The sequence below is a fragment of the Candoia aspera genome, chromosome 4 (genome assembly GCF_035149785.1).
Source record: "Candoia aspera isolate rCanAsp1 chromosome 4, rCanAsp1.hap2, whole genome shotgun sequence".
In the NCBI taxonomy this organism is placed as follows: domain Eukaryota; kingdom Metazoa; phylum Chordata; class Lepidosauria; order Squamata; family Boidae; genus Candoia; species Candoia aspera.
Window position 1 is genome coordinate 44,762,549 of NC_086156.1, and position 144,179 is coordinate 44,906,727.

Here is a 144,179-nt window from a genome sequence, read left to right on the forward strand (position 1 = left end):
CTGAATTCGAATTGAGATCATTCTGTCGTTTTTGGGGTTGTATCCAAGCACTGCTTTAGCCACTTGACTATTAATTATGAAGGCTACTCCATTTCTTCTGTGGTCCTCTTGTCCACAATAGTAGATTTGGTGGTCATTTGATGTGAAGTGGCCCCTTCCAGTCCATTTCAGTTCACTGACGCCCAAAATGTCTATCTTTAATCTTGACATCTCACCAATAACCACATCCAATTTGCCCTGGCTCATAGATCTTACATTCCAGGTTCCAATGGTGTGTTGATCCTTAGAACATCGGATTCGCCATTCACCACCAGCACCGTCGGCCGCTAGCCATCCTTTCGGCTTTGAGCTAGCTTTGTCATCACGTCTGGGGCTAGTTGAGCTCATCCTCTGTTCCTCCCCAGTAGCATTTTGACCATCTTCCGACCTGGGGGTCTCATCTTCCGATGGTATACTGACATATCTCTGGCTGTACTGATCCATTTAGTTTTCATGGCAAGAATACTGGGGTGGGTTGCCATTACCTTCCCCAGGGATCGCGTTTAGTCTGACCTCTCTGTCAGACTAAATATCACTGTACTTGGCTATTATTTGTGTTTTATAATGTAATGAAACAATAAAAAAAATAGAGAGAATGAAGAAAAAGCACATAAACTTTGTCACTTTGGGTGAGAACAGTATTAGAACTGACTAGGATTTCACTTGCAAGGAGTGGGGAAAACGTTCACTGTTCTGGTGGTAATTATTGATTCTGCCCATTTGCTGGACCATGTACTTCTTTCATGGCCTGGTCCACATGTGGCTGATAATGGAGCATTTGCTAACTTGATTGATTGTCAGCAGAGACCCCTGGTAGTTAATTCCCACCATTATGATTCTTGAGCTACAGAAAGTCACTTTCTTTTGGGGGAATTCTTTCTGGCTGGGGAATTCTGGGAGTTGAAGTCCACACATCTTAAGTTGCCAAGGTTGAAAAACACTGTCCTAGACTGTCTCTATGGCAAAAACTGTATAAGAAGAACGAGGCAAAATACTATTTTAAAACTGGAGGAGATAAAGACAACGTTAAGCTGTGTCAGTGGTGGGGTGGGGATGAGATAAAGGAGACATCATAAGGTCATCAACATCAAAACAGTTACTGGCACTTATTTATCCCTCAGTAAGGTTTTATGGGCACTCATTGATTGATATTTTACACCACTTGAAGAATTGGCTCTAGACACATTAATTCTTATGAAATCATGTGTTCAGGAAGAGCTGAGTTGATTTATTTCTGATTCTGCACCATTCTTTTAGAACCTTAGCAAAGCCAGTTTGAATTCCTTTTTCCTTTGAGCTGCAAAGGTCTTGTTGCATTTGTGCAGTGCTTTGGGCCATCTATTTTCCCACTATCAGGAATTCTTCTCCTAGTTTCCTGGCTTTTTAGCCAACTACTACACTCCCCTCACCACAGAAATTCAACATCCACTTCCTACAGCCTCCAATGCATCATGGATGAATTATTCAGAACTTATCTTTGTTTACTCCCTTTCTGCTAGTCCAGCCACCAAGGCAGCATGCAACCGTGTTCGTAGCCATTGAGAAAACATTGGCTGCAAAATTACTGACATGTTATCAAGCCATCTTCACCAGTCTCAGAAGATTTATAATGAAACAGCAGTGGCTTTGGCAAGGTTCAATGCATTTGCTTATCTCCCCCCTGCCCCCATTAAACATCCTTTGTTTAATTTCTACTTACAGTAATATCCCACATTTATTTTTTTTGCAAACCACCAGACAAATTTACACAAATACGCATTTTGAAAAACAGAGGTGGCTAACAATTTGTTTTATTTCACTTTTCTTTGAAGTATGGGCAAGATGATTTTTGGTACCCAGTAAACAGTGGAAAATGATTGGATGGTGATTTTCTAGTGCTCTTTGTCACTAGCTCCAAGAGAGCTAGACTTAATGCAAACAAGTGCATTTCGGAGCTGGCACACAGCTGCAAATAGAGCAGATGATCACTGCCCCAACTGTTTAGACAAAAGACTCCCTTCAGGCTTAATCAGAGACCTTGCAAGACAGAAGGTTCAGAAATTAGCAGAGCCCATCCAGGTAAAAATTGTCCCCCAGCCAAACAGGTCTCCATAATCAAATAACAAAAAGATTCCTTCTAAGGTGAACATTTGTCATGATCGCCGTTGCGATGTTTGTGACATTGCAACGGCTTGCATGACAATACAGGGATATGGGTCCTGAGCTGATAAGGCAAGGGCAATAGAAAAACTCAAAAAGAAGTAAGGGGTTTAAGGAAACTATGTAAGGACTGAGTCTGGCAGCCCAGGAAGCAACAATAAAAGGAAACTGACATGAAATTGAATAACAACCAAACAGGTGAGGTTCGGAAGGGCGCGCCCGGGCTTTCGAGGAATTAGAAGCCTGATCACCCGGCAATGGATCATCACCGCACAGGAAGGCGATCGAGGCGATGCCCGGGGCGCAGGGGGCTGGACGACCTCTCACCTGGCAAGGACGAACTGTTGGGACTCGTGGGGCGCAGCTGGGGTAAGGTGGGGTGGAGCGCTGACCAGCGCAGGCTATTTAAATCCTGTTCCGGCGTGCTCCCCTCACTCTCAGCTTTCTAAGGGCATGCATTCTATTCCCAAATAAAACCAGAACCTAAGTCTGGGTTTTTATTGGGTCTCAGGCAGAGCCTGACAACATTCATAGCTAGTAGGCAAAAGCTACAGCCCAGCAGGAAACCAAACTATCTGAGAACAGGAAACACAAACAGATGTCATGAGTAAGGATGGCGAGCAGGGGGCTCCCATCCAGACTGTCAAGCGCATGCGTAGCACTGAGGAATTGGTCAGCCATTCAAAGAGACACAGATCGGGACCGCCTTAACCCTTGGGGGTTATATGTCTGGGTTTTTCCCACGCTTCTTCAGTTTGCTAGGATTCCTGTTATGTATCTGCAATAAAACACTAGAGACAAGTCCTTGGCTCAGTGTGGTTCCTGGCAGTCAGGACAACAGCAGGGAGCCTGACCACAGAGCACCTCCTCTCTGAACCCTGGTAAACTGCACTTTCCTAGAATTCCTAGACAGTGCCCCCTTCCAAGAAAGCAGCTAAGTGAGCCTTCTCAGAATTTCCTAGAGGGTGGGAACACTTGCAGAACAATAGCCAGGCTTTCCTATATGAAGGGCTTGTGGGGAAAATACAAAGGTGGCCTCCGACAGCTGATTTCTCTGTGCTTTGTGCTCTCAGAAAAATATAAAGTTCACTGCTGTCCAAGCAATCACCTGAGTACTTTAATTCCTGGCTTGGAGCTGACCTGGTAAGATTTTCTTCCAACAATTCAAAAGTGAGAAAAACCTTTGCTTGTCCTTCCTCAACTCCTCCCAGAATGTCCTCCCAAAAGTGGGTCAGCCATAATAAAAGAAGGTGACAGAGAAGCTTGTGTTCTTCTTTTATTAAATAGCAAGTATTTACAAATTAAAAAGGAATGATCTATAGGTTAAGTTCAAACATCCCACATTTAGGTTGCCTGTTTATTTTCTAAGGGTCAAAATGTTTTGGCTTCTATTTCAGTGTTTTCTGGCAATTCTTTCTTAATTCCATTACATCTCTTTCCTATCATGAGAAATGTCCCATGAGGATAGAAAGAGTATTAATAATTGTTTTCCTAGCTCCTATTTAATTCTTCCTTCCATATTCTTACAGTTACAAATTTGGAGAAAGTGTTTGAGGTTTACAATATACCATGCTATGATCTAGATTAAATGCTGTATTTGACCATTCAATGTATCCAGACTTGATCTACTGAATTTCCAAGGGTCTTCACTTAAATATAGTTATCTCAATACAGCTCTGACTGTAAAACATTTCCAAATTTCCAAATATGTTCCTTATTAGCTTTATTCCTCTTAACTTACTTATTTTACTTATTATACATTGCTACTTATTTGCAAATACATAAGGAGAATATAGTGGATGCAGTTATAATTTTACCATGGGGAGCACAACTACTAACCCTATCTCAAATCTGTAAGGGAGCTCCAACTACCACCCATGTTCGCACCATTTGTTCAATGTCTTCTAATGCATAGTAAGCCTTCTTAGTAAAACAACCAAACAATGAGGCGGGTAGAAGTATGCTTTATCCTCTTTTTCCTTCAGCAGCACCTCCAGTCAACCTCACTGAAATGCAGATTGGAGGGCCTGAAAGAATCAAGTCAGATATGCTTAGAACAGCCTTTCTCAACCTTTTGACCCTGGAGGAACCCTTGAAATATTTTTCAGGCCTCAGGGAATCCTTGTGCATTCAGGCTTAAATATAGGCCAGATGTTACAAAATTACTGTATTTGTTTCATGTGTTGGCCTGTATATATGCATTAAAGGTGTCCTTAAACTAAACATAAAGAATGACACTTACCTCTTTAATGTGAAGTTGCCCGAATTGGAAATAATTTTTTAAATAAATCATGATCTCCCAGGGAACCCCTAGTGACCTCTTGCAGAACCCTGGGGTTCCACAGAACCGTGGTTGAGAAACCCTGGCTTAGTGATTCCATCAAATCAGGCAGAAGCCCTTTTCTCCAGCCTTGTTACATGTGCTTAGCTTGGGATTCCAACCTAATATTTGTAGCCTTCACAGAATGGTGAGTATTATTTTTTTTTAAATGTATTCCCAACTAGGCAGGACAACTAAGATAATCATGCTAATGGATACACACACACACACACATGCATACGTAAATTGCAGTTCAGGAGAGGAAGGACATATCACTTCTAAAAAACATTTAATAATTTAACAGAGCAAAAAATAAGATGAACCTCATTAACAACATCTATGTGAAAAATATTTAATAAACCAACTTCCTTTAAAAAATTACAAAATGGAAGGGGATAGTGGTCAAATGTAGGCTCTTAATCACTCATCAGGTGACAATCAGTTCTAGCCCATTAAGCAGAGAAGAAAATTAAGAAGCTGATAATAAAACTGTAGTTTTATGTTGCCAGCCTGCCCGGGGCTGCTACAGAACTGAAGATATATCACTGGGAATGAAGTTTTTGTTGGCATTTCTTTGTTTTTGCTCGGACCAAGCCACTAGGTTACCATGGTAATTGAGTACTTTCTTAAGTATCGGCAGGGTGAAGAGGTTGAACTTAATTGTCCTCAGTTTTGGGTGTGAAAAGGCATGACCAAATAAGGAAATTGCCTGGAGGGCAGCTTGCCTGGGCTTTGTTAGTTTCGGTTTCCTTTCTACACACAGCCTCTCTTCCCAGTCCTCCCTGAGCGCATGTGAATGCACAGCTTGAAAATGTTTTTGTGCTTTCTGTAAATGAATTTATTTTTATAGAAATGCCTGGTGTGTGATTTTTCTGATCTCTTGGGCCAAACGCTTTCAAGCAATCTCTGACAGTTTTGTATTCCCAGAACTACCTAATGAAGTGAAGAAAATATTCTGGGTTCTAACAGTGAATGTTGCAAGGAGAAAAGAACCCTCATGGAGATGCAGCTTTTATTGAAACCTACATATGCTATTTACCATTTAGGAGGGAGGAAATCTGTTAATCAGTTTCACTGTTATTTAGTTTCTTATTATTCCAGATATAAGTTCCTTTCAGTCCCATTTACTTATCAGATTGCAAATTCTAGAAAAACAATCAATAAAACAGTAAAGATATTAAACTCCTAAGATACTAAACTCCTAGACCAGTAAATACCAGAAAACTAGGCTATAATAATACTGTGCAAGTAATACTGTGCAAATATAAAAATAATAAAAAACTATCCTACTTCTCTCTAGAGTTTCCTCATCTTTTTTATCTTGATCTCTTTTCTGTGCAATATTGTCATATCCAGCAGATTGCCAAACAAAATGTTGTTACTTGTCATGTAATATTGGGTCACGATCCTAATATGAACTGCACCAAATCTCTTAGGACCTCAACATTATAGATTATTAAAAGGGCTTGTGAATGAAGCTATTATTACCAAATAATTTGATGTATTAAAGGTATTTGAAGCTAATACAGTACAGAACAATCAAATAATGTGCAGCTGGTAATTCATGGGAAATTTAGCAAAAAGAATATTTGAGGCTAATTGAATACAAGTCAGTCAGGTAAGCAGTTCAAAGGCAATGGGAATTTAGCCAATGGTTCAGTTCAGTGAGAGACAGATAAGGAATTTAGGAGCAGCACATGCAGTTCAGTCAAAGAAAGCTGAAGCAGGAGTAGCAGAGCTCCCAATCCAATTCCCTGGAGTCCACAAGTGGAGACGAGTGCCAAATAATAGTAGTACAAGACATCATCCCAGTCACCTCATCAGGCCTGTGATTTCTCTTCAGGAATGTGGTCATATGCTTGCTTAAAATTAATAAAAGCCGTAAAAGCAGCATACAAGCATCTTGGCTTAGATCTATGCTTCCCTACAAAATGGTTCGGCACAATTGTGCCATGCTTCCTCTCACTCTAAAGGCTCCCTTCTGAGAATATTCCCTGTGACCAACCAATCTATTAGCAGCTTCTATTATAATGGTTCAGTATAAATGTCTTACTAACAATCCTTCCTAGACTGATTGGCTGATCATGGGCAAGCTGGGTTTTGCTTCCTTTCTTAACAACTGGAGTGATTAATGCTAAGCCCTAATCTTTGAGGATGCTGGCTGTGCTGCCCATGTATGCGGAGAATGAGGCTAAAATCCTGCTCCCTCCCTAGAAGCAATGGCTTGAGGCAAGAAGGGCAGACTCTGTGCAAGTGAGAAACTAATCTACTTGAAAGCGTGCAGAAAGGTTTTGAAACTTGGGCGAAGGCACCCTGCAGTTCTATGAATAGTTTTTGATTGTGTTTGTTTTATCCTGCATTATTCTTCAGTATAAAGCACTGCCAATGAATTTCCCCAGATGCTTTTTTTAGGAAGAACCACTGCCAATGAGCTGCTGGAGTATTTGACTATTAAAACGAAGCCTGCGATAAGAACAAGAGGGGAGGGTAACAGATGTGAGAGACAGAATGAAAGATACCAGCATACTGGCCAGCAAAGAAAGTCACAGGAAAAAAGTCCTCCTCTGTCCAGCTGCAAACAGTAGAACTGGAGGGGGGAGGAGGGAAAATCATTTCTGAAAATGAAAGTGATTGTGTGTGCAGGACTATATGGTTTTAAAGGTCAAGGGAGTCCTACAAATTAATGATGTAAAAAAAAACAAACCAAGAACAATCAATCTTTGCTACTTCAGTTTTTGACCTAGAGTCAGAACCCATGATGCAATGGAATGTGGAAAATAGGCCAAGATTGAAACCTCTCCACTGGGGCATCCAGGACCTTTTTAATGCAGAGGAATTGCTGTCTTCTGACAAGATTTATGGGATAGTGCTGATAATAAAAAAGCTGGTCTTTCTGAAATACTTTACAGAAGATGACATTATAAGCATCTGGTTAATTGGTAAGTCATTTGCGTGTTGACTACAAATAATGGACTGATTTAGATATCCCAATTGTTTGTTTTTGTTACTGTTTTATCAGAATCCTTCTCTTCTGTCTGGATGTTGATAGCATCTTCAAAAAAGAAGGATGGATTTCACAGATTGTCCATTTAATCCTAGTTGTTAATTTTTGATATTGGGAAATTATATTGAGAATTTTTGATATTGGGAATATTTGTTTGAAAGGCAAAGACATAATAATTTTGATGTTGTAAAATAATATGCTAAGTAATGCAGAATTATTTTGATGTTATAGATAATATTGTTACACCTTAATATTGCAATACTACGCTCCTCTCAAAAATGTGTGTACACATTTTAAATTAGGAGCTAAGTTATGATTCTAGCAATATTACTTTAAACAAATCTATCATCCTTCTGATGGTGCAGTACTGATCATCCACTGTGGCTATTTCTTTATAATTTTTTTCCTTGTACCTTTCCTGAACTTTCATTCACTTACACAGCTAAAGGAAATTAAAATCATTTTAAAAAACATACTCATAGCTGTTGTTATCGATTCAAGGTAAGTAAACTCACTGATTTCATTGGGTAATTTAATATGTAAATCTATGCACTTATATGGAAAAGTATGCCTCATTAAAATAGTGCTTCTTAACTTCCAAAAACATTTGCATAGGATTATATTAGATTACTTTAGAAGAGAAAAAAATAAACATTTTTTGCTGGGAAAAATGAATGTAATCAAAATGTTGTAATATATGTTTGCTTCTGTTACATATATACGAATATGAAGTTTTACTACCTAAAATTTTGCCTCTGTGTGTTGCTGAGAATGCTTCAAAGCATTCATGCACGTAGATGATTTTTCCTGAAAAAAACAGTGCGATCTTGCATTTGTTCACTTAGAATTAAGTCCCACTAAGTTTATTAAGTTTTATTACAGGTAATGATGTACTACAACCTGAGCAGGTTAGTCAATCTGAAAAACATCTTTACAAGTAGGGATGAATGAGAAATTTGGTGTTTGCAAAGTCTGACATAGCATGGCTGATTTGCCGCAACATGCAAATGAATGGCCAAAACAGTATGCAATTATTTTTCACTCCCTGAATTGCTCTAAATTTTGTAATCCTCTTTTCAGTTTTAGAAAATATCGAAATGTGTTTAATGAGATGGATTTAGAAATATGTACATTCATTTTAAACCCATCATTAAAAATATTCATTTTCTGGGAAAAAATCTTCCTGTATTTGTATTTTTAAATATATAATTATATAACCTATAATTATTTGTTCAGTTTTAAAAATGTTCACTAATGAGGAAATGAGAAGGAATGGGATTAGGAATGCGTACATGAAACATTTGATAAAGGCCATATATAAACTGTGTGTGTGTAAGATGTAAGCCTGTGACTCTGGCATTCAATTTTTCATAATGATCAGAAACACATTAGCAAGTCAGTTCTTACTGCTCTCATGCAATTTGTCCCTCATAAGTTCTGTCTAACAAATAAACAGGCCTGAATCCTATGACACTTGGCGAATGTGCTAAATCTCATCTAATGTGTGACTGAGAATTTCACTACGGTACCGTATATCTCATGAGGCTTATGTTTAGCTTGATGGGGTTACATGGGCCGACCTCGGTTTGTGAATAGCTTCTAACCAAAGTGGCAATCCATGTACAAACAGCCTAGCCAGATGCCTAAAGCGTTGGGTTGTACAGACAGGCCTCTGCTGCAATTTGCCTTCTCTTCAGTTCCAACAACTCTTTTTTAATTAGTAGGTATATTCAAGTATATCTAAAAGCAGTCCGCCACTGTATATTTGTGAATGAGCTGTTGATTAGCTACTGGCCTAATCAGCAATATTGGTGTTACTTTATTTTATTTTATTTTGAGGGATGGGGGAGTGGAAAAAGAGAAAGAGACCAGTATATATTCAGGAATATATTTATTACTAAATCTGTACTGTAGGTAACGCCTAAGTACTTATCACTAGTTTCTTAAATATGCTAACTGCTCCTAAATGAAATCCCATTTGTTTAAAAAAGTGAGATACTGCCTTTTGGAGAAACGTATACATTAATTTAAGATGGTCAGTACTTTTTCAGGCAATTCAATTGCTTTTAAAAATAATATAAATCTTTATTTTATGTTCTGTTTTAGAAAATGCCTAGATAAGAGTTTGGTTGTGAAAATAGTGTTGAGTTTCTGAGTCAATTGGAGGAGAGGTGTTCTAAGAAAAATAGGAACATGATTTGAAGAATATGTAACTTAAAGGCATGGTATTGTAATGTGAACTTAAATCTGCTTTTTTGCATTATACTTCCTACCAGTTTGGTTTACATTTTTATGTGAGAAATGAATTAAATGTTTTATATTCAATTAATTCAGAAACAGGTATAAGTAAAAATTCTCTCAGTTCAGGCTCAACTCCCAGTTGCTACTGTAGCTTTCTCAGCACAAATACAGAAGTGTTTTGCAATTGTCTTCTTCCAGGACATATATGTTGCATGCATACATATTTTAGAAGATTGGATCCAGATTTCAACATATTTAAAGGAGGCTAATTGATATTATTGGAGTTTAAGTTAGTCATAATTATTTTACTGTACTTTGATTAGTCAGTTGACTTAGGCATGATGAACTCAGAAACTGAAGCTGGAAAAAAAAACATAAAATACTACAATCTTTCAATACCACTACATTTGCATTTCACTGGAAAGTTGTAATAGTGATCCAGCTGCAACATCTGTGGCTAGTGTTGATTAGGCTGATCTGGGTGATTTGTCAAATGGCGTGTTTCTTTTTTAAACATTTTAAACAGTGCAGATATTTCTAGGTTGGCTGGAAAGAATGTGTTGCTTAAAATGGCAAATTCTGACCAATTCTTTGGCTTTGGACAACATATGACGTTAATTGCATAGGTACCTCCCACGTTTATTTCTCCGTTAAAATAGCCACTCTGTATGAAATTGTCACAGAAAGCAGTGTGGCTTTAAAGAGAATGGAATATCATAATCCTAACATCTCTGTCCACTTCCAAATATCCCTATCAGCTGATTGGTGAACTGCACATTTTTCTATATGCTGCTAAATGCAGCTTTATGAAGGAAGGCATAGGCTACAAGTAGAATTCAATGAGACTAGATTTAAAATACTTAGCTGTTTCTGGCAGTCTCCTATTCAAGATAGCAGGCAGGCATTTATTTTAGATAAAAGAAGAAAATAGAGAAAAGTCATTTAGTCAATATCACATATCATTTGGATCTTGAGTGTCAATTTTCCCTTCAAATAGAAATGTAAAGAGATCTATTTTGGGGTTCTGTGGGAGTAAATTTGCAAAATTCACCAAAATAATTGTTTGGATTGAACATACTAATTTTTTTTTTTTGCAAAAGCTATTTCTTTCTACAGAGAAATTTTAATAAAAAATTATGTATATTTGAGAAAGTTGTATACAAAAGCTGTACAAGTTAAAACAAATTACAGACAACTCATAGTAATTTTTAATGGACTTTTAAAATTGTTCAAAAAATTCCTAATTGACTAGAATATTGTTTTAATAATGTGAATAGCAAATGGATCAAATTTACATCTACCTACTTTTTTTTTAACCTTCAGCCTTGTTTTAAGTGGCAACCTACAAGTAATACTGCTTCTACTAAATATCATCCATCAACTGGAGTGCCATGCCTACCTGTGGGTAGACTATAAGGTAAATCAGGAAGCTTTTCTTGGGATCCATTATAGGCAAAGTGAAGCTTATATTACAACAAATAATACTTCTGCAATAGCTTTGCAGTACCAAGCCAGAACATGTATGTTGATCTGAGTTCCCATTTGATATCAGATAGAGAACGTAATTCAGTATTGTATTGTCTAGGCAGTATTAAGAGAAATTTGCGATATATATTTATGTATGTGTACATGTATCTGGGACAAAGAGAAAAATTTATCTTTCTGTAATTGGATTGGATCCAGTAGGATCTTCCTGCCAGGCTTGTGTCAAAAGACCACAAGGAGAAGTGGCTTCAGTGGAAGAGTGCAGATTTTATTTCATCCTATCCTCTCTTAGCCTGCATTTACAACCTGTAGAGTTTTCCACTGGTGACTTTCCTTTTATCCAACCAGCCTGGCAAACAAACTCAGCTTTCCTGCAAAGGTTTCCATGGGAGAATTGAACCTGAAATCAACGGAAGTCTTAGAAAGGAGGAGATAATAAACAAAAGGAGCACTTTTGCTGACAAAGAAAAATTAAAATCCCATGCCATAGGCTGCAGATTCTTCACTTGCGTACTTGGGATCTTCCCACAGAAGTTGTTTGTGCTGAGTTAAAAGGTCATTAAAAGGCTCAATAAGTTTAGCAGCCCTGAATTTCTAAAGCTTGAGAAATTCTTTAGTAGCTGGGGAGATTTCATCTCAACACCCATTTCCTCAGGCCATGTGCCCGTTTCATGTTAGCAGTCAACAGCAGAAAGCATGTGTTTGTAGGAACATTTGTGGCTTGTTCACAGCCACTCAAATTTTTGCTGCAACAGAATGGAAATTGGGTTTTGCCATTGGCTTTCAACTTCAAAGAAATCTGATGTCTGGCATACAACAAAAATCTCACACATCTGCATGAGACTGCACTGTGAGGATTAAGTAATGATTCTAAAGGGAACAATTACGTATGACTTCCAAATTGAAATAAATCTGCCTGTGTAAAATGCCTGCTTGATATAAAGCTTCTGAAGGGGGAGGAAGGAATATGATAGATTAACTAGATCAGAAGTATGTTAGGACAAACAGAGTTTAAGCATAGCAAGAGTGAGGGAAATAGAGGATATGTTTTCATTGATTGAATTAGAGGGGAAATTCTATTTCTCCCATGTTGCCATAAATAAACTTCTTATTTTGCTTTTGAAGATGGGACTAGTGAACATGCTCAGTTTTCTTAAAATCTATCAGGTTTTCCATTCTAAGTGGGATGAAGTCATCTACTAATGATAGTCCATAAGACTAAAACAATGAGTGACAGAAGTAGCAATAACACACAAACTATAACCAGTAGAACAAGCCTGTAATCCTGATAAAATGATAGGAAAAGAGAAGGAGCAACCCTTTTATGAAGATGTCCTCCTAGTCTTTTTAGGGAATGGAGGGAGAGAGAAGATGCTGGTAGCTCAAGACTGGCTGTAACAGAGCAGCAAATTGTAGTTCCTGTTCTTCTGAAATCAAGAAGCATAATACTCCAGACTGCCACACCTATTTTGACACATGAGACGGAAAATCTTATTAGTGCCTCTCCCATTCCCTGGCAATAGGAATACAACTATAACATTACATGAAATAATTAGGATTGAACTATTAGGAAGTCACGAAGGAATTAGGAAGTCACGAAGAGTCGGAAGCGACTGAACGAATAAACAACAACAATCCTTTCATGACACTCAAGAGCTACCTGAAGTGTCTGTTTCACTTAGCCTCCTGGTAAGGCTGCCATACAGAAGAAGTAGGATCAGAGACAACTGCTGCTAAAGACAAATCAATGTTAGCCCTAAAGTGAAAAAGAGAAGGTGTGTTTTATAACTTGACTGTTACCACAGTCAAGAGAGTGGTAATGAATGCATTTTGTACTCCTGGTGATTGAGTGACTCAAATCTTGTATCCAGCAGACCACAAATATTTCACTGGACAGTAAACCTTTAGCTTACTGCTGCCATATCTTCAAATGCCTTCTTTCCCAGAATAATACTCTCTTCAAGAAGGGAGATTAAATAACATGTCTCCTGGAGCTCATTTTTATTGTTCTATTTGTCAAAAAGATTTATTATATTAAAAAGTCAGAAAACTGAAGGAAATGTTTAACTTTAAATTTAAATGGCTCCAGATGTTGTTCAGGAACAAAAGAACTGCACAGTTAGTTTTGGACACTTCAAAACCTTGTTTTTGCCACGTTAGGCTATACGGCGGAGAGGTTATGAAATTCACGGGCATTTCCAAAATAGCTTCTGGTGTACAGAGGTATATAGGGCTATTTTTCCGGGAACGGGGTAGGGTGGTCAATATCTGTAAGATAACAGGCACACGATGCTGTGCTTGCCATTTTGCAGATTTTGCCCACCTGCTGCAGATGATCTGGGAGTTTGCAATATGAAGGAGAATCCAAACAATTGCCACTAGTGAAGATCATATAACTAGGCCTGTCTAAAGTGGCTGTTTTGATTCTGGTTCTTATGCCTGCTTCATGTTAATGGGAATTGCACTGCATCCTAGGATGTTCAGTCATCAGCTTTTTGAGAGCCTATTCTGTTGAATAAGTTCTGCCCCCCAGAAGCCATTGCATTCCTGTTCTCATTTCAGAGACAGACCTGATATAAAAATGAAACTGAATCTCCACTTTGGTTTTGAAACTGAAGCAGGCTATAACTAATGTAGTCATGGGCAACCATTAAAGCTGATTTGCAGTGCAATGCTTTTCAAAGGTGACCTTATCCCTCCTGGTGAATTCTGGATGCCTCACAATTATTGGTCATACTGGTTGAGGATACTAACAATTGAAATCCAATATATCTAGCAGGTCCCATGTTAGGGACTGGTATAGTAAGCCTTTTGTTAGCTGAAGGATAAATTTAATTTCAAGATATAAGATAACACTATTGTTGATGTTGTCATTGTTACTGTTGTTCTTATTTGTATTTCTAGATTTATTTCACTGATCAACTACCACAGTCTGAAAATGCTTCTGATTTTGCTCCTTATTATTCTTGGGATCCAGACTTCTAAAACACAGAAACAGGGTATTTCATTTTCCTTTTGAAAATTCATCACAGCATGCTAATGCAGCTTGTTCTATGTTTCTAATAGTAAATTAAATGGCACAGTCCTTTGCAGCAGATATGTGTATGTGAATGTGTGTGTGTGTGTGTGTGTCGGGGGGAGGACTGACATGTTAAAAGTATTGAATGCCCTGGACATTTTCACTTTCTTTGTCAAAATACATGGGTTTGATTCTGAGTGAGAAAATATTTAGGCAAGTAGAAAAAACCAAAGAAGCTTCAGTTATATATTAAGTAAATTGGGCCAAACTGTGATGATGGGAACATGATAGATTCTGTACAATAATGATTTATGTATGTGGCTTATTTTTATACTGCCCTTCAGTTGTACCCAGGCATTTTACAGCAATGTTTTATACATTAACTTGTTTTCTTTTTGCTGTAGCCTCCGAGTCTGTAGATGTTGTCCTTCTGATTGACAGCTCTAATGCCCTTGGCAGACAAGCTTTTTCCTCGATGAAAGTGTTGGTGAATAGAATGATCAACAGTCTTCCAATAGGGCCAGATAAATATCGCCTTGCACTTGTCCAGTACAGTGATGATGTCCATGTTGAATTCCAGCTGGATGACTTTAGAGTTAAAAACGCTATGCTGAACCATGTTAAGAAGAGCTTTTCATTCTGGGGTGGGCCTTTAAGGACTGGGAATGCCATACAAAAGATTCACGAGACTTTTTTCAAAGCACCAGGAGGAGACAGAGACCAGGTTTTGATTGTTACAACTTCAGGGGTATCAGAAGATGATGTGGAAAGACCTGCTGCATTTATGAGAGAAGATGGGATAAAAATAATTGCTTTAGGAATGCCGAGGGCATCTGAGCAAGAGCTGCAGTCAATGGCCACGTATCCATTCAGTTATCATTTTGATACAGTAAAAGATCTCCAAAGGTTTTCCTCAAATATATTATCTGTCATCGAATCAGCTGTAGAAAAAGATGAGAGCTTATTCATCTCCACAACTCCCCCACCCAGTGTAACTTACAGTGTGCCCATAAAAGGTAAGAGAAACAGAGCAGTATATTATCACAAATATGAATCATTGAATTAACAAAAAAGCTCTTTGGGCAGAAGTTACATTTTTAAAAAAAGAAGAAAAAAAAAAGACCTGATTTGGTTTGGGTAAGCAGAGTGGGAGCCCTCCAAAACTTACTCTGGAGTTTGCTTCACATGTTGCCTGGGCAAGTCCCAGTGAACAGTTGCTGTACTGTGTATAGTATTTGAGAATCCATGTGATACATAGATTAAAATGTAATACTTCCTTGCCAAATGGTAACACTAATGAAATAAGTGGTTTTGTTCATTGGGGAAAAGGGTGTCATGCAAATTCATTTATCCCTTCAGAGAGTCGCAGGACCTCAGTGTTGGACAAGCACAGCCTTGAGGGCCAAGTGGTTGATAGCTGTTTCTCAACCTTGGCAACTCTAAGATGTGTTCAACTCCCCGAATTCCCCAGCCAGTATGAGAAACACTGGTTTGTAGCCCAAACTTATTATTCATCTCACGGCATTCTGGCATTGGAGCTCCCACAGCATTAGCTTCCTGTGGCCATAAGCCTGCAGGCGGGCAGGCTTTTTTCCCCCCTTTCACTTCCTTATTGGGGGGAGGGGGAGGCCACTCCAGGGGTTGAGTTAATTTCTTGCGGGACTGTTGGATCCATGACTCCTAGGTAAACCTCCCAGAACAGAGTGGTGATGTCGTATAGTAGTATGCTTGAAGGGCTACAGAGGAATTTTTTTTTAATGCTGGATTTCTTCCTCTAAATTTAGATCTGTCTGTCCAATAGGAGGGAAGTGAGAATCTTAAAAACTCCTATTTTCCTAAATGTCATAATTTCAATATATCCTGCATGTACTTTTTGCAGAAGGATCACTTTTGGGATAGTTGTGGTCCTGGGGGGCAGTTATCTTTTTTCCTTGTATCATAGTCACAAAAATATCCCTTAGGATGGTTCCATAAGGCAGCAGTATCAGGAACCTGATTTCTTGCCATTTTTTTCATTTAACCCCTCCCTCCTCGGCCCCCATCCAAGTTCGCTGCATTCTGTTTCCCTTCCCTTGGCTCCTACCTCTACCTCCTCTACCTCATGATCCTTAGATGCTGTTCCTCATATCCTACTTTTCACTTCAGTCCTGATAAGCTGTAGATAAATCCTACGAACACACTGTGGTTTCCCTGGGATGGCCCATTCCTGATGGCCAGATTAGGAAGTGTGAGACAATGTTGTACATATCCTTACAAAATAACTGCTGTGGGAGGCTTGGCACAAGAAAAATGCTATAATGGATGTGTCTGGTCATAAAATTCCAATTTTCCAGAATGCACATTTCTGGAAATGGTACTTTCTCTAGGTCCCCAGAAATATTTCTTATCATCTTAGTTTTGTTTTATTGTTCTGGCAGATGAACACATCTACAGAGAAAGAACTGGGCTGTAGATACCACAATTTTTTATTTTCTAATGTTGCAAAGAGTATCCACATAAGACTCCTAGGAATTTCTGGTGAAGAAAGCTGAGGTTAGAGACAGTTGCTTTGCTAGCATATCTTTTAATTAAAAGAATTTTTAAAATATTGGTGAGCTGTTCTAGGAAGTCTGGCAAACGCCAGGTAGAGAGTCTGCTAAAAAGAAAGCAACTGTTAGGAAAAGAGAGTTATTAATATGGTGTGTTCTTTTTCCTTCCAGTTGCAGATTGTTCTGGTGATTCAATTGCAGATATTGTATTTGTGGTGGATGAAGCTGTTTCACCTGTAAACAGTGAATATATTTTATCATTCTTGCAAAACACAGCAAACTCTCTTGATGTGCGGAAAAGCTGCATCAGAATTGGCCTTGTGGCATATAGCACTGAGCCTCATACACTCTCTCAACTGAACACGGAAACAGAGATAAAGGATTTAACACAAAGAATTAGGAGCTTTTCTGCCAGGCAAGGAAAAGCTAACTTAGGTGCTGCCTTGGACTTTATCAGGCGAAGAACTTTCACTGAACGTGCTGGAAGCAGAGGGACAGAAGGTGTGGAACAAATTGCCACCATCATCACCCACAGACCCGCCGATGATAATTTAACTGATGCAGCCAGTCTGCTTTTGCAAGAGGGTGTGACCGTATTTGCCATAAGCATCGAAGGGGCTAATATCACACAGTTAAGGCCAGTAGTATCCTATCCCCCCCAGCGGAATATTATAAAAGTAGACACATTTTCCAACCTGCCAGATCAGTTTATAAATTTTCAGAAAAAACTGTTCTGGCATATTCATGAAACGTTTTCTGCCGAAGCTGAAAGAACAGCAGGGTTCCAATCAGGTAATGTCTTTGACAAAATGCATTTCATCTATTTAAATCAGCTTAAACTTTTTGGATGCTTCTTTTGTTTTTGTTTTTTTAAATCACACAACTCTATCAGTCTTTCCTGTCCTCATGTTTCGGACACATTTTGACACATCAGAGTCCTTTGGGGTTGGGCAACTAATAAATTCAAATAAATAAATCCAGAATTCAGTTCAGAAAAATGCTGAAGACTGAGCTGTTCTGGATCTGTTCTATTCTAATTAGATGTAGCCATCTTTTATTTTTGTTATTTCTTACTGATTATTTGGATGGGGGAAGGCGTTTTCATTTAAATTGTTTCCAGTTTTGCTTTTAATTTTTATTGTGCATGTTTTAAATTTCTCTATATCCTGTATATCATCAAGAATCTATTTGGATTGCAATGGGATACACATGCAATAAATAAATGAATAAATAATGCCAATAGCATGAGGTCCCAAGTCAGCAGTTCTACTTGAAATCTTAAGATTCTGAAGAAAGTATAAATTGAATATAGGATTAGACTGCAAATAGGATAGTTGGTTGGCCACCAGATATTATGTCATAGGTAACTTCTGGATAATTTTTTACAGCCTGATCCACTAAGGCTTACTTATTCCTTTTATTGCTTCCATTATTCCCTTTCAACAACATGCTGAAATTTTGAGCCCTGTTCAAGCACTCATTATCCAAGATATGGAGGTGAGCACATTGGATAATTCTCCAGTGCTAGAGGGACAAAGAAACCATTTAACCCCAAGGGCTTGCTTGAATGGCCATGTCCTAACTGTCTGCAGCAGGGAAAACATTGTGCAGATTATCAGAAGTTTAGCCAACCTGGCAGTCATTTGTGCTCAGTGCTTGAGTGTCTGTCATCATTCCAGTGGCATCAGTGAGATTTTGAGGGGGGGATTGTCCAGAGTGCTTGATTGTTGAGCATTCTATATAATCCCTCAATGAGATTGCACCCAAATGGCCTTCCTCTGCTGCTTGATCCAGTTTGGCTCCCTGGTTCACTGAGGAACTGCAGAAGATGAAGTGGTAGAAAAGATACCTGAAGCACTGGTGGAAGAAGATGAAAGATGAGTCTGACTAAGCATGTGTATATAGCCATGTTTGGGCCAAGATGGTAACAATAAAGGAAGCAAAATATCTATGCTTCTCCTCCCTTATTGCATCAACAGGCTATCTAATGGCACTGTTTAGGGGAGCTAGCTCCCTTTTAGGAAGGAAATGACAACAAGATTCCCCAACTCCCTGGCCAGTGATATCACTTTGTCATCTGACTACATTATCTGGCATTCCTTCTGGCCTGCAAATTCCAGTGTAATGAATAGGGTGCTCTCTAATATGACCCCCACAACCTATGGTTGACTCATGCCTTTTCTGGCTCCTTTGGGGGTCTAAAGTATGTATGAACAACTGATTTGGGAGGAAAAGTGCATGCCTCCTGGTCCTGTTAGACTTCTCAGCAGCTTTTGATATCATTGAGCCTGGTATCCTTCTGGACTACCTACAAAAGTTGAGAATTGAGGAAATCATTTTGCAGAGGTTCCAATTCCTTCCTCATTGCGTGGTTCCAATTAGTGATTGTCTGGGAGGAAAGGTTATTTCCCTGTCTATTTGATCTGTCTAAAATTTATTTGTTCTTGCAGGATGTGTGAAAACAGAAAAGGCTGATATTTACTTTCTCATTGATGGTTCATCAAGCATCTCTGACTATAATTTTAATGAGATGAAGACATTCCTAAAGGAAGTGATTAAGCTGTTTATCATAGGACCTGATCATGTTCGATTTGGAGTTGTTCAATTTGGAACAAGATACAGGACAGAATTTGAACTCGATGAGCATACGAAAAGGAACCATTTAGAAAAAGCCATTAATAATATAATCCAAATGGGAATAGACACATATACTGGAGCTGCTATACGGTCTATGCAGCCATTGTTTAAAAAAGCAAAAGAACAGCGAGGTGATGAAGTACCTCGTTATCTTATTGTACTGACAGATGGAGAAGCGCATGACAATGTGCTGGAACCTTCTAATATGCTAAGGAGCTCTGGTGTCAACATTTATGCCATTGGCGTGAAACCTGCTAATATCACACAGTTAAATGAGATTGCAGACTCAAAATCAAAGGTTTATTTTGTGGAACAGTTTGACTCCTTGAAAAATATAAAAAATGAAATTGTTCGAGACATATGTTCAGAAAAAGGTAAGAGAACCATCTGATAGTCCTGTAAATAGAATCTGTTATGTGGTCTTGTGATCTCTGAGCTTGGTTGTTTGCTTGCAGACATTTCATTACCCAACTAGGTAATATCATCAGTGCGAGTGAGTGTGGGGTTTGCTCCCTGTTTATATACAGCAGCTTGCCCTGCCAATGTTGGTGGGGGTGTGGTTTTCTCCTTGTTAGTTCCTTGGTTAGGGCATTGTTTTCTGCTTGATTGTTTGTCTGGTGTTAATCCCTGTTTATCTGGGTGTAGGCTGCTGGAGAGGAGGTGTTATGACCTTTTTGTTGCCTTCTTAGCTTTCTTATTGTCTCTTTTGAATGGTGTATAAATGTGATTTATCTCTATGTGTCTGTTGATGGCTGATTTGTCTGAATGCCAGGCTTCCAGGAATTCCCTAGCGTTTTTGGATTTAGCATGATCTAGGATGTTCAGTTTCCCAGTTGAAGCTATGGTTGAGTCTGTCCATGCGTTGTTCGATTAAGGAGTTTTTATTATGTCTTCTGACTGCTAGTTGCTATTCATGGATGCGGTTTGCTAGTCTTCTACCTGTCTGTCCTACATAGTGGCTGTTACAGTCCTTACACTGTACACTGTAAATGATTCTGTTAACTCTATAGGTAATACAGAGATCGATTTTTCTACAGAAAATCTGTTATCTCTATAGCCATAGGAACACTGACTAATTGCAATGCTTGTACCTAAGATGGAACTTGTATTACAGTTATATCACAAGGTAATATATTTCTTCTTTCCCTACTGTAATTTCTTGTCCAGCATCTCTTGTCTCCCTGTCTTCCTCTTCCTTTTCTTATCTGCCGCTTTGCCCTCCATCTCTCCCCACTGCCTTTTCCTCTCCAGCACTCCTTTATATCTCTCTCCTTCTCCTCTCTTCTGTTGCTTCTTTTTCCTTTCTCCCCACTTGTCATGCCTTTTCTTTTCCCTGAAACCACCTTTCCCATCCCTATTTTTTTAAACCCTTCTGGCTGGCATAAACAACATAATATAGACATAGAGTCCATGAAGGCCCCAGTACAATGAAAGGCCTCCAAGACAAGATAGCAGTGGTTAAAAACTGAAAAAGAAGAGATGAAAAACTTTATAACAAACTTTAAATCAGTGCCTAGAACTTCAAGTGGCTTGTTGGCACATTTCATTCTTAATGCAGCTGTGAGGTTTCTGATCATGGATACAGAGAGTTGTCCTGCCTGGACTGCAGGGATCCAGACTTGGAAGTCCTTGTTAGGGAGATGCTGGATTTGTGAAGCTAATGATATGGGATGGAAAGGATATTCACAAGGAGTGGAAAATTTTCTTCCCCTCCAAATACATGGCATGCTGTTTTACCTTTCCCCAGCTGAACTCTGAAACAGGAACATTATCTAGCAAAAAACTAGGCATGTTGCAATGCAGAAATTAAGAACCCTCCCCTTAATTATAATAGCTATAAAGTACTCAGTTTTAGCTGATGAACCTCTGTTGACTTCAGTATACAAATTCTGAACTTTCTCTGACTGATAGCAAAGGAAATTTAAGTGCTGAGAACAAATTAGTCCCACTGTAATTTGCAATTTGACAGCTGGTTTGATTCAGACATAATTCAGTGTTATAAACTCAGTCAAAACACTTCACTTTGTGTATGCCTGTTACAAATATTTCAGAAGGTTTGGTCTGACCGTTTGGGATTTGGGGAACATGGAGGACCTGGGATGACATTCTACTTCTCTGCATCCTTCTTTGATTAACTACTAATTGCTTTGCTGTTGAAAATATTTCCCCAAAGAAGGCAATGGCAAATCATTTCTGTAGCATTGCAAGAAAACAGCATGGCTGTATTTGCCAGGAAACCCAAATTCAAGAGATTATATCCACATTTATATCTATATACAATAGCACCAAGGCTAAAACAGGCATCATGACAAGATCAAGATAATGTTACAAGATAGCTGTAGAAATATAAGAGAATGAATAGGCCTGAGGCAGTCTAAAGTGTTTTAACTGGTACTGAAAAGATAATGAAATATGCTTCAGACATACCGCTGAGAAATGGCATTTCTTTCCTTATTTGGGTGTGGTGTGTATTATTAAAAGGTCACACTCTCATGTAGGCAAGGCCTCTGATGTTGATTTCAGGGCTTTTTTGGTTAGGAGTAAATAGGAAGAAACATTACTAAAACATGCTTTTCTTTTCTACTGGTCTCATAGAAATTCAGTATTTTAACCTGAATAATTATTCTTTTTCTCATGTAGCCTGTAAGGAAATGAAAGCTGATGTCATGTTCCTAGTGGACAGCTCAGGAAGTATAGGACCTGATAGTTTTGGAAAGATGAAGAGCTTCATGCAAGAGTTGGTTAACAAATGCAGTGTTGGTCCAGACGAAGTGCATTTTGGTGTTGTCCAGTTCAGTAGCACCAGTCAAGAGGAGCTCCCACTCAGCTCATCAAAAGACCATATTGTTCAGGCCATTGAGACCATGCTTCATATGAAACAGAACACTTATACTGGAGGAGCTCTGCAATTTGTTTCTGATTATTTCAAACCTGCCAAAGGAGCACGGTCTTCTGTCAACAAAATTCTTATCCTGATCACAGATGGGGAAGCACAAGACAATGTAAAAGAACCAGCTGTTGCTCTAAGAAAGGATGGTGTCATTATCTATTCCATTGGGATTTTTAATGCCAATAGTACACAGCTAGAAGAGATCAGTGGGGCACCTGACAAGGTGTTTTACTTGGAAAATTTTGATATTCTGAAAGACATAGAGAATGACATCATATTTGGCATATGCAGTCCGTATAAGCCTAAAGGTTAGTACTACATCTTTTGCTCTTGGGCATTTATATGAGTGGCTGTTTGGCTGGGTGGAAAAAAATAACACGGGCCTTGTAAATTTCAGAAGAAAACTGAAATTATGCTGTAAAAAGCAGATTTTTTTTTTTAGCAGTGGACAAAATGTAGGCAGGGTTTATACAGCTGCCACGTTTTATGAAAATGCTACCTTAGAATGAATTCCTGAGGACCCTGCTCAAAGGATCAAAATGCAGATTTTTAAAAAAAAATGCTGTGTTTTGGAAAAAAGGTCATATGTGTCCTAACAGCCAGGAAACACGCTGAGATGAGGAACTGGTCTCTAATGTTTTATTGCTTTTACGTAACAGGAATCCTAACAAACTGAAGAAGCGTGGGAAAAACCCAGCCATATAAACCCCAAAGGTTAAGGCGGTCCCGATCTGTGTCTCTTTGAATGGCTGACCAATTCCTCAGTGCTACGCATGCGCTTAACAGTCTGGATGGGAGCCCCCTGCTCGCCATCCTTACTCATGACAATATGTCCTTAAAAAGAAGAACAGTTTTAGAGCATGAAAGTGTAACATCCTATTCCCACTCAATTTGTAATAGTTCTGCAAATGAAGGTCAGGATTTACAGGTTTATTTTATTGTACTGCTTTATTTGGCTTTATTTATAAGTAAACTAGTCCTAGGACTATAAAATTATACCATATTAAAATCCTAAAATCAGAACCGTTCCAAGATAGCAAGAACAATGACAAGAAACATGGAAGTGCAGGTTTAGTACAAAAAAATATATATCTAGCCAAACAATTAAGTTTTCAATCAGGGAAGGAATTCTACTACTGAAAACATTTACCCATCCACATTTATTTTGTCTTCTCAGTTAACTTTGACATTTAGGAGATGCAAAGTGGATTTAACTTCATTTAGTCTCCTTACTGCAGTTCTGAAGTCAAATTTTAGCAGGAAGATGCTGGCCAAAGTCAACCAAGATGTCTCAGTTCATTCTGGGATTTAAAGCACAGTTGCAACTATACATTTGCTTTGCCTTGATCATAGGTCTTTTAGGCACAGCTGTACAGGGGAGGAGAGGAGCTCTATGTGGCATAACAACCTAGCTGAATTTGGTATGTCTGGCTTTAGGGTTCTTGTCAACCCCAGTGAGGCTCACCTGGGAGAAATTGTTCTCTTTCTGGTCCACTTCTGAAGATAAAGGAACCCAGTGCTTAATTTTGGCCAATGCTTTGTTAGTGTATTCTTTCACAAAATTTGTTGAAGCCCTCCAAATGTTTCTAGCAATTTGAAATTTCTGATGTGAGAAAAGAAATAAATTATGGAATACTTATGAAGTAAATATATTAATGGTGTTTCATTAATTTAATGTGATTTTAATTCACATTAAACCAAAATTACATTAAATCCTATTTCTTTTTGTTCTGGCTAGTTTTTTGATGTGGCAACATCTATTTGATTTGGAGTGCAGCCTAGTGTAGCCACAGCACTGAAAAAGTTGTGCATCCTTGCTGAAGTCAAGAATTGGTGGCTCTAGGAAGGCATTTTTCACACATGAACAATTTGAATCAGTGTTGTTTGTCTCTGTTTCTGTGGGTCCTTCCCCTTGTAAACCTCAGGATTTAGTTAGTTGGATGTTAAGAGATGGAGGCATTTTGTTAGATTTTTTTTTCTAAGATTAAGTGGGGATGTGGCAACCAGTTGCCCAAAGGGAAGGACTTTGTAAGGAGGTTGCAGCAGGGCTTTCACGATTCCGAGTCAGAAGCTGGCATGCCAGCTGCACACTCGGGTTACAGGAGAAGTCAATGGCAACAACCCATGCCACTGTGGGTGCAGAATTTCAGCCAACTGCCAGGGGCAAACCGATATGTGTGCCGAGTGAATTACCCCACAGTTGAACCGATCAAAGACTAGGACTTTACCCTTTGCCAGGCCAAAGGTATGTGCAGCACTGCCAATCGGGTATGTCCAATGTATAATCAGATCCTGAGGGTTAGTGGCTATTCTTCTATATCTTTCTCTCCCCATTGAGTATATAAGTGGAACATTATTTTATTTGCTGGTTCTCCTATCATAGCATGGTTTTTCACTATATCTATTACTGGATTCAAAGAATGATATGTCAATTGTTATAAGATTTCAAAATAATTAAGAATATTGAATCTTCTATATATTTGCTCTTTCAGGAATACCAGTATTTATCTGCATGGAACAATTTTTAAGGATAAATATGTATTTCTACAACCTCACCACCCTATATTTATTGTTAAAAACAAACCCAAAGCATGAGATAATAAAAAAAACATTTTACAGTAACATTAAACAATTAAAAAGAAATAATAATAATACCCCACATATTTAGAATCACGACCATCTGTAAACATTGATCAGTAAACAGAAGCAAAGGCATAGCAACACAGATCCAGCCACAGGCATGGGTGAACAGATACATACAGTATTAAGCTGAAAAGCTCAAAAAGCTTCATGCCATTTGCAACTGAGCAGGGAGGGAATCCCACAAGGGGGGCATCTGTACTTAGAGTGCCCTCTACCAGGTCACTGTATTACAAGTCAGGGCCATATACAAGGCTCTCCAGAGACCATCTTCCTTAGATCTTAATGGATAGGTAGGTATTATGGAAGCAGGTGCTCCAATACTAGATTAAAATATACAGTAGTATAGTGAGAGCTGAAGGAGCATAACTGGTCAGAGACGCCTGAGCTATGAATTACGAAGTCCCCGTTTTTACTCTGCTTTCTCTGATGGCTTTTGTAAGCCATTCCCTCCCCCTGTTATCTGCCATTCAACGCATCCCAATTATCATCCAGTATTGCAATCTTTAGGTGGACAGGTAAAGACAACTTTTATTTACCTTCTCTATGGGTTGGTTCATGCATTAGTAATTAGAGGAAGAACAGACTCAGCCATATGTGAATTTACGTGTAACTGAAACATCTATTAAATTAATAAGAATGTTTAGGAGATTACAATATTTGCAGAATTCAAAAAAGGGCCATAATAGATTAAGCATTCTAAAATAAGCACTATTGGGTTCCTTTAAAAAAAAAAGGCAGTTTTCAAATAATAGAAAATGGAAACTCAGCAAATTTTACATGCAATTTTTAAAGTGTAGCAAAAAATAGTACAATATTATCAATGCATATCATATTGAGCAGATCTTTCCAATTATTCCTAGTCTGGATATTGATTAAAAAAAAGAATTAAAAACAATAAGATCAAAAGATTGCTGCAGATTGTGCGCATTCATTCCACTTCAGTCATAAAGAAGTAACTTTTTCAAAGCTGTTTCAAATCAAATCCCCATATTATCAGTCAGAAAAAAAAATCTCTTGGAAATTTCAGTTGATCTTAAACCTTATGTTGAACCCCACTGTGTTAGTAAAAATTTACATAGAACTGTGCCTTAACTATTTATAAAACAATTAGATTCTATCTCAAATAAATGCAGCATTAGCACTCCAACAAGCTAACCTATTCATATATAGATTGTCTGTAAAGGGACATGAATGTAGGAGTAAAAATATATGGCAATATGAACATTTTTTAAAATGGTGCTTGTATCTTGTCTTGTTTGCTTTCCAGAGTGCAAAAGAATAAGCCGTTTAGATCTGATTTTTGTAATTGATAGTTCTACCAGTATTGGTCGTTATAACTACGGTCTCATGAAGAACTTCATGATTGGCATTGTGAATAAATCTGATGTAGGTAAAGATTATGTTCAGTTTGGAGCAATAAAGTATTCTGATGATCCAAAAATTATGTTCAAGCTGAATAAATATAGTAAAAAATCAGATATTATTGAAGTTATTCAGAGTGACACACTTTTAACTGGAAATACATACACAGCAAAGGCTCTTCAGCACTCGAAAGATCTTTTAACTGAAGCGAATGGCAGCCGCAAACACCAAGGTGTCCCTCAAGTTCTTATGGTCATAACTGATGGTGAGTCTCATGATAAGGACAAACTTGGTAAAATTTCAAAGGAACTCAGAGAGAAAGGAACTATTATTTACGCCGTTGGAATAAAAGATGCAAAGACTGACGAACTTGAAATCATGGCTGGATCACCAGACCGTTGGTTCTATGTGGATACGTTTGAGGGACTAGAAAACATAACCATGAAACTATCAGATCACATATGCAATGATTCAAGACAAGGTAAAATATTGCCTAATTTTTCTGCTGTATGTGGGGTTTTCCCCTCAAGACTAAGTGGGGGAAACAATCTAATAGCTGTAGTGTTGATAATGTTTTTAATGCCAGAAACACTCTAAAGTTGGGAAAAGTCTCAAGTTTTTTACTTCCCCCTTTTGTGATAACAATACCAAAAGGAAGAGATGAGTAAGCAAAGAGGAAAATTGGGGAATACAGTTACAAAGGCTGAGATTTAGAATGAAAGATGGCAACAATAAAAAAACTTGACAGGGCATAGATCATTCATCCATCAGCCTGCCTATTGTCCAGTAGTTCCTTCTTAGCATGCTTACTGAGAAAAAAATAAGGAGTAGTAAGATATTGGGAGATACTGGATAAGAGAGCCAGGTTGATGTAGTGGTTAAGGCACCAGGCAAGAAACCAGGAGACTGTGACTTCTAGTCCTGCCTTAGGCACAAAGCCAGCTGGGTAACTTTGGGCCAGTCACTGTCTCTCAGCCCTAGGAAGAAGGCAATGGCAAACCATTTCTGAAATCTTGCCAAGAAAACTGCAGGGACTTGTCCAGGCAGTCTCCAGGAGTCAACACTGATTTGAAGCCCCCCCCCCCCAAGATATTGGGCCTACTGAGCATAAGGTGATATTTTAGGCCCCCCAACTCCAAATGTGGCTAGTCACCCCCAAGCTTTTATCCCAGATGCTACTTCCAATTTAATTAAGGTGAGACTCCTTTGGATGCAAGATGTCTCAAATCCTGCTACTCAACAAATGTATCTGGACCAGTGTCCACTGCCTTACATATGCTGTGACAAAAGCTTAAGCACTGGCACCATGCATTAATTCTTTACATCTGTATTTGTTATTGCTATGAGAAATGTATTTTATTTATTTATTTAATTTAAACCATTTATATAGCTGCCCATCTCAAAACAACTCTGGGTGGCTTACAACCAATAATACAGTATAAAAGCAGTATAAATGAATATATAAACCCACAGCAATAACAACAGAAAAACCTGGCACCTCAGCCATACTTCTCTAATGCATCCACATTCTCATCCCACCCTGGCCTCAACGTATCCCAATGCCTGGGGACCAGCCAGGTTTTAAGTGCTCTCCAGAAGGATAGAAGGGTGGGGGCCTGTTGGATCTCAAGGAGGAGGGTGTTCCATAGGGCAGGGGCTGCAATGGAAAAGGCATGCTTCCAGGCCCCACAAGACAGCAATATTTAAAGGAAGGGGCCTGGAGCGTGCCCACCCTATCCGCTCTGGAGGGATGAACAGATGTCCTCAGGAAGAGGCAGTCCTGCAGATAACCTGGTCCCATGCCATGTAGGACTTTAAAGGTCATAACCAGCACCTTGAATTGCACCTGGAAAAAACTGGGAGCTAGTGCAGCTCACACAACAGGGGTGTAATATGGGAGAATCTAGGGATACCCAACACTGCATGTGCTGCTGCATTCTGGACCAGTTGTAGCTCTGGGTGGTCTTCAAGGGCAGCCCCATGCAGAGTGCATTGTAGACTATGCAAAGAGTTTCTTATTTTTAGATTTCTATATTTATCCATAAAATAGGTGGCTGACAGTGGGAAAATGGGGCCTGAAAGTCAAAGGCTATTTAGATAAAGACAATTGAAATGTTTCTATAATTGTCCAAGATGTATTTCAGTTTGAAATACGCTTTATCCTATTTTCATATATTATTGTACAATATCCATGTTTTATTTACTCGAAGATCAAGACAACAGGAAGCTATAAACTTCCCCTCCTTCTCAAAAAGGGAAAAAGATCCTTCCCTGGCAGTGGAAAATGTGGATCATTTGTGGTCCTGATTCAGGTAGATGTACTATGTATTTAGTTTCAAATAAATAAGACACAAGAGGGGCAGCTGCATACTGTTTACTTAACATCATGATATATAGAATGCAGAACCAAGAAAAAACAAATGGAGCTGCCAAAGCATGGCCAAAATTCTGTAGGCTTATAGATTCTTAAGGTGACCCACTTGCCGGCCTCTTTTTTTAAAATAAAAGACTTGTACAACTTGGGATTCGTATTCTCTCTTAGCTGTCCTATGTGATTCTTATTTGCTCTTTGGTTCAATACTGAAGCAAGGCATCTTTTTTTTTTTTACTGGATTCCTTTTGCAGCATGTGACATTGAAGCAGAACTTGTTATCCTAACTGATTCCAGAAGTATCCCTGACAAAGAACTGAAGAGTGTGAAGGACTTTCTGAAAGCACTGCTTGATGCACTTATTTATAATGGCAATATTCTAGTTGGCATGGCCCAATTTAGTAATAAGTTTCAAGAAGAATTCCAGCTGGGCACTTATCAAAACGTATCAGAACTGAAAAGTAAAATCACTAACATGACACTGATCACAGGAGACTCCACATTGATTGGACATGCTCTCAAAGAAGTCAAATCCTTCTTCAAATCACATAAACGAAGAGCAGCTCGAAGTATCAACCAAAAGTTGCTCATATTCACTGATGGAAGGTCAGATGATGAGTTTCCTCAACCAGCAAAAGATCTGAGAGATGAAGGTGTGGAGATCCATGCAGTTGGAGTAGGAGCCATGACTGATGCAAAACTTCTGCAGATTACCAACTCCCCAGGCAGAAAATATAGAGTTGACTCTTATAGTGATCTACAACCTATTCTAAGTCATGTAAATCAGGAAATTTGTAAGGAGTCTACTGAAGCAAGTAAGTCCCATTCAGTTAAAAAATGCTTCGTTGCTTACATGATAATGGATTTTAGTTTTTAGTATTTGATTCTCGTCACATAGCCAAATCATTGTAACCAACTCTTTTTATTACTTGGCTTGTTGGACAAAATCCGTAAGTCCATGTGATTAACTCTGCCTGCAAGAAGGAGCTTGTTCCTTTTCTGATTCCTTCTTCAAAACATTCCAGGCTATATTGTAAACTTAGAAGAACTTCAGTAGTCTGCAGAGTGAAACAGTAGATTAAGACAAAGAGTTCTTATTAAGGAGGGAAAGTAAAAATTTCATTAAGCACCCATGAACACTTCTAATGCCTAATGTAAGTGGGTGGCTTGGATCATCTGTTCATTTTTCAGTGTTTCATTATCTAGATTCTAATCATTTTTTCCTATTATACTCAAGCTGATTTGGCTCCATTATTTGGTTTTGGAATCTGATCTGAGAATGCTTCAAAGCTAGTAGATTTTCTAGAGATAAATTTTAAAAGCATATTATTAAGAACAACAAGTCCAGTATTAAACTGAAGTAAAATCTGAAAACTACTGATAAATTAGTTGATTAGTTCCCTCATCAGTGAGGAAAAAAAATCTATCAAAAATGTTTAAGTAGATATTTTCTTAAGTATTTCAGAAAAGACTTCATTCCACTGGTATCAAATACCAAGGAACTTTGTTTATCAGATTATAAAGTTTACACAATTATTTCAAATTATTTCCTTAGTCCTGCTTTTGTTCATGCTTATTAACCAAGCTCTTGAAATCTGTTGTTTTTAATTAGTCTAAACAAAATGGATGATTAACATATAATTATCAGCTGAGTGTGATTAATAACTTTTAACAAGAACTTTCAATATATAGAGTGCTTTTAAGTTACATGCAGCTCTGATACTTCAGTATTTTAAGAGAAAAATGCAGCAAAATCTTTCTGAGTGGCTTTTGTTGGAAAGCAATACTCCAAAGTGCAGATGGACAATTATGTATGAATGCTCCCTTGTTCCCAAAGGAGAAGAAAATTCAGTGAACACAGAAAACTATAAATTTGTTTTAGAACTCTGTGAAAAATAGACTAAATATAAATAATTTACATAGACAGTTTCTATGGCTGGGTTCACATGACATGCTAATGTGATTTATTTGGCTTTAGATTAGTTTGTTGTAATAGCCTAAGCATTAAACTATGATTTTGGCTTTCCACACTGTGTGGGCTATGGCCAAATGTGGTTTATTAATAAATCATGGTTAAAACAAACAATGGCTTAGGAAGTTGTGTGATCACAGTCCCGCTATATAGAGGTGACTTGTAATTATACTGATATAATATAAAAGTGTTATATCTGTAGTCTGAGGGAGGGTCAACGATCCTGTTAGATGTGTACTGTAGCTCAGTTTAAAATACCTCATTTGGTTTACCTTTTTATGCTGTTCCAACATCATTATGGCCAATATCTTTTAAGTCATAGTATGTTTAAATTTACATGTAGCTGGCTATGTACTACATCTCCGCAGATGCTTATTCAGATAACCTTCAAGAAATGAGAAGCAATCAGTTTTGAATGATACGTTAACTATTGTCAGAATTTGCTTGATTTTAACTGCAAATTTGTTTTATTGCTTTCTGATATTTTGCCTTTGTATTCATCTAAACAGCATGTTTTGTAGATGTTATTATTGGATTTGATATCTCATCTCAGAAGCCAGGAGACAAGTTATTCAGTAAGCAACATGTTTTGGAGGCCCACCTTCCTGATATTATAAAAGCCCTAACATCTTTAAGTGCTGCAAGTTGTACTAAGGGTAAAAAAGCACAGTTCAGTGTGACTGTTTCAGTAGAAAATACAGAGCCATATTTCTTGGAAACTCTTCAGGTTGATGATACAAATATAGTAGAAGAACTCAGAAATGTTGTGATCAACAGTCCATCTCATCTCAACGTCAACTTCTTGAACACTATTTGGAATTTATTTAAAAATGTGACTGACAAAGAAAAACGAAACATGGTAATTTACTCTCATCTTAATGGTTTCTATTAAAATACTGCATCACAGCAGATAGCAACTTACTATTTAAATTGGAATAATTTAAATCTCCTTAATTAATGATATTACACTCCCTTAAAATTGCACTGTATGAATCAAAGTATAGGAGTTGTAATTGATTTGATATATATTACCTTTTCTGGTTGCAATGACCCTTTAGTTATTCATTTTGATTAAAAGCTTTTGAGAAAATTGGAACATTTAATAGCAATTACATAGCCTTTAATAATTAATCACAGTTCATCTCTGTTTTACAGGATGAATAAAATGATGCTATACAACAAATGTATTCATTTTTTGTTGCTTACCACAAATTTTACTATAAGGAAATACTGAACAGTGGCATTTCAAATGTAGGAAATTCCCACTGGCTGAAAATACTATATGCCAATCAACTTTATTGAACAATCCTTTAATTAAAGATGATTTTGTATTTTTAATTACTTCAGAGACTACTTCTGGATATTTCAAATGATATACCTCTCCTTAAGATTATAGATGGCTTTATATATACTCAGCCTGTATCTTCATTTAAATTCATTCAAATGAATGCATCTTCATTTCTCCAAATATGTACATTTCTCTTTGATGTTCATTGTCCTATTTGATGAATGAGTCTGTGTTACATGCATCTTGTTTTGTTTCCCTTGGTCTCTGTCCCTATTTTAATCTCATTGTCCTTATTTTTTTTTAGGTATTACTTCTTTTCTCTGATGGCTTGGATGATAATATAAAAGCACTTGAACAAAAATCTGAAGAACTTAGAATACAAGGTATATCACAGCAAATCAAACATGATTCTTTAGTTCCAGTGAAAGTTTTACATTATTATTCCAAAATTCTCTCTTGATGGAATTCAGGGTTGCAAATTCTCATCTGCCCTTTTAGGTCAGCTGAAAAATAACCTTATCTCATATTATGTATCTTCAAGGAATGAGAAACATTCAATTAAAAAGCTTGAAATTGTTTTACATTTAAAGGCAAGAGATGAAGAAGTGATTCTTTGGTAACAAAGAATGGTAACAAATTCTAATAAAGGATTTTCATCTGGTGAACAGCACTGCAAGATAATCTTTATTATCTGTTAACTTTATTAATTTATTTAAATAAACATAAAATTACATACAAACAATAATATCTTACAATACAAAAAGAGCAGAAGAGAGAAGAAAAAGAAAAAAGAGAAGAAGAGAGAGGAAAAGAAAAAAAGAGAAGAAGAGAGTGGAAAAGAAAAAAGAAAAAAATGAATATATATATACATATATATATATATATATATATATATATAAATAAATAAATAAAAAGCGGGGGGGATAAAATGAAAAATAAATAAATAAATAGAAAGATTAGGGTTTCCAACTTTCTAGACGGTACAGCTTAGTATCCTAGCGTGTTATTTTTTTTTCCTTAATTCTCTAATGCCTTCATTAATTCTGCACTGCAAGATAATCTTGTTCTATCTGCCTGACAAAAAGTCGTTGCAATTTCAACACAATTTCTAGTATATTAGAAGGAGTCAACAACAGCAGTTTGGGAAGGTTTATCCAGTGTGTGTCCATGCCATATATATTCAAGTGCACTTCCTCCATTTTGTCATTTTTATGCTTCTTTTTAAACAAATATCTACCACTTTATGAATTTTAGATGTATGGTTCCTCAATCATGTGTGCCTTTCTATGCAATTTTCTATACATTTACCCCTTTTATAGTCACAGTTATGCATGTCTAAAAATTAGTTCCATTACTATATCAACAACAGAAAAAAAAGAAAATATTATAGGGAATCCTTATTCCAGATTATGATTGGGCAAGCCCAGCTATCTGGATTATTCTGCTAACTTTAAGATTGGTACACATGCCCAACTGTTCCAGCTAGAATGGAATGTGGAAAAAAGGGGCTAATTTATAATAATCTAAGAAGCAAATATTTTAAAAATATTGATAATAATCACTGTTTCAAATAGGCCTGGATGGAATAATAACAGTTGCCCTGGAAGGAGCCAAAGATATTGATCAACTTCGGCACATTGAGTTTGGAAAGGGATTTGGATATAACACTCAATTATTGATTGGCACACAAAATGTTGCCATGAGGCTTTTTCAGTATATGGTAAGTTCATAAGATAAAAACCAATGGATTAGGTTTTGAGACTTAAACGATCCTTCCTTTGACAGAGTAGCAAGACATGAGAAGCAGAGGCATCCACAGAAGAGGGCAAAGGAGGGTAAATGACAAAGGCAACTTTGCACCACTGTACTGCAAACAGTGCCACTTTTGTATGTGTGTCATGAAATTTCACACAGGTATGAAACAGGTGGATGTTGCTTTTGTCATGTTGATGAAAGTCTTGGTTCCTGCAGATCCTTCTAAGAATCAATATGGAAGTGGCAATTATAGCACTCGTAAGTATCACAACTTCCCAAATTTTCTAAGGATACAATCATAATTTCCTCTCTTCAAGGACCAAATTGCTGAGCGAAAATGCTGCTGCGTATTTTGTAGGTGTGAGGGAGAAGAAGGACCCCATGGAGAAAGACGAGAAGAGGGGCCTAAGGTAAAGATATTATGCATCACTTAATTCTGGTCACAGTGACTTGCAGTGTCAACTTGTACTTCAGTTAGAAATTTAAGATTGTGGAAAATTAACAGTAAATGCAAAAAATAACATAAAATAAAATAAAAAGTATAACATTGGGACTGCTACAGTAGTACTACAGTATTATTATTGTTAGGTATCAATAACTTATAAACAATACATTTCTTCACAACTATTTCTTCGTTATAAAACGACTGTGCAGGGGCATCAATGGGGGTGTCAAAAAAGTCAAGATGGTGGCTGTGTGCATGATCAGAGCCCCACTCCTTTTAGCACGGCTGTGGATGCCATCTTGATTTTTTTTGACACCCCTGCAGACACCCCTGCAAATGTGTCAAGAGGAGCCAGAGTTATCTTACACCACAGGTGTAATGGTATGTGGGAAAGAGCCTGGGAGACAGGATGAAGAGATGCTGCCTAGGGAACAGTCAGTTCAGAGATAGCATAGCCCACAGCTGCATAGTGGATGGAACAAGAGGCTCAGAAAGGACCCTCCCTAAGTTTTTGGGCTGTAAAGGCAATGGTGGGAGATTTGTACTTCCAGACTTGCAAGATTCTGTTCATGTAGCCTAACAATAAAGTAGAATCAGGTTATCTGGTCATGTTTCCTGTCGGGCCTACCTGGGAAGGCTGACATCAGGCTACCTCTGCTTAGATTAGATTATTTCAATATTAAATTAGATTATTATTTATTATTAAATTAGATTATTTATTTCCAGATTTGTTCCCTTAATTTATCTACAAGTAATTGTTAATATTTCCCATGGCCACCCAGAGTATGGAACCATTTGTGAGATGATTCATAGAGCAATGCTGTACTTATGTGAAGGCCAGCTAAAGGGCTTAGGAACTTGTCTAGATGCTGTTATTCATGCAGCACAGTGGAAGCTGCCAGTAAAGGAAATAGATACTACTAGAGGTCCTTGATAATCAGGCAGGACGTTCCACCTGTGGAAATGTCCCTTTAGTGGTATTCCACTGGGGAGATAGCTGGAATTGGTCATACTGAGGCCATATTAGAAAACTGCTAAGATCAGCCACTTCTATAAGTCTGGTTTCCCTCATGTATTTGTTTCTTTAGGTTAATAATAATAAATAAATGTCCCCCACCTTTAAGGCCATCCCATTTTTCATCCAAAAATGCTCAAGGCTCAAGTTCTTTTAACAACTATGTATTAACATTCAGGTAAAATAAAGTAGCATAATTGGAAAATGGTTAGAAGTATAATAATCAGTAATAAGACACATGAGAGCCAGCTTGGTGTAGTGGTTAAGGCAACGGGCTAGAAACCAGGAGAGTGAGAGTTCTAGTCCCCCCTTGGGCACAAAGCCAGCTGGGTGACCTTGGGCCAGTCATTCTCTCTCAGCCCCAGGAAGGAGGCAATGAAATCTTGCCAAGAAAACGGTAGGGACTTGTCCAGGCAGCCTCTGAGAATCAGATGTGATTGAATGGCAAAAAAAAAAAAAAAAAAGACACATATGAAATATGCATCTTATACCATTTGAGACCCAGTTTGGTCTAGAGAGCCAGTTTGGTCTAGTGGTTAAGGTGCTGGTCTAGAAACCAGGAGACTGTGAGTTCTAGTCCTGTCTTGGGCATGAAAGCCGGCTGGGTGACCTTGGGCCAGTCACTCTCTCTCAGCCCAACTCACCTGACAGGGTTGTTGTGGGGAAAATAGGAGGAGGGAGGAGTATTAGGTATGTTCACCACCTTGAGTTATTTATAAAAATAATAAAGGTGGGATAATTAATAAATAAATAAATAAATAAATTTCAAGAAGTGGAGAAAATGAGGGATTACAATAGTTATCAAGGAAGTGCTTTCCATAGCTTAGGAACTACATAAGAGAAGGCTGTGTTTCAGGTATCTAACAAATGGAGTTCTAGAAATGGCAGTGTCTTCAGAACAGACCCTGTAACACCTTTTGTTTTGTTTTGTTTTGTGCCCTTGAGTCAGTGTTGACTCCTGGCGACTGCCTGGACAAGTCCCTGCAATTTTTCTTGGCAAAGTTTTTCAGAAGTGGTTTGCCATTGCCTTCTTCCTAGGGCTGAGAGTGTGTGACTGGCCCAAGGTCACCCAGCTGGCTTTGTTCCGAAGGCAGGACTAGAACTCAGGGTCTCCCGGGTCTAGCCTGATGCCTTGACCACCACACCAAACTGGCTCTCTCAACATCCCTTACAGCTGTGAAAATTGTACGCTTTAAATTATGCCCAGAAAACAAAAGTCCATCAATCAAGGGTAGAGGGTGATGCTAGCAGCTTTCTCCTCATCACAGTCATTAGCATACCCTGTTAGCCATTTTTGAATAAAGTTTTTCGCCTGAATGAATCCATTATTTCAGTATTTAAAATTTAAATTTTTATTTCTATTTTTAGGGTGTGACTGGTTTTGTGGGACATCCAGGATATCCCGGAGATGATGGAGAGCCGGTAAATTGTATAATCTTTGAATTGATTCCTCAATGTTTTGGTAAGATACATGTTTTTGCTGAATTTTTGATCTTCTGTTTCAGGGTCCCAGGGGAATCCCTGGAACTCATGGAACGAAAGGCGATATAGGAGAATGTGGCACTAGAGGACGAAAGGTAAGACTTTACCCATAAGTTCCTTTTGATCAGGGAGCTTTTGTTTTATTTCGCTTTTCGTGTTGTGCTAGTTTTACGATTTAATGCATCCCTGTTTAAATCTTTCAGGGTCAACGAGGACTGCATGGAGAAAGGGTATAGTAAGAAAATATTTAATGTCTGAAAATTTTTAATTATTGCTGTTTATTTAACAAGTTAATTTCTAAGTTTAAGACATCAGATCATTATGATGGGTGAGACAGGAAGGCCTGGGACCAAAAAGGAAAAAAAATGAAACTGATAGCAAGCAGAATATAAAACATGTCAGAACATGTTAGGAAATGAAACTCAAGTCAAGGTGGGGGAAAAAAAGCAAATATAATAATTGAAAATCTTTCACTAGTTTTTGTCACCTGCAAAAGTTGGCATATGTTTAACTTCTATTGGATATTATTATGTTGGATAATAAACAGGTGAAAACTGGGCTCATACTAACTGGGTTTATTCTCTTAGGGAGAGAACGGGGTTGATGGAGTTGATGGAATTAATGGAGAAGAGGTAAATAAAAGTTATTTCTCATCTTCTTATGTGCTAGTGGTGTGTGTTTGTGTATGTGTGTGTGTGTATATCCAGTGCTCTGTGTGTGTGTTCATCCAGTGCTGTATGTGTGTGTGCGCACACACACACACTTACTTTTTTTGTTTAGGGATCACTTGGATTTCCGGGACTGAAAGGAGAAAAGGGGGACCCAGGAGAAATGGTACCATTTAAAATTCTTATGTTGCATTACTTTTGAAAACCAGCAAACACAAAAAATATTTGTTTCCTGAGATTCAGGCATCTCTGGTGCATTCTTTTGGTACTTGAAAGATTCTAGTGTTTCCCATTAAAGCAATCAATGTGCATGATTCTTCAGAAGCCTAGCCGCTTCTCCATACCAAAATCTTTCTTCCAGATGAGGTTAGATCAGTATTTCTCAACCTTGACAGCTTTAAGATATGTGGACTTCCACTTCCAGAATTCCCTGGCCAGCATGGTGGCTAAGGAATTCTGAGAGTGGAAGTCCACACATCTTAAAGCTGCCAAGGCTGAGAAACACTGGATTAGATGCTTTCCTTGATTCTCCATGAGGGGTTTCCTTGGGGGCAGTCAATGATGTTAAAATGGTGGGTGCAAAGAGGGCTGAGTAGTTCAGAGAACAAGAGGTAGTGTATGAAGAGTTGTATGAACCTGGTGGAAGCAAGGATAGCTTGTAAGAATAGAGAGACATGGAAGGATATAACCAATTGTGTGGCTTTAAGCTAGATTTATCCATGCTTCCTTTCCTTTTTCTTATCTTGTGTCTTTAATTTCTTTTGGTTATGATTTTTTACTCATTTTTTATGCCTTGTATTCTCATAAGAAAATAGCATGATGGATGAATTTCTGGTGTATTCTTTCTTTGCAAATGGATAACAATTCAGGCATATATTCTTTGCTCAGAAAATAGGAGAAGTGAGCTATGAAGAGTGGTCAGGGAACTCCATCCACCTGTCCGTCAGCATCTAGGTTTTGCTGACATCTACTGATTGCTGCAGACAGGGCAATGCAAGACACAGCTCAAGATAGTCCTAATCCCCAAACAGTTTGATTCTGAATGTGCTAGACATAACAGTAGCACCTTGGAGACATTTGTGTAGAAAAGCCTTTAGTTTTACTATAAAATTGTATATTTATGTATGATGTCTGAATCTTTGATATCTTTATGGGATATTGCGGACCTGTTCTCCAGGGAAGCAAAAGGTGGTGTGTTTTAGAAGTGTTTCCTCAACAGACAAAAGGATGCATGATAGAAATGGATTAGGAGTGGCTTGGGTCTGCTGGATCTAAAGTTCCCTTTTTTTCAAGAAATGCTCCTAAAAGAGGAAAAAACCTTAAACCAGCTCCAGAGCTGACAATTATTTTCTTTCCCGCTGAAGCCAGAAAACTGATCACTAATAAAAGAGGAAAAGATGTCAGTTCCTGGCTTAGGAGGTGGTGGTTCTTTCATTCTGGATTCTTTCCTATCATCTTCATGGAATAATTCTCCATTCCATTAAGTTTTCACATACTGTTTTTTGCACCAAACATCAGAGCACAAGCATAAAGGTAAGTATTAAAAGTGCAAGAGAAAATAGAAGTGATAAACGAACTGGCACTTTTCCATCTCCAGTACTCTCTAATTAGAATTTACCTGTAAAACTAATCTTGAAATTGTAAAAATACTTTTAGAGATGTACTGTAAATTTCATTGGGCACAACTGGATTACTTCTAAGGAAACATCTATAAGATTGAATTGAATTACAACCAGTAAATCATTATAGCATGGTATTGTTAGTGTTACAAGAGCATCAAAGTGAAGTGCTCTCCTGATATAAAAGCAACTGCAATTCAATCAAACATGAATTTTGAGACAAATAAATCTAAAGCAGGATGCTTTCACACATGTATCATATATCTTTAGGGCAACACAGGACCAGTAGGCCCTTTTGGTGACTTGGGACCGAAAGGCTTCCAAGGATATCATGTAAGTTTATTTTCAAAAATATAGTGTGTATGTGTAATATATTGTACTGCATTACATTATACTGTGTGTATGTATGTTTGTATGTGCAAAAGAGAGAAAAAGAAAATGATTTTTGTTCAACTACAGAATAATTACCCATAACTAGAAAATCTTAGCATCCATGAATGTAGTAAGCGTGAGAGTATGCAGGGGGAGTGGGGGTGTCAAAAAAGTCAGGATGGCAATTGTGATTCCATAGTCAATGCGCCACAGATTTTTCATACACACATGCACAGCCGCCATTTTGATTTTTCACCTCCACTGTGGACACAAAGAGTTAGATTTTGTTGAATGTATAACAGGCCATATTCCTTGGAGATCCAAGATCACGCCACAAGACAAATACCATATGTTGTTGAAGAATGCCACAAAAATCAATTATCTAAACTAGAGATGTGTATTGCAACTTCTGCAAGTGGCCCCTACTTTTTTTTTTTTGAGTGGACCCCAAACCTGTAGTACCAAGCTGCCAAAAACCAGCAACAAGGTTCTGAAAAATGTACTGCAGGAAACTAAATGAAAGAGTTATGTTAATTATCTAATACAGTGTTTTTCAACCTTAGCCATTTTTAAATGTGTGGACTTCAACTCCCAGAATTCTACACATTTAAAATGGCCAAGGTTGATCTAATAGGTTTACCACATCTGCAAAGATGAAAATTCTCTCCTTGAAGCCTAAAATATGGAAAACAGGACAAATGTTTTGCCCTCTGAGATGATTACTAATCCTGGCTATCCCTTGAGGCCCTTGTTTACTGTCAATGAATCAATCAGCCACTAGCTGTAAAAGGGTTGTCTCCTCATGAGCTAAATCATCCAAGGAGATCCAAGAATATTTTTTCAGACCTGTATTGTTGTTACGTTACTGGGTAAGAATTAGAACTTCAGATAAGACATACATGAAAAAAACATATGTGGCAGTTACTGTCGTAACATAACAGGCATCTGGTTAAGAAATGTTTTATTTCTAGGTCTCACACACCCATAGAGAGGGGCAGGGCTTCAAAAGTGCAGTTGCAGCACACGTATCAGCTTTGTTGACACTCTGACCACACACATTCCTTGCTGCCTAGACTAATATGACCAGATTACCTATTACCTGATGTGGACGGACATGTTTGTTGTTTAAATTTGATAATCCTGGAGGTAATTTCATAATCAGGTGGCTATCATATATATATATTACAGGGTGAACCTGGACTGGACAACAACATAAGAGGAGCAAAAGGCTTCAAAGGGCTGTCAAGAAGGATGGTAACTGTTACACATTCATTTTCAAATCATAATAGTGCAGGTTTTATCAGAAGGTATTGCGGAATCAAATCACCATAGATAACTTGTGCCTGCAAAGTAGAATGGTTTAAGGCAAAAGGCATACAGGTAGTTCTCACTTAATGACCATTCATTTAGTGCTGGTTCAGACTTACAATGGTGCTGAAAAAAACAACTTACAACCAGCGCTCACACTTATGACTGTCACAGCATTCCCGTGAACACGTGATCATGATTTGAGTGCTTGGCAACTGGTTCTCGTTTATGACCATTGCAGCATCCTATGGTCATCTTATTGCCATTTTCAACCTTCCCACTGGCTTCTGGCATGTAAAATCAATGAGGAATGTGATTAGCTTAATGACCACGTGGTTTGCTTAATGGCCATGGTGATTCACTTAACAACTGCTGCAAAAAAGGTCGTATAATTGGGTCAGATTAGCTTAATGACCACTTTACTTAACAACCGAAATTCTGGTCTCAATTGTAGTTGTTAAGTGAGAACTACCTGTATGCCTAGTCCTTTTGTGCAAAGCCTTCAAAAGAGTGGGAACAAAGCGCCTCTTTTCAAATCGTTAAAACTGCTCCTTCACTTCACATGTGGAGACAGCCAGGAGCAGCTTCTGAGACAGCTGTGGAGGCCTAGTGAAAGATGCAGCTGCTTTAATGATTTGAAGAGAAGGGCTTCACTCTGCCCTTTACATGATGCAAAGCATCTCTTGTGAAGGCTTTGCACAGCCCTTATATCCAGACAAAAAAGAAGGATGAGTGTGACCCTTATTTCAGTGTGTGGTGTGTTATAAGAAAGGATTGAGACACTTGACATCCTGTCTTACTAGGATGGGGGTGGCAAGATCCTTAAGTCCCATCACGGCATATTAATATCATAAAAAAGAAACCTTGTGCCCACATTTTAAGTAAGACTGGGATTTCGGTGACTCCCAAATCCCTTCGTCCCCATGATGCAGTTAGCCTTAGGAAGAAAGAAAATGTGAAATAAAAGCTTTTTCTCCTGCTGAGGCTAATTGCAACCTAGTGATAATAGCGAGGGAGGAAATAATCAAAGCACTACTGATGAAAACTGAGGGGTATGCCACTAATAATTCACTTATTAAAAATAAATTGGCTTAACTGTTAGGTTTCTCCAATTCTACGTTTTGTGTGTTTCATAAGTGTCTGTGCTACATTGTCCCTTCCATGTCCTATTAACTACTGTTTTTTATATCTGGCCTAGTAGAAATGAATAGTGCAAAAAATTAAAATGTTACAGTAATTGGTGTTTGTAGCAAAAATGTTAATTAACAGAAATATTAATGCTCTATTCAGGGGGAAAGAGGATCAAAAGGTTCAGACGGGTCAGCAGGATCCCCAGGAAATAAGGTAAGAACCTTTCTCTATGCCAGTCTTTCTCAACCTTGGGAACCTTAAGATGTGTGGACTTCAACTCCCAGAATTCCCCAGCCAGCCTTCAGTTCTGGGAATTGAAGTCTTAAAGTTGCCAAGATTGAGAAACACTGCTGTATACCACCTACTTATCTTGGATGTGGCAGAAGGCTATGCCAGCATGGAATTTGCTGCCCCTCTCTCTGATGTCTCTGTTCCTTGTCACTGCAGTCAACAGCTTTCCTTCAAGGTAATGGCTGAGGACCCTAAGAGATTTTATACACTTTGAGGTTGCCCTTGGAAGATGTCAGACTAAAGGAGGAAATACTGTAACACTGGTGTAGCTTAAAACAACTTCAACCTGTCTGATGAGATGAAGGAAGTGTCACGGGCACAAAAAAGATGTTGGTTTGCACTCCGCAACATATTTATGCCATAGTTCAGTGCAACTGGGGACATTCCTACAGATAAGCTGCTGTTGCTTTTTCCTTAATAAAGAAAAGGATACAAAAATTCCAGGCTAGACTAGAAGAAACCATAACTGAGGCAGTTACTGAGGGAGCAACTTATTTTTCTACATATTATTTACAAATTATTATCAACCAGAGAGAGGACTGATTGGATGCAATGCCCCCAACCATCCCCACCAATCTGAAAGATCTATCTATATGCATGTTGGGATGCTCACCATCTAGTATGTTTTAAACCAGTGTTCATTTTTTTCCTTGTGGTGTTTTTAAAAAATTTTTACTAATTTTTTGGCAGCTGGAGAAAAAATTAGTTGTTGAACTCTGTTAATTACCACTGAGTCACTAACATAATTTTTTTCTGGTACAGCGATCATTACCAAAGACAGATTAAAGGAGTATGGAGCCTTGCCCAGGGCATTCCATTTTTAATGCAGCTCTGCCAAAATAGTTTTCTAAACACATCGGTTCTGCTACTGTTGATTAGGAAGGCCTGGATTTTCGTTTCATTGTTCCTTTGGCACATCAAAATTGCGTTCTCGTTCACTGGAAGGGAAAGACAGATAAGGTTTGTTCCAAAGAAATTCTAGACTAGTGGACAGAGAATGCTGTTTGTGTTTGTGTGTGTCTGTGTAACACATTCAGTTCAGTGGGCAGAGAACACTTTGTTCAGGAGGTCCTAAAGAATCCAAAGCCTTGTTAAACTGGCTCAGAAATATTAGAAGCAAGGAAGGAACAGGATTTCTTGACACCTGGCCTACCTCCCATTTGGAGGAGGAGGGAGATAGGGGAGGTTTGAGTGCCATGGATCCAAAGCTATTTCCTGCAGATTGTAGGATTGCTCACGTGCAATTTTCATTCTCCAGTTTTTGCGCTCTGGTGTCAAATTGGTAAGGCTTGGGTAAGTTTCCACAAAGGTTACAACAACAGAGAACAAGTTCCAATGTGACTTATAGGTGCCCAATGTCTTACCAGTAAAGGCAGAGCCATCAACAGATATTCAAATCTGGAGGATTCCAGAGCATCATGCCATCTTTTAGAATATTCCATTATTTTGCCCATCCCTCCCATTCCACAAAAATGTAGCATTCTATGGCCATTGAATGCTGTGTCATGACAGTGAATCTAATCTCTTCTCCTCTCTGAGACTGTCCCTTTTGTCTGTCTGTTGGTCTGTTTCTCTGTCTCTCTCTTATTCTCTCTCTGTATATACATACATACATGCATGCATACATACACATACATACATAAATACTTATCCAAACATTAGGCTTCCTTTTATGGATGCACTATTTTGTCTTCATAATTATCCATTTTAACTAATGGATAGCAATAATTGCATGTGCTTGTAGCAAATGGAGAATCAGGAAAAAACAGTAATACCTTGCTTAGCTGAGAGCTGCATGAGACAAATTACTACCAGCATGAACTTTGATTGACAGCATAGAAAGAGAACCATTATCCATTCCCTTACTCAGCTGCTGCGATGCCTTGAGTACAGTATTATAGTATTTAAGAGATCAAATGGCCCCCAAGCCACATAAGATACGAAAATTGTGCATATTTTTAAATGTACAGTTTTACCACTAATGCTCATGAAAAAAAGAATAGTGTTTTGAAGAGTTTCAAATTACTTCAGTCTGGGTTTTCAAGGATGCAGGTGTTTTCCCTTTGCTGAAATAAAGACAGCTACCTTGATTTGATGGAGTGACCAGGCTTTGGAAGAGTGCACAGGCTAAGACAGGATAATTCCCACTGTTTTTATATTTAAAGGTAAGGATTCTAAAAAGTGTATCTAAGGGCACTTTCACACTACATGCCAGCTCTATGAATCAGCATAACACATGTGTTCTCACAGCAGCCATCTAAAAGCATTGAGAAACCTAGGTGCTTTCCAGCTTTACCAATTACAGAGAACAAAATATGGTGCCCAGAAAGCATTTTTTGCACTGTATTTGTCTGGTGGTTTTAAGGCTGGGTCACTATGGGGAGAGGCTTACATTATGGGGAGTTGACACAGCACCTCCCATGCTCAGTGCCCTACCAATTCTCAGAAAAACCAGTGGAATGCAGATGGGGAGTAGAACCCAGGAGCTATGAGGCAGGAACTCCCACCAACTGGAGATGTCCCAACCCCACACTCTGGGGTGGTCCACCACTATAGGTTTAAACCAGATTTCTTGCCATTTTTGCTGCATTGTAGCTGAGCCAGAAATAAATCTGGCCTGATAGCAACAATACAGAATCACAGAGGTGTTGCACTAATCTTGGAGGTAGAAAATCTTTAAAAATCCATAAAACCTCACTTTTTGTTTTTCTCAAATTTTAGGTGTTCAGTTGACTCCTATATCAAATGGTTACAGAGTGTAAGCTGGAATTGTGAGCAGAAACCTGGAGAACGATGCATTTTTTTGCACACTAAGAAAGATTAATGTTATTCTCTAAGTTTTTTTTAAAAATCATGATAAAAATATACTTTTCTTTATTATTACCATAACTGGTTAATTTCTTTATTGTTGTCTATACTTGTAAAGTGCTCTGTAAAATATTGTTTGAAATTTATTTATTTATTCATTCAATCTGCACTGCCGCCCGTCTTATGTGACTCTGGGCTGCTCACAACAATTAAAAAACAAGAATAAAAATAAAAATAAAAGCAACAAACATACAACCATATTATTAAACCTCAATTCCACATAAACTTAATCACAGTCAGCAGGTGAATACAAACAATACATCCCATTCAGTATACCCCAGCCTTTCTCAACCTTTTGACCCTGGAGGAACCCTTGAAATGTTTTCCAGGCCTCGGGGAACCACTGCACATTCAGGCTCAAATAGAGGCCAGAAGTTACAAAATTATTATATTCATTTCACGTGTAGGCCTGTATATACTGTATGCATTAACAGTGTTCTTAAACTAAAAACAAAGAATGAAACTTTCCTCTTTAATGTGAAGTTGCCTGAATATGAAATAAATTTTTAAATAAATTGTGATCTCCCAGGGGACCCCTAGTGACCTCTAAGATTCCGCAGAACCCTGGTTGAGAAACTCTGGTATACCCATTGAAAAGGCTCACCACTACTGCTGAACCCCCAAGCATGGTGGCACAACCATGTGTTCAGGCCTCCCTAGAGGCCAGAAGGGTAGGGGCCAACCTAGGTTCTGGGGGAATGATGTTCCAAAGGGCAGATGCCAAGGCAGAAAAGGCTTTCTTCTTGGCTTCTGTCAGATGACATTGGAATGGAAAGTACCTGATGTGTCAATAACCAGGAAAATAAAATGTGAATATCATTTAATCCTGGCACAAAATTAAGAAGAGAATATATGTAGCTCAAGGTTGAAATGCAGAGTTCTTGGTGCTCTCTGAGCTTGGTTGTTTGCTTACAAATGTTTCATTACCCAACAAAATTAAGATTTGGCAGTAAAAATAGCACTTTCTATTGCAGGGAACTGAGGGAAACACAGGACTTTCAGGCCCAACGGTAGGTCTTTCTTAGTTTCACACATTTGCAATTAGTCTGATGTGAGGACTTTATTACTGAAATTTTTTAAGTCAGTAAAAAGGATGAGAGCAATTTGATGGGGAATCAAGATGCATAGCTGTGTATAAGAGCAACTATGGATCAGTTAATAAAAACTTGTCTTAATAAAATAAGAAAAATCAATCAGTGGAGGCTTGTCCAAACAACAACAAAGAGAAGGGTTTTTATAATTCCTTCTAAATGGATTTAGTTCCAATCAATGTGAGAGTTAAGGAACTGGCACAAGCTGATTTCTCCCTCCTCCTTTTGCCTAAAGCAACCTCCTCATTTGCTTTTTCCAACTCTGCCCCTTTGGAATGGGGCAGGTCATGATTGATAGATTGTGTGCCATCAAGTTGGCGTCCACTCTTAGCAACCACATAGATTTTCTCCAGGAGGATCTGTCTCAACCTGGTCTTTCAGATCTTCTAACAGTGTGCCCATCGCTGCTATAATTGAGTCAGTCCACTTTGCGGGGTAGGTCATAGCTTATGGAAGTTCCTTTGGCCTGATTTTCAAGGGTCCTCTCTTGGCTGCAATTCCTCATGATTCATATAGGTGGGCTGCAGGAGAGGATCAGGCATGGGAGTCAACTTCAGCTTCTGTCTGGTTCCAGCCCCATCTTACACTGGGAGGAATAATCATCTTACCTCTGTCCAATAGCAGGTATTCATAAGAGTGGGAAATCTGCATGTGTCTCCCATATCTCCCTCCAGCTCTTTTTTCCATGGCCTGAATATTACTTGTTCTTTCAGCTCAAGTAATTTCTTTCACAAGACAGAGTCAGATGGTCAAATGCAACTCCTTATAATGCAGCTTTACCCACCTTGGTGTCCTTCCAGATAATTGGAATAACAACTTCCAGAATTCTCTAGCCAGTGTTGCCATCATGCTAGAAAAGCCTGGAATATTTACATTTCTTGTGGACGTGCCAATGTACACATATGGTAGGCAAGAAAAGAGAACAAGTTACATGTAGTTCAAATTCTCCATGGAAGTGGATAGTATCCAATACAGTTTAAAGTAAATTATACTGCTAGAGGAAATGTTTAAAAAAATGGTGTTCCCAAGGTTGCTCCTTTTAAGTTACAGAATCTAATGGAAAATTATAAAATAAAGTTGATATTCAAGAACTGTCTCTTCTTACAGGGACAGAAAGGAATCCCTGGTCCAGATGGTTTGCCAGGAGATCAAGGAGTTCAAGGTTCACAGGTAGATATTAGTGTGTGCTTCTGTGTATATTCATGTGCATGTGTGTGAAAAGAAAAGGACATTACTTAATGACAGAACACACAACATTTGCAGTTAGACTAATCAATTGACTAGACTCAATCAGATAGCATCCAGGGTGGGAGCCCTCTTAGAAGTTACAGCGGGTGACATAAGAGAACAACGGTGTTCAAAGGCACTTACAGCAACTGCACCAGGCCTTGGATAGAAAAGAACATTTCAGTGCTTCAAGCAGTGGGTTCAGAAGATGCTTTGGTTGCCTTAAGCACTCTTCCACAGCCCTTGAAAAACTTATTTGCTTTTATGTTTTAATGACAGTTTGGCATCTTATTGTTAACTCCCTTGAACACTGTTTGTTAATGGAAAGACTTTATTTATTTATTAAATTTATACACTGCTCATCTTACCACAGAAGTGACCCTGGGCAGCTTACAGATAATATATATATAGCTCTAATGGGCAAACAAGCACATAAATAAAAGAAACAGTTGCCTTTTAAATTGTCCCCACTTCAAATAATGAAATTATTTTTTGCATTTAGGAAAATTTAAAGAATAGCTAGTGTATATCTGTATTAGCATATGCTGAAAAATCTAAGTGTGAGACAAATATGAGCATGCATACACGTCTTCCTATTTTGCGTGACAGAAACAAGTCTAAATAGAATTATATATAAATAAACATATCTTGCAAGTCTAATAATGTTATGTCTGCATATGATTTGTTAAGAAGTTTTCTGAAGCCTACCTAATATTTCAAAGCTATAATTTGTTTTCCCATATGGAAATTGGTATACAGTATATTTCTGTTCATTAACATGACTTATCAATTTTTTATAACATTTACTAATTATTTTTATTGCCATGTTTTTGGTTTCTTTTCCCAGGGGACAACTGGTATTCCTGGAGTGATAGGAGAAAAAGGACAGCCAGGAAACCGTGGCCGTCTAGTACGTAACAATCTGCAATTCTCTTAACGTTCATTTTTTTAATGCAGTGTTTCTCAACCTTGGCAACTTGAAGATGGGTAGACTTAAACTGTCGGAATCCCCCAGCCAGCATACTGCTAAGTTGCTAAGGTTGAAAAATGCTGTTTTAAAGCAATGTTTCTCAGACCTTTCAAAGTGGGGCCTAATTGTAAATGGGTTCAGTAGGGTAATACACAAAATAGAAAACATGTTCTGATTAATCATTTTGAGTGGCTTGTGTTCTGATGAAAGAAAACTTTAATGACTCAAAGAGTTCCAGAAACAACAGGACCTCAGTACAAACTGCATGGTCCCTTCTTTTCCACTGTCAGGACACTAATTCTTGGGATGGCAGTCCACATTGACTGCTACCAGCCAATCAACTAGCAAATAACATTGGCCAGAATGATTATTTTAAAATATTTTTGAAAACATTAAAACAAATCCTCAAGGGAAGCAATAGGAACACAGCTCTGCTGTTACCCATTAAATGTTATATTAGTTTAGCATCAAAAAAAGGCTCTTTATTTATTTATTTTACCTGGCTTATAAATCACTCCAGCTGAAGATGATTCTGAGCAGCCTATGATTCCTATCTTTGTAACTCAAATAAAACTCTAACAATCCATAAAAAAGCAATATGTAAAAATTGGACGTACAATAATAAATGCCCCAAAATTAAAAAACCATTTCTCACCTGAGGAAGTAGTGATAACATTTTGGACCCCAGAGCCTGATGAAACAGTCATGTTTTTACAGACTTCTTCAAAGTCAGGAAAGAAGGGGTCAAGCTATTCCACAGGGGGCCAACAACTCAAAAAACAGAAATATCTTTTCAGTTCTCTAAATAAACCCAAAGCATTGAGCCACCACTTTAGCAGGACTAAACAGCTAATCTTGTTACTATCCCTTTCAGTTTTCACCTCTCTCAGTTTGAAGATAAGCAAGGCAATTGTTAGGTTGAGCTGGAGGCAGGATTGGAATAATGTAGAAAAATGTACAAGGAAATCCAAGAATTAATATTAAGTAATATATATGGAAGAAAGTTAAAAGCCAGTACCCCAAAGAATTTCAGCAATTACAATTAATAATGGAATCACTTTATTTATAAAGGCAATGTTTACACCTCTTAAGTTTAGTTTTTCATCTCACCCTTTCTATGGGCTTCTTTGGGGTAAGCTATTTTATCTCCATCTATCAGGTTCTTATCTGGTTCTCCCTGATTGTATAAGAATTACACTCTTATAGCACAACCTGTGCTTTAATCCATTTCTTTAAGGTTATATGATTTTTTTAAACAAAAATTTGGGGCTATATTTCGGTATTCTCAATCCAAAGTCTTAGCAAAATTTAGCAACATCTTTGGTACACATCTTCCCTCCTCCTCCTCCCAGACACAAGTCCAATGTGGTCTGTTGCTCTTTGCTGCTGTTTTGTTTCCTCAGAGGGGTGGCTGAAGAAAAGGGGTGCTGCTAGTGCAGTGTTTCTCAGCCTTGGCAACTTTCAGAAGTGTGGACTTCAACTCCCAGCATTCCCTAGCCAGCCACATCTAAAAGTTGCCAAGGTTGAGAAACACTGCTCTACAATGGCCCAAGATAACATAGTTTCTACATCTTTAAGTGCAAGGTAAAACATAACTTTAACAAGACACAAGAGCAAACAGAGAATGCACACACAAACACCAAAGCTCAACAAACTAGCCCAAACACCAAACAGCCTTTACAATTTTAAGTATTTCCTGAAGTTCAGCAGCAACAGCACATAAGAGTATGCAGTGGATGGACACACATACAGAAGCTCCATAAACCAACCAAACCAAACATGCCCTGAGGTACAAACTACAAAAGACTTTGTATTTACACAATTTCAGCAGCATTAGCAATATTTACAAATATTACATGCATACACCCATATTTCTTTGCATTAATTACCTGAAAAATAAAGCGAAAAACAAGGTTTTTCTGTGGTTGTGATGCAACCTATCGACTACCTATATAAGTTCTAATTTCCAACAATAGAGGGTTTTTTTCTTCTTTGCTATTTTAAAGTTACCTGTCAGGCTTGCCACTCTGAATAATTGTCCTCTGTCTGGCAATGCGCTTTAAGCGCTGTTTCCCTCTCATGGCTGATAGCTACTATTGTACTGACTGGGCTGTAAAAAATCTGGAAGAAAAAGGTAATGCAATTACAGACCATTTAAAAAAAAGCCCAATTGCATTATTTGGAACAGTTGGAACATTTAAAATGATACAGCCACATTTTATTCTGATCTTGAAAGAAAGCTCTCAGAATATGAATGTTTTGCTTCCTATCCAACCATTTCAAGGTTGGAATGATTCTAAACTGACATATTTGCACATTTCTATTATTTAGCCTCATGGGATCTACTTGCAGCTAATGCAGCCATCCACACCCTACTTTATCTCTTTACAACAGAAACGAAGAAGGTAACCCAGCCAGAGATATCCCAAAGCTGACCTGGGAATTCCAATTCACAATTTGAGAAGGGAAAAGAATGGAGAAGATAGGAAGGTTCAAGAAATGTTCTGCTCACTTTATGGATGAGAAAGGAAGTGTTTCTGTCAACATTAAACATTTGCTACAATCTTTGTTTTGTTTACAGGGAGACACTGGAGTTGAAGGACCTGAAGGAACTCAAGGGAAGCCTGGATCCAGAGGGAATAAGGCAGGGTTCCCCATTTCTGTTACTGAACTTTTCCATTCAAAGTTTAAAGTATGCCTATGCTGTAGATCAGCCTTTCCCTCCTTGATAATTTCCAGATGTGTTAAAACTGATTGATTGATTATACACCATCAAATCAGTGTTGAGACTCCCCAAATTCCCAACTATTCTATATGACATGCTCAAGCGAAAATGTTGAGAATTGGAGTCCTAAAGCTTGCAGAGAACACCAAGCTATGGAAGGTTGAATGTTCTTTAATTCGGTTTCTTCAAGATTTATTTTCCCCCAAAACCTCCAAACACACCACACACAATTTGACACTTAAGCTTTTTGATTTTAATGGCCTTTTAATGCTGCATTCAAACATAAACCATCAGGTGCTGCTTTTCCCGTTACTGATGGAAAAAGGACCAGTTGATGTTTGCCCATCTTGCTGGAAACTCAGAGCTTCTGTTCATTAAAATAGAGGCAACTCTGCATCATGTCAAAATAGAGGCAACTGTACTTCATGTCAATTATCAAAAGCAACTGAAAGAGTAATAACAGCATAGCCAGGAATCCACCAGATGTGATATCAGGGTTAAGCTGCAAGCCAACACTGTTAAATTAATGTTGATTATATAAACTATGAGTATTCGTCAATATTAAAATAAAGCCAGTAGCTTAGAACTTGCAGGTTGATAAACCAATCTATTTAACTGTAGGGAAAATGGTCCCCAAAATACCTGATCTTGATTTCATATTTAAAATATTGGCAGTGTATGATTCTAGCATCATGTATTATTTTAGAATTATCTATACCTCTACTTATGTATGTCACATTTGTTTATTTCTCATATGTAATAACTTACTTATTTTGGCAAACAGGGAGAATCTGGGGAACCTGGAAAGAAAGGCAAAATGGGTTTCCCTGGCCAGCAGGGAATGAGGGTTTGTCATTTATTTTCATTGTCTTCTTGCAAGATATTGATTGAAAAAACAAATTGCCAAATGATCAAAAAGGGATGTGAAATGGCCCATATAAATATACAGAGGCATTAAACAAAGGATGTACTTTCTGCCAAAAATACCGCACTAGTTTTGCTCAGTAACTTTAAAATCTTAAAAGGTTTGTTCCCAAGAGGCTTGAAAAACTTGCGTATCAGTCTTCCTTTAAAGTGTTTAGCCCCTTTTAAAATTGGACTAATTTGCACTTTCACTGAAGACGATTGAATCCACAATACTGATACCAGATACATAAAAACCCAAAGATATCCAAGTCCTAATGAATGGAGCCCATAACCTGCAGGGCAAGAAACTGGGTTACTCATCAGTCATTTCCTTCATTTATAATGTAAGTCAAGGTTTTTTCAAATTCTGTGAATTCATCGTGAATGATAAACAAATTAGTTTGAATCCCCTCCCTCATGAATAAAAGTGGGGTTGGGAAAGAAATAACACCCTTACTTTAATACATTTAAATCTGAATGCTCTATAAAATAAAACAATTTAATAGGAAATGCTTTAAAAATCCAATTTCAAAGTATATTTTTACAAGGGAAAATGAGATTGTTTACTTTTGCAATAATTCCTGAAATCTGACCATTCTAATTTTTTCATTCCACATTTATTTTTGATCTGTATTGGCTTTTTGTAGCAGCAATTGAAGAAAATCCTGATGCTCACAAATAGGAGTATGCTCACAGCTTTAAATCCTTTGTACTCATTTTGCATGCTGATTCCAAAATTGAAGAAAATACATTGTCAGAAATCCCCCCCCCTTTTTTTTCCTTTTCTTCTTTCCCTTTTAAATTTTAATTTATTTTAATCACCTTCTCTGCTGTCCAGCTTCATCCCTGATTAGGCTGCTAGATTCCATTGCTGGGCTGGAAATGGAGACCCTGAGATTGTTAGTTCTTGGGGGCATTAATTTGCCATCAGACAACATTGAGTCTGGGTTGGCTCAGGAATTAGTGGCCTCCATGGCAATGATGAACCTTTTCCAAGTCATTGAGGGCCCCATGCATGCGTGTGTGTGTGTTTGTGTGTCTCATATTAGATCTGGTTATTGTCTTAGGGCTGTTGTGACATGATCTGGTAGTGGAAGACCTTACTATTATTCCATTGCTGTGGACAGTGTTGACAGAAAGGGAGAAGTTGTATCTCTGGGCCCTCACTTGGGCCTCACTCTGGGCCCTCTTTTAACATCTACATGAAACTGCTGCAATAGAAGTCATCTATTGGTTTGGGGTCCAGTATCATTGGTATGCTGATGATACCCAGGTGCATATCTCTCCAGCGCCAGGAAACTGTTTGGCTCTGGATGGGGAGGAACAGACTCAGTCTCAGTTGTGCTAAGATTGAGTGGCTGTGGTTATTTCAGCCCCTTGGATCTGAGGATTTTTCATCTTTGGTCTTGGATGTTGTCACACTTCCCCATTCAAGACTAGCAAGCAATCTGGGAGTCTTCCTGGACACACAGCTCCTGCTCATGGCCAGGAGGGCCTTTGCATAGGTTCATCTGGTACTCCAGTTGTGCGCTTTCCTAGACCAAGGCCAGACAATCACTCACATCCAAGTGGATTACTGCAATGCATTTTACATGGGGCTACCTTTGAAATCCACTCAGAAGGTACAGCTGGTCCAGAATGCAGTGGTGTGGGCAGTGGTAGGTGCATCACATTATGCTCATGTGTCTTCCCTGCTTTGTGATTTGCACTGGTTGCCATTTGGATTTTGAGAGCAAATTTAGGGTGCTGGTTATCACCTTTAAAGCCCTATACTTGTATAGCACAGGGCCTGGCTATATGAAGGACCCTCTATCTCCAATAGTTTCTGCCTGCCCAGTGAGATTAAGCAGAGTGGGAGCATTCCAGGTCCCCTCAATCAAACCTTGTCATTTATCAGGACCTAGATAATGCGTTTTCTTTGCTGCAGTGACTGCCCTCTGGAACAGCATTCCTGCAGAGCTTCATATGACTCCCATCCAACAGCTGTTCTAAAAGTCATTAAAAACATGGCTTTGCTCCCAGACCGGGGGTCAGGGTGGATCCTGAACTTTTGTTAGTTTTTGGTGGTTTGGGGTATGTGTTTCATTCTTAGATGCATATGTTTCTTTTCATTGTTTGTTCTCTTTTTTTCTGTGTGTCCTGTAAGCCTCTCAGAGTTTTTGGGTAGGTAAACAGTCTCCAAATTGAATAAATAAATACAAGTTTACTGCTATTTAATTTTTACCCTTAGTATTATTGAGGTCAGAGTTTGATGACCATGTCTGAAACCAATTTTTGAAAAATGTCAGGATGCTCTCTCAATTGCTCATGGCTCCCTTGAGGTTGAGACTCACAATTTGAGGACTCTTGTTTGAAGTGCTTCTTCTGTTATTCGATGTAGCTTGGATTCTTGTTGGGACATCTCTTTTCTACCCACTGTCTGATCTGAATTCTACTTTCTCAGTATCTTTGTAACCCTCAACAGATGTCACTACTTTTCTTCTCCACTCCTGCACCACCGTTCTTTAAAGAAAAACAGTATCTAATTCCAGGAGCTATTGGTCTTCTCTCAGTCTTTCTTTCACTGGCTGGATTTCTCCATCCCATTAAATTTCTGTACATTTCTTTTTCTAATCTCATAATTAGTTTAAACAGAGTGAATTTCCCTGCACATAAGCAGTTTTCATGCCAAGATCCCTTTAACATGTAGATGGCTGCTAATACATTATTCTGGAGTAATTTCCGTAGCTGCAACCCTGTTTCGTTCTTTTGCTCCAATTACATTCTTTGCTGATGCTGTAGAAGTGAGGGTTGCATTAACACACAGCATAGAAAGAGACACTGATCTCAGGAGCTTTGATTTCTTTTCTGAGGAAAAGCTGTTGTAAGATTTATTTTATTACAAGCAATAAGGTAACGAAGGCACTACATATTAAAAAGTTAATAAATTCAGTGATTTGAAGAAGATATAAAATAGAAGTGTTTGTGGAGTCCTTGGTGCTCTCTGAGCCTTGTTGTTTTCTTGCAGATGTTTCATTGACAGACTAGGCAAGATCTTCAGTGTGAACAGGGAGTGAGACTTGCTCTCTGTTTATATACCGTGGTTTGTCCTGCTTGTGTTGGTGGAGGTGTTCTTCTCTCCTTGGGAGTTCCTTGATTGGGCTGTTGTTTGCTGCTTGGTTGATTGACTGAGTTAATAGTTCCTTGATTCATCAGCAACAGACACATAGAGGTAAACACATTTACATACCATTCAAAATCATCCTCTGCCAATGTCTTCCTCACCCTTTGATCAAGTTGTAAGGTCCATCTGGCACAACAACTTACTTGTCCTGCTGGAACAATGACAGGGGTAAAATATGTCTCTGGCCACATCTGACTAGTAGATGTCTTCAAATGTAGACATAAAGGAAGGTGGTCGTTTTCTAGATGTGGAAGTACCTTAAAGGACTCTACTGAATGTAATAATTTAATAGAGACTAGCATATAATCAATAGTACTTTTCCTAGTCCCAGCCATAAATGTATATTCTCCTGGGTGATCACTTTTAATAGACCCATTTAGTATGTACAGATTAAACTTGTTTGCAAACTTGGCTAGACAAATCCCAGCATAGTTAAATCTTTTATCTTTAAAAAGGCATACAAGAGTGGCATCAGGTAAATTGGGAGCGTGGGTTGGCAGATACTGCTGAAATTTAGAGAACAGTGTATGGTCATCAGGACCTAGCCTGGCGTTAAAATCCCCCCTGAGTAGTACCAAAGCACTAGGGTATTCCAGAAGGAGGTTATCAACGTACTGCTCTAAATCTGACCACATTGCCTCAATTTTGTCTCTTCTTTGTATTGGCGGGAAATATACATTAATAATTAATAAAGAAATATTTCCCAGATCTAAGAGTACGGCCATAGTTATTTGATTAAGTGGCTGAATGGATTTATGACCTACTCTCAGGTAGAAATAAGAATTCCCAGTCCACCTTTCATCCACCCTGGCCCTCTGCCAGCGGTTGCCTCCAACTTGTATGAATAATAGCCATTGAATACAAGATCATCGGCTGTCCAAGTTTCCTGTAGCAAAAGTACATCCGTATCTAACAAGTGATCTAAATGGTTAAGGCCTTTGTTACGATACCATCCGGCTATACTGTATTCCACGAAATAATTTTCAGGGGATTTATCTTATACTGGTTTGCATACCGTCAGGCCATATGCATTAGTATCTTTGATCTAGACAAACCCTCTTTATGACCCAAGTGGGTCCCATCCATATCCCCATCTTCTAAAGAGCCAAGGTTGGAAATTTCTAAGGGTTGCTTGTGAACTTGGGCCACTGTAATAATTTTTGCTTTAGTTGTTTCCACTTGCTTCTGTGTGATATTAATACTTGTAGTGTGGGCAAAAGGCTCCTCTATCTCAGATATTACCTCTAGATTTGGTAATTCTTGGTTCTCATTGACAACTTTCTGCCTACAGGTAGTTTGCTCTCTCTTTTCAGTGCATTCATATTGTTGTCCCAGGTGAGGATTTTCTTCTTGCATTGTTTGAAGTGTTAAATTTAATAGAGGGTTCGCTGTGTGGCAAGTTGCCATTAAAGCTCCTTTTAAGTTGTTTAATTTCTTAAGTGTATCAACTTGTCTATTATCTGGTGGAACACTGGATACATTAGTTAAGTTTCCTTTCAAAGGATCAGGAGGCAACTGAGTTGTTATCAGGTGGAGAGAATGTTTACTATTATTGTTCCTTGGCATAGTCTCCATTAATGAAGTGTCCTTGGGTTTATCTGCAGGAATAATTCTACTATGAGTTAAAATTCTAGCGCTCTCTTGATTATACTGAATTATAAGGGGACTAACTTCCTCTGAATGAAAAACTTGGATTGGAAATATTGAGAATATATTCAGAAAAAGTTTCATTTTTAGAAGCATACTAGGTATCACAGAAAGACCAAAAGTCAACAGAATCTGTTTAAAGCTGCCTCTGGCTGGTAGCCAGTCTATCTTTTGTAAATCCACAAATCGTTTCTCACATCGTGGTGACTGACTTAATTATTGGAGTATAGCTCTTTTCATCTCCCATTTTCCTCCATTAATTCTATTAGTTTGTATTTGAAGGGCTATCTTATTGGGTTGTAAATAACATTTACCTAATACAGGTATTTTACCCTTTTCATCTATTTCTATACAGTTGTTTGTCATTTTCATATCTTCCCTTTTAGCTCCTAATAAAGGGTTAACTTCAGAGGCTGAAACTTCCCTTCCTCCGCAGCCTAACTGTGAGGAGCAATGTAAGTGTAAGCCCTTAGCTTTATCAGAGGCCTCAGTTTGATTTGCATGATTCTTACCAAATTCAACAAGGGAGTCTTTTAAAGAATCAACTTGAGTTTTGATCATAGTCAGTAAATCAAAGATTGAGAGAACTATCTGTGCCGTCAATGGACTGTGTCTGGTTATAAATTCCAACGAGTTTTGGACTTCCAAGCTTTTATGATCAAGGAGTCCTTCCTTATTTAACTGTTCAGCAGCTGTGCAAACCGCAACAGCCTGTGGGGAAGGAGTATTTTCTAGCAATGATGAAGTAAACTCCAACAATTGCTGACTCTCTATCTCATCCTGTAAGTCCCACTCTAAAGAATCCTTTCTATTCAGTAGGTAAGTCGGGGAATCATAGTTTACTGATGAGGTTCACTTGTGTTGTTTATTCGTTTACTCGCTTCCGACTCTTCGTGACTTCATGGACCAGCCCACGCCAGAGCTTCCTGTCGGTCGTCAACACCGCCAGCTCCCCCAGGGACGAGTCCGTCACCTCTAGAATATCATCCATCCATCTTGCCCTTGGTCGGCCCCTCTTCCTTTTGCCCTCCACTCTCCCTAGCATCAGCATCTTCTCCAGGGTGTCCTGTCTTCTCATTATGTGGCCAAAGTATTTCAGTTTTGCCTTTAATATCATTCCCTCAAGTGAGCGGTCTGGCTTGATTTCCTGGAGGATGGACTGGTTTGATCTTCTTGCAGTCCAAGGTACTGTCAGAATTTTCCTCCAACACCACAGTTCAAAAGCATCGATCTTCCTTCTCTCAGCCTTCCTTATGGTCCAGCTCTCGCAGCCATATGTTACTACGGGGAACACCATTGCTTTAACTATGCGGACCTTGGTTGTCAGTGTGAGGTCTCTGCTCTTAACTATTTTATCGAGATTTGTCATTGCTCTTCTCCCAAGGATTAAGCGTCTTCTGATTTCCTAACTGCAGTCAGCATCTGCAGTAATCTTTGCACCTAGAAATACAAAGTCTTTCACTGCTTCTACATTTTCTCCCTCTATTTGCCAGTTCTCAATCAAGCTGGTTGCCATAATCTTGGTTTTTTTGAGGTTTAGCTGCAAGCCAGCTTTTGCACTTTCTTCTTTCACCTTCATCATAAGGCTCCTCAGTTCCTCTTCGCTTTCAGCCATCAAAGTGGTATCATCTGCATATCTGAGATTGTTAATGTTTCTTCCAGTGATTTTAACTCCAGCCTTGGATTCCTCAAGCCCAGCATGTCGCATGATGTGTTCTGCGTACAAGTTGAATAGGTAGGGTGAGAGCCCTGCCGTACTCCTTTCCCAATCTTAAACCAGTCCGTTGTTCCGTGGTCTGTTCTTACTGTTGCTACTTGGTCGTTAGACAGATTCTTCGGGAGGCAGACAAGATGACTTGGTATCCCCATACCACTAAGAACTTGCCACAATTTGTTATGGTCCACACAGTCAAAGGCTTTAGAATAGTCAATAAAACAGAAATAGATGTTTTTCTGAAACTCCCTGGCTTTTTCCATTATCCAGCAGATATTGGCAATTTGGTCCCGAGTTCCTCTGCCTTTTCTAAACCCAGCTTGTACATCTGGAAATTCTCACTCCATGAATTGGTGAAGTCTACCTTGCAGGATCTTGAGCATTACCTTACTGGCATGTGAAATGAGTGCCACTGTTCAATAGTTTGAACATTCTTTAGTATTTCCCTTTTTTGGTATGGGGATATAAGTTGATTTTTTCCAGTCTGATGGCCATTCTTGTGTTTTCCAGATTTGCTGGCATATAGCATGCATTACCTTGACAGCATCATCTGCAAGATTTTGAACAGTTCAACTGGGATGCCGTCTGTATTTTGTTGCCACCTCCTGAACAATGTTGCGAACTTCTGTCCATAGTTCCCCGTGGGACCCTATCTACTAAGTCCAGTTCCTTAAATCTATTCTTCACCTCCACTGCATATTCCTTAGGAATATTAGTGAGCTCATATCTAGCTGATCTGTCGGTCTTCCCTAATCTCTTTAGTCTGATCCTAAATTGTGCAATAAGAAGTTTGTGATCAGAACTACAGTCAGCTCCAGGTCTTGTTTTTACCGACTGTATAGATGTCCACCACCTTTGGCTGCAAAGGATGTAGTCAATCTGATTTCGGTGTTGTCCATCTGGTGAAGTCCATGTATAAAGCCGTCTCTTAGGTTGTTGGAAGAGAGTGTTTGTTATGCAGAGTGAGTTGTCTTGGCAAAATTCTATCAGCCTATGTCCTGCTTCATTTTGTTCTCCCAGGCCATGCTTACCTGTAATTTCAGGTGTCATTTGACTGCCTACCTTAGCATTCCAGTCTCCCGTGATGAAAATAACATCTCTTTTAAGCGTGTTGTCCAGTAGGTGCTGCAGATCCTCATAGAACTGCTCTACTTCAGCTTCTTCAGCATTTGTGGTTGGGGCGTATATTTGGATCACTGTGATGTTAGATGGCTTGCCCTGAATTCGAATTGAGATCATTCTGTCGTTTTTTGGGTTGTATCCAAGCACTGCTTTAGCCACTTGACTATTAATTATGAAGGCTACTCCATTTCTTCTGTGGTCCTCTTGTCCACAGTAGTAGATCTGGTGGTCATTTGATGTGAAGTGGCCCATTCCAGTCCATTTCAGTTCACTGACGCCCAAAATGTCTATCTTTAATCTTGACATCTCACCAATAACCACATCCAATTTGCCCTGGCTCATAGATCTTACATTCCAGGTTCCAATGGTGTGTTGATCCTTAGAACATCGGATTTGCCGTTCACCACCAGCACCGTCGGCCGCTAGCCATCCTTTCAGCTTTGAGCTAGCTGCGTCATCACGTCTGGGGCTAGTTGAACTCATCCTCTGTTCCTCCCCAGTAGCATTTTGACCATCTTCCGACCTGGGGGTCTCATCTTCCGATGGTATACCGACATATCTCTGGTTGTACTGATCCATTTAGTTTTCACGGCAAGAATACTGGGGTGGGTTGCCATTACCTTCCCCAGGGATCGCATTTAGTCTGACCTCTCTGTCATGACCTTCCCATCTTGGGTGGCCCTTCACGGTTTAGCTCATGGCATCATTGAGGTGCTCAAGCTCCAGCACCACGACAAGGTAACGATCCTTTGCTGAAGGAGGTTCGCTTACTTGTAACAAATCTGTCCACCTTCTGTTGTTTCAGCGGTTTAGATGAGAATTGCGTTGCCGAGGGAGTCCTTTGTCTCTTCTTCCTTTTCCCCCTATCAAAAGATATGTAGTATAAGTAAAATATTAATAAGCAAGGGAGGCTCCGTAGTAGGATAACAAACTATCTAAAGTTGAATGGAGAATTTAAAATGCAGTAAAATAGAAATAAAAGGAACTTGTTAGAGGAGCTCATTACAAGACGTTGCAAGTGGGAGACATTCATCCGGAAGTCAACACCCTCAAATTTTGGTTCCGAATACAGAGTTCGTGGCCGAACAATCAAACAGTACATTATACCTTAATCAAGGAACTCTTAACTCAATCAATCAACCAGGCAGCAAACAACAGCCCAGTCAAGGAACTCTCAAGGAGAGCACAGCACCTCCACCAACACAAGCAGGACAAAGATGGCTACAAGATGGCATTTTGGAGAGCAGATGAGGTGATTCCGAGCTTTTTTTTTTTTCACATGAAAAAGCTCTAGGCTCCAGGAGAAAACTGTCAAGCCCAAAAAACAGCACATGTTGCCAGCTCTGCTTGCAGAGCCCGCAGACACAGCTGCTTGGTTGGCCATGTTCCCACCAGAAGTTAATAGGTATTTAATTTATAACTTCCCCCTTCTTTATACAATTTACAGTGTTTATAGACATTTCGATCTTAAAAACCATACTGTAAGTGTTTGTATTAGCCTTGCTGCACAATGTGTTGTGTATATGGAAACCATTATTGCTTGAATTTGGTTAAATTTATAAACCACAGTATATAAACAGAGAGCAAGGCCCACTCCCTCTTTGCACTGAAGATGTTGCCTAGTTTGGCAATGAAACGTCTGCAAGAAAACAACAAGGCTCAGAGAGCACCAAGGACTCCATCATTCAACTCTGAGCTACAAATATTCTCTTTGATTGATAGAAGTGTTTATCTGTTCTAGGGAGAAGAAGGAGCTGTTGGTTTTGGCAAAACAGGAAGGAAAGGATCAAAGGTAATCACATCAAATTAACTGTAAATTTGGGCTTGGATTCTTTTGAGAATATTATAGCACAATTCACAATTTCGAGGAGTACAGAAGAAAAAGGCAGTATTAGGTAAATGGGGAAAAGCTTACACAATAAATTATGCAATAGGGAAAAGTTTACACAATAAATTATGCTTCCCTGGGATGGATGAGCACCTGCTTGTCCTGTGAACTGAATCCTACTTTGACTGATTGATTGTACAACATCAGGTCATGATGGGGGGTGTGGGGAGGGTTCCTAGGAGGGATGAACAAAGAATGCTGGAGTGTATGCCAGGTGTGAGGGTCATCCCAGCCACCCACCTAAGGCAAACAGGCACCTATATTGGGCAATAGCAATATAGGAAGAGGCTGTAGGTGGATGATCACTTTAGTGACAACGGCAAAGGCATCATTTCATACTGTGTGGGAGAAGGTACTGGTAAACCACTCATGTATTTTACCAAGAAAAGCACATGGATAATAGCTCACTTACTTCGCCTTTTAACATTTTAGCTCCTGAGGATGATTAGCTTGGCTCTGGTTAGGAACTGTTTCCCTAAATGCTTGATTTTTCTATTTTGCTAAACTATGTTTTCTTAAGTAAATGAATTTCTTGTTAAAAATTGATAAATACTTCTAGAAGGTAATTATAAGATGCCTATTTTCATTAAAGGGAATAGGAGGATTTCCCGGTGACCTTGGACAGAAGGTAAGTCAATACATATAGCCCATAATTGCATTTCTTACAATATATTGAACTGGTTGAATATACTCAAATTTCTAGAGCAATTGCCATAGATACAGTATATAGGGATAGGATGATACTAATTCATGGAGGATACCCAGCTGTGGCTTTCAGTAGTGCTCAGATTGTATATTAGATTTTTTTTTCCTATTTTTGTGCTTCCCAAGTGACTATGTACTCTTCTGTTTTGAAATCATGCAACAAACTGGGAATCAAAGACAAAAAGGTAAATCTAGGTAGTGTAGGTGCATATTAATAGTATGGTAGTTGTATTTTCTCTATTTGTGGTGGTGGGGTTGTATGCATGTTGGAAGCCAACTGCACAATCATCCACATAGGTGTGAAGGGGGAGAAAATCACAAAACCTGCTTTATCATATTGCTATGCAAACCACATGACTTACCTACTTGTGCTGTCATACTTTTGTTATTGCAGTTTCTACAGGATGCCTATGATCAACTGCCATCTCTTCAAATCTATGATTTCAATTATTTAGTTGAACTCTTTGTAACATTAGGTAAAATGCATAACTCGGCCTATCATGGGAAGCAGAATAAGCAGGATACTGTGTTTTTGCTTATCTATCTATCTATCTATCTATCTATCTATCTATCTATCTATCTATCTATCTATCTATCTCATTTTTTGCATCTATCTCACATTTTAATCACCTTTGCTTTATATTCATTTTGGCAGGGAAAACCTGGAGATATGGGCATTCTTGGAAAACCTGGACCAAAAGGAAAAAGAGGAAGAATGGTATTGTGAAACAAGCTGTGCAAACCTGTTTTAGTGTTTATGGTTTTGTTTGCTTATTACCTGCTGTACTTTTAATATATTGCTTATTTTTTTCCCTTCTGAAGAATGCAAAATGTGTTTTTGGGGTTATGCACTCCCTTCTCACTGGGTTCTCAAAACTGCCTGGGAACATGGCTCCTTGACCATTCAGTTTCTAAAACCAACAGTGTGCTTGTAATTACAATTCATTTGATGGCTTGAAGCAACTTACATTTCAACATTGCAACATAAAGCATAACAAAATAATCAGAAAACAATTTCAAATACTGAAGAACTGAACTCAGAATGCAAGCTTCTGAAACACAAACCAGGTTATAAAAATTCCATGGAAGTCCTCATGGAGAGTCTTGCATTGCTTTCAAAAAATAATTGTCCCTTCGAGTCGGTGTTGACGGTACGACCTAGGTTTTATCTCATGATAAGACTGAGATCTTTCAGCAGGATCTCTCTCAAGATAATATTAATGGATATGAAAGTTAATATCAAGAGGTGGTACCCAGAGTCATCTGTGACATCCTCAGATGGCTCTGTGGAATTCCAAAATTACATAGCTGAAATCTTGCTAGATTTCCAAACTTCGTGAAATTGGAAGTGACCCTTTTGTCCAATTAGATTGTAAGTTCTCCAGCAATTGCTGAGATCTTTGGCATAGAAAACAGCAGTGATACATGAATAGAAATGCATTTGGTGGAAACTTCTCAGTGCTTGCCACATTCAGGCTATGTCAGGGCCAGTTTATCTTGGGCTGCAGCCTCTATTTGTATAAGCAGACAATATTCATCATTGTTCTTTACTAGCAAAATTTGGCTATGGACAAAGAAATATTGCTTTGGTAGTGGTGTCCAAGAGAAGCAGGCAACTGGAAAATTGGTTTTTCTGGATAATAATACATGTTGTGCAACTCTTCTAAAGCATTTCATTCTTAATATTTCTTACTGTACTATTCTTTGCCACGTTTGCTGCTGAAAAGCTCCTGCCTCAAAATCTTGTTGGGGAATCTATACAATCTTTTATATTGCTACTGAAACAGATCAGCTTTTCTTTTCCAGGGTATTCCAGGATTAGATGGTGATGATGGTGAACCAGGAACATGGGGTTATCCTGGACACCCGGTATGTAATCCATTAATGGACCTGTGCTGTTATATCTGCATTTGGGTCAACTTTATTTAGAAGACAGTTGGGATGTAATACTGTATGCTCATCTTTCCCAGTTCCTCCCTCTCCCCTCCCCCAAAGATACCAAATGATCTGAGTTATTTGTCAAAACTTGCTTCCCGTACAACCAAAATTAGGCATCTTAATCCAACTGTCTTTCAATGGATTTTTATTTAGATATGCAGTGTTTATTCTTTCTTTCAATTACTTCAGCTAGACAAACTCTTAATAGGTTGTGATAACGCTTTAAAGGATCCGTAGATCCCCTGACCATGGTCGTCTAGCAAGAATTATCAAATAATCAGATTTAGGTGCCTTTATTTTGATCTTATCTTCTGAAGGTAACTTTTATGTATACATTAGGCAGATTAATCCTTGGTTGCAACCATGTTTTATTTGCATGTCTGTAACTTCTTGCTTGCTGAAAACATAAACAGAGCCCTGCTGGATCGGACCCCTGACCCAGCTAGTCCAGCAGTCTGTTCTCACAATGGCCAACCAACTGCACAGGGAAGCCCTCTAGTCTCCCAGCAATGGCCTTCAGAGGCCTACTGCCTTCCAGACTAATAGCATTGATCCCCGTGATTTCCATGAACTGGTCCCTTTTTTGAAGCCAATCAGACTAGTAGCTAGGACCACATCTCGTGGAAGCAAATTCCAAAGTTTACATGTTGTGTAAAAGATGTTTCCTTTTGTCTGTCCTGATTCTTCCAGGATTCAATTTCATTGGGTAACCTCTAGTTTTAGTTCTATAGTAACACTCTGGCTCAATTTACAATATCTGGCTAAGCCAGAATGGGGGTGGGGTGAGGTGGGGGTTGCTTGGGCTTAATGTGAGAGAGAGAGAGAGAGAGAGAGAGAGATACACACACATACACATACATACATACATACACACACACACATACATACATACACACACACACATACATACATACATACACACACACACATACATACATACACACACATACACACACACATACACACATACACACACACACATACATACACACACATACACACACACACATACACACATACACACACACATACATGCATACATACACACATACACATACATACATACACACACACACACACTTAGTTATTATGGTCTATAATCTACAGTTTATGTATATCAGTATGTATAAACTTGATTGCTTTGGTTGGTTAAAAATTTGTAGTTTAAATAAAAATTGCTTAGTGTAATGTATTGACTTTAGCCATAGACGTTTCCTGACTTTTTAACTATACTGAAGTGACTGAGACCATTCCTGTCTTTCATTCATTGTTGGCCGCTTTCTGATTCATACCTCTACTACAATTTTTAGCATTAAAAATGGAACAGTATTATGTCTGTAGTAAGGCTAAGAGTACTACAGTAATTACAGTTAGGTCATAATTATATATCTTTTCATTGGGGGATATTTTTAAATCAACTTAATGTTTTTAAATGTCTGTGACATTCATTAAAATTAGCCATGGTTAGTATTATGTCAGGACAGATAACCTTTATTGGGGGAGGGTGATTTAAAGGGCTTGGAGGAAGAATAAGTGCATCAAATTTATTGAAGGGTGAAAAATCACCCAACTGAAAATCAGTTAATTTGGACAACATGGTATTACAAGACTCAGGAGGCCACTGAACTGGGACTGGGGTTACATGTAGAAGCAAGCCATGAGTTGCCTACCCTGGGGAACGTTGAAGAAAGAAGGGGAGGGATCTGCATAGTTTGTAAAGCAGAACGTAAGAAATCTGCTGGGCACTCTTAAGCTTCTTATCTTGTGTAAGAGATCAGAAGATACTGCTCTAACCTAGATAACCTAGGTATCTTTATTTATTTATTTATTATTCAAATTTAATTATACTGTAATTATGTCCATACAGAAACTTCTAGCTCTATGATATAAAAATCTTAAACTAGGAGAAGAAGCTAGAGATCAGTTTGCAAAGTCCTAATTCCAATCTTATTCTTCTAGGGTCCAAAAGGAGCAAAGGGCCAGCCCTTCTATTCAGTATGTATTACTAGGATTTCCCATCATACATTTATTTCTACACTCAGATACACATCAGCTTCCATGAAAGCAAGGATGTTCCATAGGGACCTTTTCTGTTATGAAAGCTAACATGTGTGCAGACATTGGACATATATATTGATCACATGGATGTCTGCAGGAAAGCAAGGATGTTCCATAGGGAACTTTTCTGTTATGAAAGCTAACATGTGTGCAGACATTAGACATATATATTGATCACATGGATGTCTGCAGGAAAGCAAGGATGTTCCATAGGGACCTTTTCTGTTATGAAAGCTAACATGTGTGCAGACATTAGACATATATATTGATCACATGGATGTCTGCAGGGAAGCAAGGATGTTCCATAGGGACCTTTTCTGTTATGAAAGCTAACATGTGTGCAGACATTAGACATATATATTGATCACATGGATGTCTGCAGGAGGCTACATAATTTAAATTATATTATGGGTGCTTACTGGAAATGCTCAGATGGTGAGCATGTCCAATATCCAAATAGGGCTATAGTAAAGCTGATTTGGGATTACTCGTTGAGCATTTAAATTTGAAAACCTGAAATTTGATCACCCCCATTCTGTTGAAACAAATTCTGTTAAACCAGGTTTCCCAGTCTAGCACCAATACATTGGAATGGTGATTCTTATAATTCCTTGCCAGAAAGTCCATAGTGGCTTGATGTTGCTGTCCCAATGCACATAGAAGGTGCTAGCTTTGGAAGATTGCATTAAACTACTAATACACATTCAGGAAATAAATCATTTTATCTAATAACGTTTTTAAAATTTATTCTTTTTCAGCCCTGTGAACTTATTAAGTACATGCAGGAACATAGTCGTAAGTGCCTCCACTTGATTTCTGATATTAAAAGGACAGAAATATCAACCAGGAGCACAGTTTGGGAAGAAGAAAGAATATGCTATATAAGAAAAGATTGATTTAATGTAATCATTTATCTATAATGGGAAGAGTGAGGCTGTTAGCTCTAATTAATTGAATTTCACTTACTTATTTAAAATACATCTGTACTGCTTCCCATTAAAAATGTTTACATGTTTGGCTAAGACTCAGATGGTGTTGTTTGAGTCTTATGGCATTATAACAGCACAACAACAAAAGAATAGACCAAGCATGGGTGGAGAAACCAAAGCTATGTCACTAACCTCTTAACTCAGGAGACCAGAATAATTTTTTTATGCACCTAACGCTAAAAGGTTATGTTAAAAGGTTACTGTATGTTAGAGAGCCAGTCTGGCGTAGTGGTCAAGGCACCAGGCTAGAAACCGGGAGACCGTGAGTTCTAGTCCCGCCTTAGGCATGAAGCCAGCTGGGTGACCTTGGGCCAGTCACTGTCTCTCAGCCCTAGGAAGAAGGCAATGGCAAACCACTTCTGAAAAACCTTGCCAAGAAAACTGCAGGGACTTATCCAAGCAGTCTCCGAGAATTGGACCCAATTGAATGGATTAAAAAAAAGTTAGATTATGTTCCATTGGCAGAACAGGTTTAGGAACCATGTTGTCTTGCCTAGCATTCTTCAGCTGAGAGGAGATTGTGCCACTAGTCATTCAAAGCTTCTGGTAATGTAGATACCTCAGGATCAGACTAGAATAGAAATCACATTTTCTATTTGGTCAATTATATGAAAAGAGAAGCATGGCTGTTCACATGCGAGGCTGCCAGCAAGCCGGTGGTTGCAGCAGTGTGAGCGAACCCAGTATGATGTCGTACCAGCGTGCAAGTACAAACACATGTACAAAAGGGAGAGGGCTTTGATCACACTGGCAGGATGACCAGCTTGCCTTTTTACCGTCGGGCTGTACTCTGATTTCGCTATATTTCTGTACAGAACTTGAACAATTTAACAATATTTTTTCATTTAAAATATTTTCATTTTTCAGGTACAAGTTATTTTTATACTTCAGTATCTTAGAAAGGCATTTATATTATGTTTTAATTATATATAAATATAATTCCATTTAATTAATTGGCAGGTGAATAGGCAACTAAAAATTCATCAGTTGTTTTGTGACAGTTGGGATAAGTCCTTTTTCTTTTTGCCCTGTATGATATTGGCCTGGGACATTTTATCTTGTCTAGGCATTTGATAGATTTTTTTTCCATATTCTTTAGCTAAAAGGCTCCTAGCATGCATTGCAGAACAATTTTTAGAAAGACGTAAGTAAAAGTCTAAAAGAAACACTAAAAAACAGAAAAGAGAATGGGGAATGTAGAGAAATAAACAAACTCAAAGACCAAGTCTTAAAAAGTTCTTAGTACAGCCAGCAGGGGTAAAAATGGAATATACGGGGTTATTATTTTATTTGCGTATTTGTTATACTTATATCCTGCTTTTTGTCAGAAGCTCAAGGCAGCAAATATAGCACTGCTTCCTCTCATTTTTCCCCACAACAACCCTGTGAGGTAGATTGGACTGAAAGAGAGAGAGCGACTGGCCCAGTCAACCAGGGGGCTTCATGGGTGAGTGGGGATTAGAACCTGTGTCTCCCTTCTCCTAGTGGAACACTTTAACCATTACACTACATTGACTCAAAATACATTTTTAAAAGATCTGAAAAACTGAGTGGGAACTTAACTTTTCTGGAGGGGCTGCATCTGTATTTTATTATGGGTCTATGATTGCACAGGTTGTCCTTGTTTAGTCACCACAATTGGGACTGGCAACTCGGTCATTAAATGAAGTGGTCGCTAAATGAAACTGCGGCTGTGCTTACAATCTTGCTTCAGCTTTCCTTTGCTTTACAGACCTCCAAGGGTTGTAAATGTGAGGATTGGTTATAAAATTACTTTTTCATCACCATTGGAATTGTGAATGGTTGCTAAATGAGGCAGTCGCTAAAGGAGGACTACCTGTGTAATAAAATTGTCACTGATACTGGAAATGATTGGCAAAAGATTATCCTGCATAAGATTTTTTAATTCTGTAATTGTTATAGATTGTCAGAAGTTATGTCTCGAGGTTAGCATTATTACCTAATTTTACACTGCCCAATAATAAACAGCGTTCTTGGTGGAGGCAATTATAGGATACTTATTAATAAGAATATCTCTTCTCTTCAAGAGTTTTCAATATCATATTGCTTGAAATAATGTTTTCCCTTCTCCTTCCTTCCTTCCTTCCTTCCATTTAGCCTGCTGGACAGGTGAGTTTTGTTCCAATAGTTAATTCTCCTCTTGTTCTGTAACAAGAACAGTGACCACAGGCAGTATTCTATATCAGTTTTAGTACTGATCAATCTGGCCTGTGCAGCTTCATCTCCCTTTTTCTGCCATTCTGCTGATCTGCCATCTCTTGGACACTGGGAACATACATTGGTTGCCCACTGTTAATAGCAGAGGGAGAACAGGGACTTGAAGCAAGACCATTGGAGGGTTAGATGCAGATAAGGGATGCAGCTGCTTCAGAGTTCATGTCTTCCAAAGGATGCAGCAACTTTACTAATGAAGGAAGGTGCTTTGCTTGCTCTTCTTTTGAATGCTTTGTACCACTGTAGTATGCATGTACATCACAGTTCTGGTTGTTTTATGTTTTGTAAATATAAAACAACCCCAAAAGAGTCCTGAATGGGCCAGTGTAACCACTCCATCCAAAACGATTGCTTTTCAGTGTTGTTGATTGCTGTTCTTAGGCAAGAAGCAATTATTTTAATATGTATGATCTCATTTGCTTTCTAGAAATACCAAAATGTCCAGCCTATCCCACAGAATTAGTATTTGCCTTGGATGTATCCCAAGATACCACCTCTGAGATATTTCAAGAAATGAGAAAGACTGTCATTGATATTGTGAACCAAACCAACATCAGAGAGAGCAATTGCCCTGCGGGAGCCAGAGTGGCTGTTGTGTCCTTCAGCTCCAACACCAACTACCTCATCCGCTTCACAGATTTCCAGAGCAAGAGCAAGTTGCTGCAGGAGCTCAAGGGAGTTTCTTTCCAGAGAACAACCAACAGACGGGACATTGGTGGGTCCATGAGGTTTGTTGCCAGGCATCTCTTCAAGCGAACTCTCCAAGGTGCTAACACGAGGAAAGTTGCTGTCTTCTTCAGCAGTGGAGACTCTGACAATCCTGACTCGATTGGCACAGCGGTCCTAGAGTTCAGTGCCTTAGACATCCAGCCAGCAGTCATTTCTTTTAAAAACATCCCTGAAGTTATCCAAGCTTTTGAGGTGAGAAACTGTTGCCTTTTTTTTTTGGTTCTACGAAGCACTGTCTCAAAGAATTTAGCATATACTATATTGAGCCTGATATAATTGTTTTAAGTATTACAGATATGATTACTGTAAACGAGGGCATTTCCATTGGTATGGCCTTCTTCTTCTGTCCTACAGATATGTGCTGTTGAATGAGTATCTCTACTGATGGCAGCCTGTCCTCTTATTGAGCTAGTCAAGCCTCCTCCAGATAGCCAATGCAAAAACCCAGCCACTAACTGTCACCCTGGCTTTGTTCTGGTTATGGCTTTGCTGAATTTCCTTTTCACTATGAGGATAAGGACATAAAACAGCAACCAGGTGCTGTATGGGGAAGGACAAAGCCACCCTTTGAAGCAGCTGGGGTGGAAGAAGGGATATTGGCAAATCACCACAATGCTTTGGCTGCAGCAGCGATGGGGGAATCTCTGGAGCCAAGCAGCAGAACAGGGTGGGGGTTTGTACCCCACAGCTCCAGGAGACCCAGTGCAAAACTGTCTTTGCAAGATGATGAATTCAGAACAATTAATTGGCTCAGCTTCCCAAACTGCCCCTAAGCTAATGATGTCAATTGGACATAGGGAGGCAGTGCTGATCTAAAATTGACATATTCTCCACCTATGGAAGGTCAGCTCATCACCCACATCTTCTTCACAGAATGGGATTCTGCACACACATTTTTTTTTGAAATTCAAAAACTGAGATGTGAGAGTACTTGTCTTACTAAGACATCATGGCACAGTAACAAGGGGCAATGTACCATATTTATATTCAGAAGGTGGTGTGGATAAATATGGAAAGCCATTCTCATCTCTTGGTATTGTACATTTCATGGGCAGTAGACAGAAGTGTTTTTTCTGTATTTTGAAACAGGGCTTTAATTCTTGGTTCTAAATCAGAAGTGCATAAGATGAGGCTCCAGGGCTGCATGCTTCTCCCCCCAAGCCTTGGGAGCATTTCCCCAAAATGCCACTAAATTATACTAGTCAATGTAAGAGATTCATGGGGAATAATCCACCAGCCTGGATTTTATACCTTTCTTGGATTTTATTTATTTACTGTATTTTATAATAACTGTTCTATGAGATTTTAATGTTTATATTTCACGCTTGATTTTATTGTAAACCACCCAGAGTCCCTCTTTTGGGGGAGATGGGCGGTGGCTAAATTTGATTAATAAATAAATAAATAAAATAATTATATTCAGTCTAAATTAAGTTTAACTTCTAATAAATTCAAATTTAGTTGTTTGTTAGTTTTTAGCCTTGCTCACACCAAATTCTTAAAGCTGGCTTTGTCCACTTTTGGAGTGTCCCTTAACATACTACTTCAATAGTTACCACCTCTCCAAAACAGTTGTAAACCCCTTTTTTAAACAAAATTTTATTATGAAACTCAAAGGACAATCGAAAAATTTAAAATAATTTTCTTCAATTAAAACTGATTCAGGCTTGGACACTGAGATCAACTCATAGTGCCACTAATAGGGGGAGATGGGTGGTGATAGAAATGTGAATAATAAATAAATAAATAGGGGTGCTCCAGTTCAATTTTATTACACTTCATTGGTTCTAGTTTATAGACTTCTACTATGTAACCAAGAGAATATATTTTTACAAAATCCCAGCTGTCAAGCATCTATTCTTGGCAAACATTGTCCTGCAAACTGTCATTGGATTTAGCAATGATGCAGATACAATCAAACATCGTACCATCTGTTTGCCAAACTAAATTTTTATTTTCCATTATTTTAGATGGACAGTACAGGATTGTTTCAAGTTATCACCATCCATGAGAAGAGTGATTATCTTTCAGCCTTAGAAAGACTTCAGGTGTGCGTAATTTGCTATGGTAAGAGCACATGAAAACTGCACAGTAATCAGATCTCAACTTCAATAATATTCTATAATTAAAATATCTATGTATTATTTGTAGACAAATGCAATCCAGATGAATCTTGCTTCAGAACTCCACCGTTCGAACCTGAGGCATATATAGATGCTGCTTTCGTGTTGGAAAATTCCAGGCAAATAAGCACTGCTGCATTTGAAGAACTGAAACGTTTCCTAAGTACGGCACTGGACAGCTTTGTAATTTCTTCAGATCCAGTGACCTCTTTGATAGGTGATCGGGTAGCTGTTGTGAGCCACGCTCCACCATATTTCCAACTCCGAAGTCCAAAGGTTCCGGTAAAAGTTGAGTTTGACTTTGTGACATATGAAAGTAAAAGACAAATGAAGAGGCATATTGAGGAATCTGTTCAGAAGCTAAATGGAGAAGCTGCTCTTGGCCATGCCATAGAGTGGACAATTGATAATATCTTTTCAGAAGGACCCAACCAGAGAACAAACAAGGCTATTTTTGTCATATCTGTTGGAGAAACAAGTCAGTGGGATAAGGAAGTGTTGAGTGATGCAGCCCTGAGAGCCAAATGCGAAGGCTACACTCTGTTTGTGCTCTCAGTAGGGCCTGAGTATGATTACATAGAACTTGTGGAACTGGCAAGTCAGCCCTTGGAGCATCACATGGTACAGCTTGGCAGAATTCACAAGGCTGAACTGGAATATGCAGCGAAATTTCTGAAGCCATTTATACATCTGCTCAGAAGTAAGTTGCATGATAGCTGACTAACTCAAAAGATATACTGACAGAATGATGCTTCTGTATGTCTTGCATATGCAGTAGAGGAATAAGCTTTCTCTTCAGGGAGACCCTTAAATCTTTTAGAAAATGAAATGATGGTTCATTCAAAATCTATTTCAGCTGTTCAGTAGGCATGCAAAATAACGTTTATATCAAGCCTTTTGAAAGCATTTTAGACAAATCAGCTAAAATATTTGGGTGAGGTCCAGATTCAGAGCTGGGAGGATTGATATGAACACTAATGCAAATTAAAATAGCCAAAGACAAAGCATGGATTTGGATTACCTGGACTGAGCTGCAGGCTGGAGATGCTAAACCAATAACCTTATGTTCAGATCAACTGACATGAGAAGAATCAGGTCATTAAATCAGAACTGGGTAGAAAAAAGCTACCCCTGATTTCTCCCTCTCAGAATATGTTGAAACTTTGACAACCAGTTTTGGCCTGATTGTAAGTATTACAGGTAATCCTTGCTTAACAACCATTCATTTAGTGATGGTTTGGACTTATGATGGTGCTGGAAAAAACTGACTTGTGACCGGTCCTCGCACTTATGACTGTTGCAGCATCCCTGCAGTCACGTGATCATGATTTGGGCGCTTGGCCACCAGTTTGCATTTATGACCATCACAGTGTCATGTGGTCATGTGATCACCATTTTCAACTTTCCTGGCTGGCTTCTGACAAGCAAAATCAATGGGGACCCACATGATTCACTTAGTGACCACATGGTTTGCTTAATGCCCATGGTGATTTGCTTAACGACCGCCTCAAAAAAGGTAGTAAAATTGGGTCAGATTCCTTTAATGACCACTTCACTTAGCAACTGAAATGCTGGTCCCAATTGTGGCCATTAAGTGAGGACTACCTGTAGTCTTTATTTGAAGGCAAATCTTGAATTTATCATGAAATTCAATGTTCCCACACTCTATTGCAGTGTTTCTCAACCTCAGAAGCTTTCAGATGTGTGGACTTCAACTCCAGAATTCCCCAGCCAACAGACCTAGAAACAGAATGGAATATGTTCATGTGCATCTATTCCATCCCAGAGAAAATAAACAACCCTTCTCTGCTTTGAAATCCCAGGTTCAGCCATACTTGATGCACAGTCCTTTAGTTATATGGTTGACAGTGCCAAACTTCAGTTAATTTGCAATAAATATACCTTATACAAAAATCATAGTGACTTCTGCATGTCATAGCTCCATCAGTGTTTTATAAGGTAAAAGAAAAACAAATCCTCATCAACTGACTGATTTCATTCTGAGTGCTATTTAATTAGGTAGCATATCTTTATGGTGAGATAGATTTGTTAATAGAAGAATTCATAAGTAAAAAAAAATCCAAATCATCTGTATTTAAACAATCTCGGGGAACAAAGACTAAGGGTGGAATTAGGGATTATGTCTGAGATTTTGGAGAATCACTGTGTTTTTGAAGTACATGGTAGTGGGGTAAATAAACCAGCACAGATTACAAGATAGGAACTGAAAACACAGAGGTCTCTAAAACAGTAAAACCTTATTCTGGCACAGGGCTGGAGATTACAAAGTTCTCATATGTGAAAGTAAATAGCACTCACTTGCGATAATGATACCATTTATCTTAATAGGTGAAATACACAGCTATCCACACCCAGAACTCCAGAGAATATGTGCAAAAATCAGTCATCAAAAACCTAGGTATGTTTCACAGCACCGTGGATCCATGTGAGTTGTTTCCAGGCATACTTTTTCAGTCTGGACTTGCATCAGCCTCTGATAGCATGGACAAAGTTAAGGAAAGAAATGGTGGATAAGGATGGGAGAGGTGGAAGTATTTCTTCTTGTTTGTACATGTGTCTAAAGAGCTGCATTAGTGCGACCGTATCAGGGACACTTGCCTCAGTGATCAGCTGAGTGGCACTGTGGATTCCTGCCTCAAACCCTCACAAGAAATCACCTTTAGTTCTAGGGGCCTTGCCCCAATAATCTTGCTAGACCTTAATTGGTCTCAAGGCAAAAACCTTGCACCCAGTTCCTTGGGACTCCCTAGGAATCTGCTGGTGTGTGTAAGAATTAGTCTCTCATTCTTCCAGTTTTCTATTCCAGTTGAATGTGAAATAATAACTGCCCTAAATTAAGGCTTTTATTGGCAGTAACAGAAACAAGGTGGTCTCTGAAATAAAAGATAGGTGAATGGCATGGCCATTCTATCCTGAATGGAATGGCACCCTACCCATTCATGGCTCCTGTGCTCTTGAAAGCTTGAGAGACAACTTTCTGGGCTAGTAGCAAATGTTCACTTATCCTCTGGATTTGCCTCCAGGCTAAACACAAACTTCACTCATTGCACAACCAGCCATCACGCTGCAAGCGAAAATTCCAGAGCTCACTGAAGCAGGCTGGCTAGCGATCCACTAGAGAAACAGCCAGAACCACACTAGTCATTGTGGCTGATCTCGCTGTAGGTTTCACTTTTAGCCTGCGTATGCTGGAAGAATAGATGGCCAGTACTTCTTCCTACACTGCCATCACTTGCTTGTATTGTGGGGGAGACAAGGGGAAAGAAGTGTGAAGAATATAATTGATTAGCTATTGAAGGATTGGAAGTTTTTATGCAACAGCACCAGTTCTAAACTTATTCCTCTTGGTTTTACTCAACAAAGAACGCATGGTGGCCTACACACTAAAATGTGTCTCCCAGTTCCCCCAATGTTTAACTGAGAAAGAAGGTTCTGCTTTTTATCTTTTTCTCAAGATGCTTTAGAAGTTCTTTCGAAAGTCTTTTGCTGGTATTGTTGAGCTCTTCTTATAGCTGAAAGGTAGGACTCTCTTGCTTCTATTTTTCTCTACATCACTCTGAGCCTTCTTCACTGGCAACACTTCCTGATCTCAAAACAAAGTGGAAATCCTCTCATGCTGTCTTCCTTGTGGGAAGTGTAGGAAGCAAACAGCTGTAAAAGACTGGAGAGATCAGAGTAAAATTAAAAACAGGGCATTCAAACCCACTTTTTAGTCACAATTTCCCCCAAGTCCTTTAACTGCATTATAAAATGTGAAAAATACATGAAAAATACAGATAATAGCTGAGTACATTGGTGTTTATACAAAAGAAACTAGAAATTGTTAGCACTGTAACGATTGAGATAAATTAAACCTCTAAGATGAGAAAAAAGTTTAAATCAATGTTAAATATGATTTCTAAAATGTTAATGAACATAAGGCTGTGCAATAAGTGCTAAGTATGACATTGATAAACAGTTGCAAAAGATATGAATTATTTCATAATATGAAAAGGTTTAAATCTTTGACCTTAATACTTAATACTAAAGTTTCCACTGTATTGTGATTTATTGTTCTTTATAAATGTTAAAAAAGAAAAAAGAAAACTGCTTGGAAAAAGTAGATAGGTATTTAATTTCTTTTTTTATAAGAATTTTATTAAGTTTAAAGCAAAGATAAAAACTACAAAAAAGAAAAAAACTAAAAAAAGAAAAAAACTAAAAAAGTGAGAAACACAAGAAGAAAATTTTTTTGAAGATTACATAAGAAGTGACTTCCAGCTTGCAACAAGAATATTTGGCAATTTCCATAATCAATTCCTTTCTCTATATCAAACCAAGATCACATTATTTCTATAGATCAATCCATCAGCACATATAAGAATTGCTAAGTACTTGTTCCTTCCCCTTATATTAAAAAAAATGTATAAATGCCTAAACTAACTTCCCTCACCTAAACAAAACCTTTATTCAATTATTTCCTTCCTAACACTATTCTATATATTTCTATCTTGTTGTTTTGTTGTTGTTTATTCGTTCAGTTGCTTCCGACTCTTCGTGACTTCATGACCAGCTCATGCCAGAGATTCCTGTCGGTCATCAACAACACCAGCTCCCCCAGGGACGCATCTGTCACCTCTAGAGTATCATCCATCCATCTTGCCCTTGGTCGGCCCCTCTTCCTTTTGCCCTCCACTCTCCCTAGCATCAGCATCTTCTCCAGGGTGTCCTGTCTTCTCATTATGTGGCCAAAGTATTTCAGTTTTGCCTTTAATATCATTCCCTGTAGTGAGCAGTCTGGCTTTATTTCCTGGAGGATGGACTGGTTGGATCTTCTTGCAGTCCAAGGCACTCTCAGAATTTTCCTCCAACACCACAGTTCAAAAGCATCGATCTTCCTTCTCTCAGCCTTCCTTATGGTCCACCTCTCACAGCCATATGTTACTACGGGGAACACCATTGCTTTAACTATGCGGACCTTGGTTGTCAGTGTGAGGTCTCTGCTCTTAACTATTTTATCGAGATTTGTCATTGCTCTTCTCTCAAGGATTAAGCGTCTTCTGATTTCCTGACTGCAGTCAGCATCTGCAGTAATCTTTGCACCTAGAAATACAAAGTCTTTCACTGCCTCTATATTTTCTCCCTCTATTTGCCAGTTCTCAATCAAGCTGGTTGCCATAATCTTGGTTTTTTTGAGGTTTAGCTGCAAGCCAGCTTTTGCACTTTCTTCTTTCACCTTCATCATAAGGCTCCTCAGTTCCTCTTCGCTTTCAGCCATCAAAGTGGTATCATCTGCATATCTGAGATTGTTAATGTTTCTTCCAGCGATTTTGACCCCAGCCTTGGATTCCTCAAGCCTAGCACGTTGCATGACGTGTTCTGCGTACAAGTTGAATAGGTAGGGTGAGAGTATACAGCCCTGCCGTACTCCTTTCCCAATCTTAAACCAGTCTGTTGTTCCGTGGTCTGTTCTTACCGTTGCTACTTGGTCATTATACAGATTCTTCAAGAGGCAGACAAGATGACTTGTTATCCCCATACTGCTAAGAACTTGCCACAATTTGTTATGGTCCACACAGTCAAAGGCTTTAGAATAGTCAATAAAACAGAAATAGATGTTTTTCTGAAACTCCCTGGCTTTTTCCATTATCCAGCGGATATTGGCAATTTGGTCCCTAGTTCCTCTGCCTTTTCTAAACCCAGCTTGTATATCTGGCAATTCTCGCTCCATGAATTGCTGAAGTCTACCTTGCAGGATCTTGAGCATTACCTTACTGGCATGTGAAATGAGTGCCACTGTTCGATAGTTTGAACATTCTTTAGTGTTTCCCTTTTTTGGTATGGGGATATAAGTTGATTTTTTTCCAATCTGATGGCCATTCTTGTGTTTTCCATATTTGCTGGCATATAGCATGCATTACCTTGATAGCATCATCTTGCAAGATTTTGAACAGTTCAGCTGGGATGCCGTCGTCTCCTGCTGCCTTGTTATTAGCAATGCTTCTTAAGGCCCATTCAACCTCACTCTTCAGGATGTCTGGCTCTAGCTCACTGACCACACCGTCAGAGCTATCCCCGATATTGTTATCCTTCCTATACAGGTCTTCCATATATTCTTTTCTTGATCTCTTCTTCTTCTGTTAGGTCCTTGCAATCTTTGTTTTTGATCATACGCATTTTGGCCTGGAATTTACCTCCAATGTTTCTAATTTCCTGGAAGAGGTCTCTTGTCCTTCCTATTCTATTGTCTTCCACTTCTGCGCATTGCTTGTTTAAAAATAATTCCTTATCTCTTCTGGCTAACCTCTGGAATTTTGCATTTAATTGGGCATATCTCTGCCTATCACTGTTGCCTTTTGCTTTCCTTCTTTCTTGGGCTACTTCTAGTGTCTCAGCAGACAGCCATTTTGCCTTCTTGGTTTTCTCTTTCTTTGGGTTGTATTTTGTTGCCGCCTCCTGAACAATGTTGCAAACGTCTGTCCAGAGTTCTTCCGGGACCCTATCTACTAAGTCCAGTCCCTTAAATCTATTCTTCACCTCCACTGCATATTCATTAGGAATATTAGTGAGCTATTTCTGTCTACCATAGTAAAAATCAAATTATAAAAACATATAAATTGTCTACTTTAATAATACTACAACCATCTTGACCATTAAACCTAAAACCAAGCAATTATTATTATACCTTATAGATACCTTATAAATCTTAAAAATCAAACAAACCTTAAAAAGAAACCAATAAATCTTAATCCAAATCATTACAAAAACATGAAATCATAGAAAACCTCATTGTCTATCCAATTAAACATTCTTAGTTTTTTCCCTAATTAATAATACTACAACAATCTTAACCTTTTTAAACCTAAAAACCAAACAAGTATTATTATACCTTATAGATACCTTATAAATCTTAAAAATTAAACAAACCTTGAATCTTAATGCAAATCATTAGAAAGACATAAAATCATAGAAAACCTCATTGTCTATCCAATTAAGCATTAAGCATTCTTTAAATTTTTACCCCACTTCGAAATATGTCAAAACATTTACATATCTCCATTTTACACACAAGGCATTTTTCATACAGGAATCAAACAGCTCAAGTGCCCCTCCCCAAAAAACTCAGCTTCCTCAGCAAAAAAACACCAAAACTCCTACAAAACAAATTCTCTTTTCTCTCAAAACATTTCCCCAGAAAGCCATAACAATCCCCCAGAAAAACAACTTTCTGTGTAGTCTGCAGTTAAGATTGTTGATTTAACCCCTTCAACAGCAAATTGTAGTCTTTGCCTGGCATTACTTTGATCTTGCTGTCAGTAAAAACATCATCTTTGCCAAAATCTCCATCTCCCTCCATAACATCTTCATCCAGATGACACACTTTAGAAAGAATATCTTCCCCAATGTCCCAAATATTCTGCAGAATAGCTTGACAGTACTCTGAGAGAGTCTCTTTAAAAGTCTGCTTAAGATCACAGCAAAGCTGTGAAAAAATCTCCTTGAAATCCTCCATTTTTCAGGCAATAGATTATGGCACCCCCTAGATACTTGACTCACGCAGATAGGAGTTAATGGGTTAATGAAAGAGTTCTGAATGAAATTGGGAAGAGAAAGTGCTCTAACAAATAAGTCCCAGAGAAAGTAAACAGAAAGCTGAAGATTCAAAACAGCAAATCTAGCACGTAGGAAAATATTCAATCCTTCAAATTCAGTACAAAAATGATAACAGGAAGGCAATTATATGTTCTCAGTAGTCCTTAATCTTTAAATGGGAAAACAAGCCAAAACTTTAAAAAAAAATTAATCCAAAAATAATGATAAGCACCAAGAGAGTCTACCTTTTCTTGATGTAGAAAGCCTCTCTTGGGGTACATGTACTTAAAAATATATATAAACTAGATGATTTAGAAATGGGATGGCTTGACCTACTGTCCCTTTAAGGCTACAAACACAGCATGGAAATGATGGCATCCTCCACCTCCCATCGTCTCTTACTGGATTGTCATGAACACTTTGATTCTCTGGCTACAAGACGGCGTTTTGGAGAGCAGATGAGGTGATTCCGAGCTTTTTTTTCACATGAAAAAGCTCTGGACTCCAGGAAAAAGCTGTCAAGCCCAAAAAACAGCACATGTTGCCAGCTCTGCTCGCAGAGCCCGCAGACACAGCTGCTCGGTTGGCCATGTTCCCACCAGAAGTTAATAGGTATTTAATTTATAACTTCCCCTTCTTTATACAATTTACAGCATTTATAGACCTTTAGATCTCCTTAAAAACCATACTGTAAGTGTTTGTATTAGCCTTGCTGCACAATGTGTTGTGTATATGGAAACCATTATTGCTTGAATTTGGTTAAACTTCTGTTGTGGATATATGCTGTTAGTTTTGCCATTGCTGCGTATTCAGATATTGTTAGCTTAGCCATAAAATTAAGTACAATCCACTCCTGAGAATTCAGCTACTATTTCTTCTTTCATCAAACTTTTAAGACTTTTTGTCCCTATCAAACTGGGTAAGAATGGTTGATGTAGACTTTCTTTTTAATACACTAATAACACTTAAAAATATTTGCTTATTAACCAAATGACAGTTTTTTAAAATTCTGTAGCACTTTTATGTATTGCATTAAAACCTGTGCAAACACATTGACCTCAGACACTACTTCATTATTTTATACACAGTGCTCCCTTTGACAAGACTCCACTAAATAAAATTCATTTAGTTGATGAGACCGGCTCAGCTTTTCTAGAACACCTGCAAAGTGATTCTTTATTCCCCGAAAAGATGGTCAAGAATGCGCAGCAGTCCATTGTAAGTAGATTTTCATAATATAATACCTTTTGTACACTGCTCACAGTCACATAGTTTGAGTTGGCCAGCTATGTAGGTGCACAAATTAATATATAAATGTTGCAAAGGTAAATTTTTAAAAAGAAAATTGAATTATTTTGTCTCCTCATTGCTTCCTTCCTGCCATTGCTGATTTCTCTCCACCATCAGTGTACCATCTATGTGTAATGAACATGTAATGCTAAATATTGGTTGGATTGTGCCATATAGCTTTACAATTAATAATATGTAAAGATATTTGGGTAGTTAAGATTCAAAATATGGTGAAAGAGGTAAACTTTCAGCCTCAAATTATCTTATTATACTTCCAGCTGAGCCATGTTGATCAACATATGAAAGAGGGTATAAACTACAAGTTATACTTTGACCACTATTTATTTATTCTTCACATTTCTATCATCTCCCATCTCCCCCTAAAAGGGGGACTCTGGGCAGTTTACAATAAAATTCACCTTAAAACCTCACATCATAAAATCACCAATACTAAAATAATAAAAATATAAATATAAAATCCAAGTGGGAGATTTCCATTCCATCTGGAGAACTCTACATCACCAGCCACACCCAGGAAGAGCTATTGCCCTTCCCATCCCAGGCGAGGCGGCAAAACCAGGTCTTCAAGCCCCTCCGGAAGGTCGGGAACGAAGGGGCCTGCCTCACCTCGTGGGGTAGAACGTTCCACAGGGTGGGCGCCATTGCAGAGAAGGCCTGCCTCCTGGACCCCGCCAGATGAATTTCTCTTACAGACATGCCCTCTCTGCATGATCAGGTGGGGTGGGTCGATGTTATAGGGATGAGACGGTCCCTCAGGTAGCCTAGCCCCATGCCATGTAGGGCTTTAAAGGTGATAACACCTTGAATTGGACTCGGAAGCAAACTGGAACCCAATGTATCTCACGCAGTAGAGGTGTTACATGTGCTGATCTTGGAGCACTCATCACTGTTCGCGCAGCCACATTTTGGACCAACTGAAGTTTCCGGATACTCTGCAAGGGTAGCCCCATGTAGAGTGCATTGCAGTAGTCTGTATGGGAGATGACCAGGGCATGAGTGACTGTCCGGAGGGCATCTCGATCCAGGAAAGGGCATAACTGCCGCACAACCTGAAGTTGTGCAAAGGCCCTCCTAGCCATGACTGCCACCTGCTCTTTGAGCAGGAGTCGTGAGTCCAGGAGGACCCCCAAGTTACGCACGGGTTCTGAATGGGGCAGTGCAACCCCATCCAGAACTAAAGATGACAACTTCCTGGATACCGAGGAGCCATCAATCCATAGCCACTCTGTCTTACCAGGGTTCAGCTGAAGCCTGTTGTTCCCCATCCAGGCCCCCACAGCCCCCAGGCACTGCGAAAGGGCACTGACTGCATCACTTACTTCACCCAGGATGGAGATATATATCTGAGTATCATCAGCATACTGATGGTACCTCATCCCGTGGTGATGGATGATCTCACTCAGCAGTTTCATGTAGATGTTAAATAGGAAAGGGGAGAGAACCAAACCCTGCGGTGCCCTGCAAAGCAGGGGTCGAGGGTCAGATCTCTCATCTCCTATCACCACTGACTGGGACCGGCCCTGGAGGAAGGAGGTGAACCAGCGCAGAACCACGCCACCCACCCCCAACTTCCTGAGTCGTCCCAGAAGAATACCATGGTCAATGGTATCAAAAGCCACTGAGAGATCAAGGAGAGTGAGGATGGATGCACTGTCTCTATCCCGCTCCCGCCAGTGATCATCCATAAGTGTGACCAATGCAGTCTCTGTCCCATATCCTGGCCTGAAACCTGACCGAAAGGGGTGTAGATAATCCGTTTCATCCAGAATCCTCTGAAGTTGTAACGCCACCACTTTCTCAACCACCTTCCCCAAAAAGGGGAGGTGGGAGACTGGACGAAAATTGTCTGGAACAGTAGGGTCCAGCGATGGCTTTTTGAGGAGGGGGTGTACCAGTGCCTCTTTAAAGGCAATCGGAACCACTCCCTCCCTCAAAGATGCATTAACCATCTCATAGTTAACCATGCATTAACTATGTGGAGTTTAGTGCAGATACAGCAAAACCTTTACACTAATTTCCAAGCCTCAAATTTGGGTTATGGTAGGATGGGTTTTGGCACTTTGTTCTCTTTCCTTCCTCCCAGTTGGTTCATTTGTGCAATGTACATAAGGTTGCTAGCAGTGCAGCCATTCGTGCCCTGATGAGCACTGTACAGAGATAAGATGACTGATTGAGCAGTCCCAATCAGACTTGCAGTTAACTTGATTCAGTATCCTGGTACTGCCTGGATGTTTAAGACATTTCACCCAGCCAGCACGGTGTCAGCCTTTCCAGCTGGGCCAGAGAGGAAACACAACCAGATGAGCTACTTCTACTTTATTGTAAGCTACATTAACAGAATCTTGCAAGTCTGGAAGTACAGACCTCCCACCATCTCTTTTACAGTTTGAGAAGTTAGAAAGGGTCCCTTCTGAGCCTCTTTCTCTTCCCATTATTTAGCTGTGGGCTATGCACCCTCTTTTCTGTCCATTCCCTAGGCAGCATCTCTTCATCCTGTCTCTCAAGTTTTTTCTCACATACCATTACACATGGCCAGTGTTAAGGGACTGTAGCTCAAAAGGTATGATCAGCATCAAGTCGCTTGTTACTGAACTAGATGGGTCACTGTTCATAGACCTGTGAGCACCGTATATCTGGGGTCTTTAAGCCATAAAGTTAATGCTATTTCCAAAAGATGTACATTCTACATATTATCATCATCAATGGGATTGAAGGAAGATGAAGAATGCTATAATGTTGGTTACTGGGAGGCAGGGAAAGGTGAGTAAGCTCTGAAAAGAATAGTTTGTTCCACTTTTATTTGACTGCTATAAACTTTGAAGATTGCTTACTGAGGTGTTTCTATCCAATATAATTTTGCATAATTACCTCTAACTCTGATTATCACTATAGGTGAAATATAAGCAGTGTCTACTCCTTTACCCCAACCAAGAGTGGGTGAACACCCTTTTCAGCCAAGGACCATCTTTGGCTTTTGAACAGCATGCCAAGGAGAGGGGTTTTCCCAAAAGGAATGGGATAAACAATGTAATGGTTAAGATGTCAAACTAGGACCTGGGAGACTCGGGTTCAAGTCCATCCTCAGTGACATAGTGACTTTGGGCTAGTCACTCTCTCACAACCCAAGCAGCCTCACAAGGTTGCTTTGGGGGAAAATGGAAGGAGGCAGTGATCTGGATGCTACATGATGTGCCTGGAGGAAAAGCAGGATATAAATCCAGCAAACAATCAAACATATTTCTAAAACAATATGTTGTGGTAGAAGAAAAACTAAATGCAAATATAGCATTAAATATCAATGTATGTTCAGATTTAATGAAAATTACATGATTCATATGATAACTCTTAATTTAATCTTCCTCAGATCAAACATTACATTTTGGTCGCAGCTTCTAGAGGTCACTCAGAAATGGATCTAAGACTTGAGATGAGGGACATATGCAGCTCTGGGGCTTTGAGTTTTATATCTCTGCTTAATCCAGTGACCTCCAGCCAATTAATCATTCAAATTAGGATTGACATTGATTATGCTGTCAGGGATTTATGGGAGCGATAATTTATGGGAGCTAGAATCTGGAGGATGTCTTGTTGGGGAAGGTTGATTATTCTTTTCTGACAATTTAAGAGGATAAATTTTTCACCATGAAACTTTTTTCCTTCCATTTTCAGATATTTGGAAATTAATGAAGTATTCAGATCTGCAATTAGACTAAAGACTATGTTGAATGTTGTCAAGAAGTATTTTATGGTAATTCTTGATAACCTTCTACATTATTTCTTTGGAAATCTGAAAAAGCAAACTAATTGGTGTTAAAGCAGCAGAAGAGTTTTCTAGAAGAACTGAAGAAAATTTGGGAAAGAGCAACCTGATTGTACTAGCAAGACAAACTAAAGGATGTTCAGAACAGAAGATTCTCATCTGTGAATCTGTATCCTCAATTTTAGTTTTCTTGCTGAAGAAGTGGGGAGATCATGACATTTAGGTAGCTTGAGGAATTTTGGAGAGAGAAGGCTTTAAACCCAATAAATACACATTGCGAGTCTAATCATTTTAAGTGGGAACTTGCTTTATATTCAATGCTATAATATTGGTATGCAGGATTTGTTCTGGTTCATATGTCTTTTGGGTATAAGGTCTCCAGTAGTAAAGTCCTGACATCTCAATCTTGCTTGGGTATTATTATTATTATTATTATTACAAAATGCTTAATGTCTCCAGTTTATTATTTTTAATGTCCTTGGCAATTTGCTTTTTGTTGATCATCCCCCTCTGTTCTGGAATGTTAACTCTGAAGTAATGGAAGGCTGTGGTCTTTTACTGTTGATATTTGCAATATAGTGCTAAATTAAAACAATGCATAGTACAAAGTTATTTGATATTTTGAGCAACAATTGCTGCGTTTTCTTAATTTGTGTTAGGTGCATTGGTTCTTCAATCTGAATTTAAATTTTATGGGGCTAAGGGAACAAAGCAAACTATGCATATCTGACAAATAATAGATGTGCTGAATTAGTATACTTAAACTCTGCATTTTTACGCTCTCTTCCACCCTACTTCTCAATAGGTTAATATGTGCAAATCCAACATGAACCACAAATAAAGATGCATGGATATGAGAAAATTGTTCTTGCCCTGTGCTTCCCAGTACACATGTACATGCAAAGTCATGCAAGGTGAGGGGAGAGTATTATGCCCACATAGAAAGGCAACAGAGAAAAAAACTTTAACCTTGAGGCCATCAGGGTAACTTACACTGCCAGATGTGCCTCACACATACATGCAAAACATATTCATGTGCCGTGATTTGTCTCTAGGGAGAAAGTGCACATATGTAGACACAGACAGAATATGCTACTTCATTCTCAGAAGAAAATACGGATGCCTCTTATGGCCACTGCTGGCGAAGATGCTGGAAATGATTCCAGAATACATGCCCTATATGCTTTCCTGACTTTGTTTCTTTACTTACATACTGGCTGGATTGGCATAAGAAGTAATAGTGTATACTAACTTTAATGCTGGCTTATCTGTTTGTTTAATGGAGAGGGAGGTCTGTATCTGTCCTAGTTAGCTTCAGTGGTGTTCCATCCAAAGAACCAGAGAAATATCCTCTGCTTCTTCTCCTCCCCTCCTCCCCTCTCAATTTTTGCTGATGTTTAGGTCCAGAACTTCCTCCAATGAATGAAGAGAATCTTTTCTTGCCCATCCCTATTCTTCCAAAAGTTTCAGGGGCTGTTTTCCTGATCAAGTTCTGGGTCATCCGGATTGCCAAGGACCAAGAAATGGGCCTCATGGTCCTGTGGCTCTCATTCATTTTCATTCCTGCTTTCAGATAAAGGGGATCTGATCATTATCAGCTCCATACTGTTTCAGGCTGATTATTATTTTATTTTAGAATCAAGCCTATCCAGGTCTGGAGTTAGCACAATAATGTGAGAAGCAGCTGGCTTGAACTTCTTCAGAGGTTCCCTTTTCTTTAGAGAGTCAAAGACACCATCAAAGAAATGCCTTTTCCCCCTGTGTTTACTAATTTAGTGAACAACGTGCTTCTTTTCTGTAAAGGCAGGAAAACGGCCAAGTCATTGACAGATTTTATACCTTTAACCAACAGACTATGCACTATCTTATAATGTTAATAGATGCCTTAGTGATTGCTTTCCATTTTGGAGCCCGACTGAAGGACAGTGATGCTCCACTCTGGAGAGAATGACAGAGTCAGTGCTAAGTTGCTTTGACTCTTAGAACCATTGCCACTTCCTCGTTCAACAGGGCATTTTTTCTATGGATTGAGAACCTAAGATACGATCACTAGACAAAACAAAGCTCCACTGAGTTAATCATAATTATATATGGCTTACTCCTTTGCTACTTACATTACAATGCACTCTGTCACTGAGAGGACATACTCTTCAGAGCAAAACTGTTCATTTTTAAGAACAGAAACTAGAATTAAAACTGCAAGTCAAAAACACTAAAAAAGGAGATATGGAAATTTATTAGATGAAAGTAAAGACTTAAAAGAGTTGATTATGAAAGTAAAAATGGAAAACATTAAGAAGGCAAAAGTAAATGTCAGTTTACACCCTTAGTGAACTTAAGATTAACAGGCAGGATGTAAAGGTAGTAGATAGTTTTGTTTCCTTGGGCTCAAAATGAAAGATGAACAGTGTGCTGGAGAAGCAAAGAATAAATTAATCCTAGGGAGCAATGCAGTGACAAATTTAGACAAGAATAATGAAGGATATTTTATGACAAGAAAGATCATAGTAAAGCAATGGTTTTTCCAGCGGTAGTGCACAGGTGTGAAAGCTAGACATCGAGAAAAGGTGACAAAGAAGATATATGTCTTTGAATTATGTATATGTATTTTGAAACACTGTGCATTGCAAGAAAAACCAATCAATCCTTGAGTGAATAAAGGCTTACTGTTCCTTTGGGATTATGATCAGTAAATAGAAACTCATATATTTTGAGTGTGTGATATAATACAGAGTATTAACTAGAAAAAAATCATTATGCTTGATGAAGTAGAGGGGAGTAGTGGAAGGGAACAGATAACATGGTTGGGGAGAATCAATGAAATTACTAGAATGTCCTTGGAATTGCTACAGGTTCTTGTTGGGGAGTCTGGATGATAAGCGTTTGTCCATGGAACAGCCTAACATGATGGTACCAAACTAGTTAACTAACCATTCTAATAGTATAGATTCTAAGTATTTCATGAGAAGCAGCACAGTAAATTTAGTGGCCTCATTCTACCCATACTGTCTGTGGCCCAGTAGTCTTCTTCAGGAGTATCTACTTGTTCTAGATCTCCTCAGGCAGAACTCCATTTGACATCCAAACCCAGATTGGTTGCATCTAGCCAGACGCAGCTTGAGCGGCACTCTTTTTTAGCTATGTTTTTCCCCATATAGTTCATTAACACTCTTCTCTCTTATGGAAGAATGTCAATAAAAAGAATATAGGAAGTCATTTGCTTATAAAAAGTCAATGCTTTTTTGTTAGCGCCCGAAGAAAGGAGAATTATGCTGAAGCAAGTCATAAGTAGGTGGTTTCTTTTTTTCAACAGGGTCTGGACTTACAGCAAACTCCTTAAATAGGCAAGTGTCTTTTTTTTTTTTTAACAAGGAATCTCTTGAATCAGATACTGGTTTCTTTCTCTCATATCCATAGATGCACACTCACACACAACACAAAGGTCGCTGACTTAGTAATCCTTTCAATTTGAAAGCTTCCCTGTATTTCCCATAAACACTTTGTTATTTGATATCCTGATCTGTCCTTTATATGCAACGTTATCATTACTACTTTTGACCTGCTCTAAGTTTTCTCAGTCCCTATCAATACAAGTCCCCCATAGTGTCGTCTTGACTTGGCTATGAACCAGACTGGGGAAAGAGCTTAGTTTTATCATATGATTTTTGCCTTTCTGGTGGTACAAGAAATGAAAGCATGCTTGGATAATTCTATCACAGCAAAATGGAGGGAAATGTCATGATAAATTTTGAGAATTTTATGTTTACAAGTTGAGTAATAGCACAAGTTTGCCCTTTTTTTTGGTTTTTGTTTGCAGAAGAATGTTTGAATCAAGCTAAGGTAGGGCTGCATTGTAGAGTTTTTGTCCCTTCTATTTTCCCTCCCCCCAAGAGTAGCATGCCCCCTCTAATTCTGTAAGGAAGATCTAGAGAACACAAGTTGAAAACAGATTCATCACTGAAAGACTGGGTGACTGAGGGCTTTGAAAAAGAAACAACAGGCTTTAAATTGGGCCCAGAAGTGTACAGTGCTAGCAATTAGTTATGTGCTCTGATCTCTTGGATAGCTGAACTCTATACTAACTATAGGTTCCAAGCACTTTCAAAGAAACATCTCCTATAAAGCACATTGCAGAAGTCCAATCTTAATATATACCTACAGTAATTGTGGCAAATTTTACTTGCCTTTGGAGAATCATCAACATTTGATTCTGTTGCCAATGGCATCAAATCTAGAACTCCTAAGCTACACCCATGATCTTTCTGTTGGTTTACAATGCTATTCAGACTCATTCCTATACAGTATCCACAATATATTTCCCAACCAAATCAACAATCCTATTTTATCTAGACTGCTAGATGTCATCTAACTCAAACTGTCTCCAGAAAACCTGTCTAAAATGTCCACTGTCTGTAGGATTTGTGGATGGAAGTGACAGGTAGGTAGGTAGGATCAGCATACCAATCATACCTTAGCCCAAACATTAGACAACTTCCAGTGCCATATAATAGAAGTTAATGCATAGGGGACCAAACGGAACCCTGAAGCAACCAAAAACAATATCCTATATGAAATAATGAACAAGAAACTAGCCATCCAAATTTTAATGTATCAGGACAATGGTTGTGAGCCATGGGCAACCATGCCATGCAAGCACAACCTTCATGTTACACATCTTGGGGTAGCAGTCTTCCCACATCACATTTTCTCCTTTAAAACTCTGAGACCTACTTAAGCTACTCCAGTTCTATACATGGAGAACACCATGACTGATTGTATTAGAAGTTGTTCAAAAACAGAACTCACAGGATTCCTTTCTCTCCCCCCCCCCACCTCCACATACATTCCAGATAATCCCTGATGAAAGGCATCCAAAGCACAACCAAAGCCATTTCTCTCCCCAAATTATGCTGACGCTGGACTGAAATAGGTCCAAACAAACTTCTCATTCTTAAGGAATTTCATTTTCTTTATTTCACTTTCAGATATTTGGAAATTAGAAAGTATCCAGCTTGGCAATAATACTGAAGAAATAAATTTCTGCTGTACTACATTCTTTATTCATGTTCTCAATGTCTCTGAAGATTTCATTGATTCATTTGTTTAGAAAACTGAAACTCAAATAAATCTCATTTAAAAGATTACTTTTCAGAAATGGACACACTGACAACTACTTAAAAGAAGATATAAACTAAAAGTTCTGCTAAGACTCTGAAAAATAAAATGTGTCTTGATGCAAGAGAGTTGTCTTTGAAAAAGTTAGTCTTATGACTGCAAATCATGAGCTGGTTGAATTAAATGCCCATTAAAGCAGCTGGGAAGCACTTCCCCATGGGTTCACCCCATAGCTGAGTAATATTTAAACCACATAGCTGTGTGCGGTTCTTTCTGACAGAATCGCATGGTGAGAATTACTTGAATATAAGCCTTTAGTGGAACAATATTGCCAGGGACTAAACCCAGGAAAATGGCTTCCAGAACCTTGAAATATTAAAAGAGTACTATAGAGAACATGAGATAGAAGGTTAGTGCATACAGCAGCTTACAACTATCTGTTCCAATAGCTCTTTTCATGCAGCCTGCTGTTTTTGTACACAGAGCTTTGGGGAGAGGTAGCAAATGCTCTATGTCACTGTAATGTTTATATAAAAGAAATAAGGTGCAATGTGCAAAAAAGCCTGAATACAGACTAGAACTGAGATTTTCATTCATGTTCTCATACTTGGATATACAATAGTATTCATATTGAACTTTATTTTAACTCTTACTCAGAAAAGTGATCCAAACTCTTTATTTTTCATCATTACGTATACAGAGTTTGAATATACAGAAACCAAAGTGCAGTAATTTTGTGTTCTCTCTCTCTCTCTCTCTCTTGGCCTGTAAAAAAAGTCAGCTTACATAAATATTGATGTAGCGTAATGCATTTTTTTCATGTTTATAAACAATTTCTAAAGTCTTTCAAAGAATATCATGGTTAGAGGTTAAATACAATTTCTTCACTTTAATTGCTTTTGCTTGGCAGTTTTAGAAAATGCTACATAAATCACTCTACATAAATATAATGGCAGGTTCTGAGAGGGCCACTAGTATTAGTGATCACTGTTGACAAGAGAGTCACTAGTTACTTTCATGAGCACCACTGTCCCCTGGGCTATGGAAACAATTCTTCAAAGGAAACAAACTCTATGCTAATTCTTTATTACAATTATTTACAGTATACAGGTCAGTGTAAATTTACTTCCACACTTTGACAATGCCATCATGTGATGCAGTAACTATAAACCCTTGAGTTGTCTGGAAAGTGGCAATGTCTGTGATGATGTCATGGTGCCCAACTGGTAAAGATTCCGGACCCCTTCGAGGGGTTTCGTCTGTAGGTCCCATCTTGTGCTTGTTTTGAATTTCCTGAAGAAGAGAAAACCATGAAATAGATAGTCCCAAACTATAAAAGCTGTTGTTTTAGCATTATATGCTTTCCCACGTTAAACCAGTGTATGTTAATTCTCTATTTTAGAACTAGGAAATGGGTTACATATCCTGTACCACTAAATATGCTCATTTGTTACAGGGTCATTAATCATCATGGGTTGTTATTTTATGAGCTCTTTATTACAGGGTTTCTCACCCAGGGTTCCGTGGAACCCTAGGATTCTGTGAGAGGTCAATAAGGGTTCCCTGGGAGATCACGATTTATTTTAAAGAATATTTCAAATGCAGGTAACTTCATATTAAAGAGGTAAGTTTCATTCTTTGTTTTTAGTTTAAGAATGCTGTTAATGCATATATACAGGCCTACACATGTAATTAATATAATTTTGTAACTTTTGGCCTATGTTTGAGCCTGAATGCGCAGGGGTTCCCTGAGGTCTGAAAAATATTTCAAGGGTTCCTTCAGGGTCAAAAAGTTGAGGAAGGTTGCTTTAATATATTTTTTAAAAAAGCACATACCCATATGCTTTAATGAGATGCTCTATCAAAACCATGCAGTATTACTTTATTACCTTTATAGCACTTTATAGCCTGCTTTTTCACCAGGAGTTTGGGACGATATGAATACCTCTCCTATGCTTCATTTTTTCATCACAGCAACCTTATGAAGTAGTAAGATTGAAGGGAAGTGGCATTCTTGCCCTGCTGTGGTGGTAGTTATCTAATCTAAGAGATCATGACATTGAATGAATGGATATGATTTCTGACCACCAGCCTTTGGGACTAGGAATACATGCTGAAATTAAGTCTTTGAAGGCTGGGTAAAGCGTGCAGTTGCTGAACATGTTATAAGTGGTAGATTTTGTGATGGTAAGAACTCCATTTGGAAGCACCCTTCAAGTTCCATGCTAGAAAAATTAAGTGAATTTTACACTTATTGAGGGGCCACAAACAAAGAATGTGTAGAAATTGGATGAGTTGGATAAAAACCATAACCAACATACCTGAACTACTTCTGTGCCTTCAATTATCTTTCTGTAATATGATACTGATGGAGAGCTAGAACTTCCAGCAACAATATATGATCTCTCAGGGTAAGCTAAGTCCCAGAATCTGCAAAAAATAAAAGAAACCCCCCCACCTCAAAAGCAATAATTTGAATAAGTTGATATGCTTTCCATCTAGTGCCGACATGCTTGTTACCTCATATTGAGCTGTTACTAGTAGTCAGATCCCATTATTTTCAGAAAAATGTAAATTTTTAATAGTATTTAACCATGTACATTTTTCCAAGGCCAGCAGCTTGATCCTAACCATGTTTAGTCAAAAGCAAAATATATTAAGTTCAACCAAATAACCAAATAAGGTTGATGAATCGTGCTCAGTAATTACATCATATTCAATAATTATTGCTGTCCCTGTCTCATTGAGTCTTTTGTTAATTACTCAGGTTCACACTTGGTCACTGCTTTCTCTCATTACCAAAGATATGTAAATCAATTTATTTTTCAAAACAAATATATTGTTTTCTGTTTATTTTCAAAAGAGGTTTTGAAAAATTAAACTGATTTTTTTTTTTAAAAAGTACTGGGAGAGAACTAGGGCTATCACTAGATAAAAGTTGGTTAATTAATGAAGTTTTAGTTAACTGATTAAAACAAAAAGTAAGTGCCTTTGAGAATCACACAATCCATGAAAATTGACAGGATCATTCATTTAGCTCATATTTAATATATGCTTTCACCACTTTTCAGCAACTCCCAGAAAGATCAGAATTCCCAAAAGTAGTTAAAGTGAATTCCTTTAATTTTGATGAGCACCTGCTAAATGCCTCCTATCAGGTATTGTGTTGCAAACTGACCATTACCACATTAGATAGGAAATTTCACATGTGATAGAGCTTCAGGGATGTCAAGCTTTCTGCTCGCTGCAGAATGGATGAAAGTGTTCCTTCTCATCAACTGTATTAACTGAAGTTTCCCTGCACTCTGTAAGATGAATTTTTAAATTTCCCCTGCAATTTATGGAAAGATTACACCCTGCAAGCTGCTGAAATACAAGTATTTGTATTTAATGAATATTTACCTTATCTTCATGTCTGAACCTGCAGTCAATAATATAGGATTTCCATCTGCTGGGCTACAATATATTCCATGAACACTGTGAGGTGAAGGCTAATAGGCAGAAACACATATTAAACATATATGCCTTGGGTTAAAATATTTATTTTTTAAAAAGTTTTTCAAAATAGTTTAACTAATATTGCATTACTAAGACGTTACATTTGAACACACCCATTTGCAGCAGCATCTAATAAATTTTTAAAATTATTCTCAGTAATTATTTTTTTAAATAAATTAAATTCATATTTTAAATCTGATTACTAAACACTTTTAAAAATGCACTACAGCAAGCAGCAGCCCCGAAAAACAGTTTCTCCAGATGATTTCAAATCATCTTGTATAACAGAAAGCCACTTTATGGTACCTTTCTCCTAAGCTATTTGGGTTTCATAGGCAAATATTAGTATTTTGGGCTATGCCAGAAAATGCCCAGGAATCCAGCAAAAGAAGCGGTGAGTGTATTTTGTTTGCTTCTGCACTGTTAAAAACATTAGCATTGACCCGATTTACCTCTTTTCAAATCAGTAATCTACACAAGACTGCAATGTTTTGCCCAAATTCAGAAGGCAAACCTGTAATTCTGAAAGAGGAGGAGCACTGCTAGCCCACAACGTGAAGCGTCGATCACCTGTTTCCATATCCCACATGGAGACTTCATTATTGCCTTGAACAGCTATATAACAGTAACAAACAGTAGTTACAAACTGACAGCATGGCATGATTGCAGTTTGACATTTTTTTTATTTGCTCCTCCATTCTACCCTTACCATTTATCACTATCCTTATGAAGACAGACCTTTAGTGAGCCACTGTGCATGCTCTTAATCCCAAATTCTTATTCTGACCTCAGATTCAAGGAGAGCTTTTTACTGTTTACCTGAGCTCCAGCCAGTCTCATCACAAAGCAACTGCTCTCCATATAACCACATGGGCTGCCATCCTCAGCAGTTTTTACTCTGTCAGAACACTATAAACCTACCACCGCCTCGCCTCTCAATCAGCAGCTCTTCCCTTTCCTATAGTTTGATTTATTAAGTGCAGGGTAGCTACTAAGCAGAAATCCACAGGATGCTAAGTATCATTCTGAAATGAGTGTAAAATTCTATTGAGGTGCAAGCTCCTGATTTCCACCTGTTGACTTAATGTCTGGCAAGTTACTACACCAATCACCTCATCTCCAACTGGAATGCCTCTCATTAACTTAGAGTTCAGCATGACAATGGCAGGAGTGAATCCAGAAGGCACAGGTCTGCTTCCTCCTTCATGCAGGCAGGTACTGCCCAGTTACATTTACTTAAAGTAATCCTAAAGTTTGCAAGTATTTGGATGTTTAAAGAAGATTAACTGTACCTGCAATCACCCATGACTGGGAAAGGGGATGCATAAGTAGCCGTCTGATCCGTGCTCTAGAAGGATGGGAATGGCTGGAAATGGGTAACTGGAATCTCATATCCCAACATGCCATGGTCCCACTGCTTGTACCTTGTAAAGAAAAATGTAACCATGATCAGTAATGTATGCATTTTAAGTAATGTCTTCCACAGCTCTAGTACTGATGTCCATGTGATGTTCAAAGACACATTTCCTTTTTATTATTTATTATAGCTGTTTATATCATTTTCACAGAAAATTAAGACTATATTGAACTTGTCCTTGTAACAACCATGTACAATAAATAGTGGGAGTTGAATGCAGATCCACTCAATTATCCAGGAACCAGACTAAATTAGCCATTATATATGGATTATCATCTGCACTCAGCACATGTGGTAAAGGGCAATTTTATTTACACAATGCTAAATAATATAGTTATTTCATTAAAAGGAAACAACACTTACCAATGCAGAGCCAGCATTGATGTATATCAATAGCAAATGAGGTTATAAGTCCCAAGCGTAAATCATGTTTTAATGTCCAGGCATTATTACTGGACCTCAGATCCCATCCCACTAAGGAACCATTCACAGTAGCATATGCCAGCACAGACTGGGCTCCTGAATTGAAATGATGCATGTCCACTACACAGCCATCGTCTTTTTGATCTAAAAACCTGGTTAAAATAAAAATAACTGGACATCATTTCACTGAAATTTGTCATGGATGGCTCCCTTGAACAATGTTTTCTATAGCCTTCCTTTATACTAGTTTTGGAGTAGTACACAGTTTGCAAGGCTCTGCTAATTCTGGACCCAAAAGAAATGCATTTCTCATCTTTAGTAGCTATTAGTTTAGCTCATTCTTCTCATAAGTCTTGGGGGAGAAAGACAGCAACCTTGATAAAGTGGCTGGACATAAACATATGTTCTCTTAAGGCACAAAGCCACTATTTTTCTTAACAGGCACACAATAAGATTAATATGCCCAGACTACAATGGCTACAGCTCATGGCTCTCTATGTTCAAGAGAATAAAGCAGCTAGAATCCTGATGTACTAGAACAGATTGGCTCAATTCATAATGGAGGCAGATTTTTTTTAAAAAATCTTTTTTTTTTTAATGAAGTAACTCCAAAAAATCCTGTTATAGCTTTCCCCAATCTGGGCACCCTCCAGATGAACGTTAACTCCTAAAATTCCCAGCCAGAAAAGCTTTTGCTGAGGAATTGTGAGTAATGAATTCCACACATCTAGAGGGTACCAGTTGGGAAGGCTGTTCTACAACATAAGGGAGAAACATGATAGCCCAGCTTGTATCCTATCTGCTAATTTTACATTTGCAGGGAGTAAGCACAGCAGATAACCAATAGGAAACAAGTAAACATTATACATAAAAACTGTACATACCTGTTTTGAATTGGGTGAATCTTAGGTGATTTGGGGAGTTTTGAAGCTTCAATCCCAAAAAGTTGGATGGACCCATTATCTGAAGCTATAGCCAAATAGTGAGAACCCTGGCAAAAAGTAAGTGTCATCACACGTCCCCCAATCCGGGAATATGTTAAAATTGATCTGTTGTAAGTAACAGAAAAAAAATCTAAAATTACAGTTAAGTTCCTCATGCTCCACAGAGAAAGTAAGAACATGGTGAGCTATATACATTTCATTTATTATGATATCTTTCATAAAACTCTGGGAATATACCATTCTGTGAGGATAATGAGGCTTTCTGTTAAGAGATCATTACTTCCATCACAAGCCTATTATTCCCAGGATTTCCAAGTAAAAGAAACAACAAATTGGACCATATGTCCAATTTGTACAAGCATAGTACAGATAAGGGATAACCTTGCTTGGGAAATGTGGATTCATAGATTTTAGATTTTAATCTATTGAAGGGATAGGTATGTGAAATAAGAAGGGATGGAAAATACAGAATTTTTTGTATTAAATCAGAGCAACAGGTACATCATGATTACCTACAACTGAGCTCTACTTCCTTCCCTAATGGTTAGTGCTGCTTTGAAAGAAAAGCTGACTTCAAAGCTCTGAAATTGAAGTTACATACACCTGCTGGGCACAGCTCTGGGAAAAAAAAGTCTGTTTTACATAACTTTGCAGCATGTCTTCTCAGAAGCACTGAGCTGGTTGTGGCAACTTAGAAAAAAAACATTATTCCCTGCAGGAGGAAGAGATTTTTGGACAGGTTCTTTATAACTGAGCCCTTCAATTACTTTAAATACTTTTTAAAACAAAATTGAATGATAGTTAAAGTCAGCTAGATTTCAATGAATTTATGCTTATGTGTGACTAAAACAAGAGTTTTGTCTTAGGCAATTAAATAGTGAGTGAGACTGAGAGCTTGAGTTCAAGAAAATAACACTAGCTCTATTCAGGCATTACAAAACTGGGAAAGCTCAACATGCAACCAATTGTAAGAAGTCCTGCTCCCTATAACATTGTGCATGTGGTATTGTTTAAGGATAAGCACAGCTTGGATGTTTGCAATGAGGTCTCTATGAAATCATACATGAATTGGTTTCAACACAAGGCCAAACCTGCACCTTCAGTTTGGGATCTCATGGGAGCTAATGTGTGTAAAGCTGTATGCATAAAGGTCTCCACAGTCCTGTATAAGCATTCAAGGTATACAGGAGTAAGCCTTTCCTTAAATGATATAATGGGTATGATGTCTGTGGCTGGAGGGGACTCAGAGGTGAGCATTTTTTGTTGCAGGAACTCCACTCAAATAAGATCTGTACTTTCTCCACTAATATTTAGGAAGCTTTTAAGAACTTGACTGTTCCAAAGAGCATCTGGACACTGAGGGAGCTATTAATTGGCTGAACCTGGAATGACTGGGGGCACTAATAATATTAGTGTTTATTATGAATATTAGATTGACTATTCTTTTGTACTTATTTATAATTATTGTATTTTTACATTGCATTATTAAATTTGTTTGTTAGCCACTTAGAAGTGCAATGAAATGGCATAAACTCGTCATAAATAAGCCAGTGTTTGAATTCCTATCTCTATAATTATATTATAAAATACTATAATATAATTATAGTATTTTTTACTGTATTTTGTATTATTGTGATGGTTTTAATCGATTGTTGTAAACCACCCAGAGGCCTCCGACGGGAGGAGATGGGTGGGGATAAATTAGATAAAATAAATACATAAATAAATATGCAATTTCCAATGATGAGGAAAACCACTATACCTCAGATTGACCCAATGGAGCAGAACTGTGTACAGTATTATAATATGGAAGAATTATTTAAAATGTGTTTAGTCCTACACATGATACAAAAAGACAAAGATTTCCCAAATATTGTAAGCATGCTTCTTTCTGATCACTGATAATATTTTCTTTCAATAAAGTATGCTTCTTAATTTCACAGGCTATATGGTAAGCTACTCCCAGGGTAAAACTTGCATCTCTAAATATTATAAATTACCTAGTAGTTGTTGTCTTGCCTTCCATTTTATGACTGTCCCATATTTTCACTGTTCCATCATTTGAGCATGTAGCAAAAATTGAATGTTCATCAGAGACTCTAATACGATTCACTGCAGACTTGTGCTCATGCAAATGAGCAACCAGAAGCCCTTTGGGATGCCAACCTAAAGCCAGAATAAAATGTATTTTTCACTTATCCAACAACAGTACGAAAGGATTCTTTCTTCCTTGCCTTCCCCTATTGTCATGCGGGCACCACAAAACCCAAAACTAGGAGGGTGACGTAAAACACAAATATTAGTAGGCATAATACATACATGTGTATCGCCTAGCACTGTCTCCGATACTGAAACTTACTTATTAGGAAGAGAGTCAATCACCAATGTATATATTTCCTACAATCAAATACTGCAATACTATATACAGTGAAATCTTAAACATGGCAATACATCAACCTAACATGAAGATCTGCAAGTTTTAAGTACATGAAAATAACTGGACAAGGATAGAGGTACTTTGCATCAAAAGAGAACGCTTCTGTGGGTTGCATGTGGAGTATCTGATTTAGAATTAGACTAAAATTCTCTGAAGCTCTAACAGAATGCCACACAACTTCCTCCAACTGGTGAACCACTTATCCAGAATTCCATATTTATGTTGTAGCCCTGTGGATCTTTACAGTGGTGAGAGAAAGTTGTGAGCTCTTCAAAATATTCATAACCCTACAATACAGGTAGTCCTCATTTAGTGACTGCCTTGGACAGTGACCCTTCTGTTATCACGGTGATGAAAAAGTAACTTTGCAACTAATGCCCTCATTTACAACTTACACAGCGTCTCTGTCACGTGTTTGCCATTACAGTCCGTTAGACCACAGAGCAGAGAGATTGCCTAAGCAAGCTACCTCTCCCTGAGCTGCTTTTCTCCACAGTGCAGTGCGTCCCTAAAAAGTGCTAAGCGAAAGTTAACAAGCTCAGCTCCCTGACCTTAATTAGTGGATTAGAACCCTCCAACAGGCTCACAGCTGCTGTCTGAAATTGACAATCCTAATCAATTTCACCCTAAAGGCTTTTGTTTGCTGCCTAAGTGGCTAACAGCCAGCCCAGCTAGGCAAACAGCTGGCGCTAACGCATTCTTCTCTATATGTATTCCCCATTGTGTGCCTGATAGATCTCTTGTAATCCCTTCCTGTCCAATGAATGTCAATCAATTCTCTTCTTGCTAATTATCCTAGCACCGGGGTGAGCATTCCAAAGGGCTATAAGATTTGCCCTTTCACCCTGCTTCCTTGTGAGCTGAGTTCTGTAAACCTTCCCTGTTGTTTGGGCTCACCCGGCTATTTGGGTGTTTATCCTTCTGATGCTATAAAGCAAAGGAAAGCCGAAGTAAAATCGTAAGCGCAATCGTGGTCAGGCGATTTTTCACTTAGCAACTGCTTTAACTACCAGTTTCCAGTCCCAATTGTGGTCGCTAAATGAGGACTACCTGTACTGTGCCATACAATGATCTAAATTTCACCAAAGTCCTATTCATAGATAAACCAACAACACACAAAACAGGGTACCGAATTATAGCTTTACTGAGCACACGGAGCCAATGTTCATTGTTCAACAATGTTCATGTTGGAATAAGTATATGAAGTAACACTTCCTTCAGCAACAATGATTTTAACCAATCATTTTCTGTAACTATTGATCAGTCTCTCACATTGGCTTGGAGGTACTTTGGCTCATTCCTTTTTATAGAACTGCTTCAAGTCATTGACATTTTGGGGCTACCTTGCAGGACCTGCTTGCTTTATAGTAAATCATGTCACAAGCTTCAATTCAAAAGTCGGAATCTGGATTCAGCCACTCCAAAACAGTAATTTCTTCTCTTCAGGCATTTTATTGTAGATTTACTTGTATTTTTAAGATGGTTCTTGTGCTGCATTACCCACAACTTTTTAAAACTTCACTCATGGATAGATACCCTGATATTCTCCTGTAAAATTTCCTGGTGCAACCAAGAGCCTATGAGCCCTCAAAGAATGTGAGCCATCTGGTACTTGAGGCTACAGAGCTGCCCCAGCCTATTATATTCCTACCATCCTACTTCATGGCTGGGATGAAGTTCTTCTTCTTCTTCTCCTTTTTTTTTTTTGGAATGCAGTGTTTCATTTTTTCCAAATAACATTTTTCATTAATGTCAGAAAGTGCACTCCCATGCACAATACTCTTGTTCTGTATTTTGATTATGGTGGACTCATAAATACTGACATCAAAGGCCTGTAGACACCTTGCCATTGCCCTGACTTTTTTTGCAGCCTCCTGGAGACTGCGTATCCTGTCTTTGGGATAATTTCTGTTGGATGATCACTACTGAAAAGAGTAATAATGATACTGCATTTCCTTTACTTGTACAGTTTCTGCCCCTCTGTGAATTGATGAAGGCCAAAGTTTTTGGCAACAGTTTTGTTCCTAGTTGCAGGAGCGTTGGAAATTGATTTTCTGCATTGCCTAAAATTATTATTTAATAGGAGCATGATTCACTTCCACAAGCCTGTGTCATGAAGCGCAGACTCTGATGGTAGCAATCAACATGTGTGCCTGATTTAATAGGGCAGGGCTCCTAAAAGTCATGCTTGATCGTAATCTCATTAATTGGAACATCTGATTTAACTGACCCCCTTAAGAGGAGTTGAATAACGTAAGGCTTCATATAATTTTTCCAACAAAGACAGTGAATGTATTCAATAAGGACGTGACACAGTCCACTGTTTGGGATGATGTTTGCTTAACTAGAATCCCTTTATTAATAGGGCTTAGATGAAGTTCAGATCACACTGCACATCACAGTACTGCGGGATATGGATAGTTCTACAGGATTCACAAACTTTCCCTCACCACCGTAAGTCCACAATCTTCTCATATTCTGTAATTTTCTCCTAAAGGCTCTCATACTTTCAAGGATATTCTCACTCACAACAACAGAAAGAACATTTGTGGACTCCTTGCTTTCTCCTTTCTCCATTAGTATTAATGACCAATTCACAGATGCAGAAATTTCATGTGGACAATGTAGCACATATGGAGTGCAAACTGTGCAAATTTTATTTCATAAAAAAATGATTCTATGTGCAGAGCAGTTACTGCACCAAGGAAAGCAGCTTATACATTTGAAAACTAGCATGAAATAAGAGTCATAATCTTCTGGCATACAATCTTCTTGTATGCCTCCTGAAGAATCTGTATAATGACCAAGTAGCAACGGTAAGAACAGACCACAGAACAACAGACTGGTTTAAGATTGGGAAAGGAGTACGGCAGGGCTGTATACTCTCACCCTACCTATTCAACTTGTACGCAGAACACATCAGGCGACATGCTGGGCTTGAGGAATCCAAGGCTGGAGTTAAAATCACTGGAAGAAACATTAACAATCTCAGATATGCAGATGATACCACTTTGATGGCTGAAAGCGAAGAGGAACTGAGGAGCCTTATGATGAAGGTGAAAGAAGAAAGTGCAAAAGCTGGCTTGCAGCTAAACCTCAAAAAAACCAAGATTATGGCAACCAGCTTGATTGAGAACTGGCAAATAGAGGGAGAAAATGTAGAAGCAGTGAAAGACTTTGTATTTCTAGGTGCAAAGATTACTGCAGATGCTGACTGCAGTCAGGAAATCAGAAGACGCTTAATCCTTGGGAGAAGAGCAATGACAAATCTCAATAAAATAGTTAAGAGCAGAGACATCGCACTGACAACAAAGGTCTGCATTGTTAAAGCAATGGTTTTCCTACTAGTAACATATGGCTGCGAGAGCTGGACCATAAGGAAGGCTGAGAGAAGGAAGATAGATGCTTTGGAACTGTGGTGTTGGAGGAAAATTCTGAGAGTGCCTTGGACTGCAAGAAGATCAAACCAGTCCATCCTCCAGGAAGTAAAGGCAGACTGCTCACTTGAGGGAATGATATTAAAGGCAAAACTGAAATACTTTGGCCACATAATGAGAAGACAGGACACCCTGGAGAAGATGTTGATGCTAGGGAGAGTGGAGGGCAAAAGGAAGAGGGGCCGACCAAGGGCAAGGTGGATGGATGATATTCTAGAGGTGACGGACTCGTCCCTGGGGGAGCTGGGGGTGTTGACTGACAGGAAGCTCTGGCATGAGCTGGTCCATGAAGTCACGAAGAGTCGGAAGCAACTGAACGAATAAACAACAACAAAACAACAAGACAGAAATATATAGAACAGTGTTAGGAAGGAAATAATTGAATAAAGGTTTTGTTTAGGTGAGGGAAGTTAGTTTAGGCATTTATACATTTTTTTTAATATAAGGGGAAGGAGCAAGTACTTAGCGATTCTTGTATGTGCTGATGGATTGATCTATAGAAATAATGTGATCTTGGTTTGATATAGAGAAAGGGATTGATTATGGAAATTGCCAAATATTCTTGTTGCAAGTTGGAAGTCACTTCTTACGTAATCTTTAAAAAAAAATTCTTCTTGTGTTTCTCACTTTTTTAGTTTTTTTCTTTTTTTAGTTTTTTTCTTTTTTGTAGTTTTTATCTTTGCTTTAAACTTAATGAAATTCTTATAAAAAACAACAAATCTTCTGGCACATAAATGCCATCATGCTGCTTTTGAACAACTTCTAATAATACAGATATATGAAATAAATAAAAGCATTTGGTCAATAAGTGTCACAATTTTTGCAGTGTATCTTTAATTCTCTAAGACCATTCACACTTTGCATATGGTTTTCTTCTTAGAATGTCAAAGTTTCATATGGATTATTAAAGTATAAGATTAAGTTATTATACATCAGTTACAAAGTATAAATATTAACATGTCTCTGGCTATCTTCCACCACAGATGGAAATCTTAGCTTGATGTAAATCTTTCTATATGGCTGTATTTGAATGTTTAAATCATTACTGAGTGAAGAAAACTGGTTAAAGACTGTTTCTAAGATAACTTTTTAGTATAAGGAGTGTTGTTAATATTCATTTAACTGGTTGTAAAATGGCAATTATGAACAACTTTATTTCACTTAGGGCTTTAGTTCTTTATAGCTGACAATCATTTTCATAATGGTTTTTGAAATTTTACTGTAGATAGTTTTAATCTTATAATATGTTTTGAGGTTCTCTTATTACAAAATGGCACACAATTAGTTCTTAAGCCAATCTTATTGTGCAGAAAAAGTATGTATTAAGTAATTCAAAAATATCCATATAAGAATAAATGTCTACAGTACTGTACCAGGAAGTCAATACCCTGCCATATACCTACTGATACATAATGTATCAGGACCAGAAAATACATTGGCATAACTACTGTTATATTATGTAACATAGCTTTGTTCAAAAAGGAGTTCAGATCTTGCTCTAAAGAGAAAGGAAAAGGAAACTGAGAACAGGACATCAGAATTTCAGTGGCCTGGTATTTGGACCACGCTATTCTGGGGATTGCAGGTTGCCTGCTGCCAGGCTACAATAATAGCCATATGTTCATAGAAGAATTCCAAAAAATCCAGTGAAGCAATAACTTTGCAGTATTAAGGATTGGTAGAGAAGACTAGGATAGTTTATTTGAGAATCTCATAACTTCTAAGCAAATGCCTACTACATTCACGTAACATCAATTACAGCTAGAACAAGCAAGTGACATTTCCCAAAGACTTCACTAGAAGAACATCAGAAGTAGAATTTCTCTTTTCTGAAACCTGATGCTATCTTAGCAGGACTGAAACCCCATGTTGGTGTTACTTTCATAACTGTCCTGAGGTTTAAGTGTATACAGGTATTACCTGGGGGTGGTGGCTTGGTCTCCCATTCTGCATTCTCCATCATTTGTTTTGCAATTCTTTCTGAGTTGCATTGTTCGCGCTTCTGTTGTATTAGCTGTTGAAGTTCTGTTTTACAAGTAGTAATGCGCAGCTGGTACGTAGAGGGTGAAACTATGCTGCTTAAAACTTGTATAGTTGGTTTTCTGGCTTGGACAGCTTGTACATCTGCTGCCTGAAAGCATAAATAAATCATATTGGATAGTCATAGTCACATGTTAGATATTTCAAAGATGAGAGTGACAACTTCTAAGCTTTTGCTTTAGAAATCTGCTTACATGATGTTTCATCACTTCAGCTTGGCTCCACCTGCCAGTGGATGAGCCCATTATTTCTCTTCTTTATAAAACATGACATAAGGCAAGAACAAATTACAGACTTGCTTGCTGGGAAACCAACAAGCTAGAATTTATTTATTTATCTATTTATTTATCTATCTATCTATCTATCGAATTTTATCACTGCCCGTCTCCCCCCAAAGGACGGACGCCCAGTTCCTATGATAACAGTAAAAAAAAAATGCACCAAGCTATACAGGTTTGTTATTCACAATCACTGACATGAAATGATTGTGAATAAGCATAAGCGACCAAGAATTGGCATCAAAATCTTTCTCTGTTTGAAGTGTCTCAATGACAATTAGGAATGCACTTGCTTATGTTCACTAAATAATAGCAGAGTCTTCAGGAAAAAATGTCTATCATCACAGTAACTGAGAAAATATGCTCTGATGGCCACAAAGCAGCCAAGGAAAACTATTTTATTGGAGAAAGGCCTAGGCTACATATTAAAATTTTATACAACTGCACATTGTATTATTTCGAAAAATATCATGATTGGATGAATGGCTGAGCTTTTCTGCAGAACTCTAAACTCTATCAATCAGGGACTAAACACAGGATCAAGATCACTGATCCTGAGATGACACAGGATTAGTCAAGTGAGCATTATGGATTCTTCTGGTGCTTGTTGGCTCTCCAGTTCAACTTCTCATTCCAGGTTAGCCAGAATTTGGCATTTACCTTCCCCATACTTTCTCAAAGATGCTAAGGCATAAAAACATTCATAGGTATTAAAAGGAATTCTAAGGTTGAAACAAAAAGTTAATTGAAATATTCCATCAAATACCTGTGGAGAAGATGATAAAGGAGCACAAAGGCCAGCAGAGGACTCTGATCGAAGAGGTTTTCCGGTCTGGACAGCTTCCTGGTCAGAGGCTTGGACATAGCCTTTGCTAAGGGGTTGCTGTATGCTAGAAGGTTCCAAAGAGCCAAACATACTCTTCCATTCTTCATTTACATTTGAATCTTGTTTTACATGTTTTCTAGCTAAAATCAGTAAGTCCCAAAAGAAGGATTATCATAAGACTGAACATGATGCATAGCAAATCATCCAGAATGGTCAGGATCTTTGCAGAATAAACAGATACAGATTTACCTAGCCTGATTTATTTTGACCAGGTGTTAAGAGAAAAGCAGCGAGTGCTGGATCTTGTAAATCAGTTGCTAGGTAAGAATTTGGGCAAAAGTTTCAACCTAACGTTAAATAACTCTGAAACATTCATCTTAATTCCCACAGGTGGTCCATGTCTTCTAAAGCACTCAAACAGTACAGAACTCTTTACACCCAGAAGTGAGACTATTTAATTTGTATTCAGGATGGACTTAGTTTCACTATAATGGTATATTATTTGCTACAAAGCAGCATACTGCTGGTTTGAAACTTGACTGCATTTCCAACAAGATATCAAAGCACCAGCTATGAGCTCAAAGCAGCCATGTGCTCAAATGTGAGGGGAGGGGGGACTTTGCAAGGGGTGGGGGATCATTCATTTTAAAGATTGCTTTTCACTTAATGAGACACATCTAAAAGTAGGACATATGGAGTTAATTATATTCCAAGATAGAATTGCCTTGAAAAGTTAAAGCAAGCTGTTGCAGAGGAGCTATAGCTCATTCCACAGAATCTCCTTGGCCCTTTGAGTAGTATTTTCAGGAAGCAAGAAAGATAAATGGCAGGAAAGCCTACTTTTGGCAGCTCAATTATGCATGACTAAATCTGGATCCCAAGTGCACCAATGACTAAGGAAAACTTCCACATATAGATTATTAAAAAGTAACAAATGTGAACCATGAAACTATACTAACCACGTTTATCATCAGACTCCTGCTTAGTTTTGACAAGATCAACTTGTCTCCCAATTATACCCAAAGCAGCCAAGTCGATTACACCTTTTTGAATGCTGTCATGAAGGTGGCTCTGATCCACTATGTTGGCCTTGGCTTTGTTGGATTTTAACATGAAGTCTCGTAAGGCGAGCAGCTTGTCTTCTTCTTCCTCAGTCATCCCCTATTCCCAAAACACAGAGTGCTGAAATTATACATTTATCATGACTGGAGAAAAACAGGTGAGAATTTCAGATTATACATAATGTCTAGCAACTAGAATCAACTTCGATCTTACTTACTTGGGAACGTTTTGCTTGTGGAGTGTGCAAATTGTAAGTGTATACTTTTAATAATCATAACTGGATGATCTATGGTATTCTGTATTCATACAGAAATGAATGCCTTTCAGAAATCAAGAAGAACCGAATTATATGTTAATCCTTTGCTAAATACAAAGGCAAAATATAAAAATAACTTGCCTTCCAGTAATCAAAATAATCTGGGACATGGACTGCCCTGTTCAACCACATAATGTAAATTGTTATTATTCTGGTAATCCAACCTATCTAACAAAACTGCTGGAAAGACTATAACCTCTAAAGGTAAGGTAGGTTCCATAAAATAATTTTGTCCAATAATAGAAACTAAAATATTATATGTCTTATTTATACAAGCGGGTTATTTAATACATTTTCTTTTTCTACACAAGGGAAGTTCTCATGGCAACCTTGAGAAAATTGTCAGCTACAAAATTTAAAGCAGCAGATTAAACCCTAAATTTAAGAATCCCAATGAATGAAAATCAATACTTAAATGTAAAAACACACTTCAAGGCAGTCTGGATGGGTTCTCCCTCTATAAGCAAAGCTTTTAATCTATCTCTAACTTTTTTTCCTAAGAACAATCTCTATAATTTAATACAGCTATGTTATTTTAAAAGTCAATACTGAAGTACTGGAAAAATGGGTGGTGCTCTGTCACAGCATAAATTTCAAGGGAGGGTTGTGAAAAGAATGACAAGTGCACTGGTCTATTTGTACTACCATGATTCATATCCCTGGGTGACCATAGATCCTCCCTGGCTTCACTTTTATTATACTGGCAAATATTTACTTGAGAAAGTAGCTTCTTTAGCAGTTGTGCAATTGCAGGATCTTCAGGGGGTGGACAGTCAGAAAGGGTCCCACTTCTCTTTTTCTGACGAAGCTGTAGTGTTCTGAAAAGGCTTCCAATATCCTTAGACCTTAGAGCATAATCAAATATAGAACGGCTTACAGGCTCCTTGAGAACACTCAGTAGAACAATTTCTTTATCTATCTGCAATTCAGGAGAGAAAACAAGGACGTCATCAAGTTCCATTAGAAACAAAATGTAGGAATTTTATTTTTTCAAAGGAAGTTTGCCTTTTTCAGAGAGATCTATTACCAATCTCAGTGGCAGGCTTCGAAAAAGGAAGTGTAAGATGGCTTTTAAAAATTTACTTCCAGTGCAATGGTTTCAAATAAGTATTTTAGACTAACAGTGGCTTCTATTTATAGCTTTTACACACTCTGCATTTTTAAAATGCCATGGAATTATCACTATCCTTTGAAAAGTCTTGTGGATGATAAACAACTGTTGTTTTCATTTAAAAAAAAAACCATAGTGAACAAATCATTGGCTGCACATGGCCACAGTTTTAATTATCAGCTTCTAATTCTTCCCACTTCCAAAAAGAACAGTTAGTGGTACAGTAATGGAGAAATTTCCAGCGAGTTGCAGCAGCAACTGGTACTATTGTCACTGAAGAAAAGATATGCAGGATTCACTGCAGCTACACTAGCTATGACCCCCCTTTCTTGCCTAAACAGATTTCACAGAAGGAAGGTGTAAAGCAAATTTTAAGACCACTCACATAGTGCATTGCTATGAATGATAATAATATGTGTTTGGTTTATTACCTGTATTATTGGCTGGGTGATGAAGGGGTGCAAATAAGGCATAAGTTTGCAATAAACATCAGCAATATTCAAATGCTGTGCTACAACAGTGATAAATCCTACTGCTCCATAACGTATCCAGAGATTAGGGTGGCACAAAAATGGAGCTAGAAGAAGAAAAATAATTTTAATTAATTAATATGATAGGGTTAGAAACATTATTCCAACTCCAGAGAAAAAATACAACTTCTCACACACATGCACACATAACAATTTCAAGTCAAGCTTCAAATAAAGGAATCTAGCACAAGAGAATAAAGTTTCTATCATTCAGCTAGCATCCCTTCATAATTATAATTTTAGCACATAACAGAGTATTCCATTAAGCATTTAATCCCTTCTACTTTGCAGTATTTCTTGCTTTATTCCAAACTGTCCTTAATCATATCCAGAAACTCATAATTCACTGCAAAAGTCATCACATCATGTTCTACCAGTAGCCAGTTACTTCAGCTGGATTGCTCTAAAACTGGGAAATATAAAGGATTTTCTGGCTAAACCTAGGGAAGGTGGATTTTTTGGGTGCTCCCAGATGGATGGTTCTTAGAGTTACCATGAAAAGACATGATGCAGCTTTATGTCTTTTCCTATTGGTGAGAAAAGAGATGGAAACAGCAGGATTACATGGGAAGTCTATAAATTCTATGAATGTAAAATGCTATCAATGACTTTGAAAGAGTTCATTACATTTGAATGAGTAGGATAATTCAATAACTATGCCAACTGATAATTAAATAAAGCTATTTTAACCTAGTAGAATCTTTCCTAACTTGATACCATCTAGATGTGTCCAGTCTACAAATGTAAGAATTCCTAGCCAAGAACTTTAAAGGAAGCATATTCTGGGAACTGCTTGGGTGGTATTAAATTAGGGAGAATGACTATATAGCAGTAATTAAATCACATGCCATACAAAGATTCTTGAAACAGGGGGGAAAAAGGCTGACTTACCAATATCACACACAAATTCATATATATGAGGTTTCTGCAGAAGCCCTAATTGGCACATACAGGTAAGGGCATTGAGAGCCTTATATATTACAAATTCTTCAACATCACTGAGTCCTTGCTGAAGCAAAGGCTTTAGAATGGAAGAGCTCTGCCAGCCAACATAAGCAGCAACACCTAAAATCAGGTAGATTTAAAATACATAAATTACAATTCTTAAAAAACTAAATTATATTACAAAGGAAATTTGACATACATTGTAAGACAACTCACTTGATTTTGAAAAAGAATAAAATCAAATGTCATTGTAAGACCAGTAGCTGTTTTCTATGGATTTCCCATATTCTTTTACAGAATGTGTTGGCACTGTTGTAGTGGTCCATGACAGACATCAGGGATGGGAAACCCCACGGCCATTCACGTGTCACTGAGCTTCAGTTCTCAGCATCCCTCATTACTGGCTGGGACTGTAATCATAATTCAGCAACATCTGGAGGGCCAGGGGTTCCCCAACTGTGGCATTAATTTTAAGGATAACATGTATTCATGGAGGACTAATCATTAGTGCTAAAAATGGAACCACAGTATACTTCTGATCATATGCTGAAAGCAGACAACATGGGATGATTCAAAACTATATATGTATGAGTCCTTGACTTATGGCCACTTGTTCAGTGACCATTCAAAATTATGACAGTGCTGAGTGAAGGGGACTTACAACTGGGGTCTGTGAAACTGCAGCTATCACAGTGTCCCTGCGGTCACATGATCATCATCCAGGTGCTTGGCTCACGATTATGACATTGCAGCGAGCTGCAGTCACATGATTGTCATTTGTGACCTTTCCTGCCAGCTTTCCACAAGCAAAGTCAATGGGGAAGCCAGCAGGAAAGGTCATAAGTCACTCTCGCCACCTTTTCTTCTGAGGAGCCCCATTACAGAGTATGATATCCCACAGCCCGCCCACATGCCCGCAGCACTCTCCCCACCCACAGCCCTTGCCAGCCCGCCTGCATTGCCCAGCACCTGCCCACTGCCCTCTCTGGCCCACCTGCAGCAACCTCCCCCTGCTGCTTGCCTGGGACTCTTCCTGCTTAATGACCCAGAAGATCCTGGGGTTATGATGCAACTGGGACTGCCATCGATAAACAATGAGGTCACGTGATGTTGCGCTTAGCAATGGCAATCCTGGTCCCAACTGCTGTCGTAACCTGAGGACTATCTGTACAACCATTCAGGGTGCATCTGATTGTCATCTCACGAGAGAGCTTACTGACTATTGGCACATAAATACAAGTTGGTTCACCTGGCTTACATTTCTAGCTTTTCACATCAGAGGGATTTGTTTATATACAAAACCCTTTAATTCCCCAGTCAAATACAAACCATCCCTCCTATAATATAACGGAAAGATGATTTTTGTTCCTAAGCACTTACCCACTATGCTGTCAAAAAATGCTCCCCGTAAATGCCAGTCATTCTTATCATTAAGAAAAGTGATCATATGGGAGAGCAGTACATCATTGGCTTTTTGACGTCCAAAAAAAACACAAAGACGAGTGATCCCGTTCTCCATTAGGGTCTGTTTAACAATGTTTTCTGGATCACTTAATAAAGTGACCACTTTCTGCTGAACCATTTCATGCAAGGCTTGAAGCTCTGCAAGAGTAACAAAAAAACAGAATTAGAGAAAATGAAGAATATGGTATTCATTATAGTTCCACGCAATACATTACTTTTCTTCAGTAAGCCCTTCTTTTGTCTTCACTGAATTGTATAACATTTCTGAAACTGTAATGAATTATGTATTTTAAAAAATGTCACCAGTGACCAAATTATAGCATGACATCATTAGTGACAAATGCAACATACTGGGACATAAGAAGAGAAGCCTAGTAGAGTCAGGTCTACAATCCACCTCTCTTAAAATTGTATCATAAAATATGTTAAATAAAAGGGGGAACAGGACATCAAAGCTAAGGGTAAATTTGAATATGAATTGTTGTGGCACTCTCCTACACATTTTGGACTTGACCTATGACAATATGTTATAGCATGTGGCTATCGGACCATCAAAATTCCAAGATCAAGTCATTTGATTGTTTTGCTCACAGCACAGAGACTGCACTGCTATCACCCTAAAAACAATTTAATTACAGCAGAGACAGGCAACTTCTAAAAAGTTGGGAACTTTTCAACCTTTGGAAAGTCTCAGGACATCCTATGACATGGTGATTGGTTATTGGACTTAGCTGAAATTTATCAGTTCGTTTTTTGTGCATTTCTTGGGAGGTCTAAGAATGGGAATTGGGAATGAGAGGGCTCCGGGAAGCAAACTCTTTAAACCTTCTGGAAATCATGAAAAAGGGCCCAGAATCACATCCTGGAATTCATGGAGTTGCTCTCCAATATATTTGTAGGGCATCAGGTTGGGAAAACAGAAAGTAGATTAAAAAAGAGCATGAGTAGCAAGAGAATCAAAAAATGGCATTCTAACTAGTGAAGTGGCTTCCATCCAATTCAGAAATCCTTCCAAGTAGCACCCTTTCCTTGTCCTGCATCAGGTAATAATATTAGTTATGTAGCCTTGAAATAAAGCATTTAAAGTCTATGCTATTGCTCCAATAGGAAGGGTGTAATGGTGCTTGGAATATAGAATCTCAGTTTGATCAAACAACTCCAGTGGTGCACTTCAATATTAAAATAACTGTGTATTAACGCAGTTGCATATATACATTCACAAGATGACACTAACACTGAATTACATGTGGAAAGCCTTGCTGGGTATATGGATGCACATACTGTACTTTGAGATCCACACAGAATTGGGAAATGCTAAGCAGAAGGTTGACTAACTTAAGATAGGTTTGTTTGTTTTTTTTGGCTGAGATAAATCACTAATGTGATTTATCAAAGGAACATTAAAATGTATCCTAGGATAAAGGTAAAGGTTTCCCTTGACATTAAGTCCAGTCGTGTCCGACTCTAGGGGGCGGTGCTCATCTCCGTTTCAAAGCCGAAGAGCCGGCGTTTGTCCGTAGACACTTCCGTGGTCATGTGGCCGGCATGACTACATGGAACGCTGTTACCTACCCACCGAAGCGGTACCTATTAATCTTTTTACATTGGCATGTTTTCGAACTGCCAGGTTGGCAGGAGCTGGGACTAGCAACGGGAGCTCACCCCATCACGCAGATTTGAACTGCCGATCGGCAAGCTCAGCAGCTCAGCGGTTTAACCCGCAGCGCCACCGCATCCCACACAAAATGTATCCTACTTAAGTGGATTATTAGCAACACTACCTTGCTGTTTCTTTCTTTTATTCAATTACTGTAGATTATGATAAAATAGCGTAATTTCCTTCTTGGGAATTCTTGGTATCTTTCTGGAATCTGAAAATGTTCCTCCAGATGTGGTGGAACTGCAACTCCCATAATTCCTAGCCAGCATATCTTGAAAGTTCTAGGATGGGAAAGGCTACATTCAAAGAGCATGAAAAACAGAAATCCTATCTTGTCGATGTCTATCTGGAAATGTCACCAAGTTCATTATAAACATCATACTTAAGGTACATCAGACTAAAAAATACATTACCAGTATCGTAATTTTCACTAGGATGTGTGGCATCATCTGTTTCTTCACTGTTTGGTTCATTCTCCATGTTCAGATTTTTCAACTGGACGAGCTCCAAAAATCTCAGAGCAGTTTCAGCCAACAATGCTATGTTCTCTGCAAAATTTTTAAAAAAAGCGAAGTGTCACAAAATAAATACATCTGGAACTATATTAATCTTAGTCACAGAAGCCTCACTAAGCCACACTTCTAAACTTTCTAAAATAACTTCCATTCAAAATGTAAGTTTTTCTAAGTAACCTGCAAGAACGCCCCTCTCTATATTTATGTGGTTGGGCTTGTTCTTCTGAAAACTCCAAATGGTTCCTGGTTGACCACCTGGAGAAAACAGAAGAATGGAGTAAGCATTTTTCTCAATCCTGCAAAGTAATTATTACATTCTTACAATACAAAGATGACAAGGTACATCTCAGGGAGAAGTTGGCAATGCACTGAATGTGGACACCAATGTTCTTTCCAGACTCCCTCCCCAGGCTACAAAGGAAAACATTAGTTTGTAGCATCTTATTTATTGTTAAGAGTGCCTCTTGGTCCCATGTAAGCATTCTTAAGAAATACCAATAGTGCATGGTGCTTTGTTTGGAAACAGAACCACCTGCCTCGTAAAAAAAGAAGAAAAATAAGCTGGTAATAGAAATGTTTGTGTCCCATTGGGCTAAATGTGAGGCAGAGAGCATTCTTACCACAAACATGACTGGATAAATGGGGCTTGAGACTAACCACAACCACCATGGAAGCAGTTGCATGAATCTATACATATCCTTGACAGGCATTTTGTGTGAGAGCCTGAAACCTCATCTTAAAATTGCAGTGCATCCACCAACTTGAACATTATGATATCTATATAAAATGGTACTGAATATTATGTAAAGTCAAAACACATTCTTGTTTTGAAAGTTATGGTCAATTATCAATTTTAGATTTTTTTAAATAACCTGAAGTCTGATACAAAATCAAATTCAGCACCTAAGCCACACTTGCATACAGTTAGCTGCCATTCTTTATTCTGTTATTATTTTACAGAAAAAAAAATAAGTGACTCTCAAATGAGTCCTAGTCTTTTTTCATCTCATCTCCCAGCCCACACTCACTTCTTACCAGCATAAGCCAGTCTGACAATAGTGGCTTCATCTTGGGCCAGGTGAGCAATACCTGGCAAGATGTACTCTGGATAGATATTGGTATCATTTCGTGGCACTTCTTTAACCAAAGTCAGAACTTTAGTGAGTGTCCTAACAGCTTCTGCCCTCACCCTGGGCACAGAGTCATTGCTGAAGTGCAAGAGATAAGGGGTGATACGATCCAGTAGGATTTCTACACTTAATCTAGGTGCCAACTGAAGGATCAACTCCAAGGCAGCCAGCTTTGAATCACAGTATTTCAAGGTCTGCAGGCACGAAGTTATCACAGACACCAAGATGACCAGTCCGTTTTCCTTTGTCTCTCCCTCAGCCTTTTCTGTTTGGTCATGACCACAGAGATTGTGGATTATGTTGTCCAGGTCTTTACGGATAACAAGGATGCGCTCATCAGCAGATACAAAGGTTTCCTTGGCAAATTGCGCCATGTACGGCTGAAGGAAAGTGTAAAATATTTCAGGAAATGCATTGTTACGTTGTTGCTTCAAGTAATCTTCAGCTGCTAAACGCTTTTCAGGTTCACACCGGATCATCTGAATAACCTTCAGAAGAAACAAAAAAAAAAGGGCCAAGATAGTGGGGTGAGAGGGAAGGATTCACAAAGAATGCTGTTAAATAAGCAGAGAAAAATGCAATAAGCCACCATAAAGAGAGTAGAATTATTTACCAATTCTCTTATACTCCGGTCTTCAATTTTATTCAGGACCTGTTCAGGGGCAAAGAGGCCATTTCTATATGCCAAAAGCTGTGACAAGTCAAAGAGAGGTACACCTTCTGTAAACAGCTCAGCTATTACACAACCTGGGGAAAAAATAGAAAATAAATACCTGACAATTATAAATTAGGCATTTATTGGCTTCCATGATCATAACAAAGTCAGCTATGTCTTGAAATTACTATCTAGCCTAGACTTGGTGTATCTACAATATGCTATTAGCAAGCTGAACAGCTGCATTCTTAGTCTCTACTTCTTATCCCTATTATAAGTTTTGAAAGCTTTGATTTTTAATTCCATGCTTATCTAAAACTCTTCATAACTAAACATAAACCACTTGCTTTAGACATCTCCATTTTAGACTGACAGTAAAAATATTGCATACTTGACTGTTGATTAATATGAAAAAAAATCCATATTTGAATTTCAAGAAGATGGTTAGGTAAAAACCCATGTGCTCTATTAGCTTGTGTAGATTTCTCTGAGACCACATAAAGAAGAGAGAGACCAGCTTTCTCCACCTCCTTAATACATTCTCATGTCTTTAGTAACTTAGTTGTACAGTATTAGCCTGCATCTTGCAGCTGGGAAAGAGGAGGCAGTGAGGTTTATGGAGGATTAAACTTGGAGTAAGGAATTAAATTTCCATTCAGCCTAAGCCAACATGGCTAATGGCAAGAGAGATGGTGGAGTTTTGCTCCAAAATACCTAAAAGGCATCCAGTTGGCAGCCTCTATTGTAACTTTTAAATGAAACAGAAACCCCACCTGGTTGAGGTGAGAAAAAGAATTAGCCATATTCTTGTTTTTTTCTTCTGGTATCCTAAGAATCCCAGAAAACATCACTGGAACATACATTAAAGCTATCTGATTCTATCTCCACAGCTTAAAACAAGTTCAAGGTGTAGATTTGGCTTTTCAACTTGGTAGTCAAGTACATGCAGCTGCTGTTAGCACATAGATTTCTCAATAGCTAGTTGCAGGAAGAACATTGAAAAACATTTGGAAGCACCCCACCACAAGGAAAAACCACAACAAGCAACTGCTAGATGGCACTCAGCAACTCTCAGTATATACCAGGATCTCCCATCATGTTGTCAGAGACTTATCTCTATAATGGTAAGGGTATTTTGACATACATCCTGGCCCCAATTTGTTTAGAGGTTGATATGTTAGAACACAAACTTGGAGCCTGGTCTCAACTGACAGCCAATGCTATTGCTTCATCAAAGGTGTAACATGGGAACCACCAATTGCCCGTCTCAGGAACCTGGCTGCTAAAGTCTGAATCTGCTGCAGGACCAAGTACATAAAATTGTAGAAAAATATTATCTTTGGATTGCCACACATTCCAAAGCACCTTTTCCTATTTCCAAAGCACACAAATATAGTCATTACTTTTATTCTGTGTATTTTATAACTCTAGATTAATTACAGAAATATCAGAAAAGTTTTCCTGGGACAGAACAGTTTCAAAACACAGATGGCCAAAAACCCACAACTAATTGCTTCCCGTGTGTATCAAAACTGACTGCTTGCAGAATACTAGAATATTAAAGGAGAAAGCAAGGCTTGATCTTCCATACTTAATGGTTTTCTATGTATAGTACGTTTTAAAGCGTAGTAAGAACTTTTAGATACATATTCTTCTGTATATATTCTGAAATGGCACCATATCGCAATTGCCTGAAAAAACAAAGCTAGCTTTTTATTTCCAACAAAGCTTTGAGGAAATCAGCTAGATAATAATATTAATCACAGGATGGCCAGATGATTTAGAGCATGTTGCATCTAGGGGATTCTGGGAGTTAAAATTCCCAAGGTTGAGAAACATGATTTATATTAGTTGATCCCAATTTTGCACAAAAGCTCCCCTGACTTCTTCCAGAAATCAGAGAGCATACTTTTCAACACTGTTTTTTAAAATTGAAATGTTTACTACTCATTGCCTATGAAGGCAAAGCACAGATCATCCATAACAATTTGACCACTTTGAAATACCTGCAGAAAATATATCCATTGCACGTTTCAATTCCCCCCTGCTGCGTTGATTACTGCTGGCCAAATCAACCAGGGGAGTGGAAGGATCTCGTATATTCTCCAGTTCTGTGGCAAACATGCTGCCATCAACAAAGCGCTCTGGAGCAATGTAACATGTTCTTCTTCTCGAAGTATCAAAGAAATAATTGAAATCAGCAGGATTGTCTTCAGGGAGGTAGGTTGGTTTAAAGCTTGCAAAATCTGTCAAAAGGACCCAGTTCCAGCTGGTCACCATTACGTTTTCAGTTTTGATGTCTCCATGCCGGACCCCAGACCTGTGTGCTTGGTCCACTGCAGTCAAGATCTGGAAGGCAATCCATCTCTTTTCAATGTTGTTTAGGAATGGCCGAGTACTAATACGATCGTAGAGATTATCTCGCACATACTGCCTGAATAACATAGCTGCTTTTTCAGACAATGTGGCCTTCTGAAAAGGAAGACAGTTTTGTGCAGAATGCAACCGTATTTTCAGTTCCTCCAGCTCCTGCTTGTAACTAGTTAATGGTAAAGTGGGATCCTGAATGGCAAACACCTTGACAACCACTAAGCCTTCTCGGTGCTTGGCTCGGGCAACTTTAAAAAAACGAGTGCTGCCCAAACTTTTGTCATATTCAAAATCATGGATGTCTGAGAAATAGCTGTCAACAGAAAGTATCTGAGAGGGGGCAATGCCAGCCAGCTGATTCCCCATTGCAGCTTCGTTACTTCAATGTTACTCTGCCACCTAAAAAAGACAAAGTTACTTTATCACCTTGATTGTACTGTTCTCAAACTACTTAATGCACTGCTCCTATCCAAATTACTAGCATAAATGGTTGCTTGTACAGTTTTTAATAAAAATTAACGTTTATTATTTTTTCATTCACTTGATTAATTTAGCTAACATTTAAAACTCTGTAAAACTATTGATTAAAATAGTTGGATAGGGATATTTTTTTACCCTTCAGAACTCAAAATGGATTCTTAGTAGCCAAACTCTGCACAAAAAAATCCATTTTACTTAAATTTTGTTCGTGGTCCAATATGCTAATTTCTGGCATTGCAATTATTCTTTCTTGATATCTACATATAAGCTATAAATCAATGGTTACAAGAGAAGCTTAACTTATTTTACTACATACTGTATTTATATAGTTTCTAAATCATGGTCATTATTAAAAAACATTCCCAAAGAAGTTTATTCAACATTATCCTTTTTTATAAGAAGCTGACAAAAACATACTGTAATTTATTTATTAAAAACAATTACAACATCTGTATACTACTAAAACTCTCCTTGTGTTTATCTGTTGGTCTGTTTGTACCCTCAAGTTAGCCCAAACAGTGCATTATACCACAACAGTTTTTGAATCAATGTACCTAAAATCTGCTAACTTAAAGAATGTGTAAAAAATCTGGGACCCATTACTCCTGTGGAATTGAAATAAGTGGGATATCACATGACCACTACTTGCAATTTTACTGCCAGCTTCTCCATTGACTTTGCTTGTCAGAAACTGGCTGTGAAGCTCACGAATGGCAATTACATGACCGCAGGGAAGCTGCAACCGTTGTAAGTTCAAGGACTGTCATAAAGTCATTTTTTCAGGGTCGTCGTAACTTTGAATGGTCGCTAAACAGGGCAATCATTAACCAGGGACTACTGTATTTGAATTCTCCTTCTCCTGATGTGGTGAAAACATTAGAACAGTAACCCTCAAAACATGGCATGCTAAAGATGGAGCACAGATGACTTTATATCAGCTGGATCCAAAGCCTCTTGTCTGCTACAGTGGCCCTGGGAATATTTGTACCTTTATACTAACCTGGTGTTACAACTTCTTTCTTGCTCAAATCAAAGGGAAAGGGGAAACAACAAAGAATATAAGAAACAGAAAATAAAATGTTAAGTCTGTCTTCTCAGACACCTCCTCCCCTATCAGCAGGCTTTGCAAAAAGTGAATGATCTATCACTTCTTAGGCACTAACCACACTAGGACAGCACTGTTAGTTACACAAACTAAACATGTACCCTCACAGAAATGAACAGGCAAAATTAATAATCATTTAGATGATCCTATGGATTTCAACAGGACCTTAATTCAATTAACTTCTCACAGATCTATCTCTCAAAGTTTTCTGAACTGCTTCTCCTGTTACAATAATTAGAATGTACAATATTTATGTAAATGTTGTAGACCCTATACAGAAATATACAACTGTACTATATATATATACACACACACACACAATTTTTCAAAAATAAATAAAAATTATGCTACAGATAATCATATTAACTATTAATTTTTATGTACTAAACATCCTTTCTGCAATGAGGAGGAAGCGGTCATGTTGACTTTTATATGACGGTTTTGATATAGTTTTAGTTATTTAAAACAGTATCAGGTGTTTGATTTATTTATTAGATTTATATCCTGCCTTTGTTTTTTACAACTCAAGGTGGCATACGTATTGTTCTCTCCTATTTCTTATGGGTTCATATGATAACACTACACAAACAATAAATATCACTGTTAATGTCAGCCATTAACAATTGCTACAACAAGCTTACATTTAGCTAAGAGACTACATTCTATATCTTCCATATATATTGTTTTTACTTTCTCTGACTTTAGCAATCCAAGTTGGGAGTCCATCCAGAGCCGCTGAAAGTCTGCCAGCCTATAGAATGTATAAATTGTATGTATAAATAAATAAATATTTAAAATAGCCTCCAAAAGGATTAGGTAGATAAAGAGGTTGCCAATTGAATAAAAATGTCTTTTATTTATTACTTTATGTGTTTAATGTTCCAAGGCTCCTGACAGATATCTTTCTTCCAAACCTAAATTTCTGATTTATTTTTTTCAGAATGTTATTTTATGCTTTATTCTGTTGTACTTTCCCAGTCATTGACCCTAGTAAGATTTATATACATATATGCATTTGCACATATGCTCGCTTAGCAGCTTAGTATTTAGTATGCAAGCACTTTAGTTTTTAGTTCACAAAATACTGTAGTTTTATAATCTTGTCAGTTTTAATATTAAAATTCCTTAGTATTGTATCTGCATTTATAGCATTTTCGTGAATTATTTTATTTACTTTTATTGATTTTAGAAAACATCTATTTTTTTACTTTGTAACATCTTATAGTAATTGCAGAAAATGCTGGTCAATGACCATAATAAAGTTAATTTCAATGACAAAGGCTGTTTTCTGGAGTGGTAACACCAGAACAAGTGCATGTCTCTCCTCCAGTATTATCTTCTGGGCCAGTACCGTAATGTAGAGCTCTATCCATATTCTTTCTAGAACTTCTTGTCAAATATAAACTTACACATATGGACACAAACTTACTGTCCATATTAGGTCTTTTCATATGCTGAATTAGATCTCTCCAACCTGCATGGGCATTCTTCAGGGAGAATGAACAGAGATGCAGTCCAACACATTCAGAAATCATATGCAGATTCAGCTTTTTAAAGATATTCTGTACTTTTAAGTTCATATTCCTATGAAGGCACTACACCACCAAAGTATGGAAAGAGCTGAACTATAAAGTGGCTTATCTGGTTCTGACACAGCACTTTCTGTCAACCCAGAAAGGACAAGGAGGAGGAAGAGGAGGATTAAACAAACTATGATTACACATGATGTGACAAGTTGAAACCAATTAGCTCGTCAACGTCAATCTGCCTTTCTGTTCATTTCTCTCAAAAATTCACTACCTATCGCCAAATGTCTCCTTTTTGGAGAGTCCCCTCTAAATCGGATGATTCAGATCGTTTTTGTGTATCTCCAAGGTCTATACCTTGACTTTCCTTCAGGACGCAAGTCCCTGCATTTAGCAGTTCCTTGTTGCCCCTCAAACAACAACCCTGTTAGGTAGCTTGGGCTGAGATCTAACTCCTCCACCAGCCCCTCGATAAGCTTCAAAGGCTGAGGGCTGACTTGAGATTGGATCTCCGCGGTCCTAGCCCAAGCCTTTACTCCCACATCCTACTCGCCTGTAGGGAGAGTGCAGACGACAGGGTGCCTCAAGGATCTTCTGTCCTAGAGGCATCCTTCCAAAGAAAGCGGGTGGAAAGATCCAACTGGAGGATTTTTTCTCCACCCCGGCTCCCGCCTGACACCATTGGACTTCCAGCCTGCATGGCCAGGGACGACAGGGTATGCTTTGCTGGCTCACGAAAACGCGCGACCATAGTCCGAACCGCATTCTGCCAAGCTGCCCTTAATCCCAGCCTCCTGCGACCGCTGGACCAAAGACGGAGCGAGCAGCTAGCTCTTCCTGCCCGCATTTTCAGCCGCCCTCCCCCTCCGCCCTCCAGCCCGCGACTCACCCCCTTTCTCGCCAGAACTAGAGGGGGCCCAACCTGGGCAACCCGGGCCAGGAAGGCCCAGAGCGACTCTCGGTTTCTTTGCTTACACGGAACCGGTAAGCATTACACAAAAGGAAGGAGGCGGCCGCGTCGTGAGCTCACATCCTGACGGGGTAAGGAGACGTAACCCGGGAGGCTGGCCGGTTGTTTGAAGGCCGGCCTCGCCTCCGGAGGCTGGGTTAAGAAACGGAGCGAAGCAGCCGTGCGGGAAAGGGGGCAGCTTAGGAAGACAAAGCCGGCAGGGGTGGAAGGTGGCTGCAGGAGCACAGAAGCGCCCGTGGTTTACGCTCACAACAACCCTGCGAGGGAGGGAAGCCTCCGAGGCTGTGACCGGGCCGCGGTCCTCGAGGGAGCCTCGTGCCAATTTGGAATTCAATCCCTGGTCTCTTTCGTCGAATTTAGACACTGGTTAACCCATTCGTCGTGCTCACCCACCTCTTTTTAGACCCAGTGCTGTGCCTACTTAGTCTCTATGGCTGAAGGCTTCTGTTAACTGCTTTCCCCACAAGCTCTATTTTGAGGTCTTCCGTCTGGTGAGACAGGGCAAGCTTTCACTTCTAGCCTTCCTCACTCCCTCACTCTGCAACCGTGTTGGGCCTCAGTTCCCATACTCAGTTTATTTATGGAATTTGTACTCTAGCCATTTGCACAAACTCTGGACAGCTAACATGGTATAATCATGCTCAACAATAAAGCCCCTAGTGAACCGTATTAACATTAACTATACTGTACAAAATACAGTTAAGATAAATTTTAAAATTTAAGGTTAAGAAGGAATCCTGGACCACAAATACTCTATGAAAGAGCCAGATGTTACGGTTTTCCAAAATGTTAGGAGTGGTGGTGGTAGGTAGCATGTCCCATAAGGAAGGGGCTACCACTGAGAAAGCCTGCTTTGGGGCTCCCATTTTCCTGACTTGTCCAGGAGAGGAGAATTAAAATATTAATTCCCAAACCAATCGAATAGGATGGGCAGATTCTGTTCATAGCAGACAGTAATAATAACAGCAGCATAACAAAATGCTAATCTCTGACCAGTCTAGTCAGGAATTGCAGGAGTTGAAGGCCCATACATATGGAGTGCCTTCAGGCACAGAAGGTTGCATTATATACTGCAGCCATCAAAACTCATATGTACCACAACCATAAATTACTTTCATTTGCGGTATTCTTATTTAAGTAACCACATACAAGTGTGGAAGGTAGAGTTAGAAAAATCATCCTAATTTTGTTTCACAGTATCTGTGTTTGTGCAACATGATATCATGATTAACACAGATTATTCGGTGAATCCTGTTGAGTGAGTTTGCATGCTTGAATCACAAACTTGTCAACCACATTTTAGCCTAGAGTTGTGCATGAAATGTAGGAAAAAATCTAATGAGTTGGCATATTGGCATAATTTATATCATGTTCTTATTACATGCTAAGCCACAGTATCATTTGTAGGTCTGTGCAAGCTATCCAAAAGGAGCACTTCACAGAGTGCATTGGTGTAACAAAAGGGTAGTTTACTTGCATTCAGTTGAAGAAATAAAGGAGCAACAGGGCATATCCTTAGAAGGTAGAAAGCTAAGAGAGGATAACTGGAGAAGGAAGTAAATGGTAATTTTAAAGATAAAAAGAGAAAGGAAAACGATAATTGTGTGTGTGTGTGTGTGTGTGAAAGATACACTTTTATATTCAGGAGAAATTTTATCACAGCATTGCTAACAGAAAGAATATATACTATGTGTTCATACTATATTATTAAAATTAAATTATAATTTTTCATAACCAATTGATTCTCTGAGTAAATTAGTCATAGAGTAATTCTTCCCATGTCTAAGGTGCTATGCTACTAGGAAAAGAATTCATGAATGAGAACATCAGTATAAGAACTCAGGTTTATCATTTTGGGGTGGTGGCAGTGAAATGTAAAACTATATGACTCCCCAAAGTAAATGGGAAGACATTCTGCTGCTTCTGAATAAACCTTATTTTTTTTCCACAGCTAGTTTAACCAAAAGAGCTCTCCTTGAATCCTTAAAGCATGAAAATCCTCCTGAAGGCTTGGTGTTGCTGCCCTGAAGACTTTTCCTGGCTGTCTGCCTTTATGCATTCATGCATGCAAAGCTGTTTTTTTACTCTGGCAGTCCCAGCAAGATGTTGACTACGTATGTGGGGATATATACAGTCAGCTGGAGAAAGCTTTTAGTGTAGCCATGCTGAGTCTTGCAGAAGTGGATGCTTTAATACTCACAGGAAGGGTTTTGTTTACAGAAGTGTGCTTTGAAAGGACAGAAACATTATCCATTTGCTTCTATTTTTATGCTACTTTAAATTATAAATTGCCCTGGCTATTGAACAGAAAAGCAGCATATACCTCAAATAAATAAGTAAACAATACAGGTCTCCTAAAGGATCATTCAGGCTAGAGGAATGGGCACAAAAATGGAAACTGCAGTTCAGATAAGCGTACAGGTAGTCCTTGACTTACGAAGGCAATTGGGAGTGGAATTTCCATTGCTAAGTGATGTGGTCATAGAGTGCAACAGCATCGCTTAATGACCGCAATCTCTGCAGTCCTGGTTGCTGTCGGTAAGTAAATCCTACGGTCATTAGATGAGGCAATTTCCTGCTAGCTTCCCACAAGCAAAGTCAGGAAGTTGCAAGTCCAAGGCCGGCAGGCAGGTAAACTGGATGCTGCTGGGTGGGGGAGGGAGCAAAGGGGAGCGTGGGGGTGCAGTGGAGGGTGCACGAGGGTGCATGAGAGGCACCATGTGGGTCGCGGAGGATCAGGGTGCATGAGGGTGCAAGGGGATGTGCAAGATGCACCGTGCAAGCCGGGGGGGATGTGTGAGGATGTGAGGGAGTGTGCGAGAGGGCGCATTGTGGAAGGGAGTGTGAGGAAACGGGGTGCACGAGAGGCACTGTGTGGGTCAGAGAGGGGGTGCCTGAGCGCAAGAGGTGCTGCGTGGGTCGGAGACACTGCGCAGAGGTATGAGGGGTGCCTGAGGGTGTGAGAGAGGCATGCCAAAGGTTGGGGAGGGTGCACGGGGTGCATGAGTGGCCGGTGCTGCACAAGCAGAGAGGGGCTGGGGAAAGGTGTGTGGGTGGGGGAGACTTACCCCACCGACTTGCAACTTTCCCTACCGGCTTCCCCATTGCAAATGGCTATAATGTGATTGTGGGGCACTTGCCAACTGTCTGTAAGTGTGAATGAGCTGCCAAGTGCCCAGATCACGTGACCGTGAGGCTGCTGGGATGGCCAGAACTCCAGGAACCACCGTTCATTCAGCGCCATCGTAGATTGTTTGTCTTCTTTCATATCACTACACACTAGTCAGCATCCCCAGGTTGATTATTGCAATAGGTTAAACATCAGTTCCCATAACCCAGAGCCTTAACGTTCATCACTTCTAGAAGCCACATTTGAACAGTTACTACTAAATGTTATTATACTATAAACATCCATAATTCTGAAAAATGTTCCAAAAGAGCAAAAAGAATCTTAGTTTCTATAATGATATTGTTACTATTGTTCCTAGACACAAACATGTAAGTATTACTAAATATAAATACCATCTTATAAATATTTAGATAAATTGCAATGAATGTTTAAGGACAGTGTAACTAATTATCATTAGCTGAACATTACATATACTGTAACACTCTTCAATAATTGACCAAATATTGAAAGTAATATTCCACCCCCCCCCCAAAAAAGGGAAAGAATTAATGTATTATGGCTCACTGTGGTCCCCAGAAACAGAGCAGCTGCCCTTTGCTACTCCCAGAAAGCACACAACCACCCCCAATACTGGGAATTGTCATGTTCACTGTTTTAATGTGCACTGTACATTGTAACGTTTCACATGCCATGGTGCTGATGCGCGTTTATGGTGGGAGGGAGCTGCTGTGAAACATTGTGCCAAGCTCTGTATCTGTGGAATGTGTTTGGGTTATGTGGTCTACACAAGGACTTTTCCTGCGGACCATCAGGAGCCGTTAGGAGCACCTGGGATTGTGAGCCTGGGAAGATTCCACAGGGGGAGGGATCTCGTTTGTACCGAGGGTTTTTTAGTTTGCATTTGGCGTGCTTTTTCCATTCTCAGCTTTCTTTGTGATCCTGCATACTATTCTTTAATAAATCAGGTATCTTTATGAACCTGTTCATGAGTTTGATGGTGTTTTAGGATAGGCAATCATTACATAAAGCTGAGAATCACCAAAGTTGTATCATTAGCTCCTGCCAAGATTAGTTTCTTGTGAGGGAAAACAGTTAACGATGGCCAAAGCCAAACCCACGACCAGGATACTCGAGGAGCTGACTAGCTTGATGCCTGAGTCAACAGTCAGGAGCGAAGAATGGAGCCTCACCCCAGAACCTTCAGCTTCACGGCAGCATTTGAGTTCCAGCCTGGAGGGAGAGGGATTCGAAGAGGGGAGAGCACCAAAGCAACCGGCACCCTGCGAATCGGCCACAGAGTTAATCACCTGGGATGAAATGGGAGAACCCCAGCCAGGGACGTCCTGGAAGTATTGGTTCCCACTGGCACTAAACGTAGAATCTACCACGGTATCAGAAGGGAGTCAGCCTAATGCGCGAGGGAGGGAGGAATCTCAAACCCCTGAAAGGCTAAGAGTGGTAGAGGCCAAATTAGAATTGATGGACTACATGCTAAAAGCCCTGTCTCTGTCATGGGGGGGGGGGCAGCCGAGGCGCGAAGGACATTCCAGCTCCACGCAATCATCCTCCATCCCTTCACCCGGACCACCGGCGGAGCAGGGCCGGAGATGAAGCCGGGATGAATCTCCACCCCGCAGAGCCCATCCATCAGTGTCCCCACCCCGAGACAGGAGAACTACTGCAACCTGGGGCCCAACCACTCAAGCAGCCGCTAATTCAGCTCCCAACAGGAGCGGGGGTGAAAGACTTTTCTGTCAAGTTTGACGGGGATCCAATAAGTTGTCTTTCTTCTTCACTAATGCAAAAAATTATATGAAACAGTTTGGACCCTGTTTCCCTTCCGAAGAGGCTAAAATAGCTGCCATTGCCACCAAGCTGAAGGGACGCAATCATTACAGTTTTATGTTCTACTGGGGACGCATGATCTTCACCTGGGGAGCGAAGGCATGTTTAAGACCTTGCAACAAAGAACCTTAGAACTCTGCATGAGAAGTGGTACGTTGCATGTGAGGAGAACACTTTCTCACTCAAACAAAACTCAAATGACAGAAAATAACCTGCCAGCCCCCATGCAAAGGATGAGGAATCACATAGTAAGATGGAAGCTGGGAAAATTCGTGCAATATATCAATCCCCCTCTTGTAGTCAAAGGTCACTATCTCGGCTTAGATTTGCCAAAGTGCTGCCTGCCACAAAGGATGCCCAATGAGAAAAGCCTCGACACCTGGCAGTCACAAATGTCACCGTGCTTCTCCAATGTGAGGAGGAGCTCATCCTTGCTGCTAAACTGAGCTGCAGACTAAACACAAGAGGAGGGAGCAAAGCAAGGAAGTTGAGTTCATTTTTCAGGCAGTACTGGGACAAAAAAGTAAAATAAACGATTAAATTATATGCAGTTAAACGGTAATGCATAATAACCAATTTCCCTGTGATGTATAACGTTAGAGGTTTGGTGGCAACTTCTGGAGAAGAATTCAGGCAAAGAGGGAAGGAGGAGGGAAGATACAGAAACAGTGCCAATGGCTGTATCTGAGTGCCTCGGTTAATGTCATTTGCGGGAAACCATGGGACAAGTCTCAAATGCTTGTCTTAAGCATGACATTCTGTTTCTCAGCCTCATGACCGCAAACAAATTTCAAAAACACAACTTACAGAAAAGAACAACCTCTCCAGAAAGTGTGAAATACTGCTGGTGTATTTTGCTTCATATCTTGACCCTGAGTTTATAAAACTAGTTAAAGGACAGAAGGCAGAAAGAAAAAGGGGAAGAATGGTTAGGTCAGCCCACAGGGAGGTGTCTCCACAATATCCCCATCGGGCAGAGGAAGCAGCTGTCATGTTCACTGTTTCAATGTATAGTATACATCCTAACGTGCCATGGCGCTGATGCGCGTTTCTGTTTGGGAGGGAGCTGCTGTGAAACCTTGTACCAAGCTCTGTATCTGTGTTCATTACAATGGAATGTGTTCGGGTTATGTTCTCTGTTCAAGGACGTTTCCTGCAGACCATCAGAAACCATTAGGAGCACCTGGATTGTGAACTTGGGAAGATTCTTTGGGGGGAGGGATCTCATTTACACCGAGGGTTTTTAGTTTGCATTTGGCACGCTTTTATCATTCTCAGCTTTCTCTGTGATCCTGCACACTATTCTTAAATAAATCAGATATCTTTGAATTCCTGCTCATGAGTATGATAGTGTTTTAGAATAGGCAACCATTACATAAAGCTGAGAATCACCAAAGTTGTACCGTTAGCTCCTACCAAGATTAGTTTCTTGCGAGGGAAAATAGTTAATGATGGCCGAGTCCAAGCTCACGACTGGGGGACTTGAGGAGATGGCTAGCTTGATGCCTGAGTCAACGGTCAAGAGTGGAGAACTGAGCCTCACCCCAGAACCTTCAGATTTCCGGGAGGAATCGAGTTCCAGTCCTGAGGTAGAGGAATCTGACGGGGGAGAACCAGAGCAACCGGCACCCAGCAAATCGCCCGCAGTTGATCACCTGGGATGAAATGGGAGAACCCCAGCCAGGGACGTCCCAGGCGTCCTGGAAGTATCGGTTCCCGCTGACCCCAGACATAGAATCTACCAAGGTATCAACAGAGAGACAGCCTAACACGCGAGGGAGGGAGGAATCTCAAACCCCTGAAAGGCTAAGAGTGATGGAGGCCAAAATAGAATCGATGGAGTACATGCTAAGAAACCTGTCTCTGTCATTGGGGGGGGGGGGCAGGGGAGGCACGGAGATCCCAGCTTCACACAGCCATCCCCCATCCTGCCATCTGGACCGCCGGCGGAGCGGGGCCGGAGATGGCTCCGGGATGAATCTCCACCCCACAGGGCTCGACCACCAGTGTCCCCACCCCGAAGAGGGAGAGCTACTGTAACCTGGGGCCCAACCACTCAAGCAGCTGCAGATTCCGCTCTGACAGGAGTGGGGGTGAAAGACTTTTCTGTCAAGTTTGATGGGGATCCAACCAAGTTATCTTTCTAACTAACGCTAAAAGTTACATGAGGCAGTTTGGAGCATACTTCCCTTCTGAAGTGGCTAAGATAACTACCATTGCCACCAAGTTGAAGGGTTGAGCGGCTGACTGGTACGTTCAATTAAGTGAGGCTGACTCCCCTGCACTTGATTATTTCGAGGACTTCATGTGGGTGTTAAAGCTGCATTTTGAGGATCCTCTGGCCAAGGCAAGAGCTCCTTGAAGGCACTAAATGCCCTTTCGAGGTTTGGACCGATCACAGAAATTTGGAAGCCCTCCGCACCCCCCGGCATCTCAGTCCTAAACAAATTCGCTGGGCTGAGTTTTTCAGTCGTTTCAACTTCCAGTTAAAATTTATCCCAGGAAAGAAAAACTTTCTGGCCAATGCTTTGTCACGTTTACCTCAGGATTTTGACCAGGGGGCAGATGTGGTTGGGACTGTTCTCACTGAACCACAACTGGGTTTGGTTGCTGTCACTCGGAGCCAGACCCGTGCGCAAGCAACCCCACCCCCAGCCCAGTCTGGGAAGCAGAAGATGCAAGTTCCTTGTCAGTTGCAGAAGGACTTTCTCCAGGCGTTGAAATCTGACACTTGGTTGCTAGCTAATAAAGACACTATTTCTTTTGAAAACGGTCTGCCATGGGTGGAACACCGCCTTTATGTACCCGAAACTTTAAGAGCTGAGATTTTACAGCGTTCCCATGATGATAAACTTGCTGGGCACTTTGGTTTTGTCAAAACATTACATTTGGTTCATCGTCAATTCTGGTGGCCAGCCCGTCCCGTCCCTGGGATGAGATTTCTATGGATTTTATTGTGGATCTTCCTCCCAGTCAGAAGAAAACTGTCATTTGGGTTGTAAAAGATTTTTTTTTCCAAACAAGCACATTTCATTCCATGTGCATCCATCTCGTCAGCCCCGCAATTGGTGCGCCTATTTCTCATCCACATCTACCGCCTCCACGGTAGCCCCTCCCGTTTGGTCAGTGACCACGGGACACAGTTTACTTCCCAGTTTTGGAAATCATTTTTAAAATTGATTGGCACCAAACAAGCACTATCCACATCTTCCCATCCTGAGACTGACGGTTCTACTGAGATTTTGAACTCCACTCTTGAACAATTTCTTAGAGCATACATTAACTACCATCAGGACGATTGGGTGGAGTTACTACCTTTTGCTGAAGTGGCTTACAACAATGCTGTCCATCAAAGTACCGGGCAAACCCCTTTTAGTGTGGTTTCTGGTCACGACTTTGTTCCCATCCCTGAACTGCCACAACCCCCTTCCCAAACATGTTCTGCCTCTGACTGGGCTGTTAAACTGGCTGATTCCTGGCCGGTGATTCAACAAGCTTTGCCTGATACCCAGGCTGCTTACAGGTTTCAAGCCAATAAACATCGTTCCTTGCAACACGACTTCAAGATTGGGGATCAGGTGTATCTATCTACCAAATTTATCAAGTCACCACAACCCTCTAAAAAACTTGCTCCCAAGTTCATTGGTCCTTTCCCTATTGTTGGTCTTATCAATCCAGTTACTGTTAAATTGGACCTGCCTCACAATTTGAAACGCTTGCACCCTGTTTTCCATTGCAGCTTGCTCAAGCCTGTCCACCACTCCTCCCACTGGCATCCCCAACCTCCTCCTCCTGCTCTGATCATGATTGACGGCCAACAGCACTTTGAGGTCAAGGAGGTCGTTATTTTTCGCAAGCTTCAAGGCACCCTCCAGTATCTGGTCCGATGGAAACACTTTCCTCATCCTAAATGGGTGTCAGCTCGCCATGTTAATGCTCCTGATTTAGTTCGCCATTTCCACCTTGCTTACCCTTTGAAGCCTGCTGCTTAGTGTTTTCTTTCTTTTGGGGGGCAGTATATCATGTTCACTGTTTCAATGTATAGTATACATCCTAACGTTTCACATGCCATGGCGCTGATGCGCATTTCTGTTTGGGAGAGGGCTGCTGTGAAACCTTGTACCAAGCTCTGTATCTGTGTTCATTACAATGGAATATGTTTGGGTTATGTTCTCTGTTCAAGGACTTTTCCCGCAGACCATCAGAAACCGTTAGGAGCACCTGGGATTGTGAACTTGGGAAGATTCTATGGGGGGAGGGATCTCATTTACACTGAGGGTTTTTAGTTTGCATTTGGCACGCTTTTATCATTCTCAGCTTTCTCTGTGATCCTGCACACTATTCTTTAATAAATCAGATATCTTTGAATTCCTGCTCATGAGCCTGATAGTGTTTTAGAATAGGCAACCATTACAGCAGCCTTGCATCGCATCACATCACATCGCTGGCCTGGGTCATTTGGGCTCCTTGCAACCCAGCTGGCCATTCTGCCCCACTGCTTCTGCTGCCCGCAGGCCTGGACCGCTACAGGTTCTTGCCCCTGCCTTACTCTCCTCGCCCAGGAGCCTTCCCAAGAAGCCAGCCCAGACCCACCTAGAAGTTACAACCGCTTGGCCTTCTGGAGCCCCCTTACCGCCCAGGGTGCAGAACTGCCCGAACTTCTTCTGGGAGGCCACACACAGCCCGTCCTCCAAGGCAGAGACCTCCATCTCGAAGCCCTCTGGCCCATCTAGGCCAGCGAAGGCAGGCTTGGGCAGTCCTGGCAGAGGGGCCATTGGGGGTTCTAGGATAGCCACCCCCTGCTGCTGAACCTCCACAACCCGGCGAGCCCTAGCCTGAAACGTGAGGAGGGAAGGAAGGTGGAATGGGGGGTGCGGCCAGACCACCAGGGAACCAAGGGAGACAGGGCGGGACTCGCTGGAGCTCCCCAGAAGGAGCCCCTCAGCTCCGGCTGCCTGGGTACAGGGGAAGTACAGCCAAAGATCAAGGGGGAGCACCTCATCTCTGTGCCAGGCCAAAGACACCCCTACACACCGCTCTGGCTGCCATCTCATTCCCTGAGGGTGGCAGTGGCGATTGGTGGGAGGACTGTCGGGGTTGGAAGAGGAGGAGCTTCCTGGGAAAGGGCGCACAGGGAGGTCCCACCCTCAGTACCCTCAGGGTAGGGAATGGAAGCCTTACACCGGCTCTCCTCTTCCCCTGCTTTGCTCCTCTTCACCTTTCAGGACGACGGCCAAGTCTGGCAGAGGAAGGAGATGAAGCCCGAGAGGAGAGGAGGGAGAAAAACCATGCATGTGCTTGCAGTGTGGAAAGAGTTTCAGTCAGAGACGACATCTCACTCAACATCAAAAAATTCACACAGGAGGAAAACAGTATAAATACCTGGAGTGTGGAAAGATTTTTCACTGGAGTAAAAATCTTTATGGTCATCAAAGAATCCATTCAGGACAGAAACTGTATAATTGCCTGGAGTGTGGGAAAAGCTTCAGTCAGAGAGGAAGTCTCAGTCATCAAAAAATTCACACAGGAGAGAAACCCCATAAATGCCTGGAGTGTGGAAGAAGCTTCAGTCTGAGGGGAAGCCTTAATACACATCAAGGAATCCATTCAGGGGAGAAACTGTATAATTGCCTGGAGTGTGGAAAAAGCTTCAGTCAGAGAGGAAGTCTCAGTCAACATCAAAAAATTCACACAGGAGAGAAACCCCATAAATGCCTGGAGGGTAGAAAAAGCTTCAGTCAGAAGGGAAACCTTCATACACATCAAAGAATTCATATGGGAGACAAACCATATAAATGGATTGAGTGTGACTAAAATGCTTCAATATTCAGCAAAGGAAATGCACAATGGTTTCTCAAGAGCTAAGGAACTCATTGACTACACACAGACACAAATTACAATCCAATAAGGCACAGGTGTGGATACTTACCTTTCATTGCCATCTCAACCAATGTGTGTCAACTTGAATGTATACTGTGTAATCAACCCAAACTTTCAAAGATATGCAAACTTCTGAACAGGATCATTTTACTATTTCCTTTATTGCTATGGTTTGTTCAATGATTATTCTATTTTGTGATAGCTAATAGTCAATTTGAATCACATTACAAATTTTTTAAAAAGTGTTTTCTCTGATCACTCATGTTTTCTTACCAAATAGTCCACATTTTACAAATTCTGCAAACTTATGAGCTGAGCTGTACTCCATTCCACATACTGATATCATCATCACAAATTTATTTACTTAGTGATCTAAACAATCTGGCTGTGTGCCGAAAAGCACGTGGGCCATAACTTTTGCCTCAACCAACTTCAGTGATGCAGGAATAAATTCCTATCCTTGAGCGTGAAAGAACTCCGTGCTAATTCTTTCATATAATCTATATGGGTTTTCCAAAAGCCAGTAGCATCTAGGACCGTCCTCAGATATTTGAAACTCTTAACTTGTCCATTGGATTCCCTCAATGGTCCACTTTTGTGTTTTAGGCTTTTTAGCAAAAAATGCTACAAGAGTGTCTAAGGCCAACTAATGTTTGTGTATAATAGCCATGCTATTGGCATATAGGAGAAGTAGTACACCTGGGCGCACAGACTGAGGCGGGTGTAAATTTGAGACAGTTAAATACAAGTTAGAGGCCTAAATACAGCCCTGTCAGACTCCTTTCTGAGCAGGTATTGGGTTGGCTAGCACATCATTTGAGTTACATGTAGCTCTGATAGTAGAATTTCCATACGAACGCTGAATGAGAAAAAGTAAACATCTGTGCTGTATTCTGTAATTTCCTCCACAAGATCTCTTTCGAAACAGAATCAAATGCCAATTTAAAATCTACAAAGGCCACATACAATGGGTCCTTGCTTTAGAACTATATTTCTGAATTAAGTAGTGTAAAACCAGCACACAGTCAATGGTTGCATGCCTAGAGCAAAAGCCTGCATTTTGTTACCTAATACAGATTCTCCCTTTATCCAGTCCTGAAATTTCTAATATAGATGGTGTGCATAGAATTTACTAATGATATTTAAAAGGCTAATAGGCCTATACAGTAATTAGCTGGATCTGTTCTGTTCCCCTTCTTAAATAAGAGGACAATGATGGTCTTGCACCAATCTTGCAGGAAATGCCCTAATAGATCTATATATGTGAAGAGCAAGGCCAAAACCGGAGTCCACCACTCAGGGTTCAGCTTAAGGGATTCCAAGGGGATGAAATTTTAAGGCCTGGGAATCAAATGGGATGAATTACTATGCAGAAAGCAGCTTAGATAATCTTGCAGAAATTAAATAAGAGAACTAGAATTAGATACTAGCTTTTGATCTGGACCTGTGGCTAAGATTTTTGCTCAAATTTCCACCAGCCTAGGTGTATTTGACACTTTAGATACTATGGAGGCCTGTCTGGGAAGGCATCCTGGCTGTGCTGTGGATCTGGTTGATAGCTGAATCCACAGAGTAATCTCCATGGGAAGCTAACCAGTAGCCTATTGACTTGTGAGAGCCAGACCAATCAGTGAATTTTGGTCCAAGTGGTGGATAGTATCTCCTTTTAGGATCAACCATCAACAGGAAAGGAACAAACAGTCGAGAAATATCCCACTGACTAGCACTTAGTAGAGCAGCCATGAAGGCCTTGGAAAAGATATTCAAGCTGGGATGCTGTGGCAGGATGGAAAGCAAAGCCACACTAAATGTTCAAGATCCACCGCAGTGTCATAGAAAACAGCCCCAAGGGAGTCCTGAATCCCAGCATCTTCCGCCACTCCTCCAGTTCTCCAGATGGGCTCCTCCAGTGTCCTAGCCCAGCGCTCGTGGGAACCATCCAGGCTGTCAAACCATAGGGAGGACCAGCAGGGTTGGGACCCTCCAGATCTGTGGGGCAGGGTCCCAGGGTCCCACAGGATGATATGGTTTCATGAAGAGGCCACCAAGTATGTCTGCTCTGTTGGATTTTGTGGGAAGGGCAAGTCCAATAGCAGACCAGCAGGCCCACCAAGAACATGGTCCTGAACCATGAAGGGCTTTCTAGATGATCACCAATACCCTCAATTGTGCCTGGAAGCTTATAGGAAGCCAGCAGAGCTCACAAAGTAATACAGATACATGGGTAGACCAGGGAATGCCTGTCACTGCCTGTGTAGCTGCATTCTGGACTAATTGTAGCTTCCAGATGGTCTTCTAGGGCAGCCCCAGGTACTGTGTGTTGCAACGGTTGTTTGTTTCAAGACATATAAGGCCACCCAACTCAGCCAGTGTGACTCTGGGCGGCATACTTCATAAATGCACAAGGAATCAAAAACAAAAAAAACTAACAACAACCAATATGTAAATACAAAATTTAGAATCTAAAAGAGCAAGGTCTCCAGATATTGGGGGCGGTGGGGCTAAATCCCACAGCCACTCAGTCTTGTTTGGATGGAGCCCAAACTGTTGTTCCTGATCCAGATCCCCAAAGCCTCCAGACACTGGGAAAGAATCTTGACAGCATCATTTGGTCAGCCTTGGGTAGGAATGTAAATCTGTGAATCTTCAGCAGAATAACCTGGTTGCACAGTTTAGCCATCCCACTGCCCACCTTGCTTGCAAATGAGAAGAGGATGGGTTGCAGCTCGGCTGCGTCAAAACAAGTGTCTCCAGTATTCTCCACTTTTTCGTCCAGGTAACAGCACAGGAACCTTCTGTTGGTTTTTTTTTCCTGCCTGGAAATTTAGCTGCAGAGAACTTAACCATGGTAACAAATCACTTGGCAGGGTGAGAAGGTCAGATTTAATTGTCCTCAGGTTGGGGTGTGGAAAAGGATGACCAAATAAGGAAAAGCTGCTGTTTAGGGAACTTGCCTGGACTTGCTACCAGAAGGTTTCAGTTTCTGTTTTGCAGCCTCTCTTCCAGTCCAGCTCAGCACGTGTACATGAGCTTGTAAATATGTTTTCTTTGTATGTAACTGCCTATCCAGGGCTCTGGATATGGAAACTGTTTTATGTTTTAAACTTTCTTTAAATACACTTACTTTTATATAAATGCCTTGTGTCTTTTTTCTGATCGCTCAGGCCAAACGCTTTCAAGCACTCTGCAACACCTTCAGTATCTGTGTTGTTACTTCCTGATGAATGTTCCCAGTCGGCTTCATGATACCAGCTCTTCTGCACTCTTCGTAGAGCTCTCTTTCTGCAAGGCAGGTTCCAAATCAGTTTAGAGGAAGGAGTGCTCAAATGTGCTTCCCTGTGGCTGAAAAAGAACCGCTAGAGATCATTGATGATCTCTAGCAGCTCTTGTCAATTTGTGGCCTTTACCCTGCTTTGAAAACACAAGAGGTTGTGCCTGGGAGCTCACTCATTTTTTTCCTCCCTGGGGCAACCCTGTAAGGTAGGGGGCTTGACTCCATTGTAAGCAGGGGTCTGAGTTCAAGGCACCCTGGTCCCATTCCAACTGCACAGCTTCTCCAGTGAGTGGCCACTGAAATGATGCTAAGCCTTTTCTTATCATGCTAACCACCACCTCTGCTACCTCTCCCTCCCTCTCCAAAAAGGTGGGAGAAGTGTGGGAGAAGTGTGCTGGTCTCTTGCAATATGCCTTCATAAAGCAAAACCAAGGAAGCCTTTTACATTACGAAAAATCTCTGCAATCTGCTAAACTCCCATGGTTCCTCTAAGGAGCAGCAAACACAATGCTGTGTTCGGTAGGAATATTTTCCCTTCTGGCTTAACAATAGTTGGATGGGGAAGGGTTTCATCTGCACCAGTGAGCCATTGCCAAGAGAGATTTACCTCTGATAATGCTTAAAACTGTCCTTCATTCGCCAATGCCCCTTCTCTGACAAGTCCACATCTGCTGGACCCCCTTCCTGGAGGAGGAGAGCAGAAGTAAGGCTCTGAATATAGTAGTATAAAGCTACAGGATTAGAAAGTTCTCAGCAGCTAAAGAGAAGGTGAAAACTGCAGCATGTAATGGTCTGGAAAGGTAACGGGTCACATGATGCTCAGGACTTGACATTTACAATAGTGTGGATTTTGAATTTCTGAGAATAAGGGAGAGGTAAGGATGATATTAAAGAAAGTTTGCAAACTGGCCATGAAAACATACAAAGGTAAAGGTTCCCGCTTAGTTGTGTCCAACACTAGGGGGCGGTGCTCATCTCCATTTCATGGCCGAAGAGCCAGCATTGTCCAAAGACACTTCCACAGTCATGTGACCAGTATGACAGTCACAGAACGCTGTTACCTTCCCGCCGAAGTGGTACCTATTTATCTACTCGCATTTGCATACTTTTGAATTGCTAGGTTGGCAAGACTGGGGCAAGTGCAGGAGCTCACTCCGTCACATGGTGCTCGGGTATTGAACTGCCGAACTTGCAGCCTTCCAGCCGATAAGCCTGGCATCTTAACCACTGAGCCATCGGGGTCCACAAATAACCCCCTTGCATACTAGTCTAGTTTCCAAAGTGTTGAAGAGAGAACAGATACATCAGACCAGACAAAATGGCCTTGTAGGGGAAAGGAAATCAGTATGTGCTCCAAGCATGTGAATTCTCAGTTGGCCTATTTCTGAACATGGGTCTAGCTGAGTATGTCAGCAACCCCATTGTCAATGAAATGTACTGGATCCTATCCAAAGCAAGTGGACCAAATGAAGACCTTAAGCTACGTGAGATGAAGACAGGGCTGGAAAACTCAGTTACTGGGCTACCTTTGTACCATGGTTGGATGAGCTGAGAGATGGATAGAGACAGGAAAGGAAATTCATAGTTACTTGTGGTGATGGAAGATGAATGTTTCCAAGAACACCACACTGTGAGTCCCAAATGCTGGAGCATTCTTCTAAGGAACAAATAAAAGAGAATAATGCATCTGTAGATTCATAGACACTTATTATTTACTCATCAATGTACTATGCCATTGATTTAAATGGGTTTCTGGGGCACATGAACATTGGATGGTCGGATACCTGGGCGTTGTCATAACCTTTCCCGATCCAGCGGCAGGACCACCCAGGATCAAAATCCTCCTTGTTCTTGAATTGCAGAGCCTGAGACCATCTCTGCCCCATGTGAGATACCACCTTGGCTGGAAGCCTAACTCAAAACATCCCTCCTGCCCCTCAAAGAAAGAAAAGATCACTTGCCACAGATGAACATACTTGCTTTAGCACCTTTCCCATCTTCATCTGGATTTCCATGCAGAGTCAGCTTTGGGCAAGAAGGGGAGAGAGGGGGGAAAAGAAAGAACTCCATTTTTGAAGGAATATTACTTTCTTTTCCCATTAAGGGAATGCGCAGAAGTGATGTTTCTTATAGCAATTCTGCAGTAAAAAGGATACGCATTTTTAGGAGCTGTCAAGCCACAGTTTAACCCAAACCCATCCAACCAATGCAGAAGAGAGTGGAAATTTTGTTTCCCATAATTTCAAAACGTACTGAACTACTCATGCAACTTAACATAGCTTTTTTTTTTTGCAGTTGCAACACTAATGTTGGATGGGCTTCCTTAACCTTGGAGTGGGCACTAATCCAGCCCATTGATTCGGTGTATTGGGCAAACCCAGAAAAGTTTAAGTCAGTAAAGAGTTGAAGTGTGTTGTGTGAATGCAATGTTTGCAACATGATAAAATAGGCATCAGTTTGTTTTGCAGCTTCCCTTTCCTTCTCTCATTTGCAAACCAGAGTGTGGGGATCTTCCTGTTTTTGCTTCAGGAGGGAAATGCCTTGCAAATCCAGATTGCTGTGTGAGTAATAGCAGGATCTGAGGGATGTAAGGACACACAACCTAAACCTCTGCCTGAATGGGGACAGCAATAGCAAAAATAGGGCAACCAGATACTTATAACTCACCACTTGAGAACTCTGGGATGAGTTTTCTTCAAGATCAGAAGTCTGGAATGGCAAGAAGTTAATTGACAAGATGTTAAGAAGAGCTGAAGTGCTGAAAGACCTTGCATATCTATTCCCCAATTGCCCAGAAAAATATAATCACTCTGATTAATGCTTAATTGCTTAGGTTGCTTGATTGAGGTGTTACTGTTCTCTTTGGAATAACACTCAAGGTAGCAGACAGTTTAAAACAAGAGTACTGAAGGAATCTTCAGATGAATTAGAGCTTGAACAATAAAATCATTTATAAATAATGCAGAGAAGGAAGGAACCTGTAGAAGGAATCCCCATGGCCTTACACCCCACAATTTATTATTTATTACTATTGATTTATCCAGCTCCCAGCAACTCCAACAGTTGCATGTTGGACCAACCGAAGGTTTTGTTCCCTTTCCACAGGTAGCCCCTGCACAATGCCTTGGGTCAGTTGACTTCCCATGCAGGGAGGCATGACAGAAACCAGCAAGGGACAAATCGTCTCTCGGGCCCATACTTCCCAAGCAATGGGAGGAACCGACTGGGAAAGAACAGCCATGCAAATAAATGCTTTTCCCTACAACTTCCATAGCGGAAGGATCGACGCACAGCCTTTTCAGCTTGGCTTCAGCACTCAGCAACTATCCCTCTTTCTGGAAGAGCTGAAGTTGCAGCTCATCACAATGCTCCCCGAGTTCCTGGATTGCTTCTGGCAGCTGTCTTTATCTCTCAGGCTTTGAGAATAGTGCTTGTGGTATCCCTCTTGGGTCAGAAAAGCCTGGAGCAATATCAGGGTGGAGGCAAAGATAATCGCCAAAGAGTCAACAGTGAAGCCCACCGGTGGCTCAGACCAGCTGGTCAGATCCAGCCAGCCAGGGGCAAGGAATCCCGGGTCTGGCTGGGTCCACACAGTACATTAAACCCTGAATGTGGGCTGAGGAAATGCAACTCCTGTGCTCATGTTCTTTCAGCTTAACGTGATGATTTGTTCCCCACATGTGACAGTGACTGGTTCTCAAAGGTGCTGAACCGCAAGGCACACAGACCCATTTTAGCCTTGGCCTGTGTGTTGGGTGAACTCAGCTGAGATGCTGTTTTTGTGATCTAAGTGACCTCTACAGAACTCCCAAACCATGCTCCCATTTGAGAGCACTTTTTCTGGTGCAAGATCTTCCCCACAGCAAAGTCAGTTGGCCATTCCTGCTCTGTGGTGTTCCCCAATGTCATGAGCTCCAGACTAGTGTGCAAAACCTCCCATCATCCCCAGCCAGGCTAGCAACAAAGGGTGCTATGGAAGCCAGTAGGACTGAGAGGCCGCCAAGCTTTGAGGAGGAGGGAGAGCCTATAAGGGGTTCATGGTGGTTTGCGAGGCACTGCTTCCATCTTGGGGAAGGGATGGAGACCTTTCACTCAGCCTGTGGTTGGTTCCAGGACACTGTTGGTGGCTTCTACTGAACCCCTTTGTGGTCACAGGGATGAAACTGCAAAGAGGAGGAGAAAGCAATGGGCAGGGATGCCTGTGGGCCCTCAGCCACTTTCCTCTCCTTGGACGCCCTCCAGAGGTGTGGACCTCCTCTGCCAGAAGTCTCAGCAATGGAATTTATCCCCTTGAAACCTTGCAGTCAGCCTTGTGTTAGTGGAGAGGCAACTCCAGACAGTGGGACTCCAATATGGTCTAGCTTCAAGTCATTGATTAAAAATGGAATCACCCCATTGAAAAATGGAAGAAAGTATATACTTTCAATAGTCTAATATCTATCTATCTGTCCCTCTATCTATCATGGGCATGTAGATACATAGAGAGATGAATAATTTAGGTATTTTCCTTTTTTGCTTGATTATTTTGACTTCCTTGTTTATAAGGTGTTTTCATTTTTTCATATTTTGCGTGGTTATTTTTTTAATTTCTGGTTTTTAAATGTTTAGATAATTCACAATCCCTCCTCCCCTGGGCTTTCAGCTGGGGCCAAACCCGAAACCCAGGCACATTTCCAAGAGGGAAACCCCCCCCCCCACCTCTGGGCCCAACTAGGGCTCAGTAAGACTTACCAGGCTGGGTGCCCCCTCCATGATAGGACCATGCATGTGGCCAGCTTTGTATTTAGGGGTGACACTAACCGGCTGTCTCAAAATGATGGCCGATCACATCACCATGTCCGCAGTCGCACTTGGAGGAGTTTTGGGATGCTGCAAATAACAGCTTCTTATTGTTCCCCACACATGCATTACATCTTAGGTTCTAGCAGGTGTTTGCTTAGGAAAGCAGTACAGCAATGCATGTTTTCTGGAGGGATAGGAGACAAGCCTCTGGCTGCTCCTTCATTTTTCCAGACCAAGAGAGGGGATCCTGACTCTGAGATGTAGCCTTCCCAATCCTTAGCAGATCATGCACTGAGCATGGGATTGAACTAGATGAGTGCTGACATCTCTTCCAACTCTATGATTGTATAAAAACCTATGGCCTGCAGGTGGGTTGGGCTTCCGCTCCCAGAAAGATGAAGATGTTAGAGTTTTCCACAGAGCCCTCTAGCTTCCCCTTTGCAACTGCAGTATCACCCCTGAGCTACAAATATTCTCTTCGATTGGTACCACATATGGGCGTCAAACGCTCCAGAAAACATGCAAATGGGAGGAATTTGCAGGTAGGCAAACTTCCACCAAAGAACAGCGGTTCTTTCTGCATGAATGCCTGTGACAGAATATCCTGCCCTCCAGTATCAGATAAAAACCTCCAATAAACTGCATGGCTGGATGGAAAATAGCACAACAAAGTGGGCAAAAAATGATACAGCTAATGATCATGGACGCCCATCTCAGATTAAACAAAGATCAACACACCATAGACAATCTCAATGAACAACTAGAACAAACTATGGCCCCTGAACACACTAACATGCTGACTACTATCATCAAGACCACATCACTGAGACAAGTTGAAAAAAGGAAAACTAAACTCCAAACCAAACTACTCAAGTTAAACCCCAGAAACAAAGAGGTACCAGAACCAGAATGGGTGGTCAACATGTCTAGCCGCCCACTGTCCACTGCAGAACACAATATCCTACTGAGAGGCCATCCAACTACAACACAGAGGATGTGAATAAATTAGAATTCTTTGCAGCTTTAGAAGCAGAATTTAAAACTACAGGACTTACCACAGAAACCCAAGAGAACTTAAGACAGATAATCATACCACAAACCAGAAGAACTTAGAAACAGAACCATCTGAAAGCAGAGGACAGAGCAGCTCTCAAAAACCTAAAGATGGACCAAACTATTATACTTCTCCCAGCAGACAAAGGCCACACCACCATCATTATGGACAGATCACAATATACATAATACATAACACACGATACATAATACATGCATAATACATAATAACACATAATACATAAGGCCAAAGAATTACTTGAGGACAAAGAAACCTACACCCCAGTAAACACCAGTCCCATACAGAAACTGGACAACCAGGTCAAAAGAACTCTCAGCAACCTCACCAAGAAAGGCCAAATCACAAAAGAAGAACAGAGGTGGATGAAAAGCAGTGGACCCGTCCTCCCAAGCTTCTACGGATGCCCCAAAATACACAAGCATGGCATACCACTTTGGCCCATTGTATCATTGCCAGGGACTCCCACATACAACATAGATAAAGAGCTCACAAAAAAACTTGGGCATCTCACAGAGGAGAGTGAATATTCTATCAAGTCCCCACTACACTGCCTCCAGAAAATCAAAGACCTAAAAAAAGAAGATGAAATTATGGTGTCATTATGGTGTCATTACAGCCCTCTTCACATCCATAGACCCAGCACTAGTGAAAGAATCCATGGCAGCAGTTCTACGCAACACACCCAACCTAGTCAAATACACCAAGACAGAAATACCCAGAATAATAGACCTCATTGACCTCTGCCTCACTACCTACTTTCAGTTTGATGGACAAAGATACCAACAAATCAAAGGAACACCCATGGGATCACCAATCTCAGCACTCATAGCAGAGATTGTAATGCAGCATCTAGAAAGGATAGCACTCCCACATATACAACCCAAAGTTTGGATCCAGTACGTAGATGACACCTTCATCATAATAAAAAAGGAACAGCTGGAGGAGGCACATGAAACCATCAACAACATCTTCAATGGAATAAAATTCACAAGGGAAGAAGAAAACAACAACACACTACCCTTCTTGGACATCCTCATCAGTAGAGGAAATGATGGCAAGCTAGAAACACAAGTCTACTGGAAAGCTACCCACACTAACCAAGTGCTCCTTTACCAAAGTAACAACGCACCCTCCCAGAGGAGCTGTGTAAGAACTTTATTCAGACGAGCACTTACACACTGCAGCAACCCAGAACACCAGAAAAAGGAAACAGATCATCTATACAGCATCTTCCAGCAAAATGGATACCCACTCAACTTTATCAAAAAGTGCTTGACCACCCAACCCACTACAACCCAACCAACAAAAGTGACGAAAAGGATCACACTGCCATACATCAGAAACATCTAAGACTGTTACGACCACACGGCAGCACTGTAGCACACAAACCAACCAAAACTCTTCAAAACATCTTAAGTAACCCAAAAGACCCAGTAGCCCAAGAAGAAAAAACAGGAGTTATCTACAACATACAGTGCAAAGACTGTAACAGCCACTATGTAAGACAGGCAGAAGACTAGCAGAGCACATCCATGAACACCAACTAGCAGTCAGAAGACATGATGAAACCTCCTTAATCTCACAACACATGGACAGACTCAACCAGACTTTCAACTGGGAAACTGTGAGCATCCTAGACCAAGCCATATCCAAAAAACGCTAGAGAATTCCTGGAAGCTTGGCACTCAGACAAAGCAGCCATCAACAGACACATAGAAGTAAACAACATTTACATACCATTCAAAGGAGACAATAGAAAAGCCAAAAGACCAGAACACCTCCCCCCCAGCAATCAACACTCAGATATGCAAGGATTAACACCAGAGGAACAATCAAACAGCACAATATACCCTAATCAAGGAACTTTTAACTCAGTCAATCAACCAAGCAGCAAACAACAGCCCAATCAAGGAACTCCCAAGGAGAAAACAACACCTCCACCAACACAAGCAGGACAAACCATGGTATATTAACAGAGAGCAAGGCCCACTCCCTTTTCGCACTGACGATGTTGCCTAATCTGGCAATGAAATGTCTGCAAGAAAACAACAAGGCTCAGAGAGCACCAAGGACTCCACATGATTCCTACTATGTTGATAGGCTGTCCTAGTGGCAGGATAATTTGATGGCAGAGGCAGTTATGGGTACTAATTTTAATGCCCTGACTTAGTATTACTTTGGTGACTTGTCAGAAATTAAAATGGCAGTCCAGTCCAGGGTAGGTAGCAATTTGTATGGGCCTTACTAGAGCTCTAGTTTGCAATTATCTTCAGATTGGTCAGCCACTATGCTTAATCAGTGAATTACAGTATTCTCCAAACCAGGTTTTGTAATAATGAATAGAAGCCAAAACATGTAGTTTTACTTTTGATCACAAGATGGCTCTATTTTCATGGACAAAATAACTTAACCTGTGCTTAGTCTGTATCCCTGTATATGTACATGCAATGATAATATATTAAATTATAAAATGCAAAGAAAAATATAACTTGTATTTTAAATAAGGCACAGCTATCTAAAATCAGGAGGAATACAATAAATTATAATTATTTTCAAATGGTGTAAATTATGTGAATAATTGGCAGAACATCTTTAATATACTAGCATGTACAGCTTTTTTAATGACCCTAAACATCTAGCAAGAATACTATTGGGGTTTGGAGCATAGGGGTTCAGAGGTTAGTGAGGTGTGAGTGGTTTATTACTTTGAAGTCTTTCTATTCTCAACTGCTACAATATTTCTTTTTCTTTGATTTGATTATATGTTGCTGGGGTTTTTTACAGTTATTTATATTGTTCTAATTCTAAATTCTGTTTGCCACGCAGAGTCACTTTAGCGAGATGGGCAGCCACATAAACTATCAAACAGATACATTTTCATATACAAAGATGTATAGTACGATTTCCAATATAATAGTACAATTATAACATTGTTGTAGATCCCCTATTACAAGGCAAAACTTCATTTATCAATTTTCTTATTACTCCAAAATATTTGAAAGTATTAATTTCTCTACATCAGTCCTTATATCTGGACATGATTTTTGTTCATTCTGTTACCGTGGAGAATCGAGATTACATCACTTCCAAATGGTTGCATTGCACTATTTTTCATGTTGTCCTAACATCTTGCTTTATGACAATTTTTTCAAA

General features: G+C 39.5%; 3 protein-coding genes and 1 long non-coding RNA gene across 5 annotated transcripts; 2 read left to right on the forward strand and 2 right to left on the reverse strand.

The window, feature by feature from the left end:
* The first annotated feature begins 7,229 nt into the window (after nucleotides 1-7,229).
* Nucleotides 7,230-69,540, forward strand: LOC134497943 (collagen alpha-6(VI) chain-like). The gene is made up of 33 exons (XM_063303980.1): nucleotides 7,230-7,437; nucleotides 11,067-11,160; nucleotides 14,133-14,227; nucleotides 14,652-15,263; nucleotides 16,947-17,567; nucleotides 19,226-19,786; nucleotides 22,053-22,610; nucleotides 26,213-26,788; nucleotides 28,933-29,493; nucleotides 31,160-31,509; nucleotides 32,243-32,321; nucleotides 33,513-33,658; nucleotides 34,011-34,103; nucleotides 36,522-36,575; nucleotides 36,659-36,730; nucleotides 36,839-36,865; nucleotides 37,223-37,267; nucleotides 37,416-37,469; nucleotides 39,193-39,255; nucleotides 40,483-40,548; nucleotides 41,893-41,946; nucleotides 45,867-45,902; nucleotides 47,091-47,153; nucleotides 48,058-48,120; nucleotides 50,762-50,824; nucleotides 51,690-51,752; nucleotides 61,199-61,249; nucleotides 61,938-61,973; nucleotides 62,706-62,768; nucleotides 63,857-63,919; nucleotides 65,948-65,983; nucleotides 66,805-66,841; nucleotides 69,154-69,540. Exons 3-33 carry the CDS (start codon nucleotides 14,167-14,169, stop codon nucleotides 69,186-69,188), a joined length of 5,262 nt encoding a protein of 1,753 aa, XP_063160050.1. The 5' UTR covers nucleotides 7,230-7,437; nucleotides 11,067-11,160; nucleotides 14,133-14,166; the 3' UTR covers nucleotides 69,189-69,540.
* A 35-nt stretch (nucleotides 69,541-69,575) lies between these two features.
* Nucleotides 69,576-85,190, forward strand: LOC134497944 (collagen alpha-6(VI) chain-like). Its single transcript, XM_063303981.1, has 6 exons — nucleotides 69,576-70,191; nucleotides 71,970-72,066; nucleotides 72,151-72,822; nucleotides 74,472-74,541; nucleotides 80,804-80,933; nucleotides 84,696-85,190. Exons 1-6 carry the CDS (start codon nucleotides 69,673-69,675, stop codon nucleotides 84,708-84,710), a joined length of 1,503 nt encoding a protein of 500 aa, XP_063160051.1. The 5' UTR covers nucleotides 69,576-69,672; the 3' UTR covers nucleotides 84,711-85,190.
* A 5,371-nt stretch (nucleotides 85,191-90,561) lies between these two features.
* PIK3R4 (phosphoinositide-3-kinase regulatory subunit 4) lies at nucleotides 90,562-121,081 on the reverse strand. Of its 2 annotated transcripts, XM_063303973.1 has the most exons (20): nucleotides 120,960-121,076; nucleotides 116,596-117,358; nucleotides 114,548-114,681; nucleotides 113,840-114,422; nucleotides 112,703-112,837; nucleotides 110,546-110,767; nucleotides 109,112-109,285; nucleotides 108,122-108,267; nucleotides 107,295-107,498; nucleotides 106,161-106,362; nucleotides 105,142-105,341; nucleotides 103,978-104,188; nucleotides 98,184-98,349; nucleotides 96,124-96,288; nucleotides 95,180-95,391; nucleotides 94,692-94,823; nucleotides 93,914-94,014; nucleotides 93,304-93,392; nucleotides 92,223-92,331; nucleotides 90,562-91,194 (listed from the first exon to the last, which is right to left on the reverse strand). In XM_063303973.1, the coding sequence occupies exons 2-20, from the start codon at nucleotides 117,323-117,325 to the stop codon at nucleotides 91,024-91,026; spliced, it is 4,086 nt and encodes a 1,361-aa protein (XP_063160043.1). In that variant the 5' UTR covers nucleotides 117,326-117,358; nucleotides 120,960-121,076; the 3' UTR covers nucleotides 90,562-91,023. The 2 variants fall into 2 exon arrangements, 1 of the variants encoding a protein (XP_063160043.1); XR_010067972.1 differs by lacking the exon at nucleotides 90,562-91,194 and having other exon boundaries at nucleotides 92,224-92,331; nucleotides 93,970-94,014; nucleotides 120,960-121,081.
* Nucleotides 121,082-136,762: 15,681 nt separating this feature from the next.
* Nucleotides 136,763-138,169, reverse strand: LOC134496205 (uncharacterized). Its single transcript, XR_010067878.1, has 3 exons — nucleotides 137,837-138,169; nucleotides 137,146-137,194; nucleotides 136,763-136,826 (listed from the first exon to the last, which is right to left on the reverse strand). It is a non-coding gene; the product is annotated as an uncharacterized LOC134496205 (long non-coding RNA).
* Nucleotides 138,170-144,179: the final 6,010 nt, after the last annotated feature.

Bases quoted from the DNA above. Each gene is read 5' to 3' on its own strand.
- LOC134497943 (XM_063303980.1), top strand. From the start codon at position 14,167: ATGCTTCTGATTTTGCTCCTTATTATTCTTGGGATCCAGACTTCTAAA. The intron at 14,228-14,651 runs GTATTTCATTTT...TTTTTGCTGTAG, and splicing joins TTCTAAAACACAGAAACAGG to CCTCCGAGTCTGTAGATGTT. The intron at 29,494-31,159 runs GTAAGTCCCATT...TCATCTAAACAG, and splicing joins TAAGGAGTCTACTGAAGCAA to CATGTTTTGTAGATGTTATT.
- LOC134497944 (XM_063303981.1), top strand. From the start codon at position 69,673: ATGTATGATCTCATTTGCTTTCTAGAAATACCAAAATGTCCAGCCTAT. The intron at 70,192-71,969 runs GTGAGAAACTGT...CCATTATTTTAG, and splicing joins AAGTTATCCAAGCTTTTGAG to ATGGACAGTACAGGATTGTT. The intron at 72,823-74,471 runs GTAAGTTGCATG...TTATCTTAATAG, and splicing joins ATTTATACATCTGCTCAGAA to GTGAAATACACAGCTATCCA.
- PIK3R4 (XM_063303973.1), bottom strand. From the start codon at position 117,325: ATGGGGAATCAGCTGGCTGGCATTGCCCCCTCTCAGATACTTTCTGTT. The intron at 109,286-110,545 runs GTAAGTGCTTAG...ACCTGATTTTAG, and splicing joins ATTTTTTGACAGCATAGTGG to GTGTTGCTGCTTATGTTGGC. The intron at 95,392-96,123 runs GTATGTACAGTT...TATTTTAACCAG, and splicing joins ATTCACCCAATTCAAAACAG to GTTTTTAGATCAAAAAGACG.